The 144,179-nt window shown below is 37.7% G+C and overlaps 6 protein-coding genes across 12 annotated transcripts; 3 read left to right on the top strand and 3 right to left on the bottom strand.

Annotated features, from left to right (window-relative positions):
* Window positions 1-30,637: 30,637 nt before the first annotated feature.
* Window positions 30,638-36,656, bottom strand: dusp12 (dual specificity phosphatase 12). Of its 2 annotated transcripts, XM_067453101.1 has the most exons (7): window positions 36,543-36,656; window positions 36,144-36,418; window positions 34,254-34,367; window positions 34,048-34,166; window positions 32,944-33,031; window positions 32,290-32,473; window positions 30,638-31,504 (listed from the first exon to the last, which is right to left on the bottom strand). In XM_067453101.1, the coding sequence occupies exons 2-7, from the start codon at window positions 36,410-36,412 to the stop codon at window positions 31,355-31,357; spliced, it is 924 nt and encodes a 307-aa protein (XP_067309202.1). In that variant the 5' UTR covers window positions 36,413-36,418; window positions 36,543-36,656; the 3' UTR covers window positions 30,638-31,354. The 2 variants fall into 2 exon arrangements, with proteins under 2 accessions (XP_067309202.1, XP_067309201.1); XM_067453100.1 differs by lacking the exon at window positions 36,543-36,656 and having other exon boundaries at window positions 36,144-36,536.
* Window positions 36,657-47,320: 10,664 nt separating this feature from the next.
* On the top strand, window positions 47,321-64,573 carry rxrga (retinoid x receptor, gamma a). Of its 4 annotated transcripts, none has more exons than XM_067453934.1 (11): window positions 47,321-47,477; window positions 53,066-53,122; window positions 55,057-55,262; window positions 59,561-59,699; window positions 59,793-59,972; window positions 60,071-60,249; window positions 61,333-61,462; window positions 61,541-61,673; window positions 62,167-62,258; window positions 63,837-63,942; window positions 64,109-64,573. In XM_067453934.1, the coding sequence occupies exons 1-11, from the start codon at window positions 47,447-47,449 to the stop codon at window positions 64,254-64,256; spliced, it is 1,401 nt and encodes a 466-aa protein (XP_067310035.1). In that variant the 5' UTR covers window positions 47,321-47,446; the 3' UTR covers window positions 64,257-64,573. The 4 variants fall into 4 exon arrangements, with proteins under 4 accessions (XP_067310035.1, XP_067310036.1, XP_067310039.1 ...); XM_067453935.1 differs by having other exon boundaries at window positions 47,322-47,477; window positions 60,089-60,249; XM_067453938.1 differs by lacking the exon at window positions 53,066-53,122 and having other exon boundaries at window positions 47,324-47,477; window positions 60,089-60,249.
* A 7,621-nt stretch (window positions 64,574-72,194) lies between these two features.
* Window positions 72,195-80,443, top strand: prg4a (proteoglycan 4a). Of its 2 annotated transcripts, none has more exons than XM_067453933.1 (13): window positions 72,195-72,229; window positions 73,252-73,384; window positions 73,465-73,581; window positions 74,787-74,900; window positions 75,150-75,203; window positions 75,837-75,902; window positions 76,322-76,423; window positions 77,504-77,749; window positions 78,803-78,889; window positions 78,969-79,108; window positions 79,196-79,352; window positions 79,448-79,555; window positions 79,974-80,417. In XM_067453933.1, the coding sequence occupies exons 2-13, from the start codon at window positions 73,306-73,308 to the stop codon at window positions 80,108-80,110; spliced, it is 1,407 nt and encodes a 468-aa protein (XP_067310034.1). In that variant the 5' UTR covers window positions 72,195-72,229; window positions 73,252-73,305; the 3' UTR covers window positions 80,111-80,417. The 2 variants fall into 2 exon arrangements, with proteins under 2 accessions (XP_067310034.1, XP_067310033.1); XM_067453932.1 differs by lacking the exon at window positions 72,195-72,229 and having other exon boundaries at window positions 79,974-80,102; window positions 80,306-80,443.
* A 5-nt stretch (window positions 80,444-80,448) lies between these two features.
* On the bottom strand, window positions 80,449-105,383 carry tpra (translocated promoter region a, nuclear basket protein). Of its 2 annotated transcripts, none has more exons than XM_067453930.1 (51): window positions 105,182-105,383; window positions 104,549-104,653; window positions 104,398-104,453; window positions 104,206-104,302; window positions 103,355-103,458; window positions 103,069-103,233; window positions 102,876-102,968; window positions 102,704-102,784; window positions 102,530-102,617; window positions 102,111-102,251; window positions 101,227-101,321; window positions 100,912-101,109; window positions 100,715-100,822; window positions 100,362-100,582; window positions 99,689-99,849; window positions 99,473-99,600; window positions 99,041-99,189; window positions 98,229-98,391; window positions 98,012-98,146; window positions 97,789-97,929; window positions 97,458-97,626; window positions 97,201-97,373; window positions 96,807-96,959; window positions 96,591-96,707; window positions 96,285-96,488; window positions 94,839-95,029; window positions 94,577-94,724; window positions 94,145-94,282; window positions 92,207-92,338; window positions 91,906-92,036; window positions 91,604-91,814; window positions 91,363-91,509; window positions 90,429-90,627; window positions 89,550-89,746; window positions 88,516-88,589; window positions 88,239-88,429; window positions 87,902-88,150; window positions 87,505-87,662; window positions 86,891-86,971; window positions 86,605-86,805; window positions 86,399-86,533; window positions 86,136-86,226; window positions 84,913-85,100; window positions 84,737-84,808; window positions 84,546-84,637; window positions 84,349-84,458; window positions 83,358-83,456; window positions 83,107-83,266; window positions 82,909-83,018; window positions 80,993-81,085; window positions 80,449-80,716 (listed from the first exon to the last, which is right to left on the bottom strand). In XM_067453930.1, the coding sequence occupies exons 1-51, from the start codon at window positions 105,330-105,332 to the stop codon at window positions 80,661-80,663; spliced, it is 7,050 nt and encodes a 2,349-aa protein (XP_067310031.1). In that variant the 5' UTR covers window positions 105,333-105,383; the 3' UTR covers window positions 80,449-80,660. The 2 variants fall into 2 exon arrangements, with proteins under 2 accessions (XP_067310031.1, XP_067310032.1); XM_067453931.1 differs by having other exon boundaries at window positions 87,514-87,662.
* Window positions 105,384-105,432: 49 nt separating this feature from the next.
* On the top strand, window positions 105,433-117,197 carry odr4 (odr-4 GPCR localization factor homolog). The gene is made up of 14 exons (XM_067453929.1): window positions 105,433-105,546; window positions 106,216-106,315; window positions 106,392-106,529; window positions 106,688-106,783; window positions 107,108-107,214; window positions 107,313-107,349; window positions 108,177-108,314; window positions 108,450-108,542; window positions 108,619-108,678; window positions 108,771-108,902; window positions 109,866-109,953; window positions 110,258-110,443; window positions 111,743-111,853; window positions 117,068-117,197. The coding sequence occupies exons 2-14, from the start codon at window positions 106,217-106,219 to the stop codon at window positions 117,133-117,135; spliced, it is 1,353 nt and encodes a 450-aa protein (XP_067310030.1). The 5' UTR covers window positions 105,433-105,546; window position 106,216; the 3' UTR covers window positions 117,136-117,197.
* A 1,895-nt stretch (window positions 117,198-119,092) lies between these two features.
* Window positions 119,093-124,332, bottom strand: pdca (phosducin a). Its single transcript, XM_067453927.1, has 4 exons — window positions 124,323-124,332; window positions 121,840-121,905; window positions 121,444-121,592; window positions 119,093-120,512 (listed from the first exon to the last, which is right to left on the bottom strand). The coding sequence occupies exons 2-4, from the start codon at window positions 121,883-121,885 to the stop codon at window positions 119,994-119,996; spliced, it is 714 nt and encodes a 237-aa protein (XP_067310028.1). The 5' UTR covers window positions 121,886-121,905; window positions 124,323-124,332; the 3' UTR covers window positions 119,093-119,993.
* Window positions 124,333-144,179: the final 19,847 nt, after the last annotated feature.

Below are 144,179 nucleotides of genomic sequence, written 5' to 3'. Positions count from 1 at the left end.
ACACTATACTCCAATGAGTTCATATGTTGTTCACCCACTCTAATGTCAGCCATTGCAGTCATTCATTCATGTTTTAACGTTGATGACAAGGTTCCCTACTCTTATTCCTTTGAGTTAGTTAATATTGGTCTGACTTCATTCAGCTGGTTCAGGCTTTCTGTTGGATAGCTCAGAATTCTTTTATAATAAAACCCAGACTTCCTCATGACTTACGTCAATCAAGTCCAAAATTAGCACTCATCAAGTGCCAGATGAGAGTAAAAATTGGCTTTCTCTAGTAAAGAAAACAGAGTTACTCGCCAGTTGGCCAGAACTTCACCATTATGTGCTTCACCCTATTAACTGTAAGTGTCCTGCATGGTAATGGGACACTTGGCATGCTGTTTTGTTGTCTTTTATTCCTTTATAACATATATTTCACAACTAGATTGCAAATTGTTTTGTAATATATATATATATATATATATATATATATATATATATATATATATATATATATATATATATATATATATATATATATATATATATATATATATATGTAATAATATATATATATTATTATATAATATATATATATTACAAACCTATATACAGGTCCTTCTCAAAAAAATTAGCATATTGTGATAAAGTTAATTATTTTCCATAATGTAATGGTAAAAATTTAACTTTCACATATTTTAGATTAATTGCACTCCAACTGAAATATTTCAGGTCTTTTATTGTTTTAATACTGATGATTTTGGCACACAGCTCATGAAAACCCAAAATTCCTCAAAAATCTCAAAAAGGTAAGACACAAAAATAAATTTCTGAACAAATAGGCTGTTCCCAGAGTGCTGTATCAAGGCACCTCAGTGGGAAGTTTATGGGAAGGAAAAAGTGTGGCAAAAAACGCTGCACAACGAGAAGAGGTGACCGGACCCTGAGGAAGATTGTGGAGAAGGACCGATTCTAGACCTTGGGGGACCTGCGGAAGCAGTGGAATGAGTCTGGAGTAGAAACATCCAGAGCCACCGTGCACAGGCATGTGCAGGAAATGGGCTACAGGTGCCGCATTCCCCAGGTCAAGCCACTTTGGGCTACAGAGAAGCAGCACTGGACTGTTGCTCAGTCGTCCAAAGTATTTTTTTCGGATGAAAGCAAATTTTGCATGTCATTCGGAAATCAAGGTGCCAGAGTCTGGAGGAAGACTGGGGACAAGGAAATGCCAAAATGCCTGAAGTCCAGTGTCAAGTACCCACAGTCAGTGATGTCAGCTGCTGGTGTTGGTCCACTGTGTTTTATCAAGGGCAGGTCAATGCAGCTAGCTATCAGGAGATTTTGGAGCACTTCATGCTTCCATCTGCTGAAAAGCTTTATGGAGATTAAGATTTCGTTTTTCAGCACGACCTGGCACCTGGTCACAGTGCCAAAACCACTGGTAAATGGTTTACTGACCATGGTATTACTGTGCTTAATTGGCCTGCCAACTCTCCTGACCTGGACCCCATAGAGAATCTGTGGGATATTGTGAAGAGAAAGTTGAGAGACGCAAGACCCAACACTCTGGATGAGACTAAGGCCGCTATCAAAGCATCCTGGGCCTCCATAACACCTCAGCAGTGCCACAGGCTGATCGCCTCCATGCCACGCCGCACTGAAGCAGTCATTTCTGCAAAAGGATTATTGAGTGCATAACTGAACATAATTATTTAAAGGTTGACTTTTTTAGTATTAAAAACACTTTTCTTTTATTGGTCGGATGAAATATACTAATTTGTTTAGATGTGTTTATGGTTTTCATGAACTGTATGCCAAAATCATCAGTATTAAAACAATAAAAGACCTGAAATATTTCAGTTGGTGTGCAATGAATTTAAAATATATAAAAGTTAAATTTTTATCATTACATTATAAAAAATAATTAACTTTATCACATATGCAAAAAAAATTTGAAGGACCTATATATATATATATTAATTTTTTTTTTTACATTTCCATAGATTTGCTTTGCAGTAAACTTAAAATTCTAAAACTTAAAAAAAGAAGTATATTTCATTTATTTTTCAGAAAATGCATAATAGTGCCCCCTATAGGGTGATAACACAGAAAGTCAGTGTCCTGACATATCGGGTCCTCCCTTGAAATCGGATCTTTCTAAACTTGGGTGATATGATTAATGATTATCCTGAGTATATACGAATGATATTAATTTAAAATATGCATAGCTTACTATATCATGTGTATGAAAACACATTAGTGCATAATAAAACAAACTGAACATAATTTTTTCCTATACTTGATCAAATAAACAAATAAATAGCCTATTAAATGAATAATTGAACATCATTAATTTGTGTAAAATAATTGGACATTTAACACTTAATTTAACAATGATTGAAAATATATGTAGCTTAGGATAGGTGAAAATATGTGTATATAAACTAAGCTAATAGTTTATATAAGCTAACTACAGACATAAATGGTCTGATATAACATAGTTGAAACAGCATTTATCATAACATGATTTTGCAGGAATTGTAATCAGGCACTAAAGAGAGTACCTATTAAAAGCTATTTGTACCAATGGGATCACTTGGGGTCCTAAAGGAGCCCAAGGTTGAATCCAAAATCGCCCCCTAAACCCTCATTCACTATTCCCTACATTAGTCCACTAATAGTTTACTTGAAGGAGTGAATGAAAATGAGTAAGTGAAGTCAGACAGCCGTTATTTGTACATCGGCTGTACACACGTTATTGCGATGCATTGTGAGATAGAACGAGTGCATTTAATAACGTTGACTATGGTTTTGGACAAAACTACAAATGGCTGTCCTAGAACATATGGGAACATACTGCCCTGATTTCAGCCCTGATTTTAGGGGGGACCCAATTTGTCACTACACTGGAAAAATTCTGTCAATTGCGGCCGTAGGAGCGTTGTCTCATAAATGTAGGAAAATTCAGTCAATGGTGGGGAAAGAGTTAAAAACATAAATCTTAGGTGTCTGATTCCAAAGCATTAATGAACCACAACTATTTAGGATCTATGTTCTATGACAGTTCATAAAGTCATACTGGAGACATGATAATCAGATCCAGTGGCATGTCTATTAAAGAAATAATAACGACTGTCATGTCTCGTACATCTTTAGGCTTTTTCCTAATTTTTATATTTAATATTAAAGGTTTATCTGACTTAAATTCATTTACAACTTTGTCTTGAATTTCAAGAAAAGAAAAGAGGAAAAACCAAGCTGAAAGAAAGAGGGAGGTGAACATATTGAAAAGCTCCTCAGAGAGCTGACCCTTAACATGTGAGAGGATGTTGAGGGGATGCTGATGTCATGCAATGAGCCAGAGTAAGAAATGCTCCCGCTGGGCGTATCTAAGCCCATCATGTATGCTCCCTCTTAAAAAGACACGTCTTCACAGTAATGGAGGCCACTGAACTTGCCCGGGTAATCCTCTGGAGCAAACAAAACATACAATAACAGGGCAAAGACAGTGACCCACAGGCCAAATTCAGCTATAATTCTCTAACACACTTCAAATGAACTCCAAATGAATTAGGTTAAAAATGTCATGCAGAAAAACCAGGTAAGATGAGAGAGGGGAGGTCATAAATTGTGCCATATTGTCAAGAACTTCTGGAAATATGTTTGGGGGGGTTGACATGGTTCTTATGGGCCTCTTCAAACTCAAACTTACCAGGTGGTTTTCATGGACCACTAATAGTTTTAGACTTACAAAAGTGTCTTTATAGAAAACGTAAAATGGCTTTACAATGTCCTTTCCTGTGTTGATGCATGCATTTCCAATTGAAATAGAATGTCAGGGCAGGACATAAATACAATGGGCTTGTCTAGTTTTATTTAACCCAGTAAAGCCTGACATAAAATAATAAGCGAAAAATCTTTTTTTTTTTTTTTAATGGAACAGTATTGAACATTTAGACAAAATATAAAAAGTAATTTTATAAAAGTTTGCATATGTGTTTCTTGTATCATATTTGTGTTTCTTGTATCATGAAACTGGCTTTATGGTTATAAAATAGCAAGTATGGAGCTGATATTCGAGGAGGAAAGAAATAGCTCAAATTTGGTGATCACAAATCCCAGAATCACACGGGGGGACCTAGTGAATGACCTGCAGAGAGCTGGGACCAAAGTAACAAAGGCTACCATCAGTAACACACAGGACTCAAATCTTGCAGTTCCAGATGTGTCCCCCTGCTTAAGTTAGTACATGTCCGTCTGAAGTTTGCTAGAGAACATTTGGATGATCCAGAAGAAGGATTGGGAGAATGTAATATGGTCAGATGAAACCAAAATAGAACTTTTTGGTAAAAACTCAACTTGTCATGTTTGGAGGAGAAAGAATGCTGAGTTGCATCCAAAGAACACCATACCTGTGAAGCATGGGGGTGGAAAAATCATGATTTGGGGCTGTTTTTCTGCAAAAGGACAGGGACAACTGATCCATGTAAAGAAAAAAATTAATGGGGCCATGTATCATGAGATTTTGAGTAAAAACCTCCTTCCATCAGTAAGGGCATTGAAGATGAAACATAGCTGGGTCTTTCAGCATGACATTGATCCCAAACACACCGCCTGGGCAATGAAGGAGTGGCTTCGTAAGAAGCATTTCAAGGTCCTAGAGTGGCCTAGCCAGTCTCCAGATCTCAAATCCCATAGAAAATCTTTGGAGGGAGTTGAAAATCCATGTTGTCCAGCGACAGCCCCAAAACATCAATGCTCTAGAGGAGATCTGCATGGAAGAATGGGCCAAACTATCAGCAACAGTGCGTAAAAACCTTTTGGAGACTTACAGAAAATACTTGACATCTGTCATTGCCAACAAAAGGGTATATAACAAAGTATTGAGATGAACTTTTGTTATTGACCAAATACTTATTTTCTAAATTTCTTTATCATTCTACCTCTCATAGTTGAAATGTATCTATGCTGAAAATTACAGGCCTCTCGTCTTTTTAAGTGGGTGAACTTGCACAATTTTGCACAATTGGTGGCTGTCTAAATACTTTTTTTTCCCCCAATGTATATAGCCAAAAAGTAAGAGGAAATTGTAAAAGCTTGTCATGTCAATCAATGAGATCTTTATAACAGTATGGTCGATTTCTTGCACAATGAATGGTTCTTGAATGGTTATCAATATCAGTCATCACTCCCAATAATGTTTTAGGAAGATGACATTCAAATGCATTTCTGATTAAAGCCCTGTATTTCTTTATTGTGAAGGGCAAAACAATGCAATGCAATGCAATAGAACGATGATTGAGACATATAAATAAAAAACATTCCTCAAAAGCCTGATAAATTATATTTGATACTTAATTTTGAATATGATTTTCATTAAAAAAAAATATGTATGGAGTAACCCTAAGATGCCTCAGTCCAGTAAGTGTTCCTCTTGAAATATTACTATCAATATAAAAGTTACTCTTTACTTTTTCAAAATCAGTAAAGATTTCACAACATTTCATTGGCAGGTAATATATTAGGGGAAGGGAAATTATCCTTCTGGAGAGCAGTTATACACCCTTGAAAGAAAATACATTTTAAATGGTTTTTGTCAAATTTTAATGTATCCATACAAATTTTGCAATCTTTCTCTTTAGAAAATGGACTGAATATATTAATCCTCCTGCAATCAAGGCATGTTTAACTAAGTTAAAATTACAAATATTCTGTTTAATATAAAATCATTTAACTGAAAAGCAGAACAGGGAATAACGGAACAATTTAGTCCTCTCTACTAAATCAATATGCCTCATACTGCAAGGAGCTGCAGCCACCAAAGACATTTAGCACATGTATATTCATTTCTCGGTGGGTCATTGGACTTGGGAGAAACTCTGTGCAAATTACATTCAGCCATTATGGAAAATAGAGCTGTGTTTTCACAAACGCTCTCCAATAAAGCCTTTAGGTCCAGCTTTTCTTTCCCACAGCAGCTGGGTTATTACCAAGCCAATGCGGTCCCAGTCTGTGCTTTCTATCACTGCGTTAGTTGTATATGTATGTGCTCTGGCCATTCAATCAGCCAGTACCTTTTCTGGGAGCAGAGCTTCTTTTCTTTAGCTTTGACCCAAGAGGAACTGTATCTTGTCTCCTGATTTTCTGACTCACTGGTCAGCCAGACCTGGGCAAAATTATCCGGTTTAGGCGTTGGTGCCACAGTGTAGAAAAATTAACCTACAAATAGCTTACTTACAGCCTATACATATTAAAGTTGGCATGAAACAGATTTAGCGATGGTCTTCCCTATTGTGACTTAAAGAGCTTCTCAAAGAAGAAAAAATGTAGGGCAGAACTTGTTTTTGATTGCCCTCGCATCAGTAAACACGTAATCAGAGAAAAGATGTAATTTTCATTAACGATTACAAGAAGGGACCATTCTTTTCTTTACTTTTTTTTATTATGATGTGCACAGATAAATTAACTATTATTAAATAAGTCAAGGAACTTCCACTCCTGGAGACTTAAAAAGTCCAGAGACTGAAATAAATCATGGTGCTTTTCTCTTTCAAGTTCCCATGAGCCCCATTCTGGCATATCATCAGAAACACATTTGTCTTCACATCTAGTAGTCATCGGCTTGAAATAACGCAGAAAATCAGGTCTGAAACTTCAGAGGAGCTGTCTGAATAGGGCTAATTGTGGGAGTGTTATCCCCGCATGGCATTAGGACTCCTTTCACTGTGAGACTCAATGCTGATTTATCAGATTAGCATCATGAGAATGCTTTTACCAAACCTCATCGGACTGTTTATGCAGCCATCAAACACATGGCATTCCTGGAGACCTTTCAGAGGGGAACTCAACACGCTGTATCTGTATTAGATCAGGCATTACAGATAATTCTTTGAAGTGAATGCAATTATGCTCATTTGGGCTGAAAAGAAATCATGCTTTTACCAGCATTAGTCACTGCAGGTTATAAAAGCCAAAAAAAAAAAAAAAAGCTATAGCCAAAAAGTTCCTCTCAAACCTTGGTTTTCAAACTGTGATTAATTTTTAGCACATTTCTGACATTTATGTATACAATTTTCCCATTAACAAAAAAATATTATATTGCAACCTAAAAAAAAGTCTTTATATTGTGTGTCATATTCTGAGATTAGTGTGAGCATGCTTAACTCAGTGAGCATTAAATATTACATCAATATCTGAAGAACAAGAAAATGTTAATAAATATATTAGCCTAGAAATGTAGACGCACCCTAGCGGCAGCAAATCTAATCTGCTGCGAGTATCATCTAGCAACTCTCCATACCTTCTGAGCTGTCAAAACCAAACTCTGGTCAGACCAATCACATCGTGTATAGAGTCAGTGGGCGGGGCTTAACATAATGACGGCAGAGTTGCGCTTGCGTGCTACTAGTAAACACAGAAGCTGGCGAACAGCGGTCTTTCGAATCAGCTTTGACCACGACTCTGGAAGACTTGGAGTCTGAGAAAAGAACGGCACTGAAGTCAGTCTTAAAAGGGGAAGATGTGTTCAGAGTTTTGATGACCGGATACGGCGAAAGTTTAATCTGTCAACTAGTTCCCCTTCACCTTCGTTGCTCTGGTTGTTTGTAGCGCTATCCAATTGCGTGCAGAGGGAGTTTGAAAGACAACCGTTTATCCCGCCCCTCGGATTGAGCCCTGTCAATGGTGAGTTTCCAGACCAAACATCTTGATGTGGGTCTGGCTTGTCAGGCTATAAATATATAACTACATTTAAGTTGCAGTCTGTAGTTTTTCTTCTTTGTCGCCTTCTCTGTTCGAAATCTACAAATGCAGTTATTGGTGGAATTATCAACATTACATGAGTTGCGCCTCGGCACGGCACCGCGTGGATGAATCACAGATTTTACTGTTTGAAAGTATGACCAACATAAGAATGTCATCTGAACAAGTAAGTAGCTAACATCCTCTTTTGTTCTGACCAACTAAGGGGGGAAAAGCACATAGCAAAACGAGAAAGGCACCACAAAGAAAAATCTGTAACTGTACAAATTAAGCAAACAAGTGTGCTACTGTTAAATAGCCTAACTGACCCATTGAAATGTCTTACTTGTCTAGCAGAAGAAAAAAGCTGCCAAACCCCTTTAGGTCTAAGTTTAATTATACCAAGTACTGTGAAAAAAGGCTATAAATCTCCACATCCTCACGGAGTAATAGAGCCTGCTAACACCTTCTTAGATGTGATGTAATGATGCAAAGATATGCTTGAATTTTGGATCTTTTTTATCCCAAAAAAAGTTACAGCTTTAAAGAACAAATTTCGTTTTCTACATTTTATTCAAGTAAGTCATAGAAATGCACTTAAAAAGGAAGAGTGAGAAAAAATCTGTTGTGCGTTGCATTAGTCATTTAAATAAAACATTATCTTAAACATAATGTATGTTATAATACTCCTACTAAAGTGAACAGTCAGACCATTTTCCACTGTCTCTGACCCTTAAACTGAAAAGGCCTGGGGGTTGCTGTTATGCCCGGTATAGTTTTAACTCCCCAGTCTTTAACAACAGCCTCTTCAAATACAGGCTGTGCATTGTCTGGATTACATTGTGATATGATAACACAGCAATCCATACCTATTTAGTTGTCAAAATCAGACTGAAATGAGCATATATTGTATATTGTTGAAAATAAACTTTCGTCTCGATTCCACATACTCTTCTGTACCATTTTTCCAACACAATAAAACCAACAACGGCACATTTCAGCCATGTCTCTGAAACCAGATGTATAGACTGAACAGGAAGGAGTCTGGGACGGTCCCCTGAGGGGCCTCTGTGTTGCTGACCATTCAATCAGCCTAAACATACTGTATAAAAACCTGCAATGATTCATGCAATGAACAGTAAAATGCAATACATCTGTATTCTTATGTAGGGATGTTTTAGCTGAAACTGGGAAGCATTTCAGGTTAGACAGAAGATGGATGGATAATGCAAATAACATGTATAACCTTCAGTCATCAGCTGGGGAATAAAAATAGAAAGATGAATCACCATTCTATAAAACAACATCGTCCCGCTGATGCCATTCATCAACACCAACACTCATATTCCTTCCCCTTCTCAGGGAACTGTGTTGCATTTGCAACCTAAAACACTACACTTATATAATTATTTGCATTATTATCTGAAACTCATTGTAAGTCAGGGCACATACGGGTGCAGCTGAATCAACACATGGTCACTGATCTGCAGAAATCAGGCCTCATCACGTCAGGATTTCCACTGACATTCCATGACCCTCTCAGGACTCTCCCGTTACACAGAAGAGGGGGATTCTACTGTCCGCAGCCAGCGCAGAATGATGTGAAGTGAGAACTACAGTGTGTGGGGTGATTAATGAAGTCACGGCAGGTGGAGGAAAGGACTCCCATGTAGAGGAGACGAGGTCTCTGGCTCTGAAGAGAGATAATTCTTCAGTCTGATGACTGGCTGACACAGAAAGCTCTAACAATCTGGTTAAAATGAGGGACAATCTGTCTGATAGAAGTGAAAAAGTTCTGCTGGCCAGCTGTGCGACACATCACTGGTATCTATCTCCTGCCTGAATGCATGATTTTGCTATATATTACTGCTGCGTTCCTGCTGAGGCCCATGAGAATGTTTAGCACGGATGGGAGTGTTTTTCAAGCATGTCTGTGATTTGAAGAACCACATGTGCATATGATTTTTCTCCCTCTATGCTCCTGCCCTTATCCAATTGCGCTGATTTACAAAACTCTTTAAGGAAGAAACAAGAGAAACTCTCCAAGCCTGTGCTTTACTGTGCATTTCATTGAGCTCAATGGAGTATTACAGTTGAGGACCAATAAAACTAATATAGCTAATAAAATATAAATTACATTCATTTACAGGGTAAACTTCACACCTGTAAACTACACAGGGAATTCAAATTACACAGATTAATTTCCATCAAATTAGTGGAAAGCCTGGGATGAGGTAAGAATGCAGTAAATGTCAGTTGTGTAAGTCACACAACAAAGTTGACGTTTCATACAGCTATAAAGACATAAATCCACGGCACTGTCTTTTGCTCGTATAGCTTAAAAAAAGAACTTACATCACTCAGGGTATCTGTTCACATATATATATTATTTTACCAACTAAATCTACCATATATATGAAATGTATTTTAATGCTGAAATAAATTTCAATTTTGCATTAATATGTACTTGTTATATTTTATATAATTTAAAATGTAATACATAATTTAAATAATTGCATAACACATCACGGAAAATCAACAATCAACGGTCTGTGCTTGTGTTCTGACGCATTGAGCTGTGGTGCTTTTGCTGCCAATGAAGTAAGAAAAAAAAAACAGATTCAAAAAGAAAAAACTAACATTAGCATTGAGATCATTCAGTATTTACTTGCTACACAATGCCTATTAGAAGCCATGAATGTGCCAGTTGCATAAACTGCTTAGACTGGTCTTGTTAGTCATCTTATTTTCCTTAAGACTGATCATAACATGTTTAATTTAGTTACATAAAAACATGGGTTGAAATTAAATCTGAAAAGTATAATTACCCCTTGGCTAACTGCTAGTTGGCCAGACAGGCTCTTTTCTTATGCAACTGGACTTTCTTGCACCAACGTCTAATAAAAAAGATAAAGAATTTTAGGGATTTTCACGAGAATAAGTGTTTTTGATAAATCAGCTCTGCCTATTTTCTTTACCTTAGCATAAACTGAGCATAGTGCTAGTTCTGATTGCAAAGGAACTGTTGTGCTAATGAATACCCACTATATTTTTTTATTTAAGGCAGAAAGAGAATCATATAGAATCATAAAAACAAGACTTTGCTGCAGTTCTGAGAACATTATGTGCTGAGAAGAGACTGACAGATGATGTCATTACCCAACAGAGTGATCTGTTTACTGCTGCTTGACAGCATGCTTATATATTCTGTGGTGTGCAGAAAGCTGCTTACGTGCTCTGAACAGTCCTATAAAAACACATCAAAATAATAGAACGGATCCTAAGAAAAATGGGTTCAAAAGTAAGTAGACCAGCATAACCACAATTCTGTGTGAGGTTTCTAGAACAATAGAGTTAACAGGGAAGAATTACACCGATACCTTGTGCAGCCATTTCCACTGTTAAATTTAGCTCCAATGTTGACAAATCAAACACTTGTGGCTTTGAACAATAGATCTCGTTATTATAATGAATAAGCTTGAATTCAGTTTATAAAAAAATTACAATCATTAAGTTTAAAAGAGTTTGGGGGTGAAATAGAGAAAAAAAGCAACAAGCTAATGTGACCTTGTGACTTAAAAATTGCTATCATTGAGATTCCTGTACAGTACTGTATGAAGGTCTGCGGTGGCTATGGAGTAATTTTGTGCCGTCAGGGAGCAGCTCTACAGCAGAAGGGCTGCCAAAACTAGAATGCTGGATCATAACTCAGCGAGCGACTCGGATTGGTTATATAAGCAGGTCCTGCTTTTAATGTGTTCTGCACACTCCACTTCTCCATCACCGCGTTCACACAGACCAACTGCATTACAATCTTCATATGTCACCTTGATGCTCACCAAACACACCACTGACAATTATCTATCTACACTTTATTGCAAAAAGTTTCGGGACAAATGCCTTTCAATGCACACAAACTTTAATGACATCCCAATCTTAATCTGTAGGGTTTAATATGGAGTTGGCCCACCTTTTGCAGCTATAACAGCTTCATCTCTTCTGGGAAAGCTGTCCACAGGGTTTAGGAGTGTGTTTATGGGAATTTTTTATCATTCTTCTAAAAGCGTATTTGTGAGGTCAGGAACTGATGTTGGACGAGAAGGCCTGGCTCGCAAGGCCTGTTCTATCAAGTTGAGGTCAGGACTCTGTACAGTCCATTTAAGTTCCTCCACACCAAACTCGCTCATCCATGTCTTTATGGACCTTGTTTTGTTCACTGGTGCACAGTAATTTTGGAACAGAAAGGGGCCATCCCCAAACTGCTTCCACAAAGTTTGGATTATGAAATGTATTTTTATGCTGATGCCTAGGAAGCCAAGACCAACCCCTGAAAAACAACTGTACACCATAATCCTCCCTCCACCAAACTTTACACTTGGCACAATGCAGTCAGGCAACTACCGTTCTCCTGGAAACCACCAAACCCAGACTTGTCGGATTTCCAGACAGAGAAATATGATTCATCACTCCAGAGAACACGTCTCCACTGCTCTAGAGTCCAGTGTTGATGTGCTTAACGCTTTGAAGTGCACTTGGTGATGCAAGGCTTGTATGCAGCTGCTCACCCATGGAAACCCATTCCATGGAGCTCTCTACGCACTGTTCTTGAGCTAATCTTAAGGCCAGATGAATTTTGGAGGTGGGTAGCTATTGACTAAAAGTTGGCGATTTCCATACACTGTGCACCTCAGCATGCGCTGACCCCGTTCTGTGGGCTAATCTATCTATCTATCTATCTATCTATCTATCTATCTATCTATCTATCTATCTATCTATCTATCTATCTATCTATCTATCTATCTATCTATCTATCTATCTATCTATCTTTCTATCTATCTATCTATCTATCTATCTATCTATCTATCTATCTATCTATCTATCTATCTATCTATCTATCTATCTATCTGATCATATGAACTAAAATGGTATTTGGTGATGTGTAAGCTGTCTATACAGGTGTACCATAATTCAAGTCCCGTCTGGTGTTTCCTGCTCTGTTTTAGATGAGCATGAGGTCCAGCAGATGTTTGCTGTTATCCAGACTGTCTGTGTCGGGAGCATTTAAGGAACAGTTGCTCTCTAATGTAGTGAGGGGTGTAGTTTCAGAGAAAACTACACCAGGGAAATTAATGCACAGACAACACTGACCTTCAATTTATTCAAGTAAAATTCCATATATCCTCATGTCCTGTGGAAAAATGTGGTTTAAGTCCCAGTCTAATTTGCTCAGATAAAGCCAATAGCAATATTAATATAATATCAGTTATATCACAGTTGTAAAAAAAGGTCCTATTAGTTAATGTTTGTTTGCTATGAGCAATACATTTGTTACAGTAGTTATCCATCTTTGCTAATACAAATGTTCATTGTTAGTTCATTTTAGTATTTTAATGTTTAAACTAATGTACTAGTTTTTTTTTAACAAAGCTAGTTAACAAATTGAACCTTATTGTAAAGTTTTAACCAATTGTTGTCTTAACAAGCATAAATGATAGCATTTAAAATTAGTTAACCTTATGTTTTGTTTTGATTTAACATGATGAATCTTACATTTTTAATTTGCTGAAATTAGCCTCTAAATATAACATCTGGTCATTTAAGTAATCTTCCATTAAGTGTGTATATATATATATATATATATATATATATATATATATATATATATATATATATATATATATATATATATATATATATATATATATATATATATATACACACACACACACAAAGTTGTGTGCAAAAGTATTAGGCACGTTAGTATTTTCACCCCCAAAAATTATTTTAAGCCAGTTATTTATAAATTTTGCAACAGTGTGTCAGTAGGTATAAGTATATCAGTTTACATTTTCAAACATTTATTTTGCCATTATTTGTAATAATCCATTCCAGTGAGATTTTTGTATGCAGAAGGAGTCTGACAACAGCTGTTTGATCCACATGGAGATCTAATCTCACCATCATCGAGTCCGTCAGTGATTACATGAAGAAACTGCAAAAACTGAGACAAAATCCACAAGAACTGCAACAACATCTCCAAGACACTTGAAGAAACCCTCCTGCAAAGCTCTCTGAAAAACTATGAGCAAGTGTACCAGGACAAAAGCTGTTTAACTAGAGAATTCAACTATTCAATTCAGATGACGACTTTAAAAATCTCAGCCGTTCAGCCAACAGTTCATTGGCGTCTGAAGCTGAGTCTATGTACATATAGACAGAAGTCAAATGACTGACCTTCGGCTTTGAAGTAATCAAAGACACTCTTCTATTTGACTGGGGTACTAAACAAAACTTCTAATGGTAAACTCTGCCAGGTTTTGTTAATAAGCAAATACTTGGCAGTCAGCGATGAGAGCCAAACAACGGTGCTTGCCGATTAGCAGCACAGCCAGGAAAAGCTTACAGTACATTCGTTTTCTCATTGTAGTTTATTTAACAAACATTGGAGATGGATTGGAAAGAAAGTGGCTGCTTGGGTTCGACTGAGACTTCTAAATATAAGCGCGTTTGTTTCATTGAGCCGGTCCTAGTTGACGTCTCAGCGTTCCGAGAAGCCTCAGCGCATGGAAAGTCAGAGCGGCCCACAGCACTGGTGGGCCAACTTTCCAGAGCATCCATCAAAAACTGCTGTTTCAAAGGTGGCTTTTCCACACATTTGTGAGAAGAAAGAAATGAAAATATGAATTTAACTCATGCAGTTTGTTCATGGAGCAAAAGATGACATGCAGCATTGAGCATCTCTCATTCATTCACATCACGACTCGAACAGACTATCAAGAAACCAAAGTCAGACTTGCTCAGACTTCTCTCAGGGTTTCCACACTTTCATACCATTAGCATTAACATTGTTGGCACAGGACCCCCGGAGAGCTGCCATATTTATTCATGGAGCTACAGATGTTTTTGAGCAAATCGCTTGAGCTGCCATGTGACCATTCACTCATGAGTAGCATGAAAATTACATCAAGACCATGTTAACTGGTGGATGGCACCATAAGAACACACAGACCCAAACTCTACACTAGAAACGTTCCTGAGCTGTGACATCAAAGACAGATAACAAGGAAAAATAGTGATTCCAAGCCTGTTTCACATATTTAACAGGCAAAGACAAAACCTGCAAGAAACCTTAACCGTAATCCGACATAGGGATGATTGGGCGGGTCTTACAGGGTGCTCATGGTCTGCATCAATGCTTAGGTAAGCGGTAAGTTTTAAAGATGTCATGAATTGGCTTTTTTATTTTTTATACTGTTGTCTGAGGTTAACTAAAGGCGTTTGTGTGGTTTTTGCATTCAAAAACATCATAATCAATAAATAATAGGCTATTTTCTACACTGGTTTTGAGGCTCTCTCCTGAACGCTGGGTTTTGATGGGCGTGCCACAGTGGAGACTTGGAAGTATACACCCACGGCTAGGATTAGAGAAGATTTGCATATTTAATGAGCTTCAGCTCCCCTGTCAGTTCACATGAGGGAGAGGAGAGATTGTTGTGAAAGCGGTAACCGGAATGAGTTTCTCGATCACAGGGCTCGTAAACGTCTTTATCAAACAAACACAATGATTTATTTCTCATCCACCCGCGATTGATTGGAATATTATTTTTATATTACAGGTAGCCCGCATGATCGGTCGATACACGCACGCACATGCCACCCTTCAAATGTCAAGTCGAGAGAGACAACAGCAAAGATCAAGAACGGAATATTATGAGATTCATTGGCCTGCAGGTCTTTGCGAGCCCTGGCCCATACTTGTTTGAGTCCAGCGTGCTAAAGGTATCCTCTGTTAGACACGTACACATAAGCAAAATGATCTATAACAGTGCAATACTATCACATATAAAAACACGTTTTACTCACATAAGAGTGCTGCACCATTCCTGTCGGATCCAAATCCAGCATCGATCGGAGATTTGCTTACAAACTATCCCGCAGTGAACTGAAGTGAACATGTCTTCCCCATGTGAGCTGGAACTTCATTAAAAATAAAGTTCAACTACACATTCCTAATATTAGGATCCGAGGGAAGCTTATGCTGCGACTGTGTTCTTCCACAACCAGGAATAGCGCAATGTCTTGCTATCTTCCTCAGTATGTTTATTGTTGTTGGCCAGCTAGCATGAGCCGATCACCTCCATGAGTCGTAGACGGGGCTACTGGATTACACGTGCTGTAGAGGTGTGTTTCATAGCGCTATGACGTAAGAATGAAGCTCACGGTCGTTTGCTGCGCCTGTTGTCTAAAAAAGCTTTTCTTTGACTAACAAGGAAGTTTTCAGCTCTGAAACTTAGAGGATATTCTTATTACCATGGCCTTTTATATATCAAAAGCTCAAGGGAAGGTGTATTTCTCAAGTCATTACCCCTTTAACTCCACAACATGGATGGCAGAACCCAAGGTTTCCCAGCAGAAAATGCCCAAAGCATCACACTGCCTCCGTCGCTTGCCTTCTTCCCATAGTGCATCCTGGTGCCAGTTTTATGATCAAAGCTCTGTAGTTCTTACTGTGGGGGGCAACATGCAATACATTATAATGAGGATAGAGAGATGTACAAATAAACATTCCTCAAGATGTATCATATTTGATATTCACATTTTAACATGATTTTCCTAAACAATGATGCATGGATAACTTAAACCTAAGTTGATTCAGTCCATTAAAGGACAACTCCGGGGAATTCTTAAGTATATCTTGATCGTTATACCTTTGTGAGTAGTCTATAGAAAGAAAGAAAAAAACAGATTGGTGCTTGCAACACGGAGCTAGTACGGTTAATGCCCAGAGCCCCCACTCAGCTTAAACGGCAGCTATGGGGGGCATAAATGTAAAGGGGCCGGTTAAAGAAAAATGCCATTGCGTGGTTGAAGACAGGTGCAACCACTGTGGAGGTAATGTAAACTTTATTTATCCTTCCATTTGTGCACACACGGCTTGAGGAAAGATGTGCAGTAATAAAATAATCATGCTTTACACACACAACGCTCTTCCCAACTGGACTATTTGTCATTTTTCCCGGCTACAACTGCGTTCCCACGGGACTTCAGCGCGAGGCTACAGCTAGCCGTCTAAAACAGGTGAATTTAAACAATGGCTAAGTGGCAAAATGCATCTCGTTGTCATGTAAGGGCCCTGTTCATGTTGGACAGACATTTTAATTGCATTTTGTGTCTGTTAAGAGGTACAAAGACACCCTTTACATTTATGCCCCCATAACTGCCGTTTTAGCTGAGGAGGGGCTCTGGGCATTAACTGTAACAGCCCTGTGTTGCAAGCACCAATCCGTTTTGTTTTTTGTTTTGTTTTTTAACTATAAAAATGAAGCTGTATAATTATACTAAAATAATTCTAAAATTGCATTTTACTTGCTGAATAAAAAATATCAATCAGAAGGCAGAAGGCACACTGGACTTTTCTGGGGGAGAATATTAGAGTTAAGCAAGAGTTTTTCCAAGAATAACTAATTATTTTCTGAGATATTTCAGTAATTTTAGCATTTTCTAAGTCTGAAAAATGGATTACATGCTTTTCTCTGAGACAGGTAGCTCAATGACTTGTGAAAGGAGGAAATGTAACACCAGCTCACTATGTTCTCCTTGTCATCTGGTTGTCAACCATCATTACAAGCAATCAGGTTGCATTAAAACCTTCCTGGCTTATTTTAGCTATGAATATTGCTTTGGTGACAGAATCTCAAAGGTTGTTTAAGGTTCATTTCATGTGGTGAATGGTTGTACTTGATGCAAAAGACTGGCTGATTACAAGAGACTTGAAGAATAAAGCCCTGCACAAAAATCAAAATCAGCTTGTATAGCAGGAAAATGCACAGCAAGTGTGTCCGACAGGTGGTTTCAACAATTTCACTGATTACAGAATATCAGCCTCCTGTATGATGTGATGTGTGGCAGCAGATTCAACTCAAAACACTCCAATGCAATCATACATGTGAGAGACTTACATGAAAAGCATTTAGAAAAAAAAAATCAATGGGTTTGAAGTCAAAGCAAGTTGGAAATATAAGTCACGGTGTCATCGGTTTCATGTTTTCCATCCAGCACTTTTCAAAGCAGCTAAAATGTGGCAGAGCCCCAAACTGACACTGAAAATTGTGGCCAGGCAACAGCTAAATTCAGCTGGTTAATGGAACCGTCTAAATTTAACACTATCTTTACTTTGCACAAATGTCAAAATATCAGAGTGAAACCCTAAATTTAGTGAATTGATAAATCAACCAACATACACGTAGGCTATTATGATGAGTTCCAGAGTTGTTTTCTGTGGAATGTGTCACAACTCATGAAGTAATTTGTGTTCCTTACAAACAGGTGCAAATGCGGCAATGGAAAGCATGACAGCGTGTTGAAAAATAATTAGATGCTGATAGAAGAGCAACTTTGCCTGAAATAACCACTCGTTACAACCGAGCTATGCAGCAAAGCATTTGTGAAGCCACAACACGCACAACCTTCAGGTAAATGGTCTACAACAGCAGAAGACCCCACCGGGCACCACTCACCTCCACTACAAATAGGAAAAAGAGGCTACAATTTGCACAAGCTCGCCAAAATTGGACAGTTGAAGACTGGAAAAATGTTGCCTGGTCTGATGAGTCTCGAGTTCTGTTGAGACATTCAGATGGTAGAGTCAGAATTTGGCGTAAACAGAATGAGAACATGGATCCATCATGCCTTGTTACCACTGTGCAGGCTGCTGGTGGTGGTGGTGTAATGGTGTGGGGGACGTTTTCTTGGCACACTTTAGGCCCCTTAGTGCCAATTGGGCATCTTTAAATACCACAGCATACCTGAGCATTGTTTCTGACCATGTCCATCCCTTTATGACCACCATGTACCCATCCTCTGATGGCTACTTCCAGCAGGATAATGCACCATGTCACAAAGCTTGAATCATTTCAATTTGGTTTCTTGAACATGACCATGGGTTCACTGTACTAAAATGGCTTCTACAGTCACCAGATCTCAACCCAATAAAGCATCTTTGGGATGTGGTGGGACGGGAGCTTCGTGCCCTTGATGTGCATCCCACAAATCTCCATCAACTGCAAGATGCTATCCTATCAATATGGGCCAACATTTCTAAAGAATGCTTTCAGCACCTTGTTGAATCAATGCCACGTAGAATTAAGGCAGTTCTTAAGGTCGAAAGAGAGTAAACACGGTATTAGTATGGTGTTCCTAATAACCCTTTAGGTGAGTATAGCTGTCATAGACTGTGGAAATAGTGAGGTAATTTGATGTATAACGGCCAGGGTAACGTGAATTCACTAGATGAGGGGAGGCGGAGTAGGCTATGTGATGGTGTGAAAGGGAAAAAAATTACAAATAAGTCCTCTCACATAAAATAAATATATTATATTGGAAATATTGGAAATAAAATGTATACACTAGGGTGTAAAAATATATTTGTCACAATATCGCAATACAAAAATGTGTATCATGGATTGTGATCATATGTATTGTGTTTACCCAAAATGAAAATTACTGTGTGAGTTTTAGTGTCAATACATTAAACCACTATATAATGTTGAATATAATGTATAATAATGAAATTAGGGAATATTTTTGGGTCCTGGTAATGCCAAATGCATTATGTTACCAGTAAAAAAAAGTTGGCCTACATTATTTTAAAGCTGCAATCCATAATTTTTTTGGGTTAAAAATTAGCCACATTTTTACATAAGTAAAAATTAAAGTTAAAATAAAAAGTACATAACCACCCAGTGTTCAAAACTATCTGTTTACCTTACAACGGTAAGCTTGTAATAATGTTTTTAATTCCAGTGGTAGTGGTGGATTTCCACGGGAAATTCGAGCATATCTTGCCTCATTACGTCACATCTGTACACATAAAGAAGGAGTCCGACTAGTATCATATAGGCTATATCGCATGTGAGGATGATGGAGGTGGAGATTTATAGCCTTTTCTCACATCACTTGCTATAATGAAACTTATTAATTTGATGGTGGATCCAGAAAGGTTCAGACAATCACCAGTGACAACGGGAAAGTTATCCATATTTTTATCCTGGCGTCACCAGCACCAACTCTATCCTTAGCCTATTTATTTCCACCGCCAATGTAATACCAAATTTAAGCATTGTAATCAACAATTTAAAAAAATTGTTAACATTTTAACGTGTTTTGGAGTATCTATATCGTATCGTGAGTTCTGCATCATATTGTGACATTATGGTGATGTTGTTGTGACGCTTCCCGTCATTTGTGCATTCAAATCGGTTAAAATGCAGCGCTGCCTTTCCGGAATGTAATGCGGGCGCGTTAAAGTCGCTTGACATCACCCATAGGAATAAAGTGGAGCGCGGCAGGACAGAAGTGTTGCATGAACAAGTTGATCTGCACCTTTAGCTATAAAAACCAAACTCTGGTCAGGCCAATCACATCGTGTATAGAGTTGGTGGGCGGTGCGCGCTAAGTAAACACCATAGACTGTAAAAGAAGCTGGCCTTTTGAATCAGCTTTGACCACGACTCTGGAAGACTTGGAGTTAAGCTTTTCTCTGAGAAAAGAACGGCACTGAAGTCATTCTTAAAAAGGGAAGATGTGTTCTGAGTTTGTAGCGCTATCCAATTGCGTGCAGAGGGAGTTTGAAAGACAACCGTTTATCCCGCCCCTCGGATTGAGCCCTGTCAATGGTGAGTTTCCAGACCAAACATCTTGATGTGGGTCTTGTTTGTCAGGCTACATTGTCACATGATCAGAAATCGTTCTAATGGTGATTCTCTGCTCAAGAAACATTCCTTTTTCTTATCAATGTTGATGTATAGAAAGTTTAAAAGAACAGCATTTATTTCATATTAATATTTCATACCAATTTACATTTCTTTGCGGGGAAAAAAAGCATTTAAATGGTCATGTATAACTCAACAGTGTGAAATCTGCATGCAAAATTTATGGAGTGAAGTCTGAGACGGGTTTCTCTCAAAAGTGAATGGGGAGCAACAAAGGAACGGGAAATGGAAAACCCAGAATGGAGAGATTACATAACACTTTGGGAGGGGAGGACAAATTACTGGTGCTCCACTTTACTCGCATACTTTTATGCAGAGAAGTAAAAGACTTCAACTTTTAACTAAACATTAAATTCTGTCCAATCAGTCTATAGAAGACTCCATAATTCATATGATGATCCCACTGTCCTGTCCATCTACTCACTCATAAACGCATGAAAAAGTCACAAGAGAATGTCCTCAATGTCCTCCTGCAGCAGAAAACCCTCAGTCAGCTCATCTTCAGACCTGCTCTGGGGTCAGTTTGTGCAGGCCATCTAATAGCTTTGGCTTTAAAACAGTTTAGGTTCCAACCACAATGTTGTATTTGGTTTCCAAAGAAACCTTTTCAAATCTGGGAGCACAGCCATCTGTGAGGTCCGTAGGAAAAAAACTTTTCTGGAATCGGAATAAAGGACTGATATGTATGAGGAAAAAACCCTGACTGATCATGCTCAGCAAAAAAACTACCCACTGTCAATATGACAAAGATGGAGACAGGAACCTTATTCTTCTGCTTATGCTTCTGTAAACACAGAGCAAAACTAAAGAATATATGCTGTCCAAATCATAATGGCATTTTTAATGCTAATTTATGCAAATCCTCAAATGAACAACAACAAAAAAAAAAGTCACACATATTCTCTTCTGGAGAGTCTTTCCAATGAACTGAAATGACCAATGACACAAGATCAGACAGGATGTCGTCTCAGCCATTTAAACAAATGTTAGATATTAATAAAATATTTTAATCTAAATATTGCAACCCGATCACATGTAGTTTCGTATAAATAGTACGAGTGTGCAATGTCGTGGAATACATACGCCAAAACTGTTTTTCGCGTGCATATGATACGCAGTTTATGGCATATGACACACTCTTGGTTTAGGGTAGTGGGGTAGTGGGGTTGGGGGTTCGTATCTGCACGGGAAAAACAGCGTGGCATAGACACGCCAATATGAGTTTTGGCGTATACATTCCACAACATTGCACCCTCGTACTATTTATACGCATTTTCGTGAGATCCGGCTGAAATATTTAGACATAACTGCCCTTTAAAAGGTGTGAAACAGTTTAAAAGACAAGCCTGAAAAAACCATGCATTTAGAATGATTTGATAATTGAATTAAATATTAATATGCTGTAGTAGTACAATAACTAACTGAACCAATAGAAATGTCATGGCCACAGATTCAAGATTTGTGTCAGAAGAAAGCCCTTTCTTTAGAAGAGAGATTTAATTCAGGGCTTTCACTTCTACCTCCTCAATAACCACAGCAACAAATCAGGGTTTCAAAGAGTAAGATGCTGTAAATTTTAAAGGGGGACGGGGGATCTGAGAGCTTTTCCACTGACCGCATCCTCCATTAAAGATCAAACAGTCCGTAAGAAAAGCTGTGGACTGGACTATAAGATTACACTAAGCAAAGTAAACAAATCCAGTACCAAAGGCGAAAATATGCAAAGCCGGCGGTTTTCATTTAAATTAGCCTATATAAATGAGTATTAGTTGAGTGTTACTGATGAACTGATGTGTGTTGTGTTTGTGTAGGACTCAATAAACACACCGTGCAACTTCGTTCATATCACGTTTTACTCTGAATCCGAACAGCCCCCCTCCCGTTTTACAACCCTGCCGTAAACCACTGCTGTCAGCCTTAAAGGCACCGTAACCTGTCACATGCAGTGAATAACATAACAGTCCAACAGGACCCAATACTGAACGTTTTCAGACATAACATTTTCCCCCCCCACCCCCTTGAAAGCTGAAACATAACATTTAGCCCACATTCACATGTCACTATCACCCTGTCACATAGTCCCCATGCCAGATGGGAGGGGCCCTGATTCTCTGAGGGCGTGCTGGCCGCGAAGCTGCGTCGGGCAATGCTGGCGGATTTCCCCCCCCCCGGTTAGCTCTTGGTTTGGGCTGCCAACCTAAGGCCGCTGCTGGGGACAGGGGTGATGCTGGTGCTGTGGGGGCTGCGACTCGGTGCAGGCGGTTTGAGTGCCAACGAGTCCCGTTCTCCAGTCTGTAAGTGGCTGGGCCCAACTGCTTAGACACTCGCAGGGGCTCTGACCAGTATGACTGCAGCTTATTTTGGCGGTGGAGGTGTTTGACCCTGACCCAAACACCTGGAGAGAATGAGGGGGTCTGCACCCTATGCCTGGCATCAAACCTCTCTTTCATCTGGGCCTGTGAACCTTTCACCTGAGCTCTGACTTTCTGGAGCCCTGGGCTCCCACGTACAGGTGCTGGCTCCGCTCTCAAACAGTCCAGTGGTTGTTTTAGTTCGCGCCCAATCATGAGCAATGCAGGTGATACTCCCGTGGTGGAATGCTTGGATGCCCGAATGGTCAGGAGAGTTTGGTTGAGTGCATCGCTGAAGATTTTCCCTTCCTCCAGACAGGCACGGATTCCATTTTTGAGAGTTTTATTCAGTCTTTCCACCCCCCCATTGCTCTCTGGGTGATACACTGCCGTCCTAATGTGCTTGATAGACCGAACCATGAGAAACTCTGTGAACTCAGCAGATGCAAATTGGGGCCCATTATCTGTTGTGATGACACTGGGAAGGCCCCAGCGGCCAAACAGGTTGTCCAGGCGTTCGATGATGGAGTGTGCAGAGATGGAGCTCAGCTGAAAAACCTCTGGCCACTTTGAATGAAGATCGTGCACAACCAGCAGGTAGCGAGCGTGAGCAGGTGCCCCGTGAAGTTCGCCACAGAGGTCGACCTGAATATGTTCCCAGGGTGAAGAAGGCCAAGGGGTCGGGGCGAGAGGGGCTGTGGCAGGTTGACTGGTTTTCCCACTCAGGAGGCAGCAAGCGCAGTTACGTACCAGCTCCTCAACATCAGAGTCTATGTGGGGCCACCACACTGTGTCCCGGCAGCGCTGCTTCACCTTGACCACCCCCAGGTGGCCCTCATGCGCCATGTGTAGTACTCTGGACCTGAGAATCTCCGGAACGACCGCACGGTGGCCCCGGGCCAGGCACACCGCCCCCCAGCAGGAGAGCTCGTTGCGGAAACGGTAATAGGGAAGCAGCTCGTCATCCACTTTGGCAGGCCAGCCATCCTGGACATAGGTACGGAGAATCGTGAGTGCCTCATCTGCAGCTGAGGCCTGCTGCAGCTCCGCCAGAGTGACTACTGAGCTGAGGGGCCCATGCAGGATGTGGACCCAGTCTTCGTCGCTCTCTATATCTGGTGTCACCCCGCCCGTCTCTTTTGTCACGGACACAGCTCTAGACAGGAGGTCGGCCACCGTGTTGGCCCGCCCAGGCAAAAACTCCAGGCTGAAATTGTACTGGTTTAGCCTGTCAGCCCACCTCAGCAGTCTCATGGGCCTGTGTCCTGAGCCTTGAGTCGCCAGCAGTGCCGTCAGCGCTTGGTGGTCAGTGCGGATGGTGAAAGGCCTCCCGTATAGGTAAACATGCCAGCGTTCGCACGCCCACAGGCAGGCCAGGGCCTCCCTCTCCCCCACCGAATACTTCTGCTCTGCCAGAGTAAGTGCTCGTGAGGCGAAAGCCACCGGGCGTTCCACCCCTTTCTGAGTCTGGGAGAGCACAGCGCCTAATGCCACCCCGGAGGCGTCGCAGGTGACCGTGGTGGGCGCAGTCAAGCTGAAATGGGTCAGTGTGGGTGGGGACGTGAGCTGCCGTTTGATGATCTGCACAGCTTCGTGGCAGGCCGGGGTCCATTCCCACGTAACATCCTTCCTGAGCAGCTGGCGCAAAGGGGCCGTTGAGTCAGAGTAATGTGGCATGAACCTGAGGTAGTAGGCGGCCATCCCCAGGAAGGAGGACAGCTGGGATGGTGACTGCGGGTCTGGCAGGGATAGAATTGCCTCAGTGTGGGACATAATCGGGGCGATGCCCTCCTTTGAGAGTCTGAAACCCAGGAACTCGACCTCCTCAACCCCAAACATGCATTTCTCCGAGTTTAATGTGACCCCATGCTGTTCGAAACGCTGAAAAACCTGCTCCAGGCGATCGTCATGCAGTGCAATGGAGGGCGCATGCACCACCACATCATCCAGATAGATGGAGACACCCTGGATACCAGCCAATATAAGTGACATTATTTTCTGAAAACAGCTTGGGGCTGATGAAAGTCCAAATGCCATACGTTTAAATCTGAAGACCCCCACGTGCGTGACAAACGCAGTAAGGTCCATGCTGGCCGGTGCCAAAGGGACCTGCAGGTAGCCGTTACGCAGGTCCATCTTACTGAAGACAGAGGAACCATGGAAATGGCTAGTGAGCTCCTCAGCCGTAGGTAGGGGGTATTTATCAGGGATGATGGCTTTGTTTACATCTGTGAGATCGACACAGAGTCGCAGTGTGCCTCCCTTTTTCTTCGCTATTACCAGGTTAGACACCCACGGCGAGGCATCGACTGGCTCTATGACATCTGCCTCTACCAGGCGAAGAAGCTCGGCCTCCACCGCGTCACGAAGAGCCAGGGGAATGCGCCGAAGGGGCTGGATAATAGGGCGGATCGACAGATTAACCGTAGGCTGGTGTACAAATCCAGTCATGCAGCCCAGCCCGTTGAACAGTTTTGGGTAGCGGTCAGGCCAGGAGGTGGCGACCTGCAGGACATGCAGGCCCCTAGCATCACTCACAGTAAAACCCAGGGCAAGGAACAAGTCTAAGCCCATAATGTTAGCTCCCTTCCGGGTGATACAGAACTTAGTGGCAGGCGCACATTGTTGATCATATCTGACGGAGAGGCTGACCACACCCAGTGTGGAGATGGGAGAATGGCCGTAGCCTAACAGGGGTCTAGCCGCTGCTTCCAGAGGAATGTGACTGAAGAAGCGGTCATAAGTGCATTTGTTCAAAATTGACACTTTAGCCCCTGTGTCCACAAGGAGGGGAATGAGAGCAGTGCCCACACGGCATGTGCAGAGCTTGAACGAAGGCTGTGAGGTCTGTACCGTGTTTATGGGGACAGCAGCATTGTCATGGCAAGCAGCAGAGGAGCGACAACAGCGTGCAAAATGGTTCAACTTGTTGCAGTTATGACAACGTTTTCCCTGGGCAGGGCATGATTGGTCTCTGGTTGCATGTTTAGGAGAGCCACAGTTGCTACAGCTCTTGCGCCCACTCTCCCTGGGCCCCCTGTCCACTCTCTGTACATCCAAACTGTCACTCACCCTGTCAGCTGCTTCTGCAGTCGCTGTGTGCTGAACTAACGGTGGTGATGACGTCACAGGCTCGTGCACAGCGCGAACGAACTTGCGTGCCTCCGCTAGGGCCGTTTCCAGTTGCTTTCCAATTACTAAAGCATCCGCTAGTGTCGTGGAGTCTGGCTCTAGTAAAAGTCTCTCTCTCAGTTGGTTACATGACGTTTTTTCTATTAACTGGTCAACTATAAGTCCATCCTCCAATACCCCAAAATCACAAAGTCTGGCCAGCTCACGTAATGCTGATACATAGTGGGCAATGGTCTCACCCGGCTTTTGGGTCCTCTGACGAAACTCAAAACGATGCATCCGCCGGCTTCTTCCGGAGCTGAAGTGAGTCCTCAAGGCGGCCGTGGCTGTGACATACTTATCATCCGATAAGGTGAGCGTGGCGAAGATTCGCTGTCCCTCCTGCCCGAGACAATGGCGCAGGAGCGCGCACTTTCTCGCCTCCGCTAGGTCTGAGTGACCCAAAGCTAGCAAATAATCTTCAAACGATGTCAGCCAGCGATCCCAGGGAACAGCTGGATCACCGGGAACCGGTAGAAAAGGCGGCGGTGGTGGTAAGACGAGTTCAGACATCCTCGTTCGCCAAATGTTGTGTTTGTGTAGGACTCAATAAACACACCGTGCAACTTCGTTCATATCACGTTTTACTCTGAATCCGAACAGCCCCCCTCCCGTTTTACAACCCTGCCGTAAACCACTGCTGTCAGCCTTAAAGGCACCGTAACCTGTCACATGCAGTGAATAACATAACAGTCCAACAGGACCCAATACTGAACGTTTTCAGACATAACAATGTGTATAATATTTGCATTCATAAACACATGTGCAGGTTTTTTTTTTTAAGAGATGTGATTTATAGGTGCACTATGCAACTTTCCGTCCACTGGAGGGGGCGTATTCAAAACAAATGTGTAGTTTGATGATGCAAAGTGTGAGCGCAGCATCTTGGGAGATGTGGTCTTCTCATCACAGCCGGTGGAAAAAAGGACTCGGTCAGAAATCATGTTCATGCATGCGGTTATTAACGTTACTGTAGTCTAAAGCGGAGCAGGACCGAGTGTTGTGGACCTGAGCACAGCTGCTGGAGCGATTGTTATACAAATACCCGCCTCGCGAATACCGGGACTTTTATTATGATGGGACAGGACACAGTCGCCGGGCGCCTGCACAGATCCGCTCTTCCGGTTATGATTTTGAGGTAATGCAGCTCTGTTTATCATATTAGATACATTTAAGTGTGTTTAAAACGATGTTATGACGTTACTCCGTGCGTTCACTTGTTCACACTGCTAAGAGTAAAGCGCTCCTGCCAAATAAAACCCGAAACCGAGGGTAACGCAGATATGACGCAATTGACAGGCGACTCCCTCAAATGCAATGCTCAAACGTCCCAGTCCTTAGTTAAAATAGCAATTTTCTCACAATTTACAAATAGCTGGAAACATCTGGGATATTGTAGGTACTCAACTGAACAAAATATATAACACCGGCCTAGTGGTTTTTGGATATTTTACTGCAAAAATACTACATAGTGCACCTTTAATAAAATTACTAGCCTGTGAAACAACTATATAACACACGATTATAAATGAATGGCTCTTTTCCCATTCTTTTTTGTAAAAGTTGTATAGGGTCACTAACTCGATCTGTATAAACCACCTGCTCAAACGGAACCCTTCCAAGCTTCTAAAGGTTAAAAAAAAAAAAAAAAAAAAATTGTTTTACTATCCTGTAATTATTACTGGAATATCGGGAGAGTTTTATATCGTGTCAGGTATAGCCATCGGTGTTAGATATAGATCCAGGTCACTAAAGACCCAAATTTGTACAGTAATAATGACTGGTGAAACATGCCTGCATGTGACATCATAAAGTGAGCATTCGCAGATGTGGAATGGAAGAGGTATATCCCCCTGAAATCAATTGTTTTAGTTAAAGGGTTAGTTCACCCAAAAATTATTTCATTAATTACTCACCCTCATGTCATTGGACACATGTAAGACCTTCGATCATCTTCGGAACACAAATGAAGATCTTTCTGTTGAAAGCTAATGGTTGAGAAAGGCTTCAGAAAGGCCTCCATTGGCATTCAGTACATTTCTACTGACCCACTCACAAGACCCATAAAGGCACTAAAGACTTTGTTACAAAGTCCATCTCACTACAGTGGCTGTACAATAATTTTACAATGCGACGAAAATAGTTATTGTGCGCACAAAAATCAAAATAATGTCTTTATCCACCAAGTTATTGACGTGAACTCGACGCATATGCGAGAATATGAAGCAGATCCGCTGTTCGATCAGCGTTCGATTCATGACCCAGAAGAGGAGGAGCGCCGCTATCGCGTGAGTTCCAGGTGAGTTCACATCCGAGACCTACACGGAAGACAATAACTTGGCAGATAAAGTCATTTTGATTTTTTTTTGCGCACAAAAAATATTCTCGTTGCATTGTAAAATTATTGTACAGCCAATGTAGTAAGATGGACTTTGTAATGACGTCTTTAGTGCCTTTTATTGGTCTTGTGAGTGGGTCAGTGGAAATGTACTGAATGTCAATGGAGGCCTTTCTGAGCCATCAGCTTTCAACAAAAATATCTTCATGTGTGTTCGAATATGATCAAAGGTCTTACAGGTGTCCAACGACATGAGGGTGAGTAATTAATGAAATAATTTTCTTTTTGGGGTGAACTAACCCTTTAAGACTGTGTCAGTTATGTAGACACACCATGTTTTTTATTTAGACAAAGGAGAGCTGGTTCCAGACACATGGACAAAATGAAATGTGCTATGTTATTTGAGAATCAGCTGTCCTAGTTCAGCTGGATAATCGGATTTGAAAATCATAACCATAACATTTAACATGGTAAAGGATAGGAATAAAATGCTAATTCAAAATGCAAGTTTGGTGCAAATTTTTAAAAAAAAATTAAAAAAAATTGTCATTTACACACCTTCAAGAGTTTCTTTGTTGAACACAGAAGAGGATATTTTGAAGAATGTAGGTAACTAAATAACTGGTAACCATAGTAAAAGAACTGTGGCAGTAAATAGGGACCAGGAATGGTTTGGTTACCAACATTCTTAAAATTATCTTTAACAGAAGAAACACATTCATGTTTAGAACAAATTAAGAGGGATTCAATTTTGGCAAAATAAAAATAAAAAATGTTTTACCAAAACCTATGATTTAAAACAATCTACATCCCTGAAGAAGAACAATTTAGACGTTGTGTGAGCAGCATCCCTAATCTCAAAATCTGATCCATAGAAATCGGTGGTTTATGTTATGCAAACGTTAGATCTTCAGGACATGGGAAACTTGCTTGTTTGTGTTGCTGCTAAAGACTTATCTGATCTGAGAAAGTAAATACTTGTCTTATTTTCAAATGTGGAACTACATGTAACGCGATAATGCATAGCATTTTATTTTAAAGGATTACATTTGCAAGACACATTTTGACTTGATTTCCTTTTGAAAATTCTATTAATTTTAAACCTGTTTCAAAAGAGTTTTAACAATGGCAAACTTAGTCTTACACACACACACCCATCCAACAGCAATTTTACAGTTTAGGTAAATCTGCCTGTTCCATTTGTAAGAACAGCATCTTTTTTCATTTCCAGATGTATGGCATGTCTGTAAAAACGGTTATTTAAATACTCTTGAAAGGACAGAATAAACAAAAAACTGTATTTTAGGCCAAATTGCTACTATTGAAAAGGTCAAGACTGTCACACTGAAGTGCTTGATTACAGCTCAAGTGGGTCCCTGAACCAATCAGATGTCTAGCTTTTCCACACCTCCATCTTGGCTCCACGACCAAAACCATGACTGCACACAATTAAGGAGTATACAAGCACACTTTCCTAGTTTCAATGTATATTCCTTCCACAACTTTTATGTACAGTTATATTGAATGTTCCTGGAAAAGCAAAAAAACTTAGGTGAATATCATTTTGAGGAGTTCCATTTAGTTTACTCTCTTCAATCTCAGCTTTGTGAACCCTTTCCTGAAATCCTGCGTCTTTCTCAAATGAGGTCGATGGTCTTGCGCAAATACACAGCAGGCGACTCATCAGACTTCACAGAAAGAGTTCAGGTCATTACATAGAGGATATGACCCTCATAAACACAACAGGATCTCACAACTCTGTGCCATAACCACCCACAGTGAAATGCACTCTCTCAATAAACACCATACAAACATCTATGAGCAAACTACATGCTCATGAATCTGAATTTGTGCTATATTGCATACAAATACAAAGTACACAATGAAAATGGACAAAATTCTCTGGGTACCACAAAAAAAAAATCATGTAATTTCTGATTTTGTGAGTAGAAGATTTAGTAAGTCAGGAGCTAAGTTTGTTACACCATCCTCTTATACATCTAGTAATTCTCACGTTTTCTGTAAATGCTGATCATCTGTCATCTACAGTGCAGGTGTAACAACAAACTCCTTTAGAACAAAGAAATAAGGACCATTCTGCAAAATTTTGAATAGCAAGCAAAATATAGGCCAATGTAACAGCACAGTACTAGTTATTTGTCGCCACCTACTGGATAAAAATCCTACTTTTGCAATACATGCAAGATCCTTGTTTATTTTTGAATGCAAAAGTTCATAAAAAATATATTCTGAATATACACCATTCACATGTTTGGGGTCACTAATTGATGCCGAACATTTTTATTTCTTTTTAAAGAAATTTGTGGTTTTATTCAGCGAGGACGCATTCAATTGGTCAAAAGTGACCGTTAAGACATTTATAATGTTAGAACATTTCATTTCTAATAAATGCAGCTGTTTTGAACTTTCTATTTATCAAAGAATCCTAGACTAATTGCATCACAGTTTCCACAAAACTATTATGCAGTACAACTGTTCCCTTTCAGTCGGTCACGTTCGACACAAGTCAGAATGTGAACTGACGAGCTGGGCTCTCGTGCGATATCCCGATTCGTCGGTTCACATTCTGATGCATGTCGAACGGATTCTGTGATGATCGCCCTGCAGGGAACGAGGGTTACATGCATAACAGAGACATTTTCAACATTGATCATAATAATACTTTCTTAAGCACCAAGTCATCATATTAGAATGATTTCTGAAGGATCATGTGACACTGAAGACTAGAGTAATGATGCTGAAAATTCAGCTTTACCATCACATGATTACATTTTTTACATTTAAAAATAAATTAAAATAGACAACAGCTGTTTTAAATTTGATAAAACATAACTTGTATATCAACATTTTCCAAACAAAGTTACAATCAAATTAAAGCACAGGGCCTTTTATAATGTATTTCTGACATGTGAAATGTTTCACTTAAAACACTAACAATGGCAAACATTTCTGAGCATATGAAACATATCTTTATTTGTGGGTCATTTGAGTGCAGATATACTGATGTGTTTGATTTCATCCACTCTGTTCTTGTGTATCTGGAAGGCCGGTGTCACCCAGCGTCCACACGAACACTGTTCGCCGTACCAGTTAAACGAGCCCAGCTTTGAGCTGCACTTGGGACACAAAAGCTACAAGAGAGATTTTACAAAAGCTTTTACTTTAAAATATATTAAAAACACCTGCAAATAAACAAAATGGCACATTTACTGCTTAGCCACTACAATCTCTAGCCTATCCAGCATAGAATAACATGCAATTATCAATCTTAAAGGAAAATTTCACCCAAAAATTTTAATTACCCCATGATTTACTCACGCTGAAGCCATCCTAGGTGTTTATGATATTGTTATTTTAAACAAATACAATCTGAGTTTTATTTAAAAAAATGTCCTGGCTAATCCAAGCTTTATAATGGCAGTGAATGGGAGCCCATCCATTATTTAAAAAAATAATAATCCATACGGCTCCAGAGGGTTAATAAAGGTCTTCTGAAGCAAAGTGATACATTATTTTAAGAAAAATATCTAGCCCAGCCTTCCGTATTCAACTTACAAAGAAAGTGTAATGTCTCTTGCAGTTCAAAACATGTCCTATGTCAGTTATGTTTTTTCTTAAGTTGAATTTGGAAGGCCCCTTCCATTCACTGCCATTATAAAGTTTGGATTTGGATTTTTTAATTAAAAAAAAAAAAATTATAATCCAAATTTATAAATAAATAAAAATAATCCAAACTTTTTAATGGCAGTGAATGAGAGGGGCCTTCCAAATTCAACTTGAGAAAAAACGTAACTATCCTTTTAAACATTTTAACTTTTCATAATAAGTCAATAATATACTTTAAATGGACGTATATGAACATTTTAATAATTCTATTTAATTGTGTGTCTAGATATGAGAAGCAAACAGGTACTACCTGTCCATCCATAACACCTAGTAAGGCCTGCTCCATCCATTGCACCGGCTCTATAAAGTATGATGTGCACTGTCTCTGATCTTCAGCTGTAGGGCTCACTATCCTTGTCTTCTTATGAGAGAACGCAGAGGCTCCTCCTCCCACACAGTGACTGAGAATGCTGGAGTGACGGAAAAGTGTGCGTCTGTGCGAAAGACAACAGCAGGTTAAGACTTCAGTCGGTGAGCGTGATTTCACCAGGTACAACATGCTGGATTTACATCTGTGTTGATCCTGGAACAACTTACCAATCAACCAATCAGAATAGAGGTTTACAGTTTATGTTAAATTCAGGCTTACAACCAGGGTTAGGTGTTTCTCTATATAATGTTAATATAGCAACTAGAAAAAAACAAATATAAGTTTCGTCATCCTGGCATGTGTGGAAAGTGTTAAACCATGCGTGTTACAACTAACCCCGCGTTAGGTTGTGCCCCGCGCTCCCCTACCTTTATGGTATAGGGTTAGGTTTAGTGATAGGGTTAAGAATACAATTTCGGACAGGAACGTTGTTCCAGAATCGACAAAATATGTGTTGTATGTCAACAATAAGACTTCAGTCTTGTTAATACATATATTTAAAAAATACAATACAATAATAATAAAAGATATTACCTGCACTTTCTACATCTGTAAACAGCTTCTGAATTCTGGGTTTGTGCAGGGTCAACAGCAAAGACATCTTTTGGCACATTCTGGAGCTCTGAATTGATTGAAATACATGACTTTAATATAGGCCCTGGTACGATTTTTTTCATTAGTGGTAGTGAATTTAATATTGACCATTTAACTATGGGTGTATAAGTTTGAAATTAAAGAAAGTGTATGCAAGATTGTGGCCAAAACTGGTACTGCAATCACGTTCAATTTATTGTAGAGCGGTGTCTCCCTCTCCCCCTCCCCCTGACTCGAGGTTGCCAGATAGGCTGCAGAATCCAGCAGGAACGTTTGTAGCTGCAGCTGTGGTAACTAGAGCAGAGCTGGCAACCCGAATGCCGAAACACTACTGACTTCGTGATTGGTAGATAGGTGGAGGGTGGAGCTTCAGGCCAAACCACAACATGTCAACATCAACATCAGTTGAGGGCTGCAACAACAACTTTTAAATGACAATATGCTGGCAGGACTACCGTTATCAGTGATATAAGTATTTGAAATTAACATGGTTTCTTAATGTCTAGTGACATATCATGGCCATTTTATGATTAATTGAAATACAATTCTTACATACAGTTCCTTTAACACATATTTACCAATTGTATTAAGCATTAGTATAAACTCCACTTGTAGTCAATAATTGTGATCCCTTAAAACTCATCTTTGATCACCATAATGACATATTTCAGCATTCTCTTTTCCTGTGATTTTTTTTTATAATTCATGCCTTAAAATAGCTTGAATGTAACACCCTAGATTTATTAAGTATATGAGGATTCATGTATATGCAAATTAGCCCCACCTCCACTCACACCAGCTCAGAGATTTACTCGGTCAACTTTACTGTAATAAATGCTAAACAATACCAAGAGGAAATACTGGCTTAACTCAGCCATATACAGTATGTTTGAACCAGAAACTGGTTGAGAAGAAGTGGAAGAGAAAACTCAGCAATGATGTTTTTGACATGCTTTGTCTTAAAGCATATTAAAAACACCACATAGACATATAAACACTAAAAACTTGATTTTCACTACAGAGGGTCTTTAAGTATGTACATACCTGGATATTTCTCAGTAATTTTCTTCAATCTAAACTGTTTGTATAAGGGATTTGTGGTGTCTACTTTGCAGTCCATTAATTCATAAAGTGCCAGCTGGTCCAGAAACTCGTCATTCATTCTGAGAAAATAAAGAGGAACATTCTTCAATAATAATGCGCTTTACACACGTGTCATCACAGGATAAAAAAAAATGAAAAACACTCACTTAACATCTGGTTTTAAGTTTTGGAGTTTAGAATATGCGTCCTGCAAACTGAGGTGTTGTGTTTTCATCAAGTAAGCAGTCACCACAGCAGCACTTCTACTTTGTCCAACATGGCTGCAAAAAAAAAAAAAAAAGTAGTTCATATATATTTACGAAGCAAAACTAGAGTAAAATATATCTGAAGTATATTCTGAAGTTTTTAGCAAACCAGGGTGACTAGGAACATGAAATAGTCTAGCTGTGATGTCTTGTCATAGGAATTTAAATGTGAGGATTCTGAGAAAACACAAAGGCCAAATTTCCTCAATAATTCATCACAATGAGTAAAACCAAAGAATAGTTCTGATGTGCAGCAAAAGATTGTTGAGCTTCAAAAAATAGAAAGTGGCTGCAGGAAAGGGACAAAACATGTTTTAGAAGATTGTATTATTAAATAATAAAGACTTTCTTATCTTCTTCTTCTTTTGACTGTTCCGTTCAGGGGTCGCCACACCGAATCATCTGTCTCCATCTATTCCTATCCTCTGTATCCTCTTCTCTCAGACTGACTACCTTCATGTCCTCCTTCACTACATCCATAAACCTCCTCTTTGGGCTTCCTCTTGACCTCCTGCCTGGCAGCTCTATCCTCAGCATCCTTTGACCAATATATTCAGTCTCCCTCCTCTGAACATGTCCAAACCATCTCAACCTGGCCTCTCTAACTTTGTCTCCAAAACATCTCACATGTGCTGTCCCTCTGATGTACTCATTCCTGATCCTATCCATCCTCGTCACTCCCAAAGAGAACCTCAACATCTTCAGCTCTGCTACCTCTAGCTCTTCCTCCATCTTTTCCTCAGTGCAACTGTCTCCAAACCATACAACATCGCTGGTCTCGCTACTGTCCTGTACACCTTTTCTTTCATTCTTGCTGGTACTCTTTTATCACACAACAGACCTGACACTTTTCTCCACCCATTCCAACCTGCTTCTTCACCTCTTTTCCACACTATATGAAACACAAAAAATGCTCCACTGTACAACACATGGTTAAGGTGGAAAATATTACATTTTGTAAACTATGTCTGTCAGTCTTCAACTCTGTCATGGTTTTTTTTGTCTGAGTGTTGACAAAATCGAATATTTTCCACCTTAACCATGTGTTGTACAGTGAAGCATTAATAAACATATAGAAATGGCAAGATTTATCACACAACTATTTACAAAAACTATAACACCGGTATGACGGAGTTGATTGCAGTTAAAGCTGTGACTGCAGACTTCAAAATTGCTTGTATAAAATACAAAAAAATACAAAACTTTGAGGACTACGTGTCCTACTGTGAGATCCACAAAGAGCGGAAAAAGGGAACGGGTCATCAGAGTTACAGATTTCTATGACATTGCCTGATTTATTCAGATTTACAAAATATCCTGATGAAGTTGACACAAATTGTTGTCATAACTTTGATAGGCGTTTTGTAATGGAAAATACAATTCAAGATTTTTTTTAAACACTGTTTTACACAGTTTTACATTGTGACCTCATGCTGAGGACGGTTAAAGTATGTGTATTTCCCAAGTATAGATATATTTAAAATAATACTACAGAAATTATTTAAAAATAAAAGCAATGAACGTCCTGAGGATCCAGATTTCCTTTAGATGTGACTTTTTAAGTGTTTTTATTTTGATGAATTTCTTTATTTTTAAGACAAAGAGGACTTTAATGTGTAGGACATTTCCCTTATCTCAAGAATCAGTGACAAAATACAACTTTTTACTTTATTAACATTAACAGTTTATTACGTTACTGAATATCCCTAAATGTGTATTAATTAAGCACTTTAAGGTATTATACTGAAATGATTTTTAGTCATTAAAGTTATTATAAAGGATAACACCTACCAATGCACAAGAACTGCTGGTGATTTTGCCTCAGATTGTGTGCTGAGAGAGGCACATATAAAGCTGACACAGTCATCCAGTCTGCTCAGGAGATCTGTGGACCCATCATCCAGAGCTCGAACAAATTTCGTGTGGAACTGGAATTTACTTCCAGCAGGTTCCTCCGAGTCAACGGTGAGTATGTGTGTTACACCCGCGTCTGTCAGGCTCTGAGCATCCTTCACATCGGATACAGATCCGATGAAGAGTCCAGCCTCCACTCCTATCATGGTTTTCTGGGTAAACAACACCTTTGGTTTCATATCAATATGCTCGCAGAGTCTGTTAATAACGGCTACATTTCCAAGTCTAATATTTAACTTGTCGACTTTAACGTAAACATCAATCTACCAAACTCACGTGTTGCTGTGGTTGCTGACTGTGAAGATGGAGGTCCAGTTAAATAAAAAGTCGGTAGGAAACAAAAAATAACTTGTTAGTTCCGGAGAGGACGCTGTTATATTATGGCCTCGCAATGCCTCTAGAGGGCGTTAATGGGAAATAAATACTTCGTTTGTCAGCTATATACTTAATAATAATAATAATAATAATAATAATAATAATAATAATAATAATAATAAATAGCATTATTCATGTTATTATTATTGTTTTCATTTGAGTTTTGATTTTATTAATTTTAAATCGCTGATGGGCACAATTTCCTATAGCTATAAATAAGCATAGGCTATAACTTAAGCATAGCAAATAAAAAACACAGACACATTCTCACAAACTTAAATTGATCTACAGTCTGCTACGTTTTTAGACAGACCTTTCTAGTTTTATAGTGTGATCTGCCGAGCATGTTCAGCCAGAAGTTCATCGAGAAGACAGACTTGATTTATTGTAGAACTATTACAACAACAACAACAAAAAACTATTTATAGAAGCTGTACCTTACAATATTACCAACTCAGGGAATTGCACTATATTAGATTTCATTTATTATCTTAAAATCTATTTTGCATCCTATCTAGTTCCCATGGTGTGTTCTTGACCTGTAGTTCTGCCCTTTTGGAAGGCTTTTGGCTGTCCTGTGCTTAATGAAAGCCAACACGATGACATTTAAACAGAAGAGAAGGAGTTCAGTCCACCGCACCTTGTGTCAGGCTGTCTTTGTCACTTATGCTCATCTTAGTCATTCATTAAAAGTTTGTCTTTTTTTTTAGAAACTGACAGAGATATTACTTAGACTACAATGATTACAAGAATTCTGTGAGCGAAATGGTGGATTTATTGTCTATAGCATATGATATGATCTTGATGAACACAAAAACAAGTCTCTGTACCATTACAGAGCAGATGCCTGTGCTTTAATCTGACTGGTCCTCTCAGGACAAGTCCAACTTAGCCTCATACGGTCCCTTAGAATCCCTGTTCAACCTGTTGCACGTATGTCTTTCTTGGGATGCTCATCATTATTGCATGAATCCCAGATCAGCAGAAAGCCACTCATTGCTTTATTTTGTTTCTTTTGTCATGGGATGATTAAGGTTATTGATTCTGATAAGAACATTAGAAATTTGCACCAGAATCTTCACTTTGTCTAGACCCATGAAGGCAGATTTAGGATTAAGAGCTTAAAGCAATGCAAAGACCGATGCTTACTAGAGAAGAACATCTGTGTGGATCTTCTCCTGCACTCTTTGTGATTTCTTGAGACATTAAAAGTTACAAAACTTATTTTGCTCTTGCAAAAGGACATTGTTAGATAGGAAATGAATAGTACATATCATTGTCAAAAGTTCCCCTTTCCATGAAGGAAATGTCATTTATGCTCAATGATTCTTCAAGAAGAAAAAAGGGCCTATACAAATGTGTATTGCAGTTACATTCATTTAATGTTATTCGTAATTACATTAAAGACTTATATTTCTCACATAGTGTTCATGATCAAACTATTTGTTCTATTGTTCTATTTATTTCTTACTCAAATGGACCAGCTTTAGGTTTTGTCTAATAGGTTTCACATGTTGTCCTTGTCTGAACGGGTCTTTCTTTTCTCTGAGAAACTCAATTCTGTGAAGAACTGAAAGGCTGTTGAAATCTTTTTCTCATTTCAGCCAAAGATTTCTGCCACTTTGTGTTGTAGCAATCGGAACACAAATGAAGAAAAGGCCTCCAATGCCAACAATGTAATTTCCTTTCTCAAGACCCATAAAAGGCACTAGACGTCGTCACAAAGTCCATCTCACTACAGTGGTTCTACAGTCATTTTATGAAGCGACGAGAATAGTTTTTGCGCACAAAATATAAATAAATGACGACTTATATAGTGATGGCGGACACTTCCTGAAGCTTCGAAGCATTACGAATCAGTGTATCGATTTATGATTTATTTTGATCGCGCGTCAAACCGCCAAACTGCTGAAATCACGTGACTTTGGTGATCCGAACCACTGATTCGATAACGTACTGATTCATAATGGTTTGAAGCTTTGTTTTAAAAATCGGCCATCACCATATAAGTCATTATTTTGGGGGGGTTTCCGTGCAAAAACTTTTCTCATCGCTTCATAAAAGTATTGTAAAACCAGAGACGGGCTTTGTAACGACGCCTTTAGTGCCTTTTATGGGGCTTAAGAGAGGAAATGACATTATGGCCAATGAAGGCCTTTCTGAGCCATCGGATTTCAACAAAAATATCTTCATATGTTTTCCGAAAATGAACAAAGGTCTTACGGATGTCGAACATCATGAGGGTGAGTAATTAATAACCAAATTTTCACCCGTAAGACCTCCGTTCATCTTCAGAACACAGTTTAAGATATACTTAGTCCGAGAGCATATGAAAGGGAATGCACACTATACTGTCCATGTCCAGAAAGGGAATAAAAACATCATAAAAGTAGTCCTTTAGTTAGTTAATTGGAATCTCTTGAAGAATCGAAAATACATTTTGGTCCAAAAATAACAAAAACTATAACTTTATTCAGCATTGTCTCCTCTTCCTTGTTTGTGTTCAATCCTCAAATAAAGATTCAAACGGTAAAACAATTTAATCAGACAATCCTTAAAGGTCCCGTTCTTTGCGATTCCATCTTTCAAACTTTAGTTAGTGTATAATGTTGCTGTTAGAGCATAAATAATACCTGTAAAATTATAAAGCTCAAAGTTCAATGCCAAGCGAGATATTTTATTTAACAGAAGTTCCCTTTCAAAGCCTACAGCGAACGGCCGGTTTGGACTACACCTCTGCACTTCCTGGTAGGAATGACATCACTAGAACCATTTATTTACTAACCCTCCGCCCACAAGAAAACAAAAAAGGGGGCGTGGTCTTGTTGCTCTCACGCGTGGAGAAGAGCGCGCATTCACCGCTTGCATCTCCCCGTTATGTTAAGAGGCGGGACCTTTCCGGGCAAAGTGCGCTAAGCTGCTGTCCAATCACAACACAGGAAGCGCTGGCCCAATCAGAACTCGTTACGTGTTTCTGAAGGAGGGACTTCATAGAACAAGGAAATCCTCAGGCCGTTTTTAGGACAGAGAAAACAGCGCTGTACAGATAAGTAAATTGTGTGAAAAATACTGGGGGTTTTTTATACGCGAAACATGAACTCATGTTATATTGCACACTGTAAATATAATCAAAGCTTCGAAAACACGCGAAGAACGGGACCTTTAAAGCTACACTATGTGATATTTTCCCCATCTAGTGGTGAAAAGGCATATGACCATCCAGTGAATAATAGTTTCTGTTCCTCTCAATTCTGATTTACTTTTAACTCCTACGGTAGCCGATTTAGTCCAAGATTAACATGGCAATCCCCCTCTTCACATTTGACACGGTGCCATAGAGTGTTAAAACGCGAAAGGTGAAACTTGACTTTATGGGTATGTCCCGCATACGTGTTAACGTTAGCTAGCTTCGTTCGCACCACTTTCATATTATCCCAGCTTGCAGTCATAATTATGTCGTAAGTTACACGAATTAAGTTTAAACGCATGATAATGACCTCAGCAACGCAACTTTAGTGAGGGAACTCGATTGAAACCATACTTTGCGTGAAAATGTTGACTTTTTAAGGAACTGGAACACAAGACTTAACTTACCTCAAGTTCACCATAATGGCGCAGGATCAAAAGGGGATGAGAGGTGTTGGGTTTTATATCACCCAAAGTGCGTGCTCACGTCACTCCAGTGATGACGAGCGTGTACGTGACGCTTGCTGCAGTAACGGTTGAAATCGGCTTCATTCTGCTAAAAATGTTCTGAGCCGAGTGTACCGAGTTTAACAGACGTACCAGTGCTGGTAATTTTTTTTAAATTGGACAGTAACATGAATTGCAGACTATATTGATAACAAGAAGTTTAACACAAGAGTACAAATCCTGTAATTATAGTCACGAATTATAGAATTATAAAAATTATTTTGGCCGGAAGAAAAATATATTTTTTTACATCTTAAAAATTATTTTGGCCAGCAGAAAAATATTTTGCCCTGCATGTTTCCCATCATTGTTAGACGAGACAAAATTAAGTTGTTGCCTGTCTGCTGTCTGCTAGCTGGGTTGGCTAATGAATTTCAAGATGGAGGAGCAACATGGCGACCTGCATTAGAACCCCTCACCCGTATGTATTTTCAATGGCACATTATAAACTTACGAGAATACTTTATTACTTGAAAGAAGTAAATATACATTAATGAGCACTTATATTTAAAAAAAAAAAAGTGTTTTTAGCTAAGAATAAACTAAAAAAAAAAAGTTACACAGGGTAGCTTTAATCAACTATTCTATGAAAAGGTGAAAGGATTATTCAATTCAATGGAATTTTACTATTAATTCAAACTGAAATGCATAAATCTTAAAAAATAAAAGGCTTAATTTATTTTTGAGTGTAACTGTAATTTAACATTTCTGAGTATTTTTCATTCCTGTAACGGCACAATATATCATGCGTAGCATCAGTTCTGGCAGGGCACGTTAGTCAAGCTCGCATCAGCTGACTGTCAGCTGATCACGTCTATAGGAATACGATGCCTATCACAGCAGCATGCATATAAGCGCCAGTATTATCAGCTACTGCTATCGCGTTTCTCCAGAGCTAATTACCTTCCTCCATCCCCAGCTCCTCTGCTCTTCAGTTAGGATTTGTCATCTAAAATCCCCTTGAATCAGACTAAATTCCTGAATTAGGTTGTACATTTTTAATATAGACATTAATGCTATCTGCAATACATTGTTGGTTCTATTCTGTTTAATCTAAGGGGGTTTATCGCTGCTTTCCCTGCTCTTAGCATGCTAGGCTACATGGATGCTCAGGGAGTTCTTGCCCAGAAAAGAACCATACCGCCAATCTAAACTAGGCCTATATGCAAATCGTTTATCACTTTGACAATAATGATCCTGACAAAAGTGAGATTTTTAGATTAAAATATCACAAAAACACTAAAACAGTTTGACTTGTGTACTTGCATTATTCCAGATGTTTCCATGAATGTTTAAATCAGAGAAATAAGCAATTTTAGCCAGGACACAGATGTCATATCAGTGACATCATACCTGCCTTACCCTTGATTTCTCAATGTTTTATTAGAAAAGGGAACATCTTTTTGGATACATTTATAGACTGAAAACTATCAGTAATTATTGTACAGTAATACAGCCTTTTCTTCATCATACAATATGTTTTTTTATTAATAGCATGCCATTTAGAAACACAAGCCATTCAGCATTTATTAATGATATTATAATATAGATCTACCTCAGTGTGCAAGCGCATAAAGTGTCTCATAGCAATGAGAAGAATGGAAGAAGCATAATACAATCTCCGCCGCTGTTGAGCCGCGTGTCATGCTGCTCGTCTCTCATTAGCAATTGTTCCAGCAGCCGTTCAGCTCTCACAGCACTCTGTCCTGCTCTGCTTAATACTACAGTAACGTTAATATTCTCATTCATGAACATGATTTCTGCCCATGTCCCTTCCCAATTCTTTTCCATGGGCTGTGAGGTGAAAACGACAACTCTCAAGATTCCACGCTCAATCTCGCCTTCATCGAGCTACACTTTTGTTTTCAACTGATGACTTCTAGTGGCCAAAAACTACATGTTGTGCTTTTATCAAGCTGGTGTGGCGATATATATGGTGAGGAAGCTAGTTTGATCCATTGTTAGATCGTTTGAAACCTAACAAAGATATTTATTTTAAATGTTTAGCTTAAAACGTGTGCTATATTTCTTGTGTCCAAATAGGTGTTGTGGTCACTGTACATACAATAAAACTTCCTCTCTGTAGCCTACAAGTACACTACCTTTCTTCAAACGCACCTGGCCTTGGCAGCCTGTTTGAATCCTCCCTGCAGTGCTCGTGATTGTTTTTCATTCAAATGACTCTAACAGAGCTGAAGAAGAACGCATCAGAACATTAGTTCTTCTCAGCTGGCAGCCCAAGACGTGTGTGTGTTCTTAAGGCACAATTGATTTTGCCCTGTTGCTTCCTCTTTAAAGTTCACTCAGGGTAGCCCTACTTCAGCTGTTTCTATTTCAGTGCTTCAAGAAATGAGAGCTTCATTGCCAAGTGTGTTCCTGCATTTGCCTATGTTGATTAATTAAACCATTGTGTAATTTATTTTCTGATCACTGTGTTCTTTCCTCTTTTCTATTTATATGCATATTTGAACACGTTACTGAAACTGGAGAAAGTGTCTCATGATCATGCTAACAGAAATTTGTGCTATTGACTGATGTTGTACTGTTGTACTATTCTTTTCTGTAAAGTTCTCTTTCACTATTAATCTCATGTTTGCCATAGTTTGGATATATATATATATATATATATATATATATATATATATATATATATATATATATATATATATATATATATATATATATATATATATATATATATATATATATATATATATATATATATATATATATATATATATATATAAAAAAAATAGGCTATGTTAGTTTTAATCAATCAATCAATCAATCAATCAATCAATCAATCAATCAATCAATTTCCATTAAGTAAAAAAAAAAAAAATCAAGACCATATGGAGAGATTCATCAGAGGTTGGATTGTACTCTTAACTCTTAAACCTTTAACCCATATTGTTAAATTCCTATTCATTTGCCCGTTTTACAATGGATTCCCCAAATACACTTCCCTTGATATTTTATAGTTTCTCCTGTGGTCCTGCATGTTGGCTTAAGTTTAGCACTGATGTGTTGATCAGTATGTCACGGGTCGCGTCCCATGAGCTCCTCTGTCACTCGGCTTGAGTAAGATTTATGACGCACATCCTGTGGTGAAAGAGTAGCAAGACGCCACTCGTGAGGTAATGCTGGCAGTCATTTCTGGAGGTCAGCTCTGGCTGTCTTGCTTAAGTCTTTCTCTCACTTTACAAAGCATTTGGAGGAAATTATGCCACTCTGACATAATACTGTGGAATGACTTCTGATAAAGTTTAACCCAGTTTTGTAGTTTTCGATAAAGGTAAATTCATCTAATAACTCCTTTGAATGCTCAAAGTGTTGCTTTCCTTGTCTTATGCTTTCTTGAGTTTATGAATAGGATAATTACTATCATGTACACAAAAAGTTAGTGTGCAACAGCATCAAGGTCCTAGAAGTCTGAAGGTCAGAGTTTATCAGTAAAAGTAATAGTGATTCATGTTTTTTATAAGTTTAAAATTCAAGAAGTTTGAAATCATGGTTTAACTGTGCGCACAGCATTTAAAGCAGATCAACATGCTGTTTTTTGTGATTTGTCGAAATGCTCTGCACCAAAAAGAGGTTTCACGCCCCAAAATTGCAGCATGTTTTGCCTTTGTGTTCAGAGATTAATGACCTGTGAGATTGATGATACATGCCATGGTCGAAGCTAGTGAGGTTTCACTTGTGTGTGTGTGTGTGTGTGTGTGTGTGTGTGTGTGTGTGTGTGTGTGTGTGTGTGTGTGTGTGTGTGTGTGTGTGTGTGTGTGTGTGTGTGTGAGTGAGAGAATGGGCGTGGTTTGTATAGGGACTGATTAAAACATGAGGGGGTTCTGTTAATGAGTGTATGACAGATGGAGAACCACCCCCCAAACCACACACACACAATCTATCCGATATGATCAATTGAGCAAAGAGGAAGGCTGTTTCTCAAATAGGTTTTCACTTCACTTGATCAGATAAAAAGCTGAATATTATTACAAAATGGCAATGGTCTGTTCTCCAGATCTCAGAAACAGTGTTAAAAGAATGTTCCTGTTTCAATACAAGTTAAGCCCAACTGACAGCACTTGGAGCCTAATGTTGATTACCACATTTTTTTTCACATTTGAAGTTTCTTTTACTTCAAAAAGTACAAATCTGGGTTAAAGTGAGGCACTATAAATGATTGAGAATGTTCCTCACCTTTTCTTTGTAAAGTTTAATCTAATTTTACTGATTTGTTGTCAATGTGACACCCAAAACAAAAACAAAAAATTAATGGCAATTCATAACTATTGTACATTTTGCTGCAAAAAAAAAAAAATTGCTGCAAAATCTCATTGATATGTATTAAGTGCCCTGTTTAAGGGTTGGGTTAGGGGTGAACCTTCAGGTTTTTTTCTAAAAATAAATAAAAATAAATTCCTTTTGTATTAATCAAATCTTATTTATTAATTTACAAACTTGTGAAATATCTCTCATACAAACCCGTATGCATTTCATACTTCTGCTGAACACAAAAGAAGGTATTTTGAAGAATGCTGATAGCCAAACACTTTTGGTTATCCATGAAGGTCAATGGGATCAAAACTGTTTAGCGACCAACATTCTTCAAAATATCTTCTCCACAGAAGACAACATGTCATACATGTTTGGAATGACATGAGTAAAAGATGACAGATCACATTTATTTTAAATTCAAACACCGGCCACATTCACCTCCAATGTAAGTGTCTCACATAAGATTGTTTTTTGCTTTTTTCCCCCAATGAGGAATGAGGCGGGTTATCAACCAAAATGCTGTTGATTGAGCTTAATTACCATTGAACTCTATTGAACTACCATTGAACTATTCCGTTATATGATGAGGACTGAACTGGTCTGGTCAGTTGACTGTTAAGGGGACTTGTTTTTTTAAGATCATATACCTGCTGATATATTATTCTAGTATTATTGCACTTGTGGATCACTTTATCAGTCAATAAAAGCAAGTTAGGGTTTGATATTCATAAATATGAAGAGTCAGTGAGACCCCTCTCTCATGAAAAATGAGCTTTAAGATGCATATTTCAGAAATGTGGGGCGCATTAGTCTGGCTGCATGTGTGTATTTGCCACATGGTGCCCTCAGACACGGGCTGTTGTCTGAGGGAGAGATGACCAGACTGCTTGTTTCTCCCGGCTGGTCTCAGAGCAGTGACTGTTAGGTTAAGGGGTGGGCCGCTTTGCTTTTAACTGGTGATAGATGATTGCAAGGGTGAGGTCTCCGACACTCTGCAACTGAATGGTCCATTGGCAGCCATTGTTGTGGACAAACAGCAGGATAATCCCACAAGCCTTCCCTCAAATCTGCAGTGATTTAGAGGTTTTCTGGATCTCTCTACCACCTGATCTTCTTTAATTTCATAATATTTACATTAGCCGTATATTAAAAGCAATTACAACTGTTTGCGTGGTGAAAAGTGTGTGCCGTCCTTCTCATTAATGAAAGCTACAGCATTGAATACATCACCGGGAATCATTACGTCGCTCATGTTCACACTGAAATCTAATCCTCATTCTTGTTACCCCCTTTTCAGCTCTAATATACTTCACAGATCAGGGCGATTGTAATGCTCTGGAACATGTGGCTCCATTAGAGGGATAAAAGGGTGGTTGATAAATTGTCCTTTTAGTCCTTTTCTTTGACTCCACAAATTTACATTATCTAACAGGGAACAAATGAAAAGGCCCTGATTAGTGTGGAATGAGTTGGAAGAGAAGCCATTCATCTTTGTTAGCATCCCCCTGTGTTCTTTTATGTTGTGTTTTTACAAGGATGGGAGCCAGTGTGCTTTTCCCATTCGACAGCCCAGCTCATGGACTGACAGAGTGGTCATCACTAACGCTCTCTCTCGCTCTCGCTCTCTCTCTCGCTCAGTGTCCCCCTTGAACAGGAGTTCAACACTCTGAATGCTGGTGACTTCTGAATAACCTCCTGAGGTAGTGGGAGCTCACCCTTAAATGACCCCTCACTCTGAAGAGATCTTGGGGGGCGTCGAGGGGTCTTCAGACCCTCTGGTAGCCTTGTGGGGACTGAGCACTTGGAATTTGGAGAATTTTGTTCCCCTCTCCAGAATCTCAAAGGCCATGGTCAGCAGATCTTGCACTAAGCAGTTTGTGGATAAAGCATATTATGATAATCCCCCGACCCAGTAAAAGTGCAAATAAGAATGCTAATCTAAAACAATTACTTGGTGTTGATAGGTTTAATGAAACCTGTTCTGATTATTATATTACCTCCAGTCTTTTTTTTTTTTTTTCGTATTAAGAAACTATATGTTTATTTCATTTGAAAACTCCAATGAATCACATCTGCTTCCGTTCAATCCATATGTTTAGCTAAATAAAAAATGTAAAGCATTCATTTTAAAATCGCTTTATTGACATTATACGAATGTTACAATTTGTGAAAGTATTTAGTGCATGATACAGCAGCTCATGACAGTATAAGGCAATAAATAAAAAAGAAATATTAACGTTTTAAATCACATTCACACACAAAAGTAGCAAGTATGTGCATGGTGTATCATGCTGTAGGCTATTGCATATAACCAAAATACCTTGTATGCAAACATATATATTTATAGAGTTATTACAAAATTACATTTTATAATGCATAAAGGTTTCTAGATTATTAAATTAAACATATTAAATTATGTTCTTCACACTGAGAAAAAATGGCTATTTTAAGAATTGTTAACTGAAAGGTTGGAGGAACCAAAAATAATTTCTTCTATGTCTGCGAAAATCCCTTTCGAAAATTTTATTTTTAAGAGTGATGGTTGACAAAAAAAAATGATTTAAGTATTCAAGTATCTTATTTATTTTGTATTAAATCATAACATTGAATACGTTATTCTGAGAGAAAAACTATGTTTCATATTTTGTAAATGTACAGTTTCAGTAGGCTGTCATTGGGAGAGGTCTGGCCCTCGCCACCCCCTCGGTGGGGCCCCAAGTGTGCGCAGCGAATCCTCAGTCAGATCGCGGACAGCAGCGGGGAGATGCTGCCGTCCAGAACGGCGAAACAAGACACTTTACGAGAAAACTGGACAGTTCTTTCATATTCGCCAAAACATGGATAATAACGACACATATCTGCATCTTAGTAAGTGCTTCGTATTTGTATGTCTTATTTTATTCCCGGAAGTCGGTGCTGTTTTCTTTTCAAGCCTCTGTGCGTGTTTGAGTGTCCCCCCATGCCGTATGTTATCTGAAGTACGGATTCTTCAGACGGACTTTGTACGATATGCTCATAAATTGTACGTGTGTGAGTTATCGGCGCAGTCGTGTCATGTGTATTGACTTGGAACCAGTGCCAATGTTAAAATCAGGTGATAAAGATTGTGCCTCTCAGTCAGGGTCAGGGGTTGGCACTTTAATTGCGGTTATGTAATTTATAGCTTTCCAGAGCGCCTCTTGTTAAACTGTTTGCTGTCGGGTAGTTATTAATGGCTCTCAGTTGGTATCTGGACAGCAACGTGTCGTGGGTTATTTATTTATTTATTTATTTAGCAACAGTTCGACTCTTAAAAGTTGTATCCCAGATAGGAGCAACCATTCACGGGAAGATCAGAACAGATTTGAAATCAACTTTACATGTGGAAAAGGTTTATTTTTACTGTTCTCATGCAGAACGAATCGCTATTTGACTCAAACTATGCCTTAAAGAACAATCCAATTTTAATAACGTTATGTGTAAGATATATAAAGTTTATTTTGGTGTTGCGTTGAACGGTATGGACACGCTGAGTTTGTGTCGTGTTGTGATGAAAATCTTCGATTCGTTTTCACCCTAGGCTATAATCTAGCAGTTGTGAAATTGATTATTTTGTTCTGGATGCATTATGTCAAAAAAATAAAAAAACACATCTTTTAATGGCTGTTAAGAGGACGTTATGCAAACCACCACTTAAGACTTGTTTAATTTATCTCGGGAAAAAGTCCTAAACCGGTTTATTTTGATATGACGAATGGACGCTCATGCTCCTGAGTTACCGCTTTCCATCTTATGGCTGACATATGCTAATTTACACATTTGTCGTCCAGCTTTTGCTAGGATGACTTATTAAGCGTGTATTAAACTGCTGAAATATTATTTATCACCTCAATCATTCAGGTCTCTGGGGTGAAAGTCTGTGGACATATCTCACAAAGGGCCCGAACTGCTTGCCACAACACATAACATCCAGCCTGGAGTCATTTGATTGCCTTCATTAACACTCTCCTTGTTGTGTTTGTTAATCTCACCCTAGATACTGCTGATATTCAGAAGCAAATTATGGACTATGACGTCTATTTTAAGATTTGCGCGCGCTTTTATAATGTCAGTCACTGCCTCGAGCGGCGTAATTTGCGTTACGCGCGTGTCATTTCACGCACAGAGTTTTCGCTTGCACACGGCCACAAAGGGGTCATGTTAAGATGCGCATAGTTGCTAAAATCGCCTTATAGCTAAATTAATGTGAAATTTCAAGCGGAAGTTGGCAAGCTAAAAACATTTGTTTTCTTGTTTGTTTTCTTTTTTACACGTAGCCTAGTGTGTATGACCTGGCTGGCTATAAGAAAACATATAATTAAAAGGGCCAGCTGTATATATTTTCTCCTAACGTCTCCAAATTTTTGACTGGACAAATCACATACACCTGGTGATTCATGACTGTATCCTGAAAGAGAGAGGCCTTGGCAGACCCTTTAGCAGTGTTGTAGTCGTGTGTTCAGCTCATGTTCCAGTAAACAGTGAATAGAGTGCATGATGAACACATACAAGGCCAGTGTTGTGTCTCGGGTGTTTAAAGACCCCTTTTCTTCCTTGTGTTTGAGGTGGTCTCTTAAGATAAAGACTGCCATATCCTATTCCACCTTCACCGTTGCAACTGAATGCAAGTGTTTCCCTTCTCATGTTCTGAAAAGAAACCTGGCAACCAGTACTAAGATTAACTGCTCATCTGTGTGTTTGAAAAAGTATGGAATGATCCAACGTTTGTTTCATAGAATTTTACTACAATAACAGAACACATCTTAGCCGTTGACCAAATCTGTTAGGATCAGGCTCTGCATGCATTTATTTGCATTAAATGTAGACAGTAGCTATTTTATACCAATACAAAAACACTGGAACACAATGCCTGATTCATTAGATAACATTCAGTCCGTCTCCCCCCACGCCAACTATGGTTAGCCAGCACCTTGACTTGAACTGGGTTGTTATTCAGCTTGCTAATCTAATTCACAATTTTTCTGCCCCAGTTATGACAGTCTCTGCCAAGGACAGTCTCAGAGAAAACCCATGTTCCAGATCGCTCACCCCCATTCTCTTGGTTGTGTCACTTCTGCACCAAGGTCATTCCTAGATAGAAATGTATTTCAGTAACTTCTTTACTTCTCATCTGCATCGCTTTTTATAATATCAATTATCATATTAAATTAAAATCAAGTCCCGCCCTACTTTTTTTTTTCTTGTTCAAGAAGCCATTTCACTCAGATATGCGTCACAATGGGGAAGAAAATATTATTGCAAACTTCTGTTTCATGCCAGTTTTAAAATGTGTGTCTTTTGACTGTCTATCAAAGCCAAATCAGCACACATTCCTTCCCTGACATTTGGAACTAAACCTTATTATCAGATTTTGGGCTTGCATCAATAAACCAGTTCCCCTGTGAGCCACAGGATGATAATCTCTTTAATCTGAGTAGGTAATCCAGCATCACTCCGCCACACATCCCCAGGGGAATTGTTTCATCCAGCCTTACCCCCTTATTCATGGATACTTTATAGGATTCAGCATACATGTTCCTGGAAGATAAACAGACAAATTTACTGCAGGTTGTCAAAACTGCAAAGTAGGTCATGGCAGTGGCAAAACAGAAAATGTGAACAATCTATGGCAGTTTGTAACTGTGGTGAGGTTGATGAGAGAGATGTGAGAGGATTCCCTCACTCCTCTCACGTCTCTCGCTCGTCATCCTCGCCACAGCAACTATTTTACAATTTGACTAATTGGTGGCTAATTCAATTGAATGTCATTTCTGCCTACACCCAACTGACAGTTAGGTTTAGGGTAGTCTCGCTTAGCCAGACCTTCAGACTGACGGCAGTAGGTCTGGACTCTATCACATCTTTCATTGGCTGAGGACCGCCCAAGAGGACGTTTGACTGACATGTAACACAACCATTCACATTTTGTTTTGTTCCATGTCATGTTTACAAATTATTCATTCATGAACGTTTTTCAAGTTTGCTGCTACAATGGAGCAATTGAACAATTAAAAATCCAGCGTTTAGTTGATCCTGGTGAGCACTCATTGTCACAGTTGTAAACAGGACGGCATTCTTTTTCCGCGAGGGAGTTTGTAGTCGTGGCATTTGTTTCCAGGCGGAACGTTAAAGAACTCAAAACACCAAATAAGTGTACCATATGTATCAGGCGGTCAGCCAACGGAGACTAGGTTTAGCGTGGACTTTTTAATCACCATTGGAATCACATTATACAAATTCATAAAAAAATCCCCACCTTGTATTTTCTCATAAGTTTGGGTTGGAAAAATCCAAATTTGCACGATGGATTTGTTCTCTGTTTGAAAACCAATGACAGTCTTGAAATATGTAGGCTACAAAGCAGTAAAAACAAAGCTGTTCTTCTACAAGGTCTTACTAAGCATGTAGAAAACACAGTGTTCTCTAACCTAGAGTCAAGGTTTCTTTTCTTCTTCTAGACATCAAGGTGTTTGTCTAGCACTGTTAAAATACTATACAATTGAACTCAATCATCTCAGGGTTTGTTTCACGGGTTTTTAAAATGTATTTCGTTTCTTGTTGTTCCTAAATTAGGGTACTCCCATGGCTACTATTTACAAGATCGTGTAAAGCCATAGGTTTAATTGTGCAACATATAGGCAAATCTTTGCTCTGAAATCTTATTGAATAGCAGTGACAGCCTCATTTGGCTTTACATGATGCAGCCATATGGTGTTCTTTGCTAAGCAAGCTTATTGAATGTTTGGATGACTGATTGTCTGTATTGATCTTTTGTAATCTCCACTAGAAAGAAAATTATTTTGTCATTGAGATTTGCTGAAAAACCAACATGTGATCACTTCTGCGGACCCTTGACCCTCTGGATGCCTTAGGATTTCATTGAAGAATACATACTGTACTGTACTCTGTTTGTGGTTCATAAACATTTTTAAATGTTAAATGTAAAAATGTTTTTTTTTTACGCCAATCAATAAAATCATTGGGGGTCTGTAGTTTTAAATCCTCTGCTTTGTAGCAGTTATCTGAGGCTAAAAACACACAAATGACTAATCTAGGCTCTGATTACAGTGACACAGAACAGTGACATGAACTTTGCTGACCTGCTGAAATTGTGTTTTTGATCTTCCTGTTTCCTTTTTTTATGGCTATAAATGTGTTTTACTGTGGAATCTATTTGAACATCACATCTCCAACCAGCAAGAGTGAAGGAAGTTGATGTGCCCTTTGAACATATGCACACCCAGTCATTCCAAGGATAGCTGTTCCTTGAGATCATTTGAGAATGTGACATTTAGAGGTCATTAATACCTCCAGAATCTAGCCAGGACACGGAGACTTACAGGCTTGAGTAAGTGTGGGTTATGAGGATAGCTTTTACATGGTCATTCAGGGCATGTCAGTGCAGCATAGCCATTTCAGTGCGAGGAGCAGGAGCCATCCACTCTAACATCCGCTCTGTCATGCCTTTAAAATACAGCGAGAGTGAGTGAAAATGCCTTGCTGGGATGATTTAATTGACTTTAAATTGAATTTGTGCATGTGGCTGATTGTAATATAACTGTTAAAATAGAATGTGTATAGTGAAGGTTTGGTCTCTCTTCATATTGCATGACTCTTTATAATTTTGTATTATTTTAACTGAAATTGCTATTTTAAGATATTTAAATTCCCTTAAAATAAACATTGCTTGGTATATAGATTCATACCATTATAATCTCTCTAAAAAAGAAGTGTAAAGTCAATCAGGTTTTTCAATGACCAATGCTGACAAGAGTTCCCACTTCAGAAGTCGTGATTACGAGTTTGTTGCATTCAAGTGCTTTGTGGTTGGAATTAACAAGAATCATGGACACAAGGTTTATTCTTGCCTATTTATTAGGAAAATCTATTAAAACCAAAATTATTATTATAATTCTACGTGGCATTGGTTCAACAAGGTGCTAAAAGCATTATTTAGAAATGTTGGCCCATATTGATAGGATAGCATCTTGGAGTTGATGGAGATTTGTGGGATGCACATCCAGGGCATGAAGCTCCCGTTCCACCACATCCCAAAGATGCTCTATTGGGTTAAGAGCTGGTGACTGTGGGAACCATTTTAGTACAGTGAACCCATGGTCATGTTCAAAAAAACAATTTGAAATGATTCGAGCTTTGTGATATTGTGCATTATCCTGCTGGAAGTAGCCATCAGAGGATGGGTTGATGGTGGTAATAAAGGGATGGACATGGTCAGAAACAATGCTCAGGTAGGCAGTGGCATTTAAACAATGCCCAATTGGCACTAAGCGGCCTAAAGTGTGCTAAGAAAATATCCCCCACACCATTACACCACCGCCACCGCCAACAGCCTGCACAGTGGTAACAAAGCATGATGGATCCATGTTCTCATTCTGTTTATGCCAAATTCTGACTCTACCATCTGAATGTCTCAACAGAAATCGAGACTCATCAGACCAGGCAACATTTTTCCAGTCTTCAACGGTCCAATTTTGGTGAGCTTGTGCAAATTTTAGCCTCTTTTTCCTATTTGTAGTAGAGATGAGGGGTGCCCGGTGGGGTCTTCTGCTGTTGTAGCTCATCCGCCTCAAGGCTGTGCGTGTTGTGGCTTCACAAATGCTTTGCTGCATACCTCGGTTGTAACAAGTGGTTATTTCAGTCAAAGTTGCTCTTCTATCAGCCTGAATAAGTCGGCCTATTCTCCTCTGACCTCTAGCATCAACAAGGCATTTTCGCCCCCTCAGGACTGCTGCATACTGGATGTTTTTCCCTTTTCACACCATTCTTGGTAAACCCTAGAAATGGTTGTGCGTAAAACTGAGCAGATTTTGAAATACTCAGACCGGCCCATCTGGCACCAACAACCATGCCACACCATACATTGCTTAAATCACCTTTCTTTCCCATTCTGACATTCAGTTTGGAGTTCAGGAGATTGTCTTGACCAGGACCACACCCCTAAATGCATTGATGCAACTGCCATGTGACTGGTTGATTAGATAATTGCATTAATGAGAAATTGAACAGGTGTTCCTAATAATCCTTTAGGTGAGTGTATATGTATATTAAAATTTATGACACGCCCATCTCGGGCACTATAATTATTTCCGAACTTCTCAGTGGTAAACACGACATCAGAGGGCGTTCATGTGCAATAGTTACCTAGGAAACTCGTATTTACGATACTTCAGATGAAGGCACATGGAGGCAGCGTTATGCATTTTACAATTCAATTATGACAAATGAAATGTAGACTCCTATTTTACACATTATTCACTCAAAATTCACTAACGATATTTATATTATTCATCCATCCATTGACAAGATGTCAATACTGTTATGTTAATCTCAAAATTTTGGCTGATTAATTATCTGTCTGATTTTGGCCTGTCATTTGTTAACTTACAGACCATTAATTTATATTTATAAATAATGAACATGTGTACATTTTGCATCAATGAGTGAGAGATCTGAAATTTGATGCGTGTCAAATTTGATGTGTGATGATCCATGAGTGCTCGCAGTCACTGTTAGTCACTTTTATGACCCCTACTATGTGCAAATGCCACCAACCATTACCCCATCACTGACACAGCCCCCAGATGTCTCACAGCATTTCTAGCATGAAATGTCAAACTGTCACAATACATCTTCTGTATTTATATTGTGGATGAATAGAGAAAAGAAAAACATGAACAAGTCAACCGTGTATTCAAATCAAATTTTGAAGATTAATAATTATTTTTCATATTATTAATCATTGTTAATTAATTCATTAATTACAATTTATTTTAATTTTATTTTTATATTTGTGATATGAATTGTTCAAATTAAACATTTTCTAACATAATAATACAATTCTAAGAAAAGAGACTACAGACTACAGAAATACATTCTAAGAACGTTTTACTAATGCTCCCATTAAAATATGAAAACATTGTTTCTGAAAGTTCTCTGAATGTTCCAAATGTCCATTTTTTCTGGGTTATATGAACATTAAAGAGATAGTTCACCCAAAAATGTAAATTCTATAATTTACTTTTATGTTTTTCTGTCTTCTGAACACAGAAGAAGATATTTTGAAGAATGTGGGTACCAAACAGTTCACAGTAACACCTATTGGGTTTTTCCCCATACTTTGGAAGTCAGTGGCTACATTCAAATGTTTGGCTACCCACATTTTTCAAAATATCTTCTTCTGTGTTCAGCAGAAGAAAGAAAAACATACAGGTTTGACATACACCTTGAGGATGATGACATAATTGTCATTTTTGTATGAACTATCCCTTTTAAGGGAACATTTCATTGTATCATTTTGCAATTCTATTACATTACCAGAAGAAAGGTGTTCATTACTTTGAAAGAACCTTGATACAATGTTGATGCTAACCCTGTTAGCTGGGAACTAATCACCTCTTTCTGTTCTCAGGTTCTTCTTTGCAGGTAACACATGGTCATTTGAGCTCTCCTCCGTCCCAGCCTCCTCTCAGCTCCATGGTGTCCCACCATCACCCTTCCATCATCAATGGTCTAGGGTCACCATACTCAGTCATCACTTCCTCCTCCCTGGGTTCGCCTTCAGCCTCCATGCCCACCACCTCCAACATGGGTTATGGAGCACTCAACAGTCCACAGGTACAGTCCAGAGAAAAAGTGTCTATGACAGTGATTCTCAACCAGGGGGTTGTGGAAGCAATCTTCCACGCAGGTGTCAATATGAATTACAATTATTTTAAAGAAGACAAAACAAGCATTAAAGATGCAGTAAGCAATTTCAGAAAAAAACGCTGTTGAAAGTAGATCGGACCGAACACATCAACACACTTGTAGCCAATCAGCAGTAAGGGGCATGTCCACTCATGGGGGAGGAGAGAGAGTAAGCACGAGGGACAGTTGAAGAAAGACTGTAGAAAGAGAGATGGCTGAGAGATATTACAAAAGAGAAATGCTCTGAGGAATATAACGGAAAAGAAGGGTTATGATCAGGCATGAACTTCAGGACTCGTGTTAACTCTTAACTTCCCCACCCTCTGATGGAAATTTGCAGCTTTCTGTGTTTTCACTGTTATACGGTTGTGGGCGCTATGACACATCTTCTGAAAGAGTATTATATATCTGCATCAAAACAGGCAAAAAAGAAGCAGAAATAAGCGATAGCATATGTAAGCAGATCAAACGCCATCATCAACATTTTTGCGACGCTTTATTTTGCATCGCTTCTGCTGTGATAAAGAGACTGATTGTCTTGAGATTGTCTATCAACTGTGTTTAAAAATGAGTTTCAGAAATCGCTAACTGCTTCTTTAAAAAAAGATAAAACAACTAAATCAAAGATATTTGTATGTTAATTTAGGGCCTCAACAACTTTGTTTCCTTTGATGAATCAGGGTTCCCTCTGTCTAGAAAAACCTGTATATATGAGGTAGTCTAATTTTAAAAGTGTGATTTCTTTACCTAGAAAGGTCATTTAAATTAATACAATCTTAAAAATCTATGGGTATACAATTTTTATGGGCATACTGTATAAGTTAAGGCAAGCTAGTAAATCATGAGCAAGTCATGTCATTTCATTGGTTAAAAACACTGAACATTGGTTGGCAGGCACATTCAGCTGCTAAAACTTTTGGAATCCTGAAATGTAATTATTTAAATGTTTATATAATTATAATTATTGTAGTTACTTTTTACATTTACAGAAAGTGAGTATTCTCTTAGATCAAAATAAGTTTAGAAAGAAACAGACTAGGACCAGTGGGCCTTTGAATATTGTTGTGGACAGTTGAGCGTTTTAGAGTCAAAAAGGGTGAGAATCACTACTTTATGAAATATTGTAATGTTTATATAATGATACAGTGCATAAAGTCATCTTTCAACTTTAGAAATGGAAAAAAAAACATGACGTTTAATGATTCAGATATTAGCATAATAGTGCAAATTTTCCATTATACAATATTCTCTAAAAAAACACAACCTCTTTTCTTTCCTTTGGATAAATTGTGCTATTTCATGAAAGAGTTAGTGGACCATCCAAGCTTCCGATCAGAGAAACTTTCACTGCAAGAGGCAGCAAGGCAAATGCAGAATGCTCTTTTAATGCATCTCTCCTTTCCTCTGCAGGGCCTCCCTCGAGCCCGAGGGAGAACAGCCTATTCAGTTTAGTCTAGCCTAAAAAGAGCTAATGTAGCGTGACGGACAGCCCTAGTATAACCTTGGCTCACATGGAGAGAGATATCATTGCGTCGAGGCTGCGCTACAGCGAGCTCAATATGCAACACTTCAAGAAAGCTGTGGAAACCTGCCATACTATTAGCTGTAAATAGCGTCGTGTGTGAATGTCTCGCCTGAGAGTAGGGACGCCTCTATAGTGGAATGCTTCTCGAGAGCGAGGGCCAAGAGCTCTGAATAATATATGGGCTATATAGGCAGCAGATTAAAGAGAGTGAATGTGATGGTGACTGCTGTGCATCACCTTCCCAGCATCTTTCTGCCTCACTGAATAGCTCACCATTTCAGGAAAGCGCTCTCAAATGAACATGTGTGTGTGTGTGTGAATGCGTGTGTTTATCTTGCCTTTACTGTTCGAAAGAGTCTAAATTAAAATGTGTGAATGTCAAAGTCAAAATGAAATCAAAATTGACACTATTTATTCTGTTAATGCATGTTCCTGGCATTATCAATCACACATGTTATTCCAAATAAAATAAATTGTCTTTATAATCCTTTATAAACCACAATCGCATAACCTTTATTGTTTGTCACTTGGGCTGCATGAATGTTAGCTAATAACTAAATTGATATTTAACCATTTTAATGTACTTTAACAGAATAATGCATGCTTCAGTGTGAATGAACTAAGCAATTAAATGTTTTAAAGTATACATTTTATATTGAGTACTGATAGCTTAACTTTAGAGTGCTTTTTGACCCACTTAAGTAGGACGTAAGTACATAATGTATATGTAATTTCATAATTAATTATTTTCTTTAAAATATGGTTAAAGTGTACACTCTTGGTCCAAAGCTCCAAGCCAAAAATTACTCTGGTCTGTTAATGGTCAACCATTTTAATCACATATTACAGGTCAGGAAATTAACAAGAATTACACAAATACAGTAAATAAATGAACTTAGCATGGACTAGCCTTTCCTTTTTAATTTTTATTTATTTAAGCCATGTGGATAAATTTGCAGACACCTTTTACAGGTAAAATAGTCAGTGTTGCTTCACTCAATGCTGCTGGCTTCAAATATTTCATTTAACAGTTCATTAAATGTAATGTGAAACCAAATATTCACTATAGGGCTCAAATCTGACCTCTGACCAGGCCAAAACATGAGCCTGATGGTTCTCAAGCCACTTCTTGGCTGTCTTTGCAATTTGGGCAGGAGCAGTCTTGTCGAATAATAACTTATGATAATTTCTCTTTAGATAACAACTTTTCAGTACTGGAAAGAAAGTCAGTCTGCAATATTCTCCTGTACTCCGAAGCATTAAATTACTCTTTACAGTGAAGCAGCTGTTAAAAAGGCTCTCCACACAATGACAACTCTTCCTCTATACTTCACTCTGATTAAGATGGATTCATTATTATATTTCTCAGCAGATTTTCTAAGAAACTGCTCTGGAGCGTCATTTCATTGTGTTGCAACACTCCTCACACAACTTCCCATTCAGCCAAAAACTTGCCTTTGATATTTTTCTGGGACAGCAATGACTTTTTAAGTGGTTTTGCATAATATGCGGTAAAGACAATTAAAAGCTTTGTGTTAGGCCCTTTTTACCCAGGAGTGTACTGCCGAATATATTGTAAGCAATTATTGTAAACCTATAGTAGTGTACTTAATAAATATATTTGTAATTATGCACTTGTAATAAAGAAGTTGCAATTTAATACATTTAAAATATATTGACATATAATCAAGTACTTTACATGTGCTTTAGTATGTTAGTCATTACATCAAAATAAGTGTTCTTCTAAAGTGTCATTCTTACAAAGTGTACTTAAGAGTTTTAAGAAACATAATCATGAAAGTGTAGTTTCTTTGAGAACACTAAAGTGGTCTTTTATTAAATAAATATTATATTATCTCCAAGTAGAGTTTTTTTTTTTTCCAAATACTTTTAATATTTGCAGTACACTACAAGTCACATTCAGTAAAAAATTGGAAAACTTCTTTTTCACAAGGGTTAACAAATTTCTATTCAGGTCTGACACTATTTTGAACTCCCGCCTTAAATACAAATAAAGTTATAAATAAATTATACAGCAGTTGTGCTGCAGGAGTTGGTATGTTGTTGCGTGTAATGCTTGATTGCTGAGATTAGGGCACTGTTGAGTTGAAAGCTAAATTATGCTTTGCAAAGTTAGGGCAAAAACATTATTTTATGAAATATGCATTAACAATTGCACAGCTCTATCTATGTTTTATTAAAAATGAACATGTAGTTCATGTACACTTTTTAAGCTATTATTGGTCTATTGACCGATTGGGGTTTAGTTGGTTTGGTTTCAATTTCCATTCCTTGACCTTTCTATCTCTCTCTGGGCATGTGTGTCTAATTCTATAACAGCCATCTGACCTGTGCTTGACCATGATCTTGTTTCGCTCATAAAACTTCCCATGTCAAGTCTTTGCTGCCCTCTACTGGTGAAGACAAAGTTCATTTCACACTTCTAATTTGATTGCAATTGACTTTTAGCTAAAGCATGCTAAAGTTTATATTCTATTGTTGGTGTATTGCACATTTCGATGATGTAAACACCTTGAATAATGTATACTACACATGTCTAATAAAGGCAAAAGGTGTAAAAAAACAACAAAAAAAAACAGTCCCCTTCAGCCAAAGGAATAACATCACGTGATCCAAAGAGGAATGAGAAACCACGGACACAAGCTCACTCCATTATTCGTTTCTTTGTCCTTCCTTACAGATGAACTCTATGAACAGTGTTAGCAGCTCAGAAGACATTAAACCTCCTCCAGGACTGGTGGGACTGGGCAGTTACACCTGCAGCAGCCCCGGGTCCCTCTCCAAACACATCTGTGCCATCTGCGGAGACCGATCCTCAGGTAACAACCCTCATACAGCAGCTGCACACTAGGACATGTCATTAACGTGGTTTCTGGATATGTTTAAAGACAGATATATTTCTCGACCTATAGGGAAACATTATGGCGTTTACAGCTGTGAAGGATGCAAGGGCTTCTTCAAGAGAACCATCCGGAAAGACCTCACGTACACGTGTCGAGACAATAAGGATTGCCAGATAGACAAGCGCCAGCGGAACCGCTGCCAGTACTGCCGCTATCAGAAGTGTCTGGCCATGGGCATGAAGAGAGAAGGTGAGCGGCACAAATGAAAGAGACCTTCATGAATGACTTGTGTAGGTCATTTAAACCTTGCTTTTTTTTTGGCTTGTGTATTATTGTTTATTGTGAAGTTTTGTGTGTGTGTACAGCGGTGCAAGAAGAGAGACAGCGGGGTCGGGAAAAGAGTGATAATGAGGTGGAGTCCAGCTGCAGCTTTAATGAGGAAATGCCAGTGGAGAAGATTCTGGACGCTGAGCTCGCAGTGGAACCCAAGACTGAAGCTTACATGGAGTCCAGCACGGGCAACTCGGTGAGACATTATGTCCCTCAGAACTGTATTCTGATATTGGAATTTTGATAAATATTTAATATAAATGGTTTTAAGGTACAATACTGTTTAAAAGTTTGGGGTTGGTAAGATTTGTTATTATCGAATGCTCATCGAGGCTGCATTTATCAAACATAAAACATATGTTTGATAAATGTTGATTCTTAATTTTTTTTTTACTATATTTTTTTTGTTGAAATATTATTACTATTTAAATAATTGTTATCTATTTAATTATATTTTAAAATGTAATTTATTCCTGTGGTGGTAAAGCAGAATTTTCATTAGTCCAGTCTTCAGAGTCACATGATCCAGAAAACATGATTTGCTGGTCAAAAAACATTTCTTAATATTATCAATGTTCAAAACAGACTGCTCAATATTTTTATGGAAACTAATACATTGTTGTTATGAATAGAAAGTTCAAACAGCATTCATTTGGAATAGAAATCTGCTGAAACATTATAAATGCCTCTACTGAAACTTTTGATCAATTTAATGCATCCTTACTGAATAAGTTGATTAATTTCTCTCAAATCAATCTGAAAAATTACTCTTTTTTTTTCAAACAGTATGATATCTAAATTACTCATCCAGTCAAGAAATATAATAGTGTCACCCTGTCTGACCTTTAATTGCAGACTTTGCAGACTCCAGAAATATTTCTGTCTTGTTTTCCAGGAAAATAATATACCTAAAAATCCTTAGAAAAAGAATTTCAGAAACAAAAAGGAGTATATGAGCAAGATCTTTTTCTTTTACAAAAAATATATCTTAGTTTTGTTATTATATTGTATTTTAATTGTTATTATCTTTTAATATTATGCATTAGTTTCATTTTTTTCTTTTGCTATTGCTTCTCAAACTGATCTTGTTAAGGATAGGGAAACAAGATATTTTGCAATGCATTATTAGGGTCTTTGTCAATTTGACAAACAGGATACTAAATCACAAATTCTTAATTTTCTCTAAATCAAATGTTGGCGTTGTCTTAATAAACTTTTGGGATATTGGAGAGATTTCAGTTTAATCCAATTATTGTTCCCTATGGTCTCTGATTCTCAGACAAATGACCCAGTGACCAACATCTGCCAGGCCGCAGACAAGCAGCTCTTCACTCTCGTTGAGTGGGCTAAAAGAATCCCGCACTTCTCTGACCTCCCTCTGGATGACCAGGTCATCCTGCTGCGAGCAGGTCAGTATTCCTCTCTTCAGATGTTAAACGTGTCTGTAGAGTGTACATCACGCTCTCAGTGTTTGTGTCTGTGTATAGGTTGGAACGAGTTGCTCATCGCTTCATTCTCACACCGCTCAGTGACGGTTAAAGACGGGATCCTTTTGGCCACCGGTCTACATGTCCACCGCAGCAGTGCTCACAGCGCAGGGGTCGGGTCGATATTTGACAGGTCAGGTCGCAACACAGAATCCATCTCACTACCTCCAACCCACTCTTAAAAATGTGTGAATGCATGTTCTAAAAAAGTATCAAACCAAGTGGAAAGTCGGCATTAAACAGAAGTTAAGATAGTCTTTCCTTCCCTATTGTGATGTACTGTATATCTGAGTGCTTCTTAAACAAGAAAAATGTTGGGACTTACTATTGGTTGATCTCATGAAAGTGAAAGGTCCTGTCTTTCATTTTGATTTCATGGTGACTTTAGTAAAGAAAGCACAAGCACACGTTTCAAGCAAAGCATTTTTTAGAATAAAGATTTACATAAGTATTGTACACATTGTTTTCCATTCCTTGATCCCGCTGCATTAGAGTCACTTTCATATGACATTGTACACTAATTTTTCCAAAATCATTTTAGCATCACTAAGATTTAAAATGTATTTAATATTATTGAATCCGTGTATGTCCAGTGTGCTAATCTAAATATATAATACTGTTTACAGGGTATTAACAGAGCTGGTGTCTAAGATGAAGGACATGCAGATGGACAAGACAGAGCTGGGCTGTCTAAGAGCTATCGTCCTCTTTAACCCAGGTACAGACCTGTCCTGAACTTTCAACTCTCAGAAACACACAAGGTCCAGACGATTTCAATAAACCTAATCAGACAGACATATCTACTTAAAGTCAAGTCACCTTTATTTATATAGTATTTATATGTTGTTTCAAAACAACTTCATAATAATAATTGTATTATAATACTCTATAATATAATAATTATTCAATAATGTAAACAGAATTCAATTCTGCTATAAAAATCTTTAAAAAGACAAATGGTGAGTTTCCAGACCAAACATCTTGATGTGGGTCTGGCTTGTCATGCTAGATAAGTTCATCAGTTATGGACTGAATTCAATTCATACATAAAGCAGCTTCAAGTTAATAAATTGTAATATTGCTGCAGAAATAATCAAGCTTTTGGGGTAATTTCTTTTTAATCTCCAATGGTTGAAGGGTAAGTATCTTACCCGATATTAGTATTGAATGTTATCTCATTGCACCCAGTTTTTGAAAATCCTTATTGTGTTAATTTCGCTGATTGTTTACCATTTAACAGAAATAACTTCCATAATTCACGCAAAGCATCATGGGGCATTGGAAAAAGGTGGATAAAAATAATCATGACCCCATACAGTTCAAGAGTATATTTAATTAGAAATCATGGTAACAATTTACAATAAAGTCTCATTTGTTAACATTAGTTAAAGCATTATTTAAAATGAACTTACAATAAGCAGTATTTCTTTTTATTAAACTTTTTTAAAGTTAGTTTGTAAAAATCTAAGTAATTTTTATTCACAGTGCCTTAACTGTTAACAAACACAACTTTTTTTATAATGCAATAGTAAATGTTGAAATTGCCATAGAGTAAGATTAATAAAGATTAAAGAGTAACATTTAAATAAGGTTTAATTTGTTAACAGTAAATTACTAATTCAGTTAACATGACCTTAGAAAGAAGAATACTTCTAAAGCATTTATTTTGTTAACATTAGTGAATGCACTGTGAACTTACCTGATCAATGAGCAGCTGGATTTTTCTTAACTAAAATTAACAAAGATTAAAACTGTAACAAATGTATTACTCATTGTTAGTTCATGTTATTTATATGTTAATTAATGTTAACAAATGAGACCTTACAGTAAAGTGTGAACGTAAATGCTGTAGAAGTTCATTGTTAGTTCATGTTAACTAATGTTAACAAATGAAACCTTATTGTTAAGTGTAATTTTTTGTGTGTAATCAATGTGTTATATAAAATATGTTAATATTTATATATTATAGATTTATACATTCTTATTTATTATTAGCATAATATATAATCATATTTTGATTTCTAAGGGTACTGTTTGATAATTCAGTGCTATTACAACAGCTTGTCAATAGGGCAGTATCCTTAAAAAAAGCTACCTTTTTACCATTTCTCTCCTCTAAAGGGTACATGATAGTAATTTTTGAAGATATTTTCACGGACAAGCTGTTGTATACCCCTAACACTTTTTATTAACTGTGTAGAATGAATGAGTAGATACATTTCTTCAGACACCAACATTCAGTGAGGATGATGAAATGCATGTATTCTTATGTTTTATGTAACTGTCCCTTTTATAGATGCGAAAGGATTGTCAAACCCATCCGAGGTCGAGGCATTACGGGAAAAGGTGTACGCTTCACTGGAGGCCTATACCAAACACAATTACCCCGATCAGCCCGGCAGGTATTTCCCGCACTGCCACCTTGATATTTTATTGACGTAACAGCACTTCTGTTCTTCTTTATTTTAAGACAGACTTTGTCTCTTTATTAGTTTAAATAGTTACAGTATGTAGGTCATATGTAGGTGTAGTTGTGGAGTCTGAGTGGGTTTTTTCCTCTTTTTACAGGTTTGCCAAACTGCTCCTCCGTCTGCCCGCTCTGCGCTCCATAGGACTGAAGTGCCTAGAGCACCTGTTCTTCTTCAAACTCATCGGAGACACGCCTATAGACACTTTCCTCATGGAGATGCTGGAAGCGCCGCATCAAATCACATGACAAAAGTCTTACTGCATGTAAATATCCCCCAGCAAACACTTAACCCCATTATAACAAAAAGAAGTTCTTATTTTTTACCAAGCACAATGTGAAGAAAAATGCAAACAAACAAAGGATTTGTATTGGTATTTTCAAAGAAAGAGACACTGTTAAAGTAAAATGTAAGAGTACTGTAAACCTTTATTTTGTACATAGATTTTACCAACTGTGATAGCTGCAACAACTAAATGTGAAAATATTTAATTCAAAGCAACACTGTATAAACAGTCACCAGCAATGAGTTTAGAAATCTGTGAAAATAAAAGTCTTTTAAAATATTTTGTTCGTGCCTTCATTTAAAATCATCTTCAGTGGATGCTATGTTAGACACATGTTTACACCTAAATACTCTCAGGACCACTATCATCAAATAAGATTGATTGACTGTTAGCATACAGTTTGGCTTGGCGGTATGATTCTGTCTGGCCAAGAACTCCCTGCGCATCAATGTTGTTATTAAATTTACAAAATAATTTGTGAAAGGGTAATCAAGGGAATCAGAATGCCAAATCCTGACTAGACAAAAAGGCGCTGGGGGTGGAGGAGGGCAAATGAGCTTGGGAGAAACACGATAGCTGCTGATAGTACTGAACGAGCTTATATATGTATCCTGTGATAGACGTCGTACTCCTATAGGTTGACGTGATGAGCTGACAGTCAGCTGATGCCAGCTTGACTATAGTGACCTGCCAGCCCAGAACTAAAGCTCCGCTGGATTTCAAACCTTTAACAAACAAGCTATACAAGTTAGAGTTGCAAACTAAAACCCAGATTCAATTCTTTTATCTCAGAAACACATTCACAACCTTGTTTTCTTGTATTAATTCATCATGCTATTTAGGGATTTGGTCTCTAGAGAAAAATACATATAGTAAAATGTATTTGAAATAAAAAAAAATAATGCTAAGTATACTACAAATACATTTACATATTTGGGTAATTGACAAATGAGCAGTAAAAATGCTTTTTTTTGTAAACACCATAAAAAAATGCGTATTGTTAAAGTGTGAAGTCTGATGTTTTAGAAAAGGGGTTTCACTAACATTGTCAATTCTTTCACTGTTTTACTAAAATGTATCCTATGGAGAATTAATCACCAAAGGGCAACAGAAATCAACTCTTTTATATTAGTTCCTAAAAAGTTAAATATTTGAACAAATCTGAGACGAAATCTTACCATGTGCTTGTGTCATGGGCTTCACAGTAACATGACCTTGAATGGGCTCCTTCAACTAATTCAACTTGTCAGTGGAATTGGCAGATTTTAAATTAGGATATGGTGTCATACCGGAGGACATGGTTTTCAGTGACAAAATGTATCAAGTTCCTACTCTTTTAGAAATATATGGAAGGGGGAAAAAAAGATTGTCATTTACTAAAATAGACACTTGTAAAATTATGCCTCGGGCATTTATTAACATTTTAATTTAAAAATTCTAATTTATTGAACCATGCTTGAGACAGTCACATAGGACAATTTTGAGATTTATTATATTATATTTATATTATAGTCATTTATGAATTATAATCATTTTTATTTTTAACAGTGAAAATTCCATGTCACGTCATCAACCCATTTATGTACTTAGTGTAAATCCCCTGCAATTGTACTTTAGACTAAATTGATATACTTAAAGTCTGCTGAAGTGGAACAGCTCATTTTGTACTTAATACACTTTAGTTATCCAGTGCTGAGGTCCAGCTGAAAATATAGTTATCTGATTTAACTTTTGATTAGATTTTTTAATGGAACTATTGCTTTAGGTACACTTTAAATATCTTGCATTCAAATTTATTATACATCATACTATCCTTACTAATAGTGATATTAAAACACATCTTAGACTTAATATCAAGAAATGTACATCGTCCAATAAAGAAGTACTCTAAATAAAGTTTAAGTATAATATTTATATAATTAAGTCTCAAGCGATATTCCAGTAAATATGCTAATTAATTTGTAGTCTTCATTGTATGAAATAAATATTTTGTTTTAAATATTTTACTATTACTAATTTATATTTACCCCCAGTTTCACAGATAAGGGTTACTGCACACCAGTAATGTTTTTTTTTAAGACACGTTTATAAAAGCAACTTAAATGTCCTAATTAAACTAAAGCCTAATCATGGTTTAGTCTAAACCCTGTATGTGAAACCAGGCCTAATATTTTCAATGTATGTATATCTAATTATAAAAATATTTATTTAGTGATAAAATGATTAACTAAAATATGATTTTAATGTGACAATGTTACCAAAAAAAAAACAAAAAAACAATTTAATTATAAAATGAGCCCCAGCACTGTAACTTTATATAAGCGAGGTGTCATGTTGTCCGGGTCTGTCTGATCTATCTAAATCAATTACTTTGTGACTGGTTGGGAAACTACTTTTTTCCCCCTAAAATTAAAAAGCACTTGTAAAATGTCTGGAGCAGGCAGAAAAGAAACACCATTAATGCATTTCTCAGCAGGCATGAATGAAATGTGCTTCTTTCATCTGTCTCTGTTGTGTGTCTAGACTGATGCTATTTATGGAACTGAAAATGCACTTTATGCGTCCATGTGTTTTGATAACAATACCATAACAATATTATATGGTTTCTTGAATAACCATAGACATACCACAAATATAACGAAACAGCAAAATATTCCGTCTCACCTGTCAAATGGCTGTCAAAATTTCTATCTGTTTCAGTGCCTTCAGTAACATGCCCATTCACATCAACTGTGCAAAGTAATGGCAGTGGATATCAAAAACTCTGATTACTGGATTTATTCCACACCAGGTCCTAAAGACTTTTTTTTTTTTTTCTTACAGATTCTACATATTCATTAGAATCTAAACTGTGAATCCAATTTCTTTCATAAACATCAGTTGATCAATATGCTCTACAAACCTTTGCACAATTATATAGTTCATGAGAAACCATGAAATTACATCAGTATTATATTTATTGCTCCTATATCTACACTAGATTAAAGTCAAGCCAAGCTCTTTAACTGTATTGTCATTATATATTAAAACTATAAACCCAACATATTTAATACATTAAGGGCTATTTTATAGAAGCTTACAATTGTGAGTTTATATATCACAATTGTGAGACAAAAAGTCGCAATTATCTTTTGAAATGTTTTATTCTGTGGATGAAAGAAGCTTCCATACTATTTTGTATAGTACAGTATATACATTTTTTTAGGGCCAGTAAGATATTTTTTATTTAAAGGGGGGGTGAAATGCTGTTTCATGCATACTGAGCTTTTTACACTGTTAAAGACTTGGATTCCCATCCTAAACATAGAAAAAGTTTCAAAAACTAATGTTGGTCGTTTGATGGAGTATTTCTGTGTCAAAAATACTTCTTCCGGCTTCTCACAAGTTTCGGAGAGTTTTTTTCGAGTATGGGTCCGCTTGACGTTAATAGAGCGGAAGGTCCTTGTATGGGCCGTACGGGCTCTTCTCCCGGATGGGTGTGCGCGCACGTGACTAGAGGCGAGAGAACAAATGCACGGTGGCCATAAACACTCACTCAGCTGCAGATCCAGTGGTCCGTGCAACACTTCTGTCCCACCGCGCTTCACCTTATTCCTATGGGTGACGTCAAGCAACTTCAACGCTTCAGCACAGCATTCCGGGAAGGCAGCGCTACATTTGAACCGATTTGAACGCAGAAATGACATCACGCTTCAGTCGTGTCGCAAAAGTGGATCTCCACGGACACTGCTGTCACAGGACTTCACCAAATCAACAGTTACCAAAGAAGTGTGTTTTTAATGGAGCGGTGATGATAAAGGTTCGTGGTCCTGCTTTAGAAGCAGGCGGTGAGTAAATATGCTTCAAATGTCTATGCTGTTGGCTATCGTCGCGTGAGTAAACATCAGTAAATGACACGATTGCGTAACGTTACAGTTAATTTATCAATGGAGCATGCGATCTATGGTGTGTGTTTAAATACATTTGTTTAGCTGACCACTATAGTTGTCAGTTTGTTTATTGTAAAACCACCCAAACATAAACCTAGCGTTCTCACAAAGCGCGCTTCGTCATTCAAATGCGCTAACGTTACTCCATTGTTGTTCTGTATAACGTTACACTAGTCTGACGTGCAAAACCGTTTTGCTTGCTACTGCTAAGGTTTAGTCGCATACAATAGTCCATAAACCGAATCATGTCCTCATAAACTGCGAGTAAACACGCACAAATGTTGACAGGCCACTAAATACAGTACATAACACAGAGACGGACGTCCGGCTGTTGCTGTTTCTCCTGTTTAATTTATTTCAGCCTCCGGATCTGATTCTGGATCATTATCTGTATTAGCTGAATCTGATTTAGGGTAGCGTTTTCTTCTCCACGCTTGAGGACATCACCGCTTTGTGTGCGCTCGTCATTCTTTAGCTCCGCCCACGCGATACGCCTCCAGCCGCTTGTCTTTTTTTCCGGAAAGACTCGGTACAGCCTATATTTCTTTTATAAATATAATAAAACTAAAGACTTTTCGGAGATATGAAGGATGCAATACTACTCTATAGGTACTCAAGATTGACATGAGATTGACTGAAACTGAGTGTTTCAAACCCCCCCCCCCCCCCTTTAACATTGTTTCAAAATGTTTCTTTTTCAAATAAATGTTATTCTTTTGAACGTTCTTTTCATCAAAGAATCCTGAAAGAAAATGTATCATGGTTTCCACAAAAATTTTAAGCAGCACAACTGTTTTCAACACTGATAATAATAAGACATGGTTCTCGATTATCAAATCAGAACATTAGAATGATTTCTGAAGGATCATTTGAGTAATGATGCTGAAAATTCAGCTTTGAAATCACAGGAATAAATTACATTATACCGTTTTTAAATAAAAAATATTAAAATAGAAACCATTTTTTTCAAATTGTAAAAATATTTCACACTATATATTTAGTTTTTCTGTATTTTTCTAATAAATAAATCTAATAATCTAATAAATGCATCATTTATGAGCATATACAACTTATTAAAAAATAACGTTTTATCCCAAACTTTTGAACTGAAGTTTATGTATGTTTTGAGTAATATATTCTAGAACTATATTTAATAATGTGCACTAATAATAGTGTAATGTACACTGTACAATATATAACACTTTGAAATCTAACCTAAACCTAATCTTAACCCATGGTAAGTTGTAAGTTGACTTAAATAAAGTGCAACCAATATTTCATAGGTTTTAAGTTTTAAAAGGTCTATAACAAGATATAGATCTTTGGCTTGATGTGATAACTGTGGTGAAAAGATGAATACTATAGTCAACTGAATAGTGCTAGAACAACAGTGATAAAGTGGCCCACACCATCCTTAAATTGTCTCTCTCTAAACAAGAAAAAAAAAAACATAGCAAGAACATGATCTGTCCCTAAGGTTTTGCTTTTTTCATTTTCTCGAACTTTGTTCAGACTATTAACAAGAATGTCTGAACAGCGTCTGACTGTATTGCCTTTGATAGTTGGGGACATGTGGACTAATGCGTCTGAATAGTGGGTGTCCCTGAGGCAATGTTGACTTTCTGAAGCACATGACCAAACCAGAGGATTGAAATAATCACTGCAGTGTGTTTGGAGGTGTGGTACACTGCTTTAACATCTGAAAGACATTACTTCAGAACAAAACCCACTTACCACAAAGAGGATGTTTTCTCTCTCTCTCTCTTAAGTTTCTTCACAGCACATGGTCATTTTATTGCGACAGGAGCTGAGAGAAAAGCCGAAACATTTATTACATAGCACAATATATTTTTTTAATGACTACATTGTTGGATTTGGTTGACTTTGGGTATTAAGAGGTCATTACGCCACCATCCTTCTCAGTTCGGCTTATAAAACAACCTTGGCAGTTATTTGAGACGCATGCATACCTTATCAACCACCCAAACAATCACCAAACACTCAAATGGCCTTGACCTCCTACATTAAACCAACTCTTGGACCAAATCGAGTGACTCGTGAGAGTGAAACAAGAGAAATCTGTTGGGCCTTTTGTTGATAGTTACATAGTTTAATTTGCACATGACCACATTAGAAAGGTCAAACACCACCTGTGAACACTGAATAAAGTCTGGGAAAAGTGCAGGACCTCCGCAATGACATGGTTTGGTTTCTCTGAATTTGATTAAAAAGCTTAATTTTGACCCTCAAGCTGACCGCATTAGGAACATTTACACAGTCAAATCCAGCATCAGAACCTATGGACACTGAAATTTTAATAGCCATAATAAAAAAATCTAATTAACCATTCATCCCATTTGTGGAACAATGAGATCCAAGGACATTTTAACAGACGTCAACTCTTCTGTCACCACTCTGTGTGTGTGTGTGTGTGTGTGTGTGTGTGTGTGTGTGTGTGTGTGTGTGTGTGTGTGTGTGTGTGTGTGTGTGTGTGTGTGTGTGTGTGTGTGTGTGTGTGTGTGTGTGTGTGTGTGTGTGTGTGTGTGTGTGTGTGTGTGTGTGTGTGTGTGTGTGTGCGTGTGTGTGTGTGCGTGTGTGTGTGTGTGTGTGCGTGTGGCCTGGTAATCCCTACGTTATGGGGACAAAATGTCCCCACAAAGATGGCAATATCTGAAATCCTTGTCCTTGTGGGGACATTTTTAGGTCCCCATGAGGAAAACATCTAATAAGTCATACAGAAGGAGTTTTTCTGAGAAAGTAAAAATGCAGAATGTTTCCTGTGATGGGTAGGTTTAGGGGCAGGGGCAGTGTAGGGGGATAGGATGTACAGTTTGTACAGTATGAAATCCATTACGCCTATGGAAAGTCCCCATAAAACATTGAAACACGACGTGTGTGTGTGTGTGTGTGTGTGTGTGTGTGTGTGTGTGTGTGTGTGTGTGTGTGTGTGTGTGTGTGTGTGTGTGTGTGTGTGTGTGTGTGTGTGTGTGTGTGTGTGTGTGTGTGTGTGTGTGTGTGTGTGTATATGTTTTTCTAGCCTGGTGGGGACTTAAATGAACAAAGACTCATAGGGACTCGTGTCACTGTGGGGACCTAAATTGAGGTCCCCATGGGTACAAAAGCTTATAAATCATAGAGAATGAGTTCTTTTGAAAATGCAGAAAGTTTTGTGTGATGGGTTTAGGGGTAGGGATAGTGTAGGGGGATAGAATGGTTTTTACAGCATAAAAACCATTTCGTCTATGGGGAGTCCCCAGGAAGATAGCGCATCAGACTGTGTGTGTGTGTGTGTGTACCTAGTATTCCCTCCATTAATTTCAAAGGAAATTTCGTACCTAATGGGGAATTTTTTTTAGTCTACCTGAGGAAAACAGCTTATAATCAGGCTAAGTTTACGGGGTGGCAGTGGCGGCAGTGGCTCAGTGGTTCATGTAGGTTGTCTACAAACTAGAAGGTTGGTGGTTCAATCCCCGGTTCCACCTGACCAAGTGTCGAAGTGTCCATGAGCAAGACACCTAACCCCACCTGCTTCCGACGAGCTGGATGGTGCCTTACATGGCTGACATCGCCGTCGGTGTATGAATGGGTGAATGTGAGGCAAAAATGTAAAGCGCTTTGGATAAAAGCGCTATATAAATGCAGTCCATTTACAAGTTAACTGTTTTAAAAATCAAAAAATGCAAAACAGGTTTTCTGTGATGGGTAGGTTTAGGGCTAGGGGTAAGGGGTAGGGTACAATACAAAAATCATTACATCTGTGTGTGTGGTGTGTGTGGTGTGTGTGTGTGTGTGTGTGTGTGTGTGTGTGTGTGTGTGTGGTGTGTGTGGTGTGTGTGTGTGTGTGTGTGTGTGTGTGTGTGTGTGTGTGTGGGAGGTTTGATCCTCTAGTCTGTACATCATCATGCTTTAATTGGGCTGCAGTGGTTAATTAAAGTTTCTGGTCAACAGGAGAAATCCAGCTGCCATACAATATAAAAGAGACAGAAGTGCCCAAGGACAGAACAAGGTGAGTTAGCTTCTTTTCGGTAAGTCTTTCTCTGCATACACTCAAAACTAAAATTAGATGCTGCTCACTTTATTTACCAGTTTATTTTGATTTAACACCATTGTATGGGGTTTCTCATTCAAACGTGATTTCTTCATGTTAAACTGACCTGAAATGCTTACTTTTTGGCTCAGTGTTTTCATTTTGAAAGAGCGTTTTCCAGTCGAGTAGCTCAATCAAAGACGACCTTAATCACTGCTTTTCAATGCAAAACTACAAACAAAGAATGTTTTGTGATCATTTTTTACATCTTTTGAAAGAATTATTTTATGCTCACCATGCCTGTATTTCCTTGATCAATAATACAGTAACAACAGTAATATTGTGAAATATTATTACAATTTAAAATAATAGTTTTATATGTACATTTATTCCTGTGATGCAAAGCTGAATTTTCAGCATTATTACTCAGTGTCACATAATCCTTCAGAAAATATAGTAATATGCTAATTTGATGATCAAGCAACATTTATTATTTGTATTATTGATGTTTTTGTTGCTTAACATTTTTGTTGAAGCAATGATACCATTCAAACATTTGTACTTAAAAAGCTTGTATTCATTAAGAACGCATTAAACTGACATTTATCATTTTACAAAGGATTTCTATTTAATAAATGCTTTAATAAATGTAATAAATACATGTAATACATGCTTGGCATTGAACTTTCTATTCATCAAAGAATCCTGAAAAAAGTATCACCATTTCAACAAAAATATTAGCGGTTTTCAACATTGATAATAATAAGAAATGTTTCTTGATCATCAAATTAGAATGATTTCTGATGGATCATGGAGTAATGATGCTAAAAATGCAGCTTTTCCATCCCATGAATACATTTGAAAATAAATTAAATTAGAAAACTGTTCTTTTGTAGGCTAATAATGTTTCACAATTACTTTATTTTTGATCAAATAAATGCAGCCTTGGTGAGCATTAGAGACTTCTTTCAAAAACATTTAAAAAACTGTCATTTTCCAAGCAGGTACCGTAGGTGTTTTTCTTCTCAGTGTGTGCTGCTCCGTCGAGGCTTACCATGACTGGATCCGCTCTGGTTTCGTCTCTCCTGGCTCTGGCCTGTGTTCTCCTGCCACTGTGCTCCTGTGCTGCTCAAGGTGAGTCGGATGCTTTCTGGATCGGTCCATCTTGGTTGTGGTGAGGTCTGGTCGACTGCAGCATGTGTTGTCGTGTGCAGGCAGCTGTGTGGGCAGATGTGGCGAGCTGTTCACCCGCGGACAGGTCTGTAACTGTGACTACAGCTGTTTTGTCCACGGCGAATGCTGCAAGGATTTTGATGACGTCTGCACCACCAGTAAGACCCTCGCCGCCTCACAATAAAGTTGCTAATCGTTTTATTTATATATATATATATATATATATATATATATATATATATATATATATATATATATATATATATATATATATATATATATATATATATAAGGTTAAAAAATCACTCATTTTTAAAAGTTGAATAATAGGAAAATAGTCACAATTATATAAAATTAGAAATGCATGCTGGAATAATTTTTGAACACCTTTAAAGGTGTTCAAATGTAGGCCATATACTATAGGGTACTTGTTTTTGCTTTTTTTTGCTTTTTCGTCTTATTACATTTTTATTTAGTAATTTTGACGGTTAGGTCTTTTCTACAATGATTTTTTTCATCTTTAAACATTTTAAACCAAATCTTTTTATTGTAATTAATTTAACCAATTTATTATATAAAGCCTGACATATGAAATAATTGTCTTTATTAGCCTAGTATTATTATTATCATTATTATTATTATTATTATTATTATTATTATTATTATTATTATTTAACCTTTAGAAAATTTTAATTTAATTTAAGAAAAATAATTAGGCTATGAAGAATTTTGATTATGTGTTTTGCATTTTTACGGCTAATATACTATGATTTATAGTGATAATATGTAGCTCATACTCAAGGAGAGAAAAAATATGCAAATGTTGTTATTCATATGACCAAAAAGTAAGATGAAATATCTTGTAATGCAAAATATAGGCCTACTGTATAACACATATAACTATCAGGTGTCACTATATATCCTAATAATATATCTTAATAAGATTATCTTTAAATGCTTAGTTTAATGTGCATTTTAATGCATTAAAAGCTCTGTAGTCTGACAGATGCATCTTTGTTTTTTTTGTTTTGGATAATCAAGTAATTGTGTGATTATTAAGTTATTTCAGGCCAGTAAATGCTCATCTTTAAATATTAATAACAAAATAAAAGTAATTCTTACTTAAACTTATTTTAATAAAAATCATGAAAGATTTCACAGCAAAAGACACTGCCTTTCCCTGTACGACTCAAAAGTCGCAAAACTTAAGGCATGTAGAAGATTCAAGATCGTGTAAAGTTTTTTAAAGGTTTTTCAGCAAAATTGTGATCATACTGATAATTTAGAGGCCTTAGAAATTCATGTAGCCTATCAAAAATACGATAGGTTTCGCAGGGTTAAAATTGTTTCGTGTGATTGGCAGGTGATTCCTGCAGGGGTCGCTGTGCTGAGCCGTTCCGCCGCGGGAGACAGTGCGAGTGCGATTCAGACTGTGTGCATCACAACACCTGCTGCCCGGACTACAGCAGGCAGTGTGGTAGGACACCAGCTTCTTTCCACACAAACACCACCATGAGTTTTACACTACTAGGACAGGATTTTTACAAAACCAGAGACCCCCAGTATAAAAACATTAACTTGACTTTCATGCTACCTAATATTAAATGCATTCAAATGGTTAGAAATGTCGTGCATATTTTGAAAATGTATATGGAGTAAACACCTGCTCTGACTTGATCAGAAACCTTTTTTTTTTAAAGTTTTGACTTTATTCTTGTTTTCTTAGATGCTTTCTCCCAGTTGCAAGCTGCAAGAAGCTCAAAACTAAACAAACCAACAGGTATTATATGAATGTCTGTTCTAATCCTCTTTTTTTGTATGACTGAGACCTTCCGATTGGAAAATTAACCATTATTTTACTAATTTAAAAAATGCATGGTCATTGTAGTTTAACCATGGTATTTTATAGTTAAACAGTACAGTGGTTATACAAATGGTAATCAATCTGCCAAAAAACTCTTACTATAACTTTTACTAGGAAACCATGGTTAATTTTCATAACAGCTTGAGGGACCCCTTTTAGTGCCGATTGGCTGTATATACTGTACATTCAGGTATAGGTCATTCCCTCAAGATGCAACATGTTAGACATAAAGACAAAATTGTCTTCAGTCCCTCCCAAGACCACAACTCCCAAAGATACCTGATCTCAGAGCCTCCAAGAAGCCTCAGACGGACTGCATCTCACAGATTTCAGAAAACTGAACAGCATACACAAACCAGTCCAATCTAATGAGAAATTCAGAACAAATAGATTATTGAGATGTGTTCTCAAAACAAGGCATATTAGTGAAGGACAGTGGTTTATATAACAGCAATACGATCCCATCTGACTGGAAGCCCTGTAGCTTTCATTTTGTATTAACTTCAGATTTACTAATGATAAAGTGTATCTTTATGTTGTGTTTTTTAGATTATACTGAGGAGTGTATAGCAGCATGTCTCGCAGCTCACCAAAACCCAGATCTCATGAGAGATGGTAAGTTCTGGATCAGATTATAAGCAGACTTGCATGTATTTCTGGTGTTCGGTGACTTTATTACATATATTTTAGATTTTGTTATGTTTTTGAAAGAAGTCTCTTTTGTTCACCAAGGCTGCATTTATTTATGTAATCAAAAAGTACAGTAAAAACAGTAATATTATGAAATATTATTTAAAATAATAGTTTGTATTTTAATACGTTTAAAATTTTAACTTATTCCTGTGATGGCAAAGATACATTTTCAGCAACCTTACTCAGGTCTTCAGTGTCACATTTTAATATGCTTATTTGCTGCTCAAGAAACATTCTTAAATAATAATAATAAAAAAGTTCAAAAGAAATGTATAACATTTGTAAAACTATAAAAGTCTTTACTTTACTTACATGTTATGTATATGCTTTGTTTTTGTCAGGGACTAGAGTAAATAACTTAATGGCTCCATCTGAAGCTCCATCTCATCCTTCGCCCCAGGACATCAGCCTCTATGCTCCTCTGACACCCTCTGACATAGCAGGTAACAGCTTAATGTGCTTGCTTAAAAAGAATGAATTTATTCAAATTACAAATAAATACACTTTTAATGACAAAGAGACCACTAATTCAAATCTGCAGACATTTACATCAGAACTGGTTCTAGGATTGCAGGATATTCATTTCTGAAACTTGGTGGGGCAGCACATTATCTTGCAATGGTTGGTAAGACTTTGAAGAAGAAAAAAATAATTTACACAAACGACCGAGTTCAAAAGTTAACATAAACTTGATCCTTATGTGTGTCGTTACCTGGATGATCAAAACCTTAATGGGCATCAATCAATATTTACACATTTTGTAATAGTTTTGTTCCTTGTAATAGCGATTCACTTGGATCTCAATATCACACAGTCACTGTTGGAAAGAGTTAGTGAAGGATTGTTCTGATCGTGGGCAGTTTAACTATCACAAACAGTGGTCATTCAGGTAACAGTATTACAAATCAAGGGTTCTTTTGTGTCAATAAGTACAATGTACTTATTGTGTACATATTGTACTGCAAAACACTTTTGCTGATATTGATGTGGGATACGGGTAAAGTTAGGGGCAGGTGTGGTGGTGTGTGTAAATTTAAGGGTAGGGTTAGGGGCAGGTGTGGTGGTGTGTAAATTTAAGGGTAGGGTTAGGGACAGGTGTGGTGGTGTGTAAATTTAAGAGTAGGGTTAGGCATAAGGGAAGCGTCAACTGTGTAATTATAAATGTAACTACAGAAATTAATTACAGATGTAATTGTCATTTTTAAGTCATTTTTAAAATGTAAGTACAATGTCAAAACATGTACACACACTAAGTGCATATCTATAAAGCCATGACAGTGTATAAGTGTAGTCTATAAATGGCTCGAGCACATTTTTGAGAGAGATGTAATTTGCTCACATGATACTGAACGTCCTGAGACGCTGTGAGACATGAAATGATCAGAAGCCATGTTGAGGCATGCTAGATAAATAATCCGCACAATGTCTCTAATTTTGTGTATGTAACCTTTTTCTTTTTTCAGAGTCCTTAGCCCTGATTTGATCATCAAAATATTGAATAAACCACATATCTGCCTTCACAGATGTTGGTTTCAACCCGGCCGGGTTTCCTCTGCCAGAATCCGGCCCTGGTCCTGCTCCTGCAGCTGGGCCACCACAGGCAGCGGGACCTTCCTCTGGGAATCCCCTAACCATCCCTTTGCAGATCTCCCTCTCTGTCAGCAAACAAGGTGATGGGCCGTCCAGCGGACCTGCCTCTGGTTCAGGTCAACCAAGCACTCTTGCAGACATTGCCCAGGCCATGACAACCAGCAGCCCTGCAGGAGCTGGTATGTAAAACTTATGAATTTGTTCATGTCCCTGAAAAAATTAACATTGATGCATGAAAAAATTGTATTCAATATAAAAACAAAAAAAAGATTTTTTTGAGAATGCTTGACCCCTGGAATGATAATGGTATTTTATCCTTTATTAGGACATAATTTATCTTACCTTACATATACTTCTGGTCAATCAGTGAATTAAAATAAATTAAATCGGAATATATTTGAACCTTAAAGGGTTAGTTCACCCAAAAAGGAAAATTCTTTCAATAATTACTAACCCTAATTTTATTCGACACCCATAAGACCTCCGTTCATCTGTGTCAGTTTGACACCTGATAGGCTGATTCATAATGTTTCGAAACTTTGTTTTGAAATCGACCATCACTATACAAGTCGTTATTTCGTTTTTTTGTGCACAAAAACTATTCTTGTCGCTTCATGAAATTATTGTAAAGCCACTGTAGTGAGATGGACTTTATAACGACGTCTTTAGTCTTTTATGGGTCTTGAGAGAGGAAATGACATTGGTGTCAATGGCATTCTTAAACCGATTATGCCCAATAAGCCGACAATGAACATGGTCATGTAAACGCAGTAATCCGTTTTCTTTTATCGGAGTAATGTCATAAACGGCGTAAGCATAAACCGGTCGGGACAGGTAGTTTTCTTCCTCTTACCTCGATTTCGCGCTGCATGTAACGTTATACGCATTAACCTGCATCCAGACAGACGCGAGCAAGCGTTTTGCATGAAATAAGGACATATATCATAAACGCACACTTGTTTAAGACCCAGAAAATTGTATGTAAACGGGGAAAACTGGTTATTTCAATAAGCTGATTTTTTGGAGTCATCAGCTTACTGGTGTGCATGTAAACGCACCCATTGAAGGCCTTCTGAACCAACGGATTTCAACAAAAATATCTTCATTTGTGTTCCGAAGATGAATGAAGGTCTTACGGGTGAACGACAGGGACAGTAATTAATGACCGAATTGTCATTTTTGAGTTAACTAACCCTTTAATCTGTTTTTTTTGTTTGTTTGTTTTTTTTAAGATGCAAACGCTGACCCTGACCTCTGCAGTGGCCTTGCCATCGATGCAATGGCAACTCTCTTCAATGGCACCATCATAGTTTTCAGAGGTAAATACTGTATTCTGTTGCATATTTTCCAGGGTTTTTTTTCTAAATACACTAATAATTAAAGTACTTTCCATCTCAGGTCACTTCTTTTGGCTGCTGAACCCAAAGACCAAAAAGGCCGGCCCTGCTCGTAAAATCACGGAAGAACTGGGCATCCCGTCTCCCATCGACACGGCTTTCACACGCTGCAACTGCCAGGGCAAGACCTACATCATTAAGGTACCGAAGAAATTGCGAAACATTCACTAACCGTGGTTGCTGAAAAGCACGATGATACAACTGAAATGTACATTTTCATTCACTAAGGGTGACAACTACTGGAGTTTTGAGAATGGTGTTAAGGAGCCTGGATATCCCAGATCAGTGTCCCAGGACTTTGGTGGGCTCACCGGGGAGATCACTGCTGCTCTGCCAATCCCAGCAACCAGAAAGAGACCTGAGTCTGTGTACTTCTTTAAGAAAGGTGCCCTCAGTCTCCTGTGTTTGAGAAGTGTCATTAGAAATAACTAAAAAGAGAATATAAATCTTAATTTGTATTTTCAAATCACTATTTGAAAGGAGGCACTATTCAGAAATTCTCTTATCCCCCTGGAAGTGGACCAACTTGCGGTGGAAAGAAACCCAGAAATTCAGTCTATGCCAAGATCCGCCGTGCAACACAAGCAGGTACTAAATTAACTAAAAGTGCTAAATGTATGTACTTGAAGATAATTGTATTAATCAGTGCATTGAAAATAACAGTAACAGAACAATGTTATTTTAGTATTACTTATGCTTCTATAATACTTGTTTGAACATACAAATTACAAAGGGTATTACAAAAAAAAAAAAAAAAAACTTTATAGTATATTTATACATTTTTTTTGGTAAAAATATTTTAAAAAATGAAGTACTTCAGCTTAAACTTGATTTACTTCAGTTAGTTAGTATCAGACATTACGAATTTTATTGACATTTTACAAATTTTCATTTCAGATTTCAATTAATATTTTTTTTAAATACCACTAGTGTTTAGTTAATGATGACAACACTGCAAACGAATAAATACAACCTCTAAAGTAATTTAATACATCTCACTTGACAGAGATCCAGTTGTCAGGGGAGATCAACATCAAACTCAAAATGAAGGGCTTCCCGACCCCTGTGACATCAGCCATGTCCATGCCCAACCCAAAGAAGCCTGATGGTTTTGATTACTTTGTTTTCTCTTGGCGTAAGTAACAATAATTTGTAACAATACTTTAAGACAAAAAGTATTACTTGTGTGTTTAGAAGTTGACATTTTGTGAGAAGATTACAATTTAAAAAATGCTACTGATAAAATTTTAGACTTTACTGCACTTTAGTCACATCTCAGTTTCTTTAAATCAGTATATATATGTTATTATGTAATAACACAATCTCTATAATTTACAGCTAAAGTCTTCAATGTCAAGATAAGCAGTGAGCTGCCTGCTTTGGCAGCCCCTGTCAGCCACTCCTCACAGCAGAATGACATCGGCAAGTGGCTCAACTGTGCCTGAAAGACCAGCCCTAAACAAACACCATCACCAGCTGCATGGCGAGAAAGATTCTCCATTTATTAGCAAAACCTTTGAACATAGCGTCAGGATGATTACTCGCAAAATATAAAACAACATATCGAACCAACATTGAAACAACAATAACTAAAGTAAAAAAAGCAGTAGGCTGATTGTGAGAGCTTTGAAGAGTCGTTCATTGGCGTGTGATCAGTGTTTCTGCTGGGCAGACGCTGTGAAGGCAGGTGGATTTAGAAGGGAGTGCCTCTGTTGAGTCCTCGACCCCGGCCTCCACGAAAATCCATACCTAACAGAGATACCATATCGAAAGATCTTTGTAGATTACATTTCTTCATTTAAAAAAAAGTTCTACAGAACAAATGTCCAATTTTACACAAACTGTTGATAATGTCCTGACGAATAACAGGCTTCTGTACACGCCAATTAACCTTTGCTTCAATAAAATAAGTTACGCTTAAAAGCACAGTCTGTGTGTTGTTATTTACTTGAGAAGGTGTGAGTAATGTCAGAGTGTTTGAGTGAGAGGGTGGATGTAGTGCATGTGAGACAGATGTGTCCTAACCTCTCCTGATGATCTGGTTCCTCCGGGGCAGCTGGTGCTGAGGAAGGAGTCGTGCAGGCTTGGCCTGACCAGTACTGGTGCTAGTGCTAGTATCTAAAAATACAATGAGAAATGGGGTGGTGTTGGTCCATGTTGGTTTCATATACTTTTATTCCATTTTGATGTCATATAAAAACAATGTTTTGCTGTCAATAAAGCAGTACATGACATTTAACATAATGGCAATATTTTACTGTAAGGTCCTGTGTTAACTAGACATGCATATTGGTCACCAGATGATATTTACGGTAATATAAACACATTTTAGTTAGAAGTTCAGGTTAACTAATAATAATACATTATTGTTATTACTATATTTTATTATAGCCTTGTGATAATGATAACGACACTTTGCTTAACAAGTACAACTAATTTTACTAAACTACTTAAGTTTCTTTTCAAGAATTGTATTCTTTACTGAGACTTTCTTAATCATGTCAGAAATTAAAAACAAAGGTTACACTTTATTTTAAGGTGTTATTGAGTGCTAAAATTAACTAAATGTAGTTACTATATTACGTTGTGGTTTAGGGTAATTATGTATGTAATTATGAACAATTTTAAGCTGCACTATGTAACTTTTTGTGTTCAAAATTTACAAAGTGTATAAAATAATGAGAGCATACATCATGAAATACATATTTCAAACTGTGTTTTTGTCATCACAGTACACCTATAAGAATGTTATGCCACCCATGCAGAGTAGTTCTGTTTATGTCTACTAACATAGTGCAGCTTTAAAGTTATTATTACTTTAAAGGGATACTTCACTGCCTTTTCATATTAAACTATGTTATTCCCTTAACTTAAACGAGTTGATACATACCTCTCCCGTCTCAGTGCGTGCACTTAATCTCTCTGACGCGCGGTGACGATCTGATAGCATTTAGCTTAGCTCCCTAAGCCCAGTTCATTCACTATGGTACCAAACAGAGATCAAGTTAGAAGTACCAAACACCTCCACGTTTCCCCTATTTAAATACAGTTACACGAGTAGTTGAACGATCAAGTATGGTGACAAAATAAAACGTAGCGCGTTTCTAATCGGATTAAAAAGGAGAACTATAATGTATGGCGGAATAGCACTTCTGAGAGTACTTCGGCTCGGCGCAGTACAAAGTCCCGGCCCGAAACATCCTCCCTCACATCTCCCTATTGACAGGAGGTGTGAGGAAAGATGTTTCGGCCGGGACTTTTTACTGCGCCGAGCTGAAGTATCCGCCATACATTATAGTTCTCCTTTTTAATCCGATTAGAGAAGTACCACGTTTTATTTTGTCACCATACTTGATCGTTCAACTATTGGTGTAACTGTATTTAAATAGGGAAAAGATGGAGGTGTTTGGTACTTCTAACTTGATCTCTGTTTGGTACCATAGTGAATGAACTGGGCTTAGTGGGCTAAGCTAAATGCTATCAGATCATCACCGCGCGTCAGAGCGAATAAGTGCACGCACTGAGACGAGAGAGGTATGTATCAACTCGTTTTAGTTAAGGGAATAACATAGTTTAATATGAAAAAGCGGTGAAGTAACCCTTTAACTACATGTAATGTTTCAAGTGGATAACCATATTTTACAGTGTCCGTGTTACATGCACTTAACATTGTAAGTAACAGTAATTTATGGTTTAATTTTAAGAGTAAATTATGCATAACTACATTAAACTAACCATCAACCAAATCCTAATCCTACCCTTACCCTATAGTAAATACAAGAAGTTAATTTATATTAAGCAGTACTTAAATATATAATTAAACTGTAACAATAACACCTTAAAATAAAGTGTAACCAAAATAGATTTATTTGAAATTAACAGATCTGGCCCAAAAAAAAAAAAAAAAAAGCTGAAAGAAGCTGGTATGAAATGGTGTGTACCTGCGGAGCTGGATGTGGGCTCTTGACTAGTGGAGGGCAGACTGGCATCGTCGAGTGGCTGAGTGGACTCCATCTCCGACTGGCCCTCTAGACACGCCTCACTGCTCGCACTATACACAGATGGCACAACTGATACAACTCCCCAGGAAAAACTGAAACATTCAGAGGTGAACCAATAAAATGAGCAAGTTTGCTCACCTTTCACTCTCAGCCTCGGCCACAAACACATCATCTCCATCATCTCCCGGGACAGCTTCCCCTGGGGCGGTCAGACTGGCGGTGGATGTGCTCACCATGGGGACTGACTGAGAGGCCGTCTCAGACACATCAGATGGGTGACTCTCTGTGAATACTGTCACTGTCCAGACAAATGAAAGTGGGAGGAGAACAGTTAAGTTTGACTAACAGTATATATATATTATCGACCAAACGTATATAACATGACTCACCTGGAGCAGCCACTTGTAGAGGAGTGGTGGGGACACTCCTGCCTCCAGATTCTTCATCATGAGTGGGCAAGAAGAGAGGACATTCATACATGCCCAACCCTGCAGAAGACAGACAACCAGTTACTTTTATGCAAAACACATTACAGGAAGAATGCTGGGTCTTACACCTGCATTCACATCAATTATAGTACTTTTTTAGGATTTTCAGTTCTGACTTATTTCATTTGACATCAAGTGAAAACCTAAGTTAACTGAATGTTTTGCTGTCATTAAAGCAGAACATGACTTTATTTAGCATTATGAGTATTGTAGCAACACTTTACTGTAAGGTTCTGTTTGTTACCGGTAACTAGAGATGCATTTTTAAAATATATTTATTTAAAAAAGGGACAGTGTACATTAATCAACATTCATGAATGTAAATGTACCCAAATTAGCCCAAAGGCTAGTTTTCATTGATATTCATATTGGTCACCAGATGATATTTAAAGTGTTAGGTTCACTGACAGCAATTTCAGTTTTGGGTGACCTAACTTTTTAAGATGATTTAATTTATTGTATCTAACAATATTGAACATTTAATTCTGCATGCTTGGATTAAATCATTCTTTAAAAAAAAGTATCAGTTTCCACAAAATATTAAGCAGCACAACTTTAATAAGAAGAAATGTTTCCTTAGCAGCACATTTTTATATATGAATGATTTCTAAAGGATCATGTGGCACTGAAGACTTGAGTAATGAGGCTCAAAATTCATTTGTATCAAATAATTTTTTTTTTTTAAACTTTAAAAACAAAACCTTAAACCTAAAACTTTTAATAAAAAAATTTAAAAAAATACTGTACAAGTATTGTTCAGAGTTTCCACAGACACTGAAAGGACATAAATGTCCATAAATGACATAAACAGAATCTCCAGGTTGTATTCTTGCAATCAAGGTAATTTCTAAACAACGTGAAAGCATTGTCACTCTGTCGAGCTGGTGCTCACCTCCATGTGTGGCCAGATGGCTCAAGTCAGAATGAGAGGAGCTGGCCTGAGGCATCATGTCCTCAGGAGGGCCGAAGCGGAAGCGAGGAACTCCAGCCACCTGAGGGGAACTGAGACGGCGAGACACATCATTAACAGAGGTGTTTAATGATGTGTCCCTTCTTGCTATAAAAGAGTAAAAAGCTGCTGTGACTCACTGAATGGCCTCTGCAAAGCCGTCTGTGCGGTGTGGCACCACAAGGGTGGGAGTGCTGGGAACCATTCGGTCATCATCATCAAAGAAGTGTTGCTGTAGGAACCAAAGGAACAAAAATAATGATGGTCAGACACTCCGAAGCCTTAAAAACGCAAGATGTTTACATTGGATTTACGCAAAAAGTTCACTCACCATGCTTCCGATTCCAGGCGTGAGCTGGGGTGCACGACTCATTGAGGGTCGTCTACTCTGTCCTGGCTGCCTCTGTGGAAAAGTCATAAAATTATTAAAAAAAAAGAAATGGAAGTATGAGTGACCAAACAAAAAAAAACAACAAAATCAAAACTCTGAGTGTTTGTCATCCATGCCTGCATGATGGGGGGTCCAAGCTCAGGGATGGGGTGGATATTGAGACGTGGGGGTGGGGTGTGATGCGGTCTCCGAGGGGATTGGGGCAGGCGTGGGCCCAGGGAGGAGGTGGTGGTGCTGGGGACTGGCTGGTGCTCTCTCACAGGCTCAGCAGGGAAGGCCTCCATGGTGCTGACACTAGCTTCACCTGTAAACACAGAGGGAAGTTATTCAGATTCACTATTGCCAGACCCCATAAACTGCCACTTATTCATAAAAGGACCATATTCTACACATTCATAATCTAGTCGTTGTTGCATAACCTTTTTTCAATGATGGTGATCAAAGAATCCTGGAAATAAAATATAACGCTGTTTCCACAAAAATATTAAGCAGCACAACTAATTTTAACAGTGATACTAATAAGAAATCTTTCCTAAGCAGCTAATCAGGAATAAATTACATATTAAAATCAAAAACGGTTCTTTTAAAGGGTTAGTTCAGCCAAAAATGAAAATTCGGATGAAAAATAAATAAATGAAAAAGACACTAAAGACGTCATTACAAAGCCCATCTCACTACAGTGGCTCTAAAATAATTTTATGAAGCGACAAGAATAGTTTTTGTGCAAAAAAAACGAAATAACGACTAATATAGTGATGGTCAATTTCGAAACAAAGATTCGAACCGTTATGAATCAGCATATTGATTCATGATTCGGATAGCGTGTCAAACTGCCAAACTGTTGAAATCACGTAACATTGGTGAGCCGAATCCTGAATCAATATGCTTATTCATAACTGATCGAATCTTGGTTTTTAAATCGACTATCACTATACAAGTCGTTATTTAGTTCTTTTTGCGCACAAAAACTATTCTTGTCGCTTCATAAAATTATTGTAGAGCCACTGTAGTGAGATGGGCTTTGTAACGACGTCTTTAGTGCCTTTTATGGGTCTTGAGAGAGGAAATGACATTGGTGTCAATGAAGGCCTGTCTGAGGTATTGCAACAAAAATATCTTCATTTGTGTTCTGAAGATGAACTGAGGTAATTACAATTAAATTGTAATATTTCATAATATTACAGTTTTTACTGTAATTCAGATCAAATTAATGTCACCGTGGCGAGCATAAGAGACATTGCAAAAACATTTTTTTTATGTTACACTACTTTTGAAAGTTAGTGTAGGTTCTGTAACAGTTCGTGACTCTGAGAAGTGATTGAGTAGTGTGTTTTTGTACCACTGCTCTGAGAGTCCGCTTGCTTCTGGATTGTCCCCGATGCTTCTTGACTCTCTTCATTGTCAATGCCTGGATCGCCTGCCCCACCACCCTGCAAACACACCAAAATCACCATATCAAATCACCAAATCAAAACCTCCGTAACACGTTAAACTGTCAAACTCACTACAACAATAAAACAATCTCATATATACAGTTAGTTACTGTAGTAAATTAGGATCATTTACTAGCAAACAACAACAAAGCAACTTAATCGTCATCACCTCTGCCTCATCGCCCTCATAGGCCTCATTGGCATCTGCACTCCCACTGCCTTCATTACTCTCCTCAGCTGCTTCTGCCATCCCTCCGTCACCATCTTCATCATCTTCATCTTCAGCATCATCATCATCTTCATACTGCAGAAAGAAGGAAGTTTATTACATGTTGCTAATTACATAGTTTCTGCAACTCTAAGAAACACACTGACCTGTACAGGCTCCTCTTGCTCCTCCTCTTCCTCCTCAGTGCCACTATCTGTCTCTATGATGATTACATCATGCTTATACTCCTCCGATGAATCATGTCCGCTGATCTGAGACTCGGATGGTTGGGACTCACTCACTTGATCCATTGGGACAGACTGAGACAGAGATTCTTCATCTCCCTCTCCTAAGACGGGATATGCTTCCTGTAAGCGATGAACAGGCATGATCAGTGGTTTGCTCACTGCTGTGTTACAGTCATACTGTTACTAAGAGATAAAAGGCTGGTACCTCACTGGCATCAGAAGGCTGCTGGACTTCTCCTGAAACTTCACCCATAGCATCATTACTCTCCTCAGTACCTGAAGCATCCTGCAAAAAGGGCATTGTCAGATGATAAATCTAAAACAACACATCTTTCTCTTAGATTGCTATCACTGGGGGGTGGGTGAGTGAGTGAGTGAGTGAGTGAGTGAGTGAGTGAGTGAGTGAGTGAGTGAGTGAGTGAGTGAGTGAGTGAGTGAGTTGAAGAGAGAGAGACACACAAGAGACACACAAGAGACGGAGGGAGAGCAGGGAAAGGAAATGCAGCTGAACGACTACGCTACATGCGTGTTTTAAAAAGCATTAAAAAATGTGGTGGCCGGTGTTGATTCTGTGGTGCAATGCCACGAATGAGTCTATGTGTGGGAAACACTGGGTTATATCTCTTTTAAAAAATTAAACCATTTTTAGTAGTCTTTCCTAAGTATTGTGTCCATAACAAAAACTATGGATTTTTACCAGGTTAAAACTGATCAGAATGTAATAGAAAGTTGTTAATGAGCGGTCTTTTAATAAGTCTGACAAATTTGTTTATAAATAACAATCAACCTTAAGGTGACAGACAGGTGAAAGGTACATACACTGCCTACCTCCAGGCCCACTCTTCTTATGATGCGGAGCTTTTTTGTGATGGGTGGATGAGTGGAGTCGTCCTGTGTGGAGTCGGTCACCTCGGTGGAGCTTTCCTGTTCTTCCTCTCGCACACGCTTGGGCACAGATGAGCCTGCTGTTGCTGACACTGACAGAAGAATGGTACATTAGTAAGAAACCTCATATTAATAAAGATGAGGTGAGGGGATTCTAGGGGATCAGTGGAAAATATCTTACAAAAAGGTGTAAAAGATGTGAAATAATAAAAATTTACATTTTGACCAAGTCTGATTCATAATATACATACACATATATAATGTATAGTAAGACTGGGAACATGAATAAACATAAATGGATGTTGCCTTTAAATACCATGGTTCTTTGTACCTGTACCAAAGACAGCAGTGGAAGTGGACGGCCTCTCCATCTGTGAGCTATGCACTGCCTCCATAATGGTCGTTGCTGGTTCCTGAGTGGCCTGCTGCTGAGTGGGCTGGACAAAAGCGGTGGCTTGGCTCTGCTGCAGGCTAAGGATTGGCTGTGTGTTCTGTATGTTAGGGCTGGTAGAGCGCACTGAGCCGCTGGTGCTACCAAAGACAGTCACATGCTCTAGTGGACCCTCTATGGACTGCAAGGCTGATGGAACAAAACAAAATGACAATTTACAACTTATGCAATAAAATAAATCATAATAGATGCCATGAAGCCTGACCTCCAGCCTTACCTTCCTGCGTTTCGACCTGTGTGGTGGGCATGACTGTGGCTGTGGGGGTGGTTGCAGGAGCAGGTGTTACCATTGGGCGGATGCTTGCCCTAGGGGTTGACTTGCTCCCTGCAATTGGTGAAGGCTTGCTAGGGGCAGCAGCAACTGGTGTGGGCTTAATGTTAGCGGTGGGCGGCTCGGATGTACTGGCACTGTTAATAGATGAAATATGGAAAGACAATAGTGAACACAGACAGAATAAAAGATGCTTGAATTTCAGCTCTAAATGGAGCATTACCTTCCTCTGTCAGCAGCAGGTGTGGGTTTGAGAGTGATCTGTCGAGCATCTGATGACCTCTGTGCCTCTTGAACCTGGAAAAGTACAAGTACTTTGATCAATATAGAATAAAGACTAGGGCCGGGACTTTAACGCGTTAATTAAGATTAATTAATTACGTGACTTTAACGCGTTAATTAATTACGCAAAAAAAATAAAAAATTTAACCGCATTTATTTTTGCACCGCGGAATGTTTTTCAATAAATCAGTTTCGACGGACCGATTTTACTGGAACACCAACTAGCGCTCCGGAGTCACGACAACAACATGGGTGCGTCTCAATCAGCTCCCTAGTTCAGTAGTCAGGGCACTGATCAGGGAGTCAGCCCATTGACTTATGTCTTGATCAGTGCCCCGACTAGGGAACTAGGGAGCTGATTGAGACGCAGGGCATGCGTGAACATGAACGAAGAAGCTGATGAGACTGCTTTGCTTGGCCCCGTGGATGGGAAATTTTGTTTTAAAAAACGAAAGCATGGAAGCGTCGTCAAGAGCAGGGTTGTGTGCAAGCTATACAACAAGGAGTTAGCGTATCACCGCAGCACATCGAGCCTCAAATATCACAAATATGCTTTTGCTAAACTTAATGGCAAACATTGCGCTGGTCTGCTGGACTGAAATAAATAAACAATATTTTGTTGATTAAGCTTATGTATTCAGTCATTATTCAATGGTATACTAAAAATACATGTGAAAAATTACTTCTCATTGTTCTCAGGTCAAATATTTATATGCGATTAAAATGCGATTAATTTCGATTAATTAATTACAAAGCCTCTAATTAATTAGATTAATTTTTTTAATCGAGTCCCGGCCCTAATAAAGACATACATTTAACTCAAAAATAAAGCCCAGGATGTATAAGATATATAAAATGTAATAGTTTAAAAAAACTCACAAATTAAATGGAAAAAAAATAACATTTACATAGTATTTCTACATATATCTGTCAGAGTAAATATGGGCAGTAAGTGCAGAGCTTGTGGTATTGTACCTTGCTCTGGCCAGGCTCCTGAGCTTCATCTCTCTGTTCTCCGTGTCTCTCCTGTTGCTCACGGAGTTCCCTCAGCTCTCTCTCCTGTCGACTCAAACGGCCTTCATACTGTGACTTGAGCGCACTCATCCTCACATCCAGCTCCTCTCTCTGCTGCTTTAGTTCCTCGTTCTCTTTCGCCAGCTGCTCCTTTGCACCTTAAACACACACATGCTTGTCAAACCAAGGGATCTTAATCTTGTGCAAAAGTCTGAACAATTCTTTTATGTTTTGTAAGGTCTTTTATGCACACCAAAGCTGCATTTATTTGATGAAAAATATAGTAAAAACTGTAATACTGTGAAATAAATACAACTGACAATAACCAGCTCTATTATAAAATGTAATTTATTACTGTGATGGCAAAGCTGAATTCCAGCAATATGCTGATTATTTGGTGCTCAAATAACACTTACGTATGCTGAAAACAGTTGTACTGCTTAATATTTTTGTTGAAACAGTGAACTTGTTTTTCAAGATTCTCTGGTCATTAGAAAGTTTTAAAAAAGAAAAGAAAAGAAAAAAAGGTATTTATTTGAAACAGAAACTTCAAATAAATAAGTAATCTTACAGACCACACACTTTTGAATGGTGGTGTGCCAACCTAACTCAACTTACTATTTTGGGTGCATCACAAGGCAAACCGCCTTCAGTCTATTAAAGTTGATTTAAAATTGTAAATTTTATTTTAAGTAGTATCTGATCTGTAAATGCCAAAAAAAATATTTGGATGTTTGTCTTGCAAATAACAGTTATCATTTTCTAGATGGAATAAACTGCTTTAAACCGTAAGTATATCGACAGGATTAATGTGCTTGTCATGTGTTCTGGTTTACTAACTGTTGAGCTGGTTGATCTTCTGCTTGGCACCCATGAAAGCTTTCTTGGTCTTCTCCTCTTTATCAGCGATCTGCTGTCGGAGCTGCTCCTCCAGGTTACCCTTCTCCTGTAGCTCTGCTCTTAGACGGTTGAGCTCTGGCTGCACCTGTGCCAGCTGCTCCTGCAAGCTCTTCACCTCAGCTTCACGCTCCTGCACCGTCTGCACAAAACATCACATATAAGTTTTGAATACGCTGCTGGCAGACTCATTGACTCACACACTTCATAAGCAACAATGACGGAGGATGGAAGAACACCCTCCTACTCAAACTCTTTTCCATTAAGGCCACTGAAGCCCAACAAAAACATTTGCCTCACTCCATCAAACTTACGTCACACTTCACCGTCTCAAAACTTAATGAACAAACAACACTCCATTACTCTCTCACTTCCTGAATTAAACATTTAATGAACTGAACTGAGTTCAGTGAACTGAGGGATTATACAATGTGGCTCTGTAAAAGTAATCATTGTGAGGAAGCTTTAATTGTTTGAATTTACGCTGGAGGTTTAAAATTTTAATCTAATGCAGACACAAATGGTTAGTTCACCCAAAAATGAAACATTTAATAGAGGCTTTTATTCACATCTAAACAATGATCAATACACATACAAAGAGCACATCAAAAATGGTAAACAGAAGCTCAAATATGCATGCTTAAGATGCAAGAATCAACGAGGTTTGCTCTTGGGGTAAAGTATGGTTGAGTTTCCATATACTTTATTTGATGTACTCCATGAATGTGCATTAATGTGTATATGTGTAAAAAAGCCTAAATTAAATGTCTCTTCAGAAACCATGGACTAAATCACTTGATTTGTATGGATTTCAACAACAATGCTTTTATAAACTTTTTTTTTAGAGATGATTGTCATCTAAGCCTTAAATGAGTACCTTCTGTATGCCGTCCAGCTGAGTTTCCAGCTCGGAGGATCTGTTCTGTGCCAGACTCAATGAGCTCTTCAGGTTCTGAATCTCCTGCACCGAAGCCTGACGGTCTTCCTGCTCCTGTGCTGGCTTGGAAGCAGCTTCTGCCACCATCTGTCAGAGATGTGACACTCAGATCAATTCAAGACATTTTCAATGGTTAACCTGACCAAAAAATTCTAAATGATAACCATCTGTTCCAGTGTACCTTATCATGCTGTTCTTTGAGCTCTTCGTACTGGGTTTTGTAGCGACGACCTATCTTTTTGACCTGAGTGATGGTTTTGAGTTTCTCCTGTATGTCCAGAGTCTTTGTCTCCAGCTCCTTCTTCAGATTATCCCTTTCAGTGGTGACCTTTCCAAGAGTATCCTGCAAGTTCTGGACCTGGCTCTGAGCGGTAGTGATTGAAGCTTGGCTCCTGTTTAGTAGGTAGAGAATGAATACTGCTCTGCTAAGCAACAAACACTCAAACTTTAAAGAGTTATAATTAAATCAAACTGCACACTGACCTTGCCACCTCATTCTTGAGTTTCCCCGTCTCCTCTGTAAGCTGCTGTATGCGTTTGAGATGGGCTTCCCTCTCAGAATTCAGCTTCTTACTTTCCTCCTGATCGCTGTCCTTCTGCTGACTCAGCAGTTGCTGCATGACCAATAAAGTCACAGAGTTAGATACTGAGAACCACATTACCAGTCAAGTTTGGTCATGCTTGGCTGAATAAAACTGGCCTAACATATTGGTATTTAATATAAAATTCTACATGCTTCATTCAATGCACAGAACTTTATGCAAAAGCAGTGAGATCCCGAGACCTGTGTGCGGGCCTTTAAGCGCTTGACATCGTCCTCCAAGAGTTTCTTCTCAGCCTGTAACATGCCACTCTTCTCACTCAGCTCAGCATTGGAGTCCAAAAGGGGCTTGATGTCTGCTTCCAGCTTACGCACCTACAAAATTACATGACAATCAAAATCTGATTAGCCATGTTTAAGCAAATATTCAATTTACACCAATATACCTGCAACTGCACATCATTCGATCTCATTTTTAATTCAATAACTGTGTTAGTTAATAAAGCAAATAGTTATTGGTGAGGGAGGTAGTATATTTCATTTTGATTCTAAATGTTTTCATTTGAGTTTGTTAATTATGAGTTAGATTTTTTATTATTATAGATTAATAAATTATTCATTTAAAAAGGAAATTTAAAATGATCTCTGATGATCATTTTAGCTAATGAATAAAGCCCTATTCGCACATTATTAGTATTATCTAGGGACCTCTTTGATTTAGAAATTACTCCCCCACATCTGAATTTTGTATGGCACATTTGCACGGGATAAGCAATAAGAATAATAATAATAATGCGTTCAATTTATATAGCGCTTTTCAAGGCACTCAGAGCGCTTTACATTGAAGGGGGAATCTCCTCAACCACCACCAATGTGCAGCATCCACCTGGATGATGCGACGGCAGCCATATTGCGCCAGAAAGCTCACCACACACCAGCTGATTGGTGGAGAGGAGACCAAGTGATGAAGCCAATCAGGATATGGGGATTTTTTAGGAGGCCATGATGGACAGGGGCCAATGGGCAAATTTGGCCAGGATGCCGGGGAAACACCCCTACTCTTTATCGTAGGACATCCTGGGATTTTTAATGACCACAGACAGTCAGGACCTCGGTTTAACGTCTCATCCGAAGGACAGTGCTCTTTGTCAGTATAGTGTCCCCATCACTATACTGGGGCGTTAGGACCCACACAGACCACAGGGTGAGCGCCCCCTGCTGGCCTCACTAACACCTCTACCAGCAGCTACCTGGTTTTCCCAGTTGGTCTCCCATCCAGGTACTGACCAGGCTCAGCCCTGCTTAGCTTCAGTGGGAAACCAGTCTTGGGCTACAGGGTGATATGGCAACTGATCAATGCATTTTTTAAGACTTTTACTGACTTATCTCTTATCTGGATATGATGTCAAGACTTGTAAATGTTTTTTTCATTATAGATATAGCTGTATCAAATAAGCAAATGTATTGATATCGTTTTGATTGTTTTATAGTAATAAAAATAATTCCGCTGAGTTAGAGAACAGATGCTACAATTAAAAACTGTACTGAGCACAGACCAGCGGCAGGAGTCAGATTTCATTTATCGCGAGTTAGAAGCTGACAATATACAGCGGAAGATTCAGTTTCAAAGCTAAATGTAAAAGCACCCATTTAAGCAAGCTTGTCATTGTATGTTGTTTTTCATTGAGAATAATATTGATATTAATATTACACCATTCAAGCAATTTATTTCCAAATTGTTACTTATTCTAAAGTGAAAGTAATCTGTGCGGCTGCACTGAAACTGATAACAGCGCACATTACGAATGCAGCCTCCATTCTTTATGAAAGAAAGAATATAATATATATAAAGATAGAAATGCGCACAGGAAACAAAAACCTTTAAAAATTATAAACTATCCACCTGATCCTGGCCAAATCACAGAGATGCCGATTCGCACAGGACCCCTATTTTCACAGTACCCCAGTGTTTGGCAAAATATGGAATGTAATTTGGAGGGGAATTTTTGCTTTACAAATTACAGACATGGCCGATTCGCACAGGATTAAGATCACAGACATTCTCTACAATTATTACAAATCACCAGAGGTCTTCAGATAATACTAATCCTTTGCGAATGGGGCTTTAGACAAGAAATATTCATAAAGAGTGATGTACACCGTGAGCTCTTAAGATCTTGCCTTGGCCTTAGTCTGCTGTAATTCATGCTCCAGTCTGTTCTTCTCATTCTTCAGCATCTTGTTGGTCTCGGTCAGAGCACTCATACTCTCCATTCGCTTCATCATGTCTTCCTGCTGTGTCAAGGTCTTTGTTGTCAACTGTAGATAAAGATGTTAACTGATTACAGAGTATGTGTGTGTTTTAAAATCAGACCAATTTCTGTAAAGTGTTAACTTTCTTTGATATTAAATGCTTTCTTTTGTGTCAACTAAACATGCAAAAACAACTAAATAAGGTTATACAGGCTGATTCCTAAGAAAAGTGAATACTCTATAGGAAAATAACATTGGCTCAACCAATGGCATGAGTCTATAATGGGACCATCAGTTTGTCCAACCAATAGCAGATGAAGAGAAAGTTTGGTAAAACTGATTGAAAAAACTTTTAATGACCTGTAGCTTTTCTCTCTCTGCATTCAGGCTGTCCTGTAGTTCCTTCAGCTCTCCCTCCAGGTACTCCATACGCTGTTTATAGCGCAGGGTCTCTACCTCTGCCACTTCCAACCGAGTCTCAGCAATCTCCTTCTCCCGCCGTACAAACCTGTTGGGAATGAGAGGCCAAATTATTTGTATCCTAGTTCTTATTTCTATAGTATTGTAAGACATTTTAACAACATTTCATGCCTCAAAAGGGTCACGTTGCAAGGGGTTTTACCTGAGAATGTCCAGGATCTGCTCATGAGACTTGCCTTCCTCATTTAGAGAGATGTTCAGATTGCCCTCTCTAGAGGTCTGCTGCTGGGTGCAGGCGGCTATCTTGCTGCTCAGGTTCTCCATTTGCTCGTGGAGCATATTGTTCTGCTTTTGTAGATCCTCTGCTCTCTTCTGCTCTTTAGAAAGTTCTTCCTGAGGAGAAAAATAGAGAATGTCAACTTAATAAAAGCTCTAAAAAGGATATGACGTTATAGAGATAGTCCAGCAAATGAATAAAATGCTATCATAATTTACTCAGGTCATTCCAAACCTGTATGACTTACTTACTTCTGTGTAAAACAAAATACACAAAAATTTGAAGAATGTTGATAACTAAACAGTTTTGGTTCCCAATGACTATTGTCTGGCCAAATAATACAATGGAAGTCAATAGGAACCAGACCTGTTTAACATTCTTCAAAATATATTATTTTGGTTTCAGTAGAAAAAAAGAAATTCATACAGGTTTGGAGCAACATGAGGGAGAGAAAAAGATGACATTTCTTTTTAGGTTTGACTATCCCTTTAAATAAATGACCAAGGATTCACTTCAGTGTCTTACCAAACATTGCAAAGATTATTCATGCACATAAAGCTAAGGTTAAATGTAGCTGCAAGCAGCAATTAAGGGGCCAAGCAAAAAACTGGCATGAGTTATACAAGCTGGGAGCATCAGACCAACTGAAGCAACGAGTAATTGAAGACCTTTAAGATGTTATAGTCAGAACAGTTTAAATATCATAGGCAATTAAATCATATTACCAGTATTTGCATTTATCACCTTTGACCAATAAGTAACAATGTTACCAAATTGAAGTTGTGTGGTCAGTGTGAGATGACAATTACACCTATAAAGTTGTCAATATGCCAAAGCCTATTTTTTGAATATGTTTAAATTTGAATATGTTTAAATTTAAATTTCATTATATATTTATGACCACAAATTGGTGGCACTGTTCCGAAACTTTTTCAGTCCTGATACATACAGAGTTTTGTAAGGATATGCTAATGTGTTAATAAACTATAGCATTTATCTCATTATTTAAAATGATGGTCAAGGGCCAAAATGGCAGATATGGGAAAATTGCGAATAATTCCACTTGGTATGCTGCACTGAATGTAGTATTATTTTTGGGTAAATTGTTTAGAAGTTATGCAGAGCAAAAATGCTGCAAGTAGCCTAATCAGTGTACCAAATTGCAAAGCTTTCCCACAAGCAGTTCTTTTGGCTGCCATAGACTTGAGAGCGGAAGAAAGAGGAAGAATAATAAGAACTCTTCTTATCAACTGATCATCAGTGCTTGGCCCCTAAATATAGCATTTGATTTATGATGGTCTGTGAGGCTCTCTAAAATAATTTAGCATCAGTTTTTAATTTCTTCTGCCTTTGTCAACCACAAGATCTCACCTTCAGTCTCTTCTCTTGCTGTTCCCAGCCCGTCCGACCCTGATGCAGTTCAGATGCAGCTTTCTGAGCCTTCTCCTCTAGCTGCTTCAGGTTCTGTGCTGACAACTGTCCCTGTTTCTTGGCGGCCTGTAGGGCTTCCACATCTGCAGCGTGCAGCATGAGCTCTCGCTCGTATTTATTCTGAGCCTCTGAAGCAAGCTTAGCCTTGGGCCAGATATAAAAAATAGATGAGTAAATATCCAAGAATATCAGTGGGTAGCTGTGTGAAGGAAGAATTCAGATTTGATTTAGGAATGTCATGCCCACCTGTAGCTTGCTGTCCTGCGTGGCTTTCTGCTCCTGGGCCACCGCAGCCGCAGCTCTCTGCAGTGCATCCTGCAGCTCCGTCTGCATGCCCGTCACACTCCTTTTCAGTTCCTTCACCTGTTGTGCAGCAAAAAGAAGGGCTTTCGATCTTAATAACTTTCCTATACGGAACAGCTACAAAAAAACATTAACATGCCATCCGTGTGCATTCCTGACCCTTTCTTCAACGCTCTCTACAGCTTTCATCTTCTCCTCCTGGAGCTCAAGCTTTTCCTTCTCTGCTTCCAGCAGACGGGCTTCCAGCTGCTGGTTCAACTCACGTGCAGTCTTCAGTTGGCTGTCAATGGAGGTCCGTGCCTGATCAGCTAACTAGAAGTGAAAAACAGGGCTAATTTTAGTACTGTGGCTACTTGGGAACTGCGTTAAAATCAACTGAACAGGGACCTATATCATAAAGCCGGTATAGGTGGCTAGCCAGGTATGTTTCAGTTTAGTTTGCGCAAACCCTGGGTTTTAGGCACCATGAAAATAATTAAGATTATTTTATGTAATTGTTATATACACTTACTCCATAAACCAATCCAGGGCCCAGGTTAAAGAAGATCATTACCTGCTTCTCTTTGTTTACAGACTCCTCCAAGCTGAGCACCATGGATCTGTACTGCTCTACATTGGTTGTGGTGTTTTTCAAACGCTCCTTCAGGTCAGAGTTCTGTTCTTCAGCCTGCTGTAAACGTGCTTTGAGCTCATCTACCTCCTGCTGAGGAACACCAGGAGCTGAAACTGCAAGTAACAGGAACAATATTGTCTATTACAGCAATGGAAATTATATGACACACACTAATCCATCTTCTAATTTCTGTTTACCTCTGGGTAATGTCTTGACAGGCTGTTTAGGTGCTGTGCCAAGGTTCTCGTTGTTCAGTTGCTGTCTCATGGAGGTGACCTGCTGTTCAGTAGTTCGAAGCAGCTCTTTAGTTTTCTGATGTAGTGCTGTCTGTGCCTCCAATTGCTTCCTAACCTCCAGCAGCTGTGCCTGTCCAATAGAAATGAGACATGTTATTCCCACAAGTCTTTTAGGTGTAGACAGATGCACTTGTGGGGTTGTAGAGTTTTGATAAACAAGTCAACTGCAAAACCAACAAGTTGACCATTATAAAACCACCCTAATTAAAAGGGAGTGTACTGATGAGCTTACATCTTGGTTGCGTTCCAGTGAGTGTCTTTGTTCCACCTCCTGTTCCAGTTTCTTCTTTAACTGGATAATCTCTTTCTCCAGGCGCTGGATCTGGTTGTTGTAGAGCTGCTTGGTCTCAGTCTCAGAGCGCTCCATGATCAGCTGTGATATAAAGAGGAAATTAAGAAGGCCAAAGGGACGACAGCTTTGACAAAGTTGGTTGGGATATGTAGACAAGCAGTACCTGAATAGATTTGAGGTTGGTGAGCAGGAGATTCTGGCCCCGCTGCTCAGTCAGGACGGACTCTTTCTCTTGAGTCAGTCTGTTTTCCACCTGCTTCAGAATGTCTCTTTCCTTACGGATATTCTCAACACGCAACTGGCAGAACATATAAAAACAAACAATTGAATATTGCATATTTGTTTGCTGATGGTCCATACAGAATTTAACTTTCTCTCACCTCAGCCATGGTTAGTTTCTCATTGGCCTCCCTCAGATCTTGAGTCATTGTGTGAATGATTTGCTCATGTCTCTGATGAGTGGCATTCATCTTTTGATTCTTCTCCCGCAGTGATTCAATCTCTCGTCGAAAGCTATTCACATTATCCTGAAGCATCTCGTACCTGCCATGTACCACCAATTCAAATTTCAAGAATTCAATCCTTTTCAAATCATGTGATGCAATTTGAATTAAACAACATATTACGACGAAAATTCCACACCATTTTAAGATAATTGAATAAAACATTTGTTTACATAAAAATTTGTGATAAATAACAAACCTTAATTACATTCTGGGAAATTAAATATTATTTCACAATGGTCCAAAAATAAAGTTAACTAATGAAATATAATGATATTATACATATTGAAAACAAAATCCTATTTTTTCCCATCTTAATCAGTAGCGGCTTCTGACTGTAAATTTAGGGAGGGCAAATTCTGGGTCTCAGTGCTAGTTTAGGATAAACAGTTGTAAGTAAATTCTAATCGCATGAGCACTTTTAAACTAAAGAATTTATACTTTAATTTGAAACGCTACTCATGCTACTCAACCTCTACCATGATGATACCTGCCTCCCTCTGCCATGAGCTAAATAGCATTATTTCCTGCTTATACAGTATGTGCATGTGTTGCATGTATTAAATGTTGATTATAAATAAATAAATACATTCACATGTAGCTGTGGCGGGACTGCTCAGGTTAAAGTAAGGTAAAAACAATATCCAACTTTAATTGATTCAGATATTTCAGACAAGTTTAAAGCTCACCGTTTAAAGGCGAATTCCAGTTGAGACGTAAGTTTAGCCTTTTGTGAGAGCAGGTCAGACACTTGACCACGAAGCCTCTCAGTCTGTTCGTTCAGAAGCTTGTCATTTTCTGCCTTCTCCTTTTTATATATTGTAAAGGAATCATTAAGCTGCAAAGTGAAAACGTGCAGTTTCATGGTTAATATTAAATTAGGTTTGTGCTGCAGAGTCATTTTATAAGGAACAGTTGACACAAAAATGAATATTGTTATAATTCCCTCAATGTTATGTCATTCCAAACCTTTAATACAAAAAGAGCAGGTCTAGCAGAACACTGTTTATGCTGCTCTTTTACATTCAACAAAAGCATTAAGGTTTGGAAAACAATGCCAACATTTTTTGAACGAACTCACTCTTTAAAGCAAAGAACCAAGGTGAGTCAATCTGTCTAACCTGTTTAAGTGCTGCTTTAGCCTGAGTTGCCTGGTAAGATTCTGAAGCTGCAGACCTCAGGGGTGTAGATCTGGTGGACATGGGTCCTGGCCTGCTGGGAGTGGTGGAATGAGATCCAGCCTCTGAACCTGAACACAACCAAAGGACTTAATTTACCATTTGGATCAAAAGCCAATTAAAAAAAAAGGCTGTTTGGTCTAAAGGGTAAATTTTCACCCTGTGGTGGGAGCTCGACTCCTGCTGTCTGTAGCAGGATGCGATACATGTCTCTTTGTCGGGTTGCAGAATCAGACAGTTGCTTCTGGTGGTTTTGCTGTTCTTTGATCTGCTCCAGTTCCTTCTGAACCTTCTCCAGATTCTGTTCCAACTCAGTTTGTCTGAAAGAGCAGATAATGATTTTTTTTTACTGATCTTTGAGTGTTAAAGGGTTACTTCAGTGATTTAGCATTAAGCTTTGTATTTAAACTGGGTCATTAATGTAGTAGAAATGTGAAATTATTTTTGAATTTGGTGCCTTCAAGACTGAGAAAAGACAGAAAATGTATTTTTGTCTCATGGTGAAAGAAAACAACTTCCAGAATGCACTTGCTTCGCTGCCCTACGAGGCCACTCCTAAAGTCACCACTACTGGATCACTGGAGTTCAGTTAGAGAACAGACACTACAATTGAACGTGTCAGTTCAATATAATGTGAGAGATCCTATCGAGTGCCACAGTACAAACGCAGCAGGAATCAGATTATGATCATGAGAGCTGAGGTAAGTGCATCCGCGGCATAATGAAGAATAGCAGGGCAACATATGTAATAGTTCAGGCAGATGTCAAAGATGAAATGCATGTATTTATTCCTTTGGTTTATATGCCACTCCCAAGATTACAATTACAGTACCTGGCAGTCTTAGCCTGGTTCTGGTCCCTCTGTCTTTGCTCCTCCAGGTCCCTGACCTGGGCCAGAAGGTTCTGATTCTGCTGCTGAAGTTCTTGGACGCTGCGGAAGGCCACCTGCCGTGAGCCCTGGACCTCAGAGCTGCTGCTCACAGCCGAGCTCAAGTCCTCACGCACCACCTGATTACCACGTGCCTCCTCCACCTCAACCAGCAGCACACTTACCTGAAAGAAAGAAAAAAAAATTGTAGAAATATATGTAGATTTTGTCATCAGAACCAGTGCTGTCTGAGGCTGAAACTAGGTGTTTCATCTAAATGTTTAATGTAATCCTAATGTTAAGAGCCTGGGGCTTACCTGTTCAGACATGTCTGCTAGCTGCCTTTTTGATCTCTGATTATCTCTCTCAAGTCCTAAAGCTCTCTTGTTGGCTTCATCCGTCTCCTTCTGCAGCCGATGAACCTCCTGATATACAAGAGAAAAGACACAGATTAGCGTCTACTGATCAACATGTTTTTTTTCTCTATTGCTTACTCTCTCAAATATGTGCAAACCTTCATAGCTTGCTCCAGTTTGGCACAGAGGCTAGCCATGGACTTCTGCATGTTCTCATATTCCTCTCTCTGGCGTTTCAGGATGGGAGCTTTGGTCTCCACCTCCAGAACTATCTCATCCAGAACCTTGTTTACACGCTTACTCTCCAGTTTCTCCAAGTGCAGCTGGTCTTGGGCCTCCACAAAGGCATTATACAGCTGATAGCAGATACAGAAAAGTTACTAATAACAATGAACATTACATAAACTAAATTCAATCATGCTAACAGCAGTAAAGTGTCACAAAATGATTATTTTGTGATAAACATTGTATACCTCCATTAGCTTCATGCCTGGCTTAACAATCTTGGCTACTGCAGCTGCAGTTGGCGAGAGGTTTGTTAGCTCCTCTTCTGTGAGAGCTGGAACACCTTTAGATGTATACAAATTCAGACTGAAATCTTGAATCCATAAAAAGTGTAATCTAAGGCTGCATTTACACTGCAGGTCTTGATGCACAATTCCGATTTGGTGACAACCCGCTTACGTCATCTTTTAAAAGTGACCCGTATCCGATATTTGCATTTACACTATACAGTGGCGAAACAGCCCAAGACATTCTTAAATGGAAAAGGAATTAAAATGGCACAATATGCAATGGACGCAGACAAAATGATTATACAATGTTTTGTTGTAGGCACTTTTCCACACATCTTTAAAGGTCAGCAAAATATTTATCTCGTAAGGCGGAAAAAACGAGGAGAGCCTTGAAAGGCCCAATTGCAACTCAAAACTGTGTTAAAGTAGCCCAATTCTGCAGAAAAACCACAGACTTGGCAACACTGGCCCTTGATCACAGTTCGTGTCCACCTGAGGTGACGTCATTCACCTCCATCCCTTTTTCTATGTCGTACAACTCACATTTACTGGGGAATATCTGATTTGACCGCTTACATGGCAGATGCAAATGCACGCATCCGATTCAAATCAGATTTATTACCACATATGAGCGAGGCCTGAATCCGATCTGAGGATATCAGAATGAATGTGTTTTTTTCCTGCTTACACAGTCACGTCATATGCAATCTGTGCCACATGAGAGGGAAAAATCAGAATTGGATCACTTAAACCATGCAGTGTAAATGGGACCTAAGATTCTTCAGGCTAAACCTAACAAAAACCAAAACAAACTCAAGCAGTTGTTTTTTTTTTTGCATTACCTCTCCTCTTAAAGTCCGCAAGGCGTGTGTTGGCATTCTCTAGCTCTTTCTCCAGATTCCTGACCTTCTCGTGTAGATCAGACTCTGCTTTCTCCCTTAAACCCTGCAGCTCTGACAGCTTCTTCTCTGTGCCTTTATTGGCTGTTGATAAAATAGGTATTTAAACTCAGCACAACATTCACAGTAAGGGAACGAGAGAAAATGTGTAAACTCACTAAAAACAAGACACTGGATATGTTTTATTTCTGCAGTATTTGCATCCTGTGCATGCAATACCAGGGTGGCCTTCTACATTTTCCAAACTGTGCAGTATACAATAGAAGTACATACTATGCTGGGTATAATACATATAAGATCATGTAGTGTGCTCAACCTTCCATTTTCAGTGTGATGAATGAATAAAAAAAAAGCCTTCAAACCTTCCATCGTCTCCTTCAACAGTTTGTTGAGCTCTTCAACAGCTCTGTTCAATTCACCGTTCTTGGCTTCGGAGTCTGCTGCTGCATCCTGTGAACAAACAAAAGGATTAGGGTTTTAAATCATACCGCACCTTAACGTTGGACGCCACACAACAAATATCAACATTTACTGACCTTGTACAAATTGCAGAGTTTGAGATTAGCATTTAGCTCATTGCGGTACTTTTCTTCCATGGAGGCCCGTTGTTCTTTAGCCTAAAAATATAGGACAAACAACATACCTTGGTTAAATTTCTCTTCTTTGTCACGTGGTAGAGCAAACAAGAATAAGAATGTGATCGTGAACCTCTTTGAGTTTGTTCATCAGATCTTCAGTACTCTTCTGCATGCTGTCATTGTTTTTCTTGAGCGTGTTTACTTGGTCCTGAAGCCTGGTCACCTGATTATGACATAGATATATATATATATGAATCTGATTGATGCAGATAAGTGATCTATAAAGAATACAGTCCAATACATGTCTTATAAATTTCTCACACCTCTTCCCTCTTAGTCTCTAAAGAGCACTTGAGCTCCAGGATCTCTTTGCCCTTGTCTCTGAATACTGTGTACAGCTCATCCGTCTTACTCTTCAGCTCTGAATTCAGCCATGTGTTCTGATTCTGGAGAAGCTCCTTTTCTTGCTCCATTCGCTTCTCACGATGCTAAAGAGAGAAAAAAAACAGTAAACAGTAAATCAATTAAATAATCAAATCAAAAGAATATAATCAATCGTCACATGCTTTAATGAATGATAATAGAGACCAAATAACAGTCACTGGTTACCTGAATGGAAACCTCAGATGACTGAAGTTCATCAAGTTTAAGCTGGAGCTCCATCTTTATTGTGCTGGTCTCCGCAAGTTTATCATTGAGACGTTTGAGATCCTCTGCATATTGACCATAAGAGACATGTTAGAAATTATACATATAAAAAAAAAAGTGTAAAAAACAAATACCAACTCAACTGCACAAACAATGGATATGTTCAGAGAAGAATACGACCACCAAATATACAATAAATATTATGCATACTGTGCAGATTTTCTGTATGTAATACAAGTGTGGTTCATTACATGTCCCAAAATGTGCAACGCAGTACACAATAGAACACATTACGCACCATATATCCAACAATGCAATGTGCTCAGTCTTTCCAGTGTGACGATTGAATCAGAAATAGTATCTGCTGAAACTTCTTGACAATTTTTTTATATGACAAAAAGCAACTAGACATTTGCAAAAAAAGAGGCTAATTTTGTACAAATAAATATTAGATTATTAAAAATAACCTTATTGATTAATTTATTTCTGATTGACAGTTTAGTTGAACAGATAAATATTTAATTAAAATAAACCTGCTACATTCCACTGATTCAATATAATTTGCTAATATTTATAATTATCGTTTATAAAGAACTCTGATCAATAGTATAGCTTTTGCTACAGTCTCAAAATTGGTATAATATAGAAATTCCAAATTTCTGTACAGCAACAAAGCTATTTGCAAATAAAAAGTCTTCAGTTCAGTAATGAAAACAACCCCATTTGGTTAATGACATTAAACTCCAAAAGTCAATGGCAACCTTGATCATCTAATGTAAAAAAACAAAAACAACAAAAAAACAGTGCCATACCACTGAGGTTTTCCACTTCTTGAGCTCTCTTCTCAAGCAACCGCGAGAGCTCTCTGTTTTCTGCCTCAATTTCATATTTGGCTCTTGGTGGTGCACTCTGAAATGCAAAAACATTGGGATATTTACATCTTTATCTGCTCAAAATATGAAGGCCTGTATGAAGCATGACAGGTGGGAAACTCAAATAGTTACCTCTTGAGTTGCTCCCTGCTCTTCCTCTATATCTTTCAACTTCTTAAGTTCCTCAGCTTAAAAAAAAAAAGTACAAGCATACTCATGTTATACAGCTGCTTTGTGTCAATGAAATCCATATATAAAAACAGTATAACGGCACAGTACTTACCGAGATGGCTGTTCTCCTCCTTAATACTGTGATACTCTTTACTTTGGGACAAGAACTGCTCTTGACTCTCAGCTAGCTTCTTCTCAAGATTAAAATACTGTTGCTCTGTTGATTAAAAACAAACTTCTGTAACATGTTTTACTGGGAAAATTCAGACTAACAGCACTTTTGACACTTCATTTATGATTGCTGATTTAGAAGAAGAAGAAAAAAATATGAGAAGTGAATTAATTATGTTTTATAGATTTACAATAAAGGTGTGTATTGTTTTGTCTCAATACCAAGAGGTCTGCACATTTCGCACATATTGTTTAAATGAAAAATACATCAAAACATCGTGACCCAAACATTTTCTTTGGTCAGCCACTGCATCTCAGTATTAACAAACGTTGGGTGAGTATTTATACCAAAAAAAAAACTTTATAGTAATGACTCAACTTGATATATAATGTATGCAGAAGATACAAGCCTTTCCAGAACAATAACCCAGACAAGTCGTTTTTGAAACTTTATAAATGCGTTTAGGACGCCTAAACATGCTGTCTATTAAGGCAGTTGGCAGTAAACTAACGTTACTTTATAAGACACACAGCTGTTGAATGACTATCTGGCCCGCCTGCTACCGTTACTCACCGCAGTCTGCCTTATACCGCTCGTGCTGTGATTTTAGTGAGTCTATTTCCGTCTGCTGCTCTGACAGAACCTTCTCGAGCTTGTTTTGAATCGCTTTCGGCAGTTTGTTTATCTCACTTCTCTCCAGCGCTTGCTGAAGAAGTGCCGCCATCTCTCCGGCTCCCTGAAAGAGTTAGCATTAGCTGCCCTTACGTCATACGTGAGCGATATAAACTCAAGCCGCAAAGCAGCACGGACCTACAGACGTATTGGCCAATCAGGTCTCTGGAATTGACTTGCGTATGTTTGCTGCGACGACGTGTCACACGTATTGGTTCCACACTGAGAACTCATCAGCTGTTTGGAGAAGTGTTCAAGATCTGAAGGTACGTTTTAAAGGTTTTATTTGCAATTATTTCAGAAACTTTGTTGTTACATTGTATGCTTCGTTAAAATATCATTATGCTCAATGTATTTAAGAAGTTGACCCTGTCTTGCTAAAGTATTACTTTTAGTTTTCATTCAAGACGTTTAACTGCTTCTCTTCTATTTTGGAACTACGCTGTAGAAACTGATTTCTAGGATAATAATAATCATTTTCCATACTGTACTGTATAATGTGTAATGCATACATTTACCATTGAAAAACATTTTATTGTATTAGTGTGTGTGTGTGTGTGTGTGTGTGTGTGTGTGTATATATATATATATATATATATATATATATATATATATATATATATATATATATATATATATATATATATATATATATATATAATATATATATATATATATATAATATATATATATATATATATTTGGTTTGTTATTTACTGTCATTGAGAGGACTGACACTGACTTAATGATTCATTTGCACAGATATGGCTAATAATGATAATAGTAATAATATTTATCTTAATAATTGCAATACCTGTTAGTGAATCTCAGTATAATCGTATGTTATTGTTATTTGGCATCCATTTGGAAGTGTAACATGTTTGGTTGTTATTTTACTATTGCAACAACCAGGTTTGTTTTATGTTTATAAGCAGAATGGGTCGAAGTTACTTTGTAGATGAAGCTGTGGAGAAATATCTTGGTGGTGTTCAGGCAGATCCTGGATTGTGTGTGACTGGACTCCTGGCTGGTCAAGTGAGGAAACTAAACTATCCTATATTTAATCATGTCAGTTTTGAGAAAAACATTTCCTAAGATTTTATTTTCACAGTCCTCTCCTCAGAGAGATTTTGTGGTGCTGGCCGTGCAGACACCTAAGAGAGAGAGCGAGGAGCAGTTAAAGTCTTCTAGAGGGGCCAGCCCACTGGATGACATTGATGTGGAGTGGGTCACAGAACATGCCAGGCAGGTGGGTAGCCTGATGTCTTGCCACACACACACTGGCTTTGCAGGTTTTTAGTTTTGTTGTACAAGTTTTGGAGCTTTTTTTATTGCATTCTTTTTTTTTTACATGTTCGAAATAAAATTCATTCATTCAGGTAAGGATTTTGACTTTCTCTATTCTAGGTGTCCCGCATGTTACCAGGAGGTCTTTGTATTCTTGGCTTGTTTTTAGTAACCCCACCTGAACTCTCCAAAGATGCCCAAAACACGTTAAAAAGGGTACAGTCCTTGATGTAATTGTCTGTTTATTTGCTAATTTGATTTTTTTTTTATTTCAGAATAAGCCCCTTTTTTTTAAAACTTTTTTAAAAAAATAAAATCATACATTTATTATTAATATATTATAATACTAATATAAATTGTATTTATTTTTATTTTATTAGGTTATTTTCAAATGTATTTCAATTAAATAAATTATAATATAATACAAATTTTAAAAATTAAAAAGGATTTTATCCTTTAAAGAGGATTTTATCAATAAAGAGGATTTTGTAGGATTTTCATAACTTCATCACTTATTTTTGTGTTGATCTCTTTATTTAGCTTATTTTTGCCATGGATAAATGCATCAGTAAGGGAAGATTGTGGGAACTGACAGAGGAGGATGTGACCGATCGAGTTACTCTGCACATCTGCTCCAAAACAAAGAAGTATCCTACATACTAGCGTTCTACATTATTATGATTATGATCATAATTACTATGAATAACCTCAAAAGTTTGCATGATCCTTGACTTAAAATGTACAGAACGGTCTGCAAAACACTTGATGTAAAAGATCCAAAGGTGAGATACATTTTTGGGTGTAAAACTTTGGAAGTATGGCATTGTATTATGCTGTGTTTTATTTATCTTTTTGCATAGGTTTGATTTAGGGTTGCACACAGTACACTAGATAGAATCGTCAATTAGGTAGTACTGTAAGTAATGTTATATTTGCGGCAGGTACACTATTTAAAACATTTAAGCATTATGAGAACATTACAAGAGAGGTTTTTTTTGAGTACTGCTACCTTTCTGCTGTGTCCTTTTCTTATTTGACAGCTTTTGGAACAGGTGTATTGGTTTGCTTCTAAATCGTTTCTAGATCTTTGTAATGATGAATGCAATTCCAGTCATTAACATAATGTTTTTTCCACTCTGTTTTTATCTATCTTTAAAATGTGATTTTATGTTTAATATAACTCTAGTGAGAGGAGGAAATATCAAAATTTACATTTACTCATTTAAGAAGACATTTTTATCTTAAGTGATGAAAACATAAGGGCAAAAATGCTCATGTTTTTTTTATATTTATAACATGTTAGTTCAGTAATATGACACGAGCAAGAGTACATTTTTTACGAATATCAGCATGATTGCAAAGTTCAGTAAACAAAAGATTATAATTAAATGACAGTTTAGACACAATATTGTCAATAATGATTCCACCATTAAATATTGTTCTAAGCAAAGCAGAACTGTTTGCTTCTGAATGAATCCATGTTTTTGAATGAATCGGGTAAATCAATGATTCACTAAGCCTACTGATACTACATGGTATTGTGATGCTTCCGCTGGTACAGTATCGTAAGATGTTTACGGTATCATGACAACCCTATACTGATTTATAGACTTCGGCCAAGCCAGCAGACTGGAAGTATCAGACAGGTGTCTCGTCATCCTGGCCCATGTTGACCTGCTCTGTTGAGGTGGATCTGCAGATTCCTTTGATAGGATCTTCCTCTGATAACACAGATAAGTGCATGAAGGTGAGACAGATGTGGTATATGAAGACAAGACAGTGTTTTAATTGTGAAGGATTTATTTTATATGTAGATTTGAAAAAGAAAATAGGCTGCATATACAGGTTGAGAATTTTATCTTCCTTTGCCCTTCTTGTCCAGGATGGTCTTCAAAGATGGTCTAAACAGATTGAGGCTGGTAACTGTCTCATAAGTGGTAGACAAGCAGATGACTCTGAACTCATCTCGGGTCAGGTAAAAACACTTTTCTGACATTTCTCTGTCACATTGATTTAACATTTGAGATGAAGTTCATATTTGTTTCTTTCAGAAAAAGAATGTAAAGACGAACAATCGTCAGACACTTCCAGCACGGATCCTTGTCTCAGATGTGAGCTCATCTTAATCTTATCTTATAATACCAAACATTATCAATTGGATCTGTGTGTAGTCGAAGGTATAATAAGAATGTCAATGTGACAGGAGCAGCCAGAGCTGGATGAGCGTTGCAGTGCTCTGGTTCAGCTGTGCAGTGGCTCTATAAGGGTTCGAGGGGTGGTTCACTGCAGGGCCTACATCCACAACAACAAACCCAAAGCCAGACATGCAGCACAGGTCATTTAAATCCATTCTCAATACTTTATGTTTATGGATGCATAATATTTTGGTACAATATCAGTTATAATATGGTGTATATATATATAGATATTTAATTGGGAATTTCCCCTCATTTTACATTACTTTTGCTGTTTGTTTTTTTAACATTAATAATTAAATATCACTGTTAAAGGGATAGTTCACCCAAAGATTTACATTTTGTCATTAATTACTCACCCTCTCATGTCGTTCCAAACCCGACTTTTATTCATTTGACAGCTTTCTGTCCCTCCATTGACAACTGAAACTTTGACGCCTCAAAAAGATAATATAGAGATTGTAAAAATATTAATAATCCATATGAAAGTGGTTTAGTCCAAATTTTCTGAAGAGACATGATCGCTTTATATTTATCGCTTTATATTAACGTCTCATCCTGTCCTTCGGATGAGACGTTAAACCGAGGTCCTGACTCTCTGTGGTCATTAAAAATCCCAGGATGTCCGTTGATAAAGAGTAGGGGTGTAACCCCGGCATCCTGGCCAAATTTGTCCATTGGCCCCTGTCCATCATGGCCTCCTTATCTTCCCCCTCTCCTGATTGGCTTCATTACTCTCCTCTCCACCATAAGCTGGTGTGTGGTGAGCGTTCTGGCGCAATATGGCTGCCGTCGCATCATCCAGGGGAATGCTGCACATTGGTGGTGGCTGAGGAGATACCCCCTTCTATGTAAAGCGCTTTGAGTGCCTAGAAAAGCGATATGTAAATGTAATTAATTATTATTATTTATACGATGAACAGATTTAATTTAGGGTATTACGCAATGGAATGACATAAGGGACATTTTTGGGTCAACTACCGCTTTAAATATAATCTTAAGCAAATCTCAATGTAATTTTTTTTCATGAAAAAAACCTGACTAAGCATTTACCGTCTTTGAGGAGATTTGATAATGATTTAATGTCTCCTTTGCACTGGTAGGCCATTAAGAGAGACATCATAAACACAGTTTCCTCCAGAGTGGAGATGTTTCTGGAAGATCTTTTAATAAGTGAAGGGAGTCGCAAAGGTAAAGGGGTCCATGTCTTGCATGTGATGATTAAAAAATAATTTCAACCCATAAATTAACATTCAGTCATTATTTACTCATCCTAATGTCGTTACAACCCTGTATGACTTTCTTTCTTTTGTAGAACAAAATGTATGTCAGAGTTTTTAATGTGAACTACACATAGAAGTTCCACAACAAACATTTGCAAACATTAAACTGGCCACTAGATGGCAGTTGGTTTCCACCCCTTTTCTTCAGTAAGTTTTGTAGATAATACAGTAACACGTTTATTCCTAATATAAGACCTATATTGTTTCTGTAGGTCTGTGCACTGGGCAGCAGGCTCTTCCTCGGCGTGTGTTTGCCCCAATGCCCTTCTCCGGCCTGTCTGTGTGTGACTACATGTTCCCTGATGAAAGTACAGCTGATGTGGCGGAGCGTCTTAAAGAGATGCTGGACTGGGATACAGCAGAAGAGGACATAGATATTAGTCTGGAGAGTAATCAGTGTACGTTTCCCATTATTTAATTTGACACTTTAGAGCAGGGGTATATGCAACTCTGGCCCTCGAGGTCCACTTTTTTGCAGAATTTATCTCAAAGCTTGAACAACCTAACCTGCCCTTAACTTTGTAGTATTTCTGATGACCTTGGCTGTGTCTGAAAATGCCCTCTATAGCATTAAATAAGGCACAATTTGAAGGGACCCCCATATTATCGAGTGCGCTCATTCAAGCCCACAATGCATCATAACAATGACTCTACAGCGGCTACTACAGAATACCCATAATAAAATATGAGAGTCATGTGCCAAATAAATTCCTGCTTCTCGCCAGAAGATGGCGGCCACATCATTCTATCCATTTTCCACTTGTCCAGTGTGAGTACAGCATATCATACTGGTATAAATTCCTTTTTAATTGATTATTAAATTGTTTAATTAGGTGTATACATAGTTTCCATGACAGAGTTCAAGATAAGACTTTTTTTAATTTTACTACTGGAGCTGCCAGTTTGCTATAAGTTTCAAAAGTGTAAACTGCAAGGACAAACTATGGAAAACTGGCAGTCCTTCTGTCACAGTGTCCGAATCTATGGACTATAGGTTATGGGGGGATTTCGGCCACAGTCCTTGATTAGCTTGTTCAGGTGTGTTTAATTAGGGTTGCAGGAGAGTGGACCTTGAAGGCCAGGGTTAAGTGTTAGCTACCCCTGCTTTAGGGATTAATTCATTCTCTCACTTTATTTGAGGCGCATGAAACTATTGTATTGGAATGCATCACCTAGGCTTTTCCATGTGGACCGTAGAGTCATATCTGTAACTAGGGTATTATTCAATATAGAGCAAGTCCTTGCAAAGTCACTGGGATTCAAGGATGACTGAACACAAGCATTGCGGGTTAAACGGTCAAGAATGTGTATAGGTGTGTGGTTTACTGAATGCTAAGTGATAAACCTTTACAAAAAGGAGCACATGCAGACTTCTTGTGGCACACCCTGCCTCATTCCCCTCTAAAATAATAACCAGCTACACCTTGCATCTTGTTCAAACCAGTCTAAGCCCACAAATGTTTTTCCATGTATGGTTAATAGGAAAAAAACATGATATGTTTAACCTCAGGCTATAGAATGTCTGGTCCTTCAGAAATTTTGGATTATCTCTATGACAACACAATTTGGCCTCCTGCTTGGAAAAAGGAGATTATTTTCTGCTTATTTTTTTTTCTTTGGGGTTGCATTTCTCTGTAATTAGTGCTGCTAGTCTACAATGCATAGTTATTCAATTCTTATATGCTTTTTTACCACAGTATTTTCCCCTGAATTGGAGTTAACTGACAGCCACAGTGATGATTCCAGTAAACGTGTCATCTCAGAAATTGAAAATCCCCAAATTCACAAAACCCCTCAATACTATGCTGGTAAGTGCCTAATATTATTCACAATTATTATAATAAATATTTATTCACTGTCTATTTATTACTTATTAATACAATCATGGGCGTCGGAAGCAAATAAAAAGTGGGTGGGTCAGTAGCGGCTAAGACAAAATATGATCGGTGGGGAAATTGTTTTGTGGAGGGGGGATGAGGGGGGTCTGGGGGTTCTCCCCCCCCAAAAAAATTATTTAATAGATGTTTTTTCCTGCATTATGGTGCGTTTTAGGCCATATCCCTTTCCTATACCAAAAAAGACCTCAAATCAGTCAATACCAATAGTCAAATAACAAGGCTATATTCATTTAACTGCCATAGAAATCAACAGTTTAACAGATAATGATAATGAACAAGTTGCATGTTTTTTATGCTCCGTGTCCAGACGGAAGAACTGCCGTATACTAAACGATTGAATGGGCCAGACAAAATTACAGAAATCATTGTATTATTTACTGTAGCTATAGAGTAGGGGTAAGACGCATGGCATCAAGTTTTGACGCATATCGAGCATAGGTTCGAATCCACCTTTTGCCACACTCGCTCCACTCCCTTTCCCCATCACATATCAGATCGGAAAGGTATTTATTTTCAATAAAAAAATAGAAAATATTAGAAAAGGGGAAATAAAGCGTTTAACATGTGTTTAATAATACGTTTCTTAATAAGTTTCTCGGTTAAGGGGTAGTCAATGTAAGCAGACGTGCTGAATTAGAGACGATAAAATTGAGTGGGTCCAATGTCATTGGTCTTAAAAAGTGGGTGGGTCTTGTCCCACCCACACACAATGGTTCCGACGCCCATGCATACAATAAATCATTATCTTTACATCATGCTATTAAATGGGGCTATAATTCTTAGAAAAATCCCCATATTCCCATTAGACCATTCCACCTCTCTCTCTCTCTCTCTCTCTCTCTCTCTCTCTTTCTCTCTCTCTCTCTCTCTCTCTCTCTCTCTCTCTCAAGATTCAAGATTCAAGATTCAAATAGCTTTATTGGCATGGTGAAGGAAATCTTTACATTGCCAAAGCATTCATAACACTATACGAAATAAATAATAATACAAATAAAATAAAATTACATGAAAATAAACATAGCAATAAAAATGTCCAATCTTCTAATATTTACAAAGTGGTTAGCTCTGTCCTGCTGGAGGCTCTTTTGTCGTGACAGGACTTCACGTATCTGGCAGCCAGGTTTGGGTTCGCTGGGCTTTCTCCGAGCAGGAGTGGGAGTTTGTCCATATTTGATAATTGAAGGAAGTCGTTCTGATTGGTTGTGAAAATGGGATAGAATGTGTCTCTAATGTTTTTATAATTGGGGCAGAATGTCAGGAAATGTAGCTCTGTTTCCAGCTGCTTCTCTGTGCAGTGAGGACACAGTCGCTCTTCCTTCGGCAGCCAGGTCTGTCTGTGTCTGCCTGTCTCTATGCTCAGACTGTGTTCACTGAGTCTGTACATGCTCAGGACTTTCCTCAGCTTAGGGTCGCTCACTTTACTCAGGTATCCTGCCAATTCATATTTTCTGTTTAGGGCCAAATAGCATTCCAATTTACTCTGTTTCTCTGTTGCAACTGTCCAATGTTTGAGGTATTTTTCTTTTTGTGTTTTAATGATTTGGTTTGGTCTGGCTATGTTTTTATTGTCAGTTTGTGACGTCAGCTCTAAGACCAGTCGGCCGAGGGCGTTGTTCTCTGGCTTCAGCTCTCGGTAGGTCAGGGCTTTGTGATGGAGGGTCTGTTCATCGCTACTTTTTAAGTGGGCATGGAATTTAATGGCTCTTTTTTGAATGGTTATTACCAGGGGGTATAGTCCTAATTCTGCTCTACAGGCATTATTTGGGGTTTTGCGCTGAACTCGTAGCAAGATTTTGCACAGCTCGGTCTGCAGAGTCTCTATTGGGTGTTTGTCCCATGTTGAGAACTCTTGGTCTGAGAGCGGACCCCAGACTTCACTCCCGTACAGCGCGATGGGCTCTATTACGGTCTTCATTATTTTTAGCCAGATTCTGATTGGGATGTCAAATTGTATATTTCTCCTAATAGCATAAAAAGCTCTCCGTGCCTTTTCTCTCAAGTCCTTAACAGCTTTTTTAAAATTCCCTGTGTTGCTAATATTTATGCCGAGGTAAGTGTAATCCTGTGTGTGTTCGAGGGGCATGTGGTTTAATTTGAAACTATGATGTTGGTCTTGGCGGTTGGGTCTCTTTTGGAAAATCATTATTTTAGTCTTTTTGGGGTTAACTGATAGAGCCCATGACTGACAGAAGTTGTTTAGGAGGTCTAGATGCTGCTGTAGACCCTCTTTAGTGGGAGACAGCAGCACCAGATCATCAGCAAACAGAAGGCATTTGACTTCAGTGTCCAGTAGAGTAAGGCCAGGTGCCGCAGACTGATCCAGGGCCTGTGCTAGTCCATTTATGTAGATATTGAACAGCGCAGGACTTAAGCTGCAGCCCTGTCTCACTCCACGACTCTGAGGGAGGAATTCTGTGTGTTTGTTTCCAATTTTAACTGCAAATTTGTTGTTGGTGTACATTGATTTGATGATGTCATAGGTTTTTCCTCCGATGCCGCACTGGATTAACTGAAGAAAAAGACCTTCATGCCAAATGGAGTCAAAAGCTTTTTTGAAATCAACAAAACATGAGAAAATTTTACCTTTGTTCTGGTTGATTTGCTTGTCAATTAAGGTATGGAGGGTGTATATATGGTCTGATGTGCGATATTTTGGTTGGAAGCCAATTTGACATTTGCTCAGAACATTTTTGTCTCTGAGAAAATGGCCTAGTCTGCCGTTTAGGATGTTGCAGAAAAGTTTGCCTAGGTTGCTGTTTACACATATACCACGGTAGTTATTAGGGTCAAATCTGTCTCCGTTTTTATGGATTGGGGTTATAAGACCTTTGTTCCAAATGTTGGGGAATATACCTAAACTCAGGATGATGTTAAAGAGCTTGAGAATGGCTAATTTGAATTTGTGGTCAGTGTATCTAATCATTTCATTTAGGATGCCATCGACACCACAGGCTTTTTGCGGTTTCAGGTTTTGTATTTGGTCTAATAGTTCAGCTAGTGTTATTGGAGAGTCTAAGGGGTTCTGGTAGTCTTTGATGGTTGATTCTAAAACCTTTAGTTTGTCACTCAGGGCATTTTGTTCCTGATTTTTGTTTATGTTACTAAAAAGGTTAGAGAAGTGGTTTATCCAAACATCTCCATTCTGAATGGCTAGTTCTTGATGGTAAGATTTGTTTAGTGTATTCCAATGTTTCCAGAAGTGGTTAGATTCTAAGGATTCTTCCATTTCCCTGAGTTGAATTTTTGTGTTCTGTTCTTTTTTCTTTCTTAAAGTATTTCTATATTGTTTAAGTTTTTCGTGATAAAGATGACGGATGTTCTCATTGTCAGCATCTCTGTGTTTCTGGTTGGATAGGATTCTTAATTCTTTCCTAAGTTTTTTGCAGTCATTGTCAAACCACCTCTCAGTGGCATGTGGTCTTTTTGCTTTTCTTTGTGTGGTTTTTAAGTTGGATAATGTTGCTGATACCTCAAATATTCTGTTCAGCTTTTCTACTGCCAGGTTTGTACCTTCACTGTTGTGTGGGAAAGGAGTGGCAAGGAATTTATCTAATAGGACTTGAATTTTTTGTTGACTAATTGTACTCAGATAAGTATCTTTACTGTTTTGTTTCCATCTATACATGTTTCTAAATGAGTGGAGCTGGGTTTGTTTAGATGCTTCTTGGTTGGGCATTGCTCTGTTTAAGTAGAGGGTTATTTTACTGTGGTCTGATAGTGGGCTTAGTGGGCTGACTGTGAACGCTCTGAGGGAGTTTGGGTTAAGGTCTGTCAGAAAATAGTCGACTGTACTGCTACCGAAAGATGAGCTGTAGGTGTATCTACCATAGGAATCTCCTCGAAGCCTGCCGTTGACTAGGAACAGACCTAGTGTGCGACACAGATGAAGAAGATGTGTTCCGCTTTTGTTTGTTGTTTTATCATAGTTGAGTCTCTGTGTGTGTATAGGTGTGTGGAGGACATCTCTCTCTCTCTCTCTCTCTCTCTCTCTCTCTCTCTCTCTCTCTCTCTCTCTCTCTCTCTCTCTCTCTTCAATTCAATTCAAGATTGCTTTATTGGCATGAATGTAAAAATACAATATTGCCAAAGCAAATAACATAAATACATGAATACATATTAACATAAATATTAATAATTGATGGTAATAATAAAGAAAATATTACAACACAGTATAACATAACTTGAACTTAAATAAACGGTGTAACAAATTAGAACATTTGATACCACAGTGTTTTAACATATATATATATATATATATATATATATATATATATATATATATATATATATATATATATATATATATATGTAATATATTATACACACACTCACACATACAGGGGGTCACTGTGGTGGAATGTAGGGACACACACTTACCTGCTGTCTCTCAGGCTGTAGCACGCACACACATATCTCTCTGCCAGTTTGGCATATTAATTTGTTCTATTTCAGTCATAGCTGTAAAGTTATTTATTTATGTATTACATTTATTAAAGTAGAGGTCTCTTATAGAAATGTATTTGTGACAGTGAAGGAGAAAGTGCGTCTCTGTCTCGATCTCTCCTGTCATACAGGGAACACACACCCTTTGCTCTCTGGGTAACCAGCTCTTTATGTATCTGCCCGTCTCGATGGCCAGACTGTGCTCACTGAGCCTGTACTTGGTCAGGATCCGTCTCTGCTTTGTGTCTCTGACACTCTGGAGATATTTTTCCAATTCATAATTTGATTTTAGAGTTCAATAGAATTTTAATTTTAATTTGTGTTTTAGTTTCCTGATCCCAATGTTCCAGATATGTATTCTTCAATTGTTTGATAATTTGGTTTGTTCTGATGTTAGTGTGAGAAGCAGTGCTGGTCTGAGACTGGTAAGTGTTAGTAGAGTTAGTCTGGTTAGTAAGTCTCCGAACCAGCTGACTGAGGGGACTTTTTTCGGGGTTCAGTTCTTGGGTTTGTAATGCTTTAAAATGTAGCGATTCTGTGGGACTTGATTTAAGGTGCATCCAGAGTTTGAGGGATCTTTTTTGCATATTAATAATCTCTCTCTCTCTCTCTCTCTCTCTCTCTCTCTCTCTCTCTCTCTCTCTCTCTCTCTCTCTCTCTCTCTCTCTCTCTAACACACAGGTGTGGCAGTAGCAGCAGCCATTGCTCTCCTTGCCACAGCCACATCTCTGCTATATTTTAGTGAGTGACGATGGAAATAGCAAGTATGTCTGTATTAATATACAAGTGAGTGAGTTTGTATAATGTACTGATTTACATTTCCTACATTCTTAAATAGGAATTTAGGAATTCTTAAATAAACAGGTTTGGCTATTTGAGTGAAGAGAAATCTTAAAGTTACACTGTATAATGACAATCTAGAGAGCGATGTGCCTAACATTCACTGTCTGTCCTCACTAATTCCCATTGATGGGTTTATTCTTTTGTCACTGTTCTGAAATTAGATGTTCAGCAGGACACGTGAGCATCAGTCAGGTCAGGTCAGGTCAGGTCTGATGTTGGGCTTTGTCAAGATCATTTCAGGCCATTCAAATTATTTCTCTGCTAATTGTTGCTGCATTTTTTTTTTTTTTTTTTTTGCTGCTCAGTTTTGTGTGTGTGTGATTTTGATTAATGCTAGAATAACAGTAGACTAATCTGCAATCTAAAAAATGCTGGGTTAAAAACAGCCCAAGTCAACCCAATCTCTGGGTTTGTCCATTTTCAACCCAACTTGGGTTGTTTTTAACCCAGCATTTTTTAGAGTGTATTATTATTATTATTATTTTAATTGGGTAATAACATACCAGTTACCTTAAGTGAAAATTACACAATCATGTGTTTTGTTTTGTTTTCCCCTTGAGAAGGGAATAGGCTTTCTTAATGGTGACGTGTTTTCACTTGTAAATGTTAATAACAGATTAAAAGGAAAACTTCAACTGTCATTATCCTAAATGTCTCTTTGTAGGATTGCAGCTTTTCCGGTATTTTCCAGTCATTGTGCCAGTTGTCATGTCATTTATCAAACTAGTTACTTCTGGCTTCTGTAACAGCTTGAAAAGTCATATAGTAACTGACATATAACATTAAACTGAATGGAAAATGTACCCTCGGCATGAAATATAATTTGTGTGCGTGTGCGTGTGTGTGTGTGTCAATGACACTCCTTTTTCTAAATCTTCTAAGTCTTCAACCTTTTTAGATAAAGGACAGTGCATACCTTATGATATTTACGTTGCAAATTCCTTAAAATAAATACACTTTAATGTGGCAGGGACAGTGAAACATTTTGATTTTTAGCTATTAACTATTTAGGTAACTATTTAGAACTATTTTTCTTAGTTTAAGGTCAAACCATAACTGTTGTACCCCTTTTAAAAACTGTTCTAAACTGCCATAATGATCATGTGTTTCATTAACAAAGTCAGTTTTCACAATGATGTGTCGACCTAAACACACATTCACCTACATCACCAAACAAGCACTTATATGAATACTCACGCACAGTAATCCTGGGATTTGTAAGATCTTTGGGTTAGCTGGGTACGTGTCAGGACACATTTTACTTGTAACGACTTTTGTTGTACCATCTAGTTGTATAGTCATGAAGACATAAAAGAGAGAAGAATGTTTGTGGCTTTTCTGTGTACATATTGAAGTAAGTCACCCTGATTCATTTAGTGAAGCGTGACAACATGAAATCACACTTTTTCTGAAATAATTTATTCTTTAAGCATATAGCAGCTCGATACAAAATAGATTACAAGTACATTGTGTGACAATTTGACTTTCATACCAAATTGCTCGGTGTGACAAGCCTAACTAATTTTAAAAAGATGGCTTCTCCCATTCTCTGCAAATCAGAGTTCCCACAGTCATGGAAAACCAGGAAGTTTCAGGAGAGTTTAATTTCTGTGATAAATATACACCACTACCGTTCAAAACGATTGGGTTCAGATAGCTTTTTCAGATAGGTCTCTTATGCTCACCAAATCTGCATTTATTTGTTGTTCAACTGTAATATTCTGAAACATTATTGCAATGTAAACTTCTTGTTTTCTATTTTAATATATTTTAAAATGTAGTTTATTCCTGTTATGATAACTGAATTTTTTAGCCTCATTACTCCAGTCTTCGGTGTCACATGATCCTTCAGAAATCTGGTTTGGATTTCGAGAGATATTAGTATATTGATATTAAACATTGGGAGCAATTATCTTGATAATATCATCAAATTGAAAATGGTTGCACTATACTTAATATTTTTGTGGAAACTGATACAGTTTTTTCAGGATTCTTTGATGAATCGAAACCTGAAAAGAACAGCATTTATTTGAAATTGTTTTTTTTCCTAACATTATAATATCATTAATGTCACTTTTGATCAATTGTATGCACCCTTTAATGAGTTACTTTCTTTTGGAAAAATTCTTACTGACCCAAAACTTTTGAACTGTAATGTATGTTACTATGAGTTACCTCCCATAAAAAAATATATTTCATCATCTTCTTCACAAACCATAACAATGTGCAATTTGTGACCTAAATCATTTCCCCCTAAAAATTTAATTTTAGGGGCATTTTTGCCTTTGAGACAAGTAGACTGAGGAGAACCTGGATCAGGAAAAGACCTCGGTTTGAAACTCAAACTTGGGTCAGCCAAAGTGCTGTGAGGCGATACAGTGGAACACAGTCCTATGGCTCTTACAAAACAATCAGTTGTTTCTCTTTCAGTGCATTAGTCTAACTGGTCCGAATGATTTATGAGTGAATTGGTCTGAATTTAATTGGTCAATAAAAATCCTTATCCAGTTATCAAAAACTACTGATAGTCATTGAAACTCATCGGACAAAAATAGTGGGAACCCTGGGAAATGATTGTGTGCCTTTGATAACATTATGAAGTATATTTAACTGCTGCAGATGACGTGTTAGTAAATGCCTTAAGGTGTGCTTGTCTGTTGGAGTCATGGCCCTGTAGCCGCAGAGTCATTACTCAATCTATCACTTAAAACAAGTTTGACAGTTTTACTAATGTAATTCACTTCCACCCTTTAACTCTCCTTGTTTAGTCCACATCAGCATTCTCTTCCTCATCGGGACAGGCTGCAAACTCTTTCTCTGGCAACAGACCGTACTCGTTTAGGAAGTTCTCCACATCTGTGGCGAAGAACTCCTCATTCCAGTGCTTTGTAACGCTCAGGAAGTTGCCCAGCAGCTCTCCAGCCTTATAGACCAGCAGGGCGGGCAGAACGTCGTCTGAAAAACGCTCGCCCGCCCCAGTGGCGGAGGCTCGGATTCGGCAGAATTTGACGGAGGAATACTCTGCCGCCAGGCAGGTCAAGCAGTTGTTGAGTGCGTCACAACCACTGATCCCATCATCATAGATGTGCACCACCACTAGAGTCAGGCGGTGCTCTTTCTCGATGACATCCAGGAAGGCCTCCCCACTTTCCAACTCAAACAAGGCATCAAACTTAGGGCCGAAACTCAAGCGCTCATGCATCTCCTGCATGCACTGCTTGCGATACTTACGCAGACAACTTTCGTCCTCTTCTTGGATCATCTCGTATTCCTGGACGCTCATCTGTGTGTGGTCAGACAAAGAAAAATGTTAATAAACATTACAAAACTCTTACACTGCCAGTCAATAATCTGGACACACGACTCAATTGTCTCAGATTCTGATGATCTTAAAATTTTAATTATTTTTATATATAAATTATTTTGCCTATGCAGGCCTATTATTATTATTATTTATTTACAAAACAATATTTTTTTTAAATTCATGATTTACTTAGACAGAATAGTGAAGGAAAAAAGAAATACATAGCAAGGATGCATTTAATTGATAATGTTTTTTAAATAGATTTCTATTTCACATAATTGCTGTTCTTTGTACTTTCTATTTATCAAATAATCCTGAAAAAAATAGCATGGTTTCACTTTTACATTACAAAAATAAATAATGAGTATAAGTTGTTTTCAACATTGCAATATTAAGAAATAAGCAGCAAATTATGATTTCTGGAAGTGTGACACTGAAGACTGGAGTAATGATGCTGAAAATTTACCTTTGCATCACAGGAATACATTACATTTTAAAATGATTAAATTGTATTAATATTAAACAATATAAACAATAAATATAAAACAATAAACAATATTACTGTACTCTATGTATCAAAAGCCTTGGTGAACAATTTTGATTTTTTAGCCTCTAAAACATTTTTAAAAATCTTGTAGCGTATAGCATCCAATACAATTTATAAAGCACTATGGCTCCCTCGTGAATATTTAACTTTTTTGATCAATGCATAATTTTGCATAATTTTCTAGTTTTGATGACTTTACAATAATTTCAAAATGTGAAAAATTATCAGAATGAGCAGCTATGTACAAACATTTTACTGGTATAAGATCGAATGGTGGTTTTTGTTCTTGGATTCTGGGAATTAAAAAGATTTCCTAATTTTATTGTGATGATTTGTATATCTGGTGGGGATTTTTCACAATACCTTACGGCTGAGCTTTTCCCGAGTGTCGTCATTATTGGATTTGGGGTTAGACATCTGTCTGAGGAGCTCTCTCTTGTTGGGAGGAATGGTTTCATGATCCTCACTCTCAAGTTTGAATTTCCTCCAGTCGTGGATTACACCTTTTGGCCCTGTGTTGCAATGGATTGATGGTTAAATCTTGTTTAAATTAGTTTCTAGATCTACAGTATAATGCAGCCTCTATATTACAGATAATCCTAGGTGTATCACAGCATAATGAGAAAAAATTCCAGTATTATCTCATCATTACTGTATAATAAATTGATGTTAGCAGGATGTGTTCTGCAATGTGATGTGAACTGCACTGTGATTACTGTAATGTGGATATTTCTTTCATTACTTGTAAGTTTTTTTTACCTGTTTGTGTTGCTGGTAGTTCCTCAATCTCAGGTGAACCTGACATGATGATTCCACTATGGAGACCTGGTGATAGATATTATAGATCTTGTAAACATTGTGGTTTCAGTTTAAATGGGCTATTATGTAGAGTTCAGAAACACTTGTAATTAGCAATTCCGTTGGTTGTTAAGTAAAATTTAGGGCCCTATTTTAATGTTCTAAGTGCATGGTCTAAAGTGCAGGGCGAAGGTGCACTTAGGGCGTGTCCAAATCCACTTTTGCTAGTTTAAAGCCCTCATGAAATCAAAATTGACCCTATTTACTTTGTTAGCACAGATACAGGTTTTAGGGTGAACAATTAATCCGTTAATCTAAAAAAGTAAATACACAGACATTTTTTTTTGTTGCTGTAATCTTTAATCAAAATATAAAAAAGTTACTTCTGGTCTGGAATGCCCGTTCCTTCTCAGATGACGTCAGTTTGATGGCATGGGTTTGAATATCCTTAAAGGACAACTCCAGGCTATTTTGAGCCTTGTTAGTATTAACAAGAAATTTAATTTTACTTACTCTGTAAGACAAGTGTTATAAGCTAGTCTGTTTTTTAGAGATAAAACTCTTTACATTCGATTTTCGTGAAAACGCATCCCAGAGAACGATCTGCTCGGTAACCATGTGTTAATTGCCCCTAGGTTCATTTTTTGCCACTTTAACCACTTGTTGTCCTTTAACCACTACCCTCCAACTGTTAGTCTGCTATGATGAGTGAGAGATGGAGAGGAGGAGCACTGATGTAAAACCCTGCCCTCTATTCAATATTCCGTTTCACTTGGAAATACGTCACAGCACTGAAGAAAACTCAGTTGCTTCCGGTTCACTGGTACTTTAATGATGGAAAAAATGGTCTGCACGCCAGGTGCCTGGTCCAAAAGAGTTGTACCTAGTCTCTTAATGAGTCATTGGTGTGTGTTGGGCATAAAGTGCTATAAACCAATCAACTAACCCTGTGTGTGTAATAAGCAGAGTGTATGCATGTTGTGCACCCGCCTATAGGAGCATATTACTAACACGCTTTTTAAATAATACAAAAAATACTGCATTATTAACTTTAAACCAGGTTTTTGTTAGTCAGTGGCGCAGTCGTTTTCAGTTGCCTCGAAATAGCAACTCGCCATCAATGTGCCTGAACACACATTTGCTATTTTTAACTATGGGTGCTGGATGGGAAAATGATAAATGCGTCGGGGTGAAACTAGCAAAAAACGTATTGCGCCTGGTCTATGATAGGGCCCAAAGAAAAGACTGAATGTGATTCGAGGTCCGATATACTGCTTAAAAATAAAAAAGGTTGGAAATAATTTTGCAGCGATATACTTTTAACGAACATCCCGACGCCTCCATGAGACCATAGAGTATGTATATGCTGCGCACTTTCCACTCAATAACAAAATAAACACGACAAAAATGACAGTGGTGAGAAAACTTCAATAAATAAGTGATTAATATAGCCTGTATATTTAAAGATGGAAAATAATAGGAAGTTGTTGCTGCATCTGAATATGCCCATTTTGTGCAACATCCTCTAACAGCATGACCTGAAGTGGTTGAAATTTCCTCTCCCTTTTTATATTTCCTGACCATGAGAACAACCAGATTGGAAGTTTTATGTTTACCATTGTTTTTTAGTGTAGTCATTCTGATCTAGCTTGCAAAGTAGATTATTTAGTTCTTTTCTGTTGCATGAGTTCTTGACACTGTCCGAGTCTGTTACAGTTATCCAGGTTGAGGTGGAATTAGCAGATTACTCTCTTATATGTGATGGATTAGATTACAATCAGATTACAGTATATAGTTGTGAGTAATAATTTTGTTTTTGCCCATAGTGTTTCTGTTTTCTTGCATGTAAAAATACATTCTGAGACTGATCCCATGGCAGTTGTACAAATGCTACACCTGTATAAGTGAAAAACTGCATGCAATCTAAAAAAATAACACCTTCTTAGAGCGCCTCCAATGTGTATGTGAGCAGCTGGCATAAAAAATGTGCTGATCCGCTACTACACTGGACTCTACGAACAAGACACGTCAGAAGTAATCTTGTTCGATCCGACTAGTTGCTTTGCTCTGTTTTACCTAAAATTTACACTCCCATAAACAAATTCCATTACAAAATGTACTAGTTGTAATATTCATGCAAGCAAGTCTAAGGCAAATGCATGGTTTTAAGCAGGTTTTAGATGTTGTTGAAGTATTATAGATCAGAAAATTTAAATCATTGCATTTTTATAAAACATCATTAGAAAAAATTGTATTCATTTTTAAGAAATGTCTGAACCAACCGTTGTATATTGGTTTCAATTTTTTTTCTTGAATTAATATGTATTGTTTGTGCATCCTGTATATATATATTACAGAACTATCCCATAAAGAAAACTATGCCAGAGAACCATGTTTGCAGTTGTCATTAACCAGAGGAAGAGTTAGAGAAATGTCATTCTTACCTGACCGTTTGCTGTGTCTTTGCTGTGCACTGTCTCCGATAATAATATCTATGTCTGCATAGACATCATGGTTACGTCTCAGTAATTATTTTGGTGTGGTGTAATAGGATTACAGCAGAGGAATTAAACCAGCATGTAACAGAGAGAGATAAACTGACAAAATAAAGGTCCCACATTATTGCGATAAGCCCCTCACACATTTAATGCACTGTAAACAATGTTTTATTTTGTCAGACACTCCAAAACACTATTTACTTGTAAAGTCTTTTGTAAACCTATACATCAGGAAAGTATACACAGTGTTTCACTTTTGCCACATTTTATTACAGCCTTATTCCTAAATGGATTAAATTCATATTTTTTTCCTCAACTCTACAAACAATACTCCATTATGACAATGTGAAAGAAGTTTGTTTGAAAATGTGCAAATGTATTAAAAATAAAACATGAGAAAATCACATAAGTATTCACAGTCTTGCATGACCCTCAAAAATTAGCGCAGGTGCTCCACTGTGTCCACCTGTGTGGTAAATTCAGCTGATTGGACATCATTTTGGAGAGGCACACACCTGTCTATATGAGGCCCCACAGTTAACAGTTTATGTCAGAGCACAAACCAACACATGAAGTCCAAGGAATTGTCTGTAGACCTACAAGACAGGATTGTATTGAGGCACAGATCTGGGGAAGGGTACAGAAACATTTCTGCAGCATTGACGGCCCCATTGAACACAGCGGCCTCCATCATCCGTAAATGAAAGAAGTTTGGAACCACCAGGACTCTTTCTAGGGCTGGCCGACCGGCCAAACTGAGCAATCGGAGAAGGGCCTTAGTCTGGGAGGTGACCATGAACCCGATGGTCACTCTTAAAGAACTCCAGTGTTTCTCTGTGGAGAGAGGAGAAACTTCCAGAAGAACAACCATCTCTGCAGCGCTCCATCAGTCAGGCCGGTATGGTAGAGTGGCCAGACGACATGACAGCCCGCCTGGAGTTTGCCAAAAGGCACCTGAAGGACTCTCGGACCATGAGAAACAAAATTCTTTGGTCTGATGAAACAAAGATTGAACACTTTGGCCTGAATGGCAAGTGTCATGTCTGGATGAAGCAAGGCACCACTCATCACCTGGCCAATACCATCCCTACAGTGAAGCATGGTGGTGGCAGCATCATGCTGTGGGGATGTTTTTGAAAGATGAATGCAGCAATGAACAAAGACATCCTTGATAAAAACCTGCTCCAGAGAGCTCTGGACCTCAGACTGTGAAGGTGTGAGGGTGAAGGGCGATCTTCCAACAGGACAATGACCCTAAGCACACATCCAAGATAACAAAGGAGTGGCTACAGGGCAACTCTGTGAAAGCTTTTATTATGATCACTGCAGTCAGCCATGTAGGAGCCATAAGGTTACTTGAGTTGTTACTCAATGTCATTACTGCATGTTACTATTGTAAGGCTGGAAAAACCTAGTAGATTCCGAAATGTCTAATCGCTCTGAGAAAACAAAGAAAATTAGCATCTGAACTCATTCATACAGTTAGAGTCTCATCACACATCACACTGAGTGAACCATCTATGAATGACTCTAATTTACATGCCTTTCCTTTCACATGAAACTTCCCCCAAACTCCTGCTGCCCCTCATATTGAAATCACCTGAAATGCACCAGAAATCTCTTTGTTACCATGTCAATCCTCACGATACAGTATTATATGTGTTTGATATCATTTGAAATGTCTCAGTGCGACTGGTACAAATATCTCTACTCCACAGAAGTAAACTAGAACATCCTAAACGTTTTAAGAGTTTAAAGATAGCTTTCCTTAATGTATGGTGGGTGTGGCTTTCAGCCATTTGGCCTCTCTTCTAATCAAGTCTATAGGACTTGATCAATGCAAATTCCTATTGTGAACTCGTGTTTCCATTTGAAAGGGTTTCAAATGGTTCTGGGTATGTGTCTGGTTCTGGGTATTTAAGGAAATGTTGCAAAGAGCTCAGGGCTCGATTCTGTAGTCAGGTCAGCCCGTAATGCTGGACGTTTCAAGATAGCCAGCATTATGTAATTTTCAGAAGTCAGGTATACATTTCATTCTTTACTTCAGAGTATTTGATGTTATATGGATTAGGCTACCTTTGAATTGATTATGTAATTGGCATTATACATTTACCTGACTGTTAATAAATTGTTACACTTTGATTGATTCTGACTTGCTCTGGAATTATTCAGGTTATGAACGGACATGATTTCAACAAAGGGTTAAACGGAATAATTAAATGTGTACTTAAACTATTAAATATGAATGACCAAATAACCTAATGGCATTCTAACCTAAATTCTAAATTATCATTAAATGGAGTCAGATAACGAGGAATTGGAATAAATTCCCATTTTCCCCGCTGAAAAGACTGAACGCGCAGCGACCTTCACCCGCCGATCGTTAGCCTCCGTTGGGACGATTTAGGCGGCCTTACACTATATTTATGTACTCCCCCTGTGGTAAAGAGAATGAAATGCACCGATTTTGTAGATTTCCTGTAGGCAAGTGATATGGCAATGGAATGGGGAAGTGAAACCTACACCGCCTACACTACACTATACTGCTCACATTGGAATCACAGTTTTCACTTTTTTGTTATTTTATTTTGTTATTTTATGTTATTTTCTTATTTTTTTGTCAAACAAGGTTTTCATGTCAAAGATAAACGTTCCCGCACGTTAGTGGCTAAAAACAAAAGCAAGCCATTACAGGCTGCTTGCTCTTTTCATTATGTATGTGGGGTAATGCAGTGCTGTTTTGCATGGTTAAAACCATCAAACTAAATACATTTGAGTGTGTGGAAAGTTATGTTAACGGTACTCTGTGTGTTCGCTCAGTGGCTGATTATCAGAATATATATATATGCTTCTTTTTTTATTATTCCCAAAAATCATAAGCAGTGTCTCAGAACAAACCGTTTGCAGATTCTGCATGGGCAATGTGATGTCACATTTTACAGGCCCCGCCGAGTGTTGTGAGCATGTCCACGATAGAGATGATCATTAAAACCAAAGTTATATCATGTTTCAGTTTTCAGAAACATGATATAATTCAATGAGATTTCATTGCACTTGATTATACTTGAATTATTTTTCTTTTCTTTTTTTGATCAAAACAAGTCATCCTTTATTAAGTGTTTCTGTTTATTGGCTATAGCATAGTATCCTGTTTTGTTTTATATAGCGTAATTAGTGTCCTTTTGGTTTGGTTTGTTCAGTAATTGAATTTCTGAGTTTAGGGGATTTCAGAATCATGCAGTAGTTATTTCAGCCCTCTATTTAACTTTCAACAAATACTTTACAGTACTTGCTCATGAATATGGACGATTTAACTTAAAATGATAAACCACTGCAACTTGCAAACAGAAAATTCAAAAAATGCTTTACAGCTGGTTGCTTTATTTGTTTTTAAGTTAACTCATTATTTTGTACAGTGAGGGTCACTTTTATGTCTTATTACAATATTACTTTAATGTATTATTAAAGGCATAGTATTACTAATAAATTAATGTAGCATGAAAAGACCCTTTCTAAGTATTCGACAATACACTCAACACACTCAGTTCAGCTAATTCAATTTCATTGCAGAATAGCTTTTTCCAGACCTGAAAACAAATTATGGAATGTCTATATTGAATATAAATCTTTTCAGGGGGAAAAAAGAAGAGATTTAGAAATTAAGTTATTTTCCTTATGAATAAATGGAAATAGTATGGTATTTCTGTGTAATTTGATAATGCGTTTTTAATGGTAATCTTAATATACCTCACTATTTTATTGCAGTTGCTGGTGATTACATCTCTAATAGCTGGTGTTGCCTTGACACTTAAGCCTAAGTGTTATGACACCTATGTTTGAGTGAGAAAGACTTGATGTACAGACTGATATTCCCTCCTGTCTGCACATGACTTTGGAGACGATTCTAGCGTGTTGTTTCATGTCTATTCCTATATGGCCTGCACGGCTTTGATTTCTCATCTCATCTCTATTCAACCTTTACATTCCTCACATTTTGCAATGGGACGAAAAAAAGAGGAATTACTTTTTTTTTTTTTTTTTTTTTTTTTAAACAGAAGCACTAGTTAGCGAAGCAATTCTTTTTTCATCCATCACTAGATGGTGGTAAAATCCCCTGAAAGGTTTTTAAGGTTTGAAAAACTCTCGGCAGATCGTCTTTATCTGTGCAAGGCAATCTGCCAACCAACTATTTGCTGTCATTTCTTTGGCATATTTCTGTGCCGTTAACACACCCTTGGCTGACATACCTCCTATAGGGGTGGGAACTGTATAGCATTACACATTGTTTTATTTTGATCCTTTGATAAGTCTACCATTATTCACTAAACTAATACTTCAGCATCCTCTTTTATGATCTGATATCACTGCTCTGCTTTATTCCCTCTTTACCTCAACTTCATGAGGTACTGGGATCATTTTTAAACTGTTTCACATGTATGTGAATACTTCTACCACTTACTATTTTTTTTATTAATTTCATGCAAATGTGTAGGCCATTATACTTTAAACGGATTTCAGGACTATGAGAAGCATAAATTCTGATAAATCTGTCTAAACTTTGGTCTTATGAATTTAAAAAGCTAGCAGCTGTGGTTCCTATAGATATTTACTGTAAAAAATCTCAAACTGATAATAATTTTGCAAGATTTTCAGGCCTTGTGTATTTAGTTTTTTAACTTATTTATCATTAAATTATATCATTGTAATATAAATGAACTATATTGGACTGTGAATACTTTTTTAATATAAATGAACATGAACTAAAAAAACTGCTTTGTACCTCTATCCACCATATAATGCAATATATTATATATATAATTTCTCCATATATTCCGTTAATTCTTTAAAATTTTCACTGTAGCTCGTTATGCACCAACTAGGTTTTTGCTTTTCTGAATTTTCTACATTATTTTTTTTCTAAATTCTTTTACAGTGTGAGCTGCTTAAATTGAAAACTCTGTAGATTGATGATAGCCCTATATCAGTCTTTTCCCTTCCTAAAATCCATCTATATATTTTTATGCATGAAAAAAAAACATTTAAACTGTTAGATAAATAGTAAGTGTGACTGTATAAATACAACATATTGTTTCGAAACTTAAATTGGAAATACTTAATGTTGGATGTATAAACCTGAAGAAGAACATTATCAATGCAAAATTACACGTATAAGCAACTTTCACAATAAATGTGTCACCAGCGTCCTTACTGTATTAAGAATACTGTCTTACAACCTCAGTGAGCAAGATAAAAGGGACTATAGTGAGAAAAACTCACTAGAAAGATACAAAGCAAACATATACGATTCTGGAAAGTATGTATATGGCAAACGAGGAGAGAAACAGTTAGAAATGAAAGAGTTAAATTTATCGGTACAATTAATCCATGTTTGCTTTTAATTCTCTGAAATTTTCTGGGGACAACCCCATCTAAAACCCCTGCCCTATGACTTTATGTATTAAGGATGCATTAAGTTTATCAAAAGTGACAGTAAAGACTTGTTTATATTGTTACAATTTCAAATGAATGTGTTTTTATTTTTTTACTTACTACTTGAATGTCTGAAGTTTCCCACAAAAATGTTAAGCAGCACAACTTATTTTCAGCACAACTTGACCAAACCAGAATGATTTCTGAAGGAGAATGTGACACTAAAACTAGACTTTTAAATGGTAGTTTGGGTTCATCTAAAGTTCATATTTTCTAGTTTATTCAGGTTGACCTTTCTTAAAGTAAACTACCTTCCTCCACAGCAATGCGTAAGTGCTTGGCACTGTGTAGCTAAAGGAGTGAGCCAGCCTGTTGTGAAAGAAGTGAAAGTTTTTGAGGAAACATGAATTTCCACTTTTACAACAGACCTAGCAGGAATTCTTGCCCTATTTTGTTTGCCCTACGGAAGCAACAGCACATGTGTTTGTTTCCCATGCTGGGTTTAATCATAATCTGCAGCGGATATGACATTCTAAACACAACTCAATGCTGGATTGCTTACTTTAAGCATATTCTGACTACATATATATTATCATACATACATATTCCCTTGTATTTACATGAATTGTTTTTAACTGGATTTGACCATGCTTTTTTATGTTATTAAATTCAGCACACTAGGATCTTCAGACCAGCCTTCATCATTTGCAAATGGAAGAAGTTTGGAACCACCAGGACTTGTTCTAGGTTCTGAAGGACCTTAGTCAGGGAGATGACCAAGAACCCAATGGTCACTCTGACAGAGCTCCAGCATTTCTCTGTGGAGAGAAGAGAACTTTAACAACCATCTCTGCAACACTCCACCAATCAGGCCTGTATGGCCAAATAGCACATGACAGCTTGCCTGCAGTTTGCCAAAAGGCACCTGAAGGACTCTCCCTCAGACCATGAGAAACAAAACAAAAACTGGTCTGATGAAACAAAGATTGAACTCTTCAGCCTAGAGAAAATCAGGCACCACTCATTACCTGGCCAATAACATCCGTGAAGCATGGAGGTGGCAGCATCATGCTGTGGGGATGTTTTGCAGCAGATAACAAGATAACAAAGGAGTGGCTATGGGACAATTCTGTGAATGTACTTGATTGGCCCAGCATGAGCCCAGACTTGAACCTGCTTGAACATCTCTGGAGAGATCTGAAAATGGCTGTGCCCCGACCCTCCCCATCCAACCTGAAGAATGGGAGAAACTGCCCAAAAATAGGTGTATAGGTGTGTCAAGCTTTTAGCTGTCACAGTCATCAGCTCAGTCACCCTCAACACTACACTTCATAGAATCCCTCCGGCTCACCACCCGCACCCATTCATCAATCTCCTGCACCTGCAAGTCATCACCTTTGTTGTCACTCATCAGCAACTCCTATATCAGCAGTCGCCATCTTCAAAACAGTTGTCCTATTTACGTTATGTCTAGTGTGTGTTACGTCTACCTGTTTGCCTTTTAAAAGAATCATATTATTCAAACCTGTTGTTGAACGTCATTCTTAGTCTTCGTCTGTCTGTCTGCAAGCAACCGTGACAGTACCATCCTACTCAAAAAGACTTGAGGCTGTAATTGGTGCCAAAAGTGCTTCAACAAAGAATTGAGCAAAGGCTGTGAATACTTATGTACATGTGATTGTTATTTATTTATTTATTTTTATATCAATTTGCCACGATTTCAAACTTTGAAAAAAAGGGTAATCAGCAAGAAGTAACGAAAGTAATTCCCTAACAAAACAAAAATATATTTCAGTATATTGGAAAATATCATGTATTAGGCAATATATTCACATATGTGGGATTTAATATTTATATTCTCCAATATATTGCAATATATGAAACGGCAATCATTTGTATATTTTGCAATATATTACAGGAATATATAATATATTGTATGATACCATCAATATATTATTCCATGTATTTACAATATATTATAATATATTTCAAGTAATATATTGGTAAATATATTTTTTCCTTTGCTTCCTGAATAAATGAGTAACAAAGAAATAAATATTAAGTTAATGTTTGCTAATGTTACTGATTTAATATTAAAGATATTGTTTAAATGTGGTTATGTTTTCAGACAAACATGCAACATTCACAATGGGCAATACCATTGCGGAGTATTTTCTCCTTAAAATTGCAGTGAGAAGAGACTCAGCGGGCTTTAGCATATGCCCTGAAGTAGGGGAGTCTCGAGAAGCCAGGTTATCACATTAGATTTTTTCTCTTGATATGAAAATTCAGGAACATTTAATCAGTGTGTGAAATATGTATGTATGATGTTATGAACTATATGCCTTTCTATGATGTTCTAAGCTTTTCTAAGAATGCTGATTGTTAGGCCGCTAATTATACAATTGAATATTATTATATTTTGTACTGATAACATCCTAAATATTATTATTCTCAACCTGGTTTTAATCTTTAATTTAAGGTATATGGATACTTTAAAAAAATAAAAGATGTGCAATCAGCTTCCAACGTTTCTTTGTTTTATTACAACTAGTGAGGATGTGTATCTTGACAATGCTTTAACACACTGAAATGAAACATATGATCTCGAAAATCTTGCCCTGAGAGGACAAAAAAGTTAATAAAAGATTTTAGATTGTTTTGTGTAAAGATGGGTTAAACTTTGACATATCCATATCCAGAATAAGATTAGAAATAAATGGAATGCATATGGGGAAATCATCAAGGGAATAATACTGTTTCACTAGTAATAGAAAGTCTCCATGTCTGTGTGGACATGTCTGCGGTCTTTATTGTTATTTAAAACGTTCTTCTTTTTTTTTTGGATTGGTACATAATTTCAATCTGAAACAGAAGTGAAATGATGCTGACAGCAGTCCTGTCCACTATCATCTTCCAATCTCATGCATCATTATACACTTATGTTTTATTGTAACACATCATATTTTATAACAGGTGATTAATTGCCATCAGGTTAAAAAAAACAAAACCGCCTGCTTGGATGCTGTCACGGAAACAAATAATCAAAACATTACTGGTTTTCTGTTATTATCTTCTGTTGGACACTGGCTTGCCATAGAAACAGAGTTTATATCGCAGAGCCACTGTGAACAAAGAGGGGCAAGGAATGTGAATGAGCAGGTGTTTGCGTGTCTGTGCACGAATGTTTGTGATTATGTAAGAGGCTCATATCTGAGCCAGCATGGCTTCTGTTACAATGCAAGTCAGTGCAATCCATCAAATTTCCTGCATACTTGTAACATTGGGTGAAACTCAGAAACAAGGGAGAGTAAGATCCAGTTGCAGAGATGGAATAACAAAGAAAGAAGAAAACAAGAAACAGGAACGGAACAGGGCAGAATGTAACCAAAAAGTCGACATATAAAACAAAACTAAAAGTCTAAAAGTTGTGTAAATATAAAAAGTGATGCAAATTTCTTAAAATAAAGTACTGGATATTTGGTTGAAATATTGAATGTGACAGTGAGTATGCTCACATTACATATTAATGTATTACTGACAAAAAGCAACCGGTCTAGACCCGTATGGAAACTCACATCCAGGATAAACGATGACTGTGGCTCTGGACTCGGATCCCCATTATTACTCGAATTTCTTAGACTTGTTGGAGGATGACCAGAGCTTTCCCAGAAATGCCGTAATAACCACTACGTGAGCAACTCTCTTATGTAAATATTTTTTTATTTCTTTTTCTATTTAAAAAGGGACAGTGTACATTAATCAACATTCATGAATGTAAATGTACCCAAATTAGCCCAAAGGCTAGTTTCATTGGTAGTCCCTCATTCAGGTAGTGATGGCAGAAGAGCATTGTCCATTAACATATAACACTGTTATCCCTTAAAGTTCACCCACAGGTCAGATCTCTTGATTTCCTCCAAGCTTATGAGCTCATATAGTGACGGCATATTTTGGCATATTAAAGGTATTTTTTACAATACCAATAAATCAAATAAAATTGACATGACAAAATGCAGAGTGAGCCACTCAGGATCCTGTGATTATAAACACTTTTACTTCTTTAATTAATGAAAGGTACCATATGTAACTTTGGTCCTCTCGCGGATAAAGAAAAAAAACATTGTTTTGGTTGTGCTTTGGGCTCTGTGTGACTGTGCCGATGAATATTATCCTACTGCTCATAAAACATTCACTACACTCTAAAAAATTCTGAGTAAAAAACAACCCAATGTTGGGTCAAATATGGACTAACCCTGCAGTTGGGTTGTCTTAAGCAAATATTTAACCCAACCGTGGGATTAAAACAACCCAATTGCTGGGTTAGTCCATATTTGACCCAACATTGGGTTAAAACAACCCAGCATTATTTAGAATGTACTAAAGATATTCTTCAGATGGAATTGAACTCAAGCTGACAAGCTGAAGATGTACTGTAGTTATACCCATTACATGGTACTTCATTGTAATTTACTTTCTAGCACAACACTAAAACAGCCCATAATGAAATGACCCTTTACACTAAATAATGCAATGCTTTCCAGTGAACTCTGTTATAGAACAATGGAAGTTTATCTAATAAAATTCCATAGTGACCTGTTGAGTAACCGCCATTTCCACGTCACTTTTACATCACATGAAATCATTCCGTTTTCATTATGTCTGAAAAGCCAAGAAGCCAATGTTGATTCTGGGTTTACTACGAGCTCTGTCACACTCTCATTTTGCCAGTAGACTTCTCTCTGTTCTGCATTTTTTAAACAGGTGATTCCCCAGAGGTTCAAAGTATTAGTGTGCTCTATGTCAGCCTTTTTTGCTCGTTGTAACAACAATGTCGCTCACACACCATACACACTTTAAAATAGCCAGAGCAACTTTTCTCTATTTAAGAATATGACAAGAACTATAAATAATGATCTTTTCACACAATCTAAGACAGGGGTGACCAAATTCAGTCCAGAAATGCCTCTGAGTTTATCTCCAGGTTGCCACAACACACCCTGAAAGTTATACTTAAAATACTTTGTTTAGCTGGTTGTGTTGTATAACTGGGGCTTGAGCTCAACTCTGAGCACTTGAGCTCAACTCTGCAGGACAGTGGCCCGGAGCAAGACTGCACATCACCGATCTAAGATCTCAATATTCATCACTTACCTGTGCTGTGTTCCTGCCAAAACATCTAATAAGCTCAGCTGCTTGAGCTTAACCATAACCTGTTTCTGGTCAGTTCCATCTGTGTCTGTATGTGACAACCATAGTGAATCAGGGTAAGACAAACATGTTTTGGAAGAAGGATATGTATTGACAAAAAAAAATGGATAAAAGAACAAATACACCAGAAATTTAGTCTGAAAACTTTCACAAGAAAACAATTGTAATGATGTCCATTTAAAAAAATCAAATGTGTATATATATATATATATATATATATATATATATATATATATATATATATATATATATATATATATATATATATATATATATATATATATATATATATATATATATATATATATATCATTCCCTCTATACAGCTGGTCTTAAATCATTTGTTATATCTTTCATCCACAGACATTTCCATTCCCATGGTGCCAGATGCCTTTTGCACATCCAATCCAAGCACAAACCCCATAATGCGTAGACTGAGAGGAAACTCTGCTCCACACGACCACCAGGTTTAGTGAATCATTCAGTATTCTGCAGTTTTCCTGAATAAGGGTTACAAAATTGACAAGTACATTGTAGCAGCTACAGTACAGCTTAGCAAACCATGAGTCAGTGGGAGAAATGTGTTTGAGGATGATGATTGCCTTTACAGTAAAAGCAGTCGGTGTAGTAGCCTAGAAAATATGTGCATTCCCAGAAACCCCATTCATACCTTTCAAAACTGTAGAGAAAAGTTGTCTTTGACATCACTTTGAACTGTCAGTATGAGCTGAAATCATCGGAGGAAGACGTCTTGAGTTGTACACCCCACTCAAAAAAAATAAACAGCCCTGTGTCCTTAGCAACAGCAGGCCTTGCATAAGAGATTTAAAAGAAAACGTGGCGGTCATGAGCTAATCTGATTTAACTTCATCCTTACAAGTACAACACATCCGGTCCCACTCCCCCGTCCCATGTGGCTGCTTTACTTCAGATGTTTAACTATCTCAAATATTTAAAATATACTGTGTAAACATTTTACTTTTATGAATCAGATAACATATGTATCTGAATGGACTTTTTAACTTTTAAATAGTGAGCAAGTAACTGAAATTTGAAAAAAAAGTGCTGTCCAATCTCTTATTCTGGTGACTATATTGATTATATGACATTTGAACTGTTTTCAGTTCCTTAAGAGGATGTATATAAACAGATAGGAGATGCGTACACAGGTGCAGATGTCCTTAGACCACTTCTCTTTATTTGCGTCACTGTATATTTGGTATAAACAGTGTGGTAATGACACTAATGTAAATTTCCTGTGTTCTTTAAATTCACGTCATATATAGATAGGCTTATATTACAATATTGAACTTTTTGTAATTAACGCTTAGCAACAACTCTAAAAATAGTATGTGATATCTTTTTTTTTGTTTTAGAACAAAAACACAATATTTTGTGTGTATTGAATGCCAAGTATTAACATAAGAAAGCGATGTAAATTAATTTGTGTCTTAATTTAGGAAGCATTTCTATAAAATTATGATACATAATGTGAATATCTGAATTTGAATATTGCAAAAATAATGTTTTCAAAATCCTAAAAATTTAACAGGTTTAAATTTGATTTTGTATCTCCGATTGTCACCATGGTCTAAGACACTTGGATCCCCACGGATTTCTGCATTATGCGACTGAATGATTTGAAATATGAACCATCATGACCGAAACTCATGTGAAACCTCAAATGAAACCTGCTGGTGACCTGCAACCAATATGTACATAAACTGTGATATTAAGATTATTATATATACAGTATATATATATATATATATATATATATATATATATATATATATATATATATATATATATATATATATATATATATATATATATATATATATATATATATATATATATATATATATATATATATATATATATATATATATATATATATATATATATATATATATATATATATATATATATATATATTCCACACCTTATGACCAAATACTTTTGTGCCAAAATTGTCAATATTTGTCTTGTTTCATGTATAGCATTAATCATGAGTTTGTCATAGTTGTGGTCCTGTACTTGTACCACAAAACTAAATGACGTGTACATATTCACCTGTTATACTTTGCACAATCATAGCAGTGAAGTGAGTGATGTTGAAATCTGCTTTATCTGATCTGCAATCTGTGTTAATGACAGCTCTATCACTGCTTGTCATGTTGTTTCTGTTCTATAGTATATTATTCATCAGTTTGTCATATGTGTTGTTGTCTTGTATCAATGTCCTCCTGCAAAACTGAATGACGTACACTTTACGCAATCTTACAAAGTATTTGCGGTCTATTGAGTGGGTTTTAATGCAGCACTAGGTAACTTTTGCCCTCAGGGTCCCCCTACAGTTGGGAAAAAATATTGTCCTCTACTATTGTCATAAACTCTGTCATCCTACATCAGGGGATGTGTGCGTGCATTTGTTGACATGATAGCCCTGAACTAGTGATGAGTGGGTTGTCTCAAAACCCGCGGACCCCCTATGTCTATTTAATGGTCGCGGGTGTGGGGCGGGTTGTAAAAAATATATACAGTGGTGCGGTGTGGGGCGGGCCAAATAATTTCATAAAAGTGGGACCACTAACAGTTACCTGACTACCAGTTAACCAGAGTTCACATGCAGGTGTTCTGCTTGCGACGCATGTGAAATGTCATCATCAGGTACAGTGGCATATGTTGCAGCATGTCATATGAATATAATTTCAAGGGTTTTATTTTTTTCAAACGCCAAATGATCGCGATGCTCACGTTTACAAGCCAGCGCCATTATAGTAGCCTAGTCTATTGGTTACCGTTTTACAGAATCTATGAAACTTCAATTCAATGTTTGAGCGGTAGGTAATAACCATAGCAAGCATGACAGCTAAGTCAGCATCGGTCGGGCACGCCTCCTTCAGCTCACGCCAACGAGCAAGCGCTGGCCCAATGTTGATCCTCGTCCTGCCTTTAATCCGTTCACTTTTTCGTTTCCTCTTTTTGCTTTCCTCCGACAAAACCTTTGCTTTCTTATTTTTCTGTGCTGCTTCCGACATGACTATAACATCCGACAAACAAACGATATTTAGGCTTGCAATGTCGAATGTAAGGAAGTGGGGGTGGTGGTGGAAGTGACGTATATGCCATAAAGCAGTCGAATTTTGTAGTTCTTTTTGTTCTTGGGTTACTACCCGAAACCCGAAGGTTAAAAGTAAAGTATGATTAAAAACGATACAGACTCCTTCAGGCTATAGCAAACGGGTCATTCAGCCTATTGTAAGTCGATGTATCATCACAAGAGTCTTGAAAATATATTATGAAGGTTGTAACGTTACCTAGTGCTGCTTTAAGAGAAATTGTCTGAAGACTGGCAAGTGTTTATGTGTGAATGTGTTCATGCGGGTTGTGTTGCCATTAATAGTTATCTTTCTATTTACCTGCAGTCAAAAATGTAACGCCAGTCAAAATCATGCTGCATAAATCCGTGTAACATGCTTGTGGCTGTATGACCTGTATCGCACCATTTTGTTATAAGTTATGTTAAATGGCTTAAATGGTTTATCCTGATTCCATAACAGTATAAAGTTGATTTACATTTTTTGCTAAATTGTTTTATTATATTATATTTTCACATATTTCAGGAGAATGGGGTGCATCCTAATTAACACTTTTTGACTTTCTCAGTTTGCGTAAATCCCCTTGGGGTTCAGAGTATTTATTTTTTTATTTAAAAAATGTAATTAATTTCCCACATCTAGTACAATTGTGTGGTTTTGTTTCATTAATACAGTGCTATACTTTTTTCTTGATTTACCCTGAAAGAATGGAAGTGTAATGTGTCAACATGCCCATGGGTGGGGTACATTGTGAGGGGCACACTGTTACATGACCAAATGACAGTTTAAAATGTTATCTGATTTAATATTTTTTTTAAACAAGACTAATTAAAATATGTTGCCAATAAAATACAATTATTAACTTTTTCAAATAAAATAATGGCATTTTTTAATCATTACAAAATAAACTCCTTTTTGAGTTTGACAACAAACACACTATAAAACGCAGCTATACAGCATAGTTCAAAACATAATAATAACTTCTGAACATTGACTATTCACTTTTTTTCTCATGGTTTCTCAACAGAATTTATAAAAATATAGAATAGAATATTATTGTTCAAATAAGGGCACCTAATGTAGACTAACGCAGTGTTAAAACTGCGCAACGCGGATTTAAACCCGCCTGTGTCTATGGTTCGATCAGCATGCCAGAACTGGAGTGTCTATTTACACTCCAGAGCCGCTGAAAAACAGTGACACTCCCATAGACTGAGGAATGTGGAAGTAAAGCTTGTGAATGAGTGACCAATAGTGCCAGCATTGGACCCCATTCATTCCAGTGCACCCCAAGCACAATTTGGCAAATTGATGAAATGACTGCATAGTTTGATTGATTTAATAGTTGACCTCTATGGAATATTGATAACAGTGTTTTAGATGTATTTTTTTGAAGCACGTTAGAGTTAAGGTTTATTGTTAGGCCTATATAATAGATCGTAAGACTCGAACTGCAGTTAACGTGAGCAGCACCGCAACAGCTGTGACCCTAACGTTATATCCAGATGCTATCAGTCCTCATATTTCAACAGTTTTAAGTCTCTTTGAGATCTTCCTTGTGTTTCTATGAAGTCAGCCCATTTAAAGTATAATGTAGGCTCCTGAAAATAAAGAGTTAAAATTGGTTTTAATTTATAATATACTGTGTAACCCTGTTTTTTTGTATTTTATAATTTGTTTAAAAATTCTTTCTTGGGTTAATTTCTGTATATGATAGCATCATTCATTTATATTCACCTGCAGGCTATGCTTCGTATCATAGAATACCATTAGGACGTTTAAAGGTTAGTTCACCCAAAAATGAAAATTCTGTCAAGAATTAGGGCTACCCATGTCGTTCGACGACCTTTGTTTATCTTCAGAACAAAAAAAGAAGATATTTTTGTTGGAATTTGATGGCTCATAAAGGTCTCCATTGGCAGCAATGACATTCTGTATCTCAATAAAAGATGTGGATTAAAAAGGATTACAATTAAAAAGGAGAACTATAATGTATGGCGGAATAGCACTTCTGAGTACTTCGACTCGGCGCTGTAAAAATTTCCACAATTTATAAATTGAGGAAACAAATGAGTAAATCGCATAGACAGTAAAAGAAATGGACAGAGCGACCCCATTGACGTCTACGGCGAAATAATGAAGTCAACCTAGGGGCACTCACTTCCTGATGGCTGAGCGAACTGCGCAGGCTCAGACTGAGCTTGAGGACGTAGATGTGACGTGAGCCTCCTGTCTGACAGCTGTAGGTCTTCTAGTAGTTGTGGAAAGTGAAAGCTGAATCACGTTGTTTAAATATTTTTCCCGTTGCTTTTGGCTCACTATGGGCTTCTCCCCATTCTTCCCCCTTGACTTTATCAGACTTTATGTCTCCACGTCCCCCCGACTGTCTCATAGACAGTAAAAGATTGCCTGCGAGCGTCTCCTCAGGTCTACACGGTAATTTCTCAACTGTGCGACAGAGCCGCGTTGGTTATGACGCAATCATTAGCCTATTTTTACAAAAACAGCTTCTGCGGGGCGATAGTGTAAGATACAAGGTAACGGAGCCTTATATGCATTGTCGTGTTTCTTTAGAAATAAACAATGGACAAATGGAGTCTTTAAACGCCTCAGATGTAAAGTTATTCACTGTCAAAGTGACTCAAAAATGAATGGGAGTCAATGGGATGCTAACAGCAGGTGATGGCTTGGTTAGCAATGGCAGCCCCTAGGGGTGGAACGCTTTCCGAGCGCTAGATTACCCCCTTGGTAAATCGTGTGGATGGTTTAGCAAGTTGAGGGAACGAAGTAGTAAATTGTGCGCACGATTTACTTTTTTTTCTTGCACATCATGTGCGGGGCTCCGTAGCTACATATTAACAAATTGCTGTAAATTAATTTACAAACAAATCTAAATTAGCATTTCAAATCTATCTACGCATTACATAGTGGCGTAGTTTTTGCAGACTTTTTCTCTCACAATTGCAAGTTATAAAATCAGAATTCTGATTGAGAAAAATGTCGGAATTGTGACTATCACGCAATTGCGAGTTTATATAAGAATTCTCACTTTATAACTCGCAATTGTTAGAAAAACGAATTGTGCTGATATATCACAAGAAAAAAATGCAGAATTGTGACATTAGCCTATATCACCATATTGTGAGAAAAAAAGTCCTAATTGTTGATATGTTTGGCAACAGTATATCACACAATTGTGAGGAAAAAAGTCAGATTTGTGACGTTACATCGCGCAATTGTGAGAAACAAAGTCAGAATTGTGACGTTATATCACACAAGAACATTTTTGATTTTTGAATTGTGACGTTATATCACACAAGAAAAAAGTCTGAATTGTGATGTTATGTCACACATTTGTGTGAAATAAAATCACTTTTTTATTTAGTGGCTGAACGGGAATATGTTTAGGGTGATTCAGTGATTTTAAATAATATTTTGATTTGAATAAAATTAGGTAATTAATAGATATGACCATTTTAGGTCACTATTTTTTCGGTGTAGTTGCTAAGCCAAATCCTGAGCTAAATTCTGTCTGTTATAATAAGGGCTGGTCACAACACAATCCTCAGTCAACTGAAGATCAGTATCTAACCAGTCAGTATCCAGATCTTTCCTGTTTCTTACACAACACACGTTTCATGAGTGTGCAGCCCAGCTGACCTTTGTGAGTGATGAATAAGTGAGCTGTAAGTCCAAGCCTTTGTGACTTGCTCTTCCTTTCTCTTAGACTAAACCTCCATCTCACTTTCATCTTAGGTATTTTGTCTCACCACAACCAGTGAATCAGACATTTTTCAGCAGGTTTTGTTTGGCATGTTGGTGCTTGCTGAGCCTTTCCTGCAAGTTCCCAGTGCCACCCAAAGTCTCAACACAATGGTAGCCCAGTTTCTCTAATTCATTTCTTTGATTTATAAAACATTTCGTTCTTTTCAGTTTAAGGTGGGCAGACACCAGAGTTAGGCTATAGTAACGAAGTAGAACTAGTTCACTTCCGCGTGCTCCCGTTCTGCCTATTTTTTTGGCCGCCAAAGCCATATTTGTTTGGTGTTTTTCAGTATTTTCAGGTTATTTATATAGGTTCTTTATAAAAGGACCTAAAAAAAATTAGCCTATAGTTTAGACTAGAGTGAGGTGAAAATTAGACTATTAGTCAAAATAAAATTTTGGTAATGAAATATGATGTTCAGACTTTTGACTTTCTTTAATGACTACATAACACAATACTTGTACTTTTACTTTCAGTGCAGTATTTTTTTTTAATAAACTAGGCCTACTTGCGATACTTAAGTACAAAAAAAATGTTGAACACTTTTGTACTTCTATACTTAGTGTGGCACTTAAAGAGCACTTCAACTTCTACTTAAGTCACTTTTTTGATTGAGCACTTGTAATTTTACTAGTGCTTTATACATCTCTGGCAGACACATTTTCAGTGTATTGAACTGCGTGTTTTCTTCAGGCATATGTAAGTTTCACCCTTTAATTTTCCTAACTTCAAATTATTCCTCACAAATGAGAATCCATGAAGAAATGTTAAAGTCAGTATTCTATTATATTCCAGCTACGCTACCCTCAACTAACCATTGTATTTGTCCATGCTTCTTAAAAATAAATCTTTCCCACTCAAAGAGAAACTGCAGTCTTCTGCATTTGAAGTATGGGAAGAGTCAACTCGTTTGGAAGGAGTAAACTTTTTGATCTTTCGTTTTTCTTCCGGTTAGAACATTTAAGGCTAAATCACTTTCCCAGAAGTGTTGCCATTGCAAACATTTTCCTGCCCTACAAAAGAGCACATTTCTGCTCATTCCTGCACGTCACCATGCAGTTTGCTGTGTATTTTTCCAGCTTGATCGTTATGGAGCTTGACAGTGTATGTTGGCTCGGGTTACTGTGGGGTGTTTTTATGTCTGGGTTCATTGCCGTCAGTATTCATCACATCTTGCAATATCAGTGGTGGAGTTGGATATGCTGTCACTACTGGCTTAAGAGATTCTCGCAGTTTAATTCTTCTTTTTTTCATGCAGCCAAATTTTTGGCAAATATACTGCTTTGCTAGTTCAGGGAGTTCAGCAGTTTCCCTGGGAAGTCTTTTTTGTAAAAGTAATGTAAGAGAAGTTTTAACAGTTACAGCAATTACAGGGTCAAGCAAGAGAGGTAATTTATTATGCAGTACAGACATATTGATACATAATCTGTAACGCAAACTATCCACATGCACAATATAATAAATACTAAGAACAAAAAACTACTTCACATATGTTCTCCAGTCATACCCGATTGAGTTATTGCCATTAGAATTAATCCGTTTTTTTTGCTCGGTTGGTTCATGTATCTATCTACGACCGGAAGGGAGAGGCTTGAACTCCAGTGGATGGGTTGTATCCATGCAAACCTTGTCTGCGCCAATCTTGTCAGAAGTTGGTACAGGTCTACCTGTTGTTTACCAATGATTTTTCCACAGGACTCTTCCCCAATTTGTTTCTGTAGGTGATTTTTGAATGTCCATAGTGAAATAGCATGCATACTAGTACTAATATATAGTAATAATAATATAGTACTAATATAATAAGTGTTATATGTACACCATGCAAATGTAGTTCTTTGGAATATGTGTAAATAGTAATTCGATGCTATTTATACTTTATTTTGATAGATACATACTAGTTGCACTTCAGTATTGTTGTACATAAACAGGATGAAATATAACAGCGTAAAATATATTTTAAATTAAATGGATGCTGCCTTACCTAAACCTATCTTTAACCAATAAATTATTTTATTATTAATCATTACATCAGGCACTTTATTTCCAATTTTAGAGCATTTTCTTTAATTTTTATTAAAAGTAAATGCCTTTCCAGTGATTTGTGATAAGAGAGCTCTGTAAAAGGAGAATTTGAACCTTGGTTGATCACATTCAAATTTAAATGTTGGCCTTATGCTTTAGTATGCCACTGAAAACATTGATAAATGAGTTCTATTTAAGCTTGTATTTCCCAAATAGGCATTGTTAGGCAGAGCTAGTGCAAATAGCACTTGCCAACAAAGGCACACCAGT

The sequence above is a fragment of the Pseudorasbora parva genome, chromosome 9 (genome assembly GCF_024679245.1).
Source record: "Pseudorasbora parva isolate DD20220531a chromosome 9, ASM2467924v1, whole genome shotgun sequence".
In the NCBI taxonomy this organism is placed as follows: domain Eukaryota; kingdom Metazoa; phylum Chordata; class Actinopteri; order Cypriniformes; family Gobionidae; genus Pseudorasbora; species Pseudorasbora parva.
This window is presented reverse-complemented; position numbering and strand designations above follow the sequence as displayed.

Bases quoted from the DNA above. Each gene is read 5' to 3' on its own strand.
- dusp12 (XM_067453100.1), bottom strand. From the start codon at position 36,445: ATGAAACCAAAGGTGTTGTTTACCCAGAAAACCATGATAGGAGTGGAG. The intron at 33,032-34,047 runs GTATGTACATAC...CAATCAATTCAG, and splicing joins AATTACTGAGAAATATCCAG to AGCTCCAGAATGTGCCAAAA. The intron at 31,505-32,289 runs GTAGTACCTGTT...TCTCTCTTGTAG, and splicing joins TAGGTGTTATGGATGGACAG to CTTTTGTGTCCCAAGTGCAG.
- rxrga (XM_067453934.1), top strand. From the start codon at position 47,447: ATGGATAATAACGACACATATCTGCATCTTA. The intron at 47,478-53,065 runs GTAAGTGCTTCG...ATGTCTCAACAG, and splicing joins CGACACATATCTGCATCTTA to AAATCGAGACTCATCAGACC. The intron at 60,250-61,332 runs GTGAGACATTAT...TCTGATTCTCAG, and splicing joins AGTCCAGCACGGGCAACTCG to ACAAATGACCCAGTGACCAA.
- prg4a (XM_067453932.1), top strand. From the start codon at position 73,306: ATGACTGGATCCGCTCTGGTTTCGTCTCTCCTGGCTCTGGCCTGTGTT. The intron at 73,582-74,786 runs GTAAGACCCTCG...TGTGATTGGCAG, and splicing joins TGATGACGTCTGCACCACCA to GTGATTCCTGCAGGGGTCGC. The intron at 75,204-75,836 runs GTATTATATGAA...TGTGTTTTTTAG, and splicing joins AAAACTAAACAAACCAACAG to ATTATACTGAGGAGTGTATA.
- tpra (XM_067453930.1), bottom strand. From the start codon at position 105,332: ATGGCGGCACTTCTTCAGCAAGCGCTGGAGAGAAGTGAGATAAACAAA. The intron at 100,583-100,714 runs GTAAGCCCCAGG...TCTTTCTTTCAG, and splicing joins TAGCAGACATGTCTGAACAG to GTAAGTGTGCTGCTGGTTGA. The intron at 84,809-84,912 runs GCATGGATGACA...ACTTTTCCACAG, and splicing joins TTGGACCCCCCATCATGCAG to AGGCAGCCAGGACAGAGTAG.
- odr4 (XM_067453929.1), top strand. From the start codon at position 106,217: ATGGGTCGAAGTTACTTTGTAGATGAAGCTGTGGAGAAATATCTTGGT. The intron at 108,679-108,770 runs GTGAGCTCATCT...TCAATGTGACAG, and splicing joins CACGGATCCTTGTCTCAGAT to GAGCAGCCAGAGCTGGATGA. The intron at 111,854-117,067 runs GTAAGTGCCTAA...TCTAACACACAG, and splicing joins AACCCCTCAATACTATGCTG to GTGTGGCAGTAGCAGCAGCC.
- pdca (XM_067453927.1), bottom strand. From the start codon at position 121,885: ATGTCAGGTTCACCTGAGATTGAGGAACTACCAGCAACACAAACAG. The intron at 121,593-121,839 runs GTAAAAAAAACT...ATTGCAACACAG, and splicing joins ACTACCAGCAACACAAACAG to GGCCAAAAGGTGTAATCCAC. The intron at 120,513-121,443 runs GTATTGTGAAAA...GACCACACACAG, and splicing joins GGGAAAAGCTCAGCCGTAAG to ATGAGCGTCCAGGAATACGA.